General features: G+C 34.8%; 2 protein-coding genes across 3 annotated transcripts; both read right to left on the bottom strand.

Moving 5' to 3' along the window:
- Nucleotides 1-29,409: 29,409 nt before the first annotated feature.
- On the bottom strand, nt 29,410-110,181 carry LOC134648637 (MICOS complex subunit Mic10-like). 2 transcript variants are annotated; one of them, XM_063503129.1, is made up of 4 exons: nt 110,049-110,181; nt 109,822-109,912; nt 32,657-32,825; nt 29,410-29,509 (listed from the first exon to the last, which is right to left on the bottom strand). In XM_063503129.1, exons 1-4 carry the CDS (start codon nt 110,055-110,057, stop codon nt 29,497-29,499), a joined length of 282 nt encoding a protein of 93 aa, XP_063359199.1. In that variant the 5' UTR covers nt 110,058-110,181; the 3' UTR covers nt 29,410-29,496. The 2 variants fall into 2 exon arrangements, with proteins under 2 accessions (XP_063359199.1, XP_063359207.1); XM_063503137.1 differs by lacking the exons at nt 109,822-109,912; nt 110,049-110,181 and adding an exon at nt 34,503-34,729.
- Nucleotides 110,003-112,695, bottom strand: LOC134648386 (uncharacterized). Its single transcript, XM_063502918.1, has 2 exons — nt 112,613-112,695; nt 110,003-111,400 (listed from the first exon to the last, which is right to left on the bottom strand). Exon 2 carries the CDS (start codon nt 111,390-111,392, stop codon nt 110,088-110,090), a length of 1,305 nt encoding a protein of 434 aa, XP_063358988.1. The 5' UTR covers nt 111,393-111,400; nt 112,613-112,695; the 3' UTR covers nt 110,003-110,087.
- Between the last annotated feature and the right edge of the window lie 14,695 nt (nt 112,696-127,390).

Here is a 127,390-nt window from a genome sequence, read left to right as displayed (position 1 = left end):
GTTTGTGTCTCTCATAACAAAAACATCACAACCGGCATCATGGGCGAGACAGAAATATAATAGGCTAGATGACAAATTTTAATTTATGGTATCAATCAATCAGGTTTGTTTTTAGGATCAAATGTCTATATGGGACCCATTGCATTAAAGCAATACAAAAGTAAGAAATGATAGTCAAAGTCCAACAGTCTTACTTCACTCGCGAAACGCCCCTAACAAATCGCTATGTGAACGTGACGTCAAGGTCACTGAGATCGCATCTTGAAGTATGAACAAAACAAGAAATTTGCATTTTTGTCGGTGAAATATTGCGTTTATGTATATATTTGCTGATCTTTTTTTGGATAAAATGTGAGGAATCGTATTATTTCGTCTTTGAAAGTTAAAAAAAACTTAAATTTTGAAACTTTCAGGTGCAGTATTTTTGTATTATTTCCATATATTTTTTAATATCCACAATATTGTGATAAATTGCTAATTTGCTATCTATTTTGCTAGATTTTGTTATAAAATTCAACATGTGTCATCATCTCTATTATGCGAGTGCAATAGAAATGTCAACAGACGGGTTAATGTATGAAAATCTATATGGAACGCGTATCTTCTTTAGAGTTTGTTCGGAAAGAGAAGAGTCGTGGAATGTATTGGGCCCCATACATTCCACGACTCTTCTCTTTCTGCACAGATTCTAGCTGTAAACGTGGATAGTGGTATTTGTGCGTTGGCAAACAGACCAATTCCGTTGTCAAAAGCCTTAATTACACAATACACTGTACGCAGAACGCGGTTTGTATTTCACATTGCCTCGCCTAATTGATACTGAAACCCTGCTAAAACAACCAACATTGCCTTCATTGCAAATTGACCCAATGCATGCTTATGAAATATCCTTTAATGTCGTATGTACAGTTAGCTGCTAAAATTAATTCTATACCTAGTGAAAATCCATGCAATGCAATATATTCAAAGGCAATGCAATATATGTATGATAACTAGATGTTCCCTGACATTCCAGTTAAAGATGTCAGAGGTCAAAGTGGGAATTCGAATGGGGCAAAACACAGACACGCAAGTAGTAACTATTGTTTAAACTGCTAATTTAAAAGTATTGTTCATAACAATGGTATAACTTGGTGCACAATATTTGTTTTAAAGCCTTGCAATTACAAAGTTAATTAAATACGGGAAGTATGCGACTATACAATTATATACACAGCATAATCGCATCAGTCGTTTGAAAAATAGATCGTGATACCTAAAAGTAAATGGTAATATAATCAAGTAAAAAATATTTTAACATGGGCCCGGCTTGTTTAAAAACATGGTAGAGTATACTATTTAATTTAGTGCCAATGCGAAACATATTAATATTTCTACAATTAACAATGACATTAACATTGCTAATAATAAATAAAAACCGGCCAAGTGCGAGTCGGACTCGCGCACGGAGGGTTCCGCACCATCAACAAAAAATAGAGCAAAACAAGCAAAAAAACGGTCACCCATCCAAGTACTGACCCCGCCCGACGTTGCTTAACTTCGGTCAAAAATCACGTTTGTTGTATGGGAGCCCCACTTAAATCTTTATTTTATTCTGTTTTTAGTATTTGTTGGTATAGCGGCAACAGAAATACATCATCTGTGAAAATTTCAACTGTCTAGCTATCACGGTTCGTGAGATACAGCCTGGTGACAGACGGACGGACGGACGGACGGACAGCGGAGTCTTAGTAATAGGGTCCCGTTTTTACCCTTTGGGTACGGAACCCTAAAAAACACAATGCGAAATTATTTACTGGTCATTGTTCATATTAAAATGTTGTCCGTTCTGAAGTTACAAATTGTAAGAATAGAGATAGATTCATTCATCTAGTAAAGGGGTTAGAAATATACGGGGTCTCATAACATGTGTATTCTTTATTTATGGTCAATTATGTCCTGCAAACGGACTTTGTGAATACAATTATGGATGGTTATTAGTGCTGTTTCTGTTATTTACGAATGTATAGCTGGATTTAGTTGTCTTGCTCTGAAAGTATAGTCTTGGGAATGGGATGCTATTGAGTCGACTTATGTTAAAGTAATTATTTAAGTCGAATTTAAACTATCGTGAATACTAAGATTAAGCTAACTTAGTAATTAAATTAATAAATAATTTTAAAATACGTGAGTTATACCGTTAAATTATTTTAGTTGTTTATGTTTTGTGTTTCAGCTTGGGCAAAAATGTAATTATTTAGTATGTCTGTCCGGTTATACAGACTTTACTTGTAGACTTAGTTTTAAGAAAATATTTTAAATTAACGGAGCCATACATTTATTAAGTTTTAAGATCTACTATGCAAGGACAGACACGCGAGGTCTTTAGCACTGTGAATCATATCGCCAAACTCGCCTACAATAAGATCGACTCCATGTATTTTTCATTCTAACGAAATTTGTCGTCGTTACTCAACAACAATGTCAAAAGTAACACACGATGCGTCTAAAAGAAACCATGTCGCATTTTATAGGACTGCCTCTAGCCATAAATTCGCTACTTTATGATCTAGAATTAATGCTTTCAGCTCATTACTGGCTATTCTTGGCGTATTTGTTTATGGGTCAACTAAGAATTACTGTGTGAAAGAGAAAAAGGGGTGACTTAGAGGCAAGGGCCGCCGTAGCGTCTTTTGTAATTGATGCAGGTCGAAACACATGGGGTTGTATGGGACATGATAATCAGAGGTATAACTACAAAAGAGATGTTTTTTTAGAAATGGATCATGAAAACAGTGATTGTGCAGGTATAGTGTTAGTATGTCGTAAAAACAATAAATGCATAAAATGTGGTCGTACTGTTGTAATAAAAGTAGTGTTCAATAGGTGGTGAAAGTTCTAACTTCATAAGTAGATATCTTAAAGGACATAAGAATTTTAGAACGAAAAACTTCTCTCATGATATCTTTAAGATTAAGTTTTAGATTAAGTTTATACAAAATTAGGGATTACATAGACCCTAAAGGAGTTGAGTTTATTTATAGGGACACCAGCTATAATAACACTTTCTTTTAAGGGTTTTCTTTACTATACTGTGAACAACGATCAAATTTAATGACCATTCCAACTGAATAGGTAGATAAAAATCAGAACTATTAAAGAAGTCTCCAACTGGTTTAGCAAAAGAGCAATTTTCTATTGAACACGGTTATTACCTTGTTTAATAAACATTGCATTGTTGATTATTACGGAACCAGTTCCCGAAACGATTAAACTATAACGAAGGGTCAGAAGCCCTTCAGAAACAAGTGACAACTGCGCAAAAAACGAAAACTAACAATGAAGAACACCAGAAGTACATTTTAATACCCTTGTCTTTATAATAGATTGCAATGTTGCACACATTTTTAATGGTCTATAAAGGATTCCTTTTAATATGTCTTTCAGTTTCGATGTGAACATAAGTTATTAATTTGGGCAAATTTTTATTAAGAACGGATTGTGAAATCAAGTTTAATGCCTCGTTGTTTTATGACCATGGGAGACTCAGTTTGAACGGAACAACTATGAAAACAAGCTAACGGTTGAAGTCCACGACTAATAAGTAACACTTTAAACTTTTTGCTGCTAATAGCGAGTATATTCAGTTTCATGCAGCATAACTATGGAGTTAGTTGGTTATGGGTCAAAACATGTACCAAGTACCTAACAAGAATACAAATACAATGTACCTATACCTAAGTTAATATATAACATACGAATAATTATAATTGTTTTTAGAAAGTTTCTGAAATACCTTCTGCGCAGAAAAAAAAGCACATGCTTACTTAAGTGTTAAAACGCAATCTGTCCAGCGGCAGGTAGTATTTAAAAAAAAACCCGAATTCGGTAAGTAATGAATTTTGTCGGTAACGAAAAAAAAACATTTTTGTTGTCAAAATTTATTTGAAGCAATTATTGATTGAAATAGTTTCAACATAAAGTCAATCCCAAAGTACCAAGTATCGTCATGAAATGTTAAACACTCTTAACGATAAACTTACGATCAATCTCTTTTTTTATATTTTAATAAATCCAAGTAGGGTCACTTGTATAAAAGGTATACGTTACATCATTTAATATCCCATTTCACACCTCTCCAAACATTTAACGATCGCACATTAACACAGAAGAACAAAGATGGCACATCATTAGTTTCAAAATGGTCAAATAATGACCATGAATAAATAATAGAGTGAGATAAGGAAGTCCATGAGGGTTAAATCATAACAAAAGATCAGGGGTCGCACTATGAGACGTTTCTGGGCCAGTATTAATTGTACGTGACAAAATTGACACAAAGCATGCCTTTGATATGTGAGACAGATAAGATAATGTTGTGAAGTGTGTGATTGAACCTTTTGTGTGCAAGAAGCTTTGAATGAGATTAATTATACCGTCATGCTAGGATATTAACGAAAAGTGAAAATATTGAAGAATACATTCCACAACACAATCCTTATTGGGACCTGTGGGACTAGGTCAATCTGTGTAAAATTAATATTTAAATAATTTAATTAATTTTTTTTGTAAATGTCAAAGCTTTATTAACTACATACTTACGTTTTACAATGATATAGCGTAGGTAGTAAAATATTCAGAAATATGTTTATGAACGACTGAACGTATAAATAAGTTAGATAAGTGCGACTTGCAATTATGTACATATATGAAGAACATAAGGGAAAAGGAAAAACAGAAAACAAATAGATAAAAAGTTCCGATCCGACTCGAAATGCCTTCTAGGTAGGCTGTTTCGAAGAAGAACTAACTCTTAAGAAGCAATTTATAAATTCCTAACTTATGCAACTATGCTCACCATTTTACATTCCTAACATGACTCACCTCACAATTCATCTTAATACTTAAGCATCTGATCTCAAAGGTTCACGACCTTTCAAATAGGAGCACGATGTGATTTAAACATGACAAAAGGACTAAAGAGGACCAAACGTCACATTTTTTTTAAATATATTCAAAATATGCATTGTGTGTGGTACCTTTTTATTGGGCAGGGGTTAAACAATGACATTCAAATCAAGATGATCTCTTTACACTTCATTTTAAATCGGTAAAAAATAGACAAAGCATTGGTCCTCTTAATGACAATAGTAGATTGTGTGACGGACAATAATTTATTTACGCATCATTAAGTTGGTGATAAGATCGGAGTTTGATGAAGTTTTGTTATTAAGTTTCTCATGGTTGTAAAGTATAAAATTTTTATGGTGAGAATTAAAATTAAGCTAAGACAGCGATTTTTTTCTAAAGTGATTAATACAGTGTATTATATTGTGTCAACGTAAGTGAAATCATAATTTAATTGCTGTGGTGACGAGATGATTTATCTCAGATGAAGTATAAGTTTCATGAATTTAATTTGACTTTACCAGAACTTTAGTCATTTCGTCAAAAATAAAAATATTTACAAGGAAGAATGGTTTAAATAATTCTAGGGTTCAGTATCGAAAAAGAGAAAATATATTTGCAGAAGGATTGCCAAAACAGGATTTCGGGAACAGTAATTTTTCTGCAACACTAAATATTTGCAAAAAATGTACAGTAAGCTGCGGAGTTAAATGACCCCCTATAGAACCCCCTGCATAGAAATTTGTTGTCGGAGGGACCGTCACTTAACTTTTGGCCTACTGTACTTATACATATACTTTATCGCCCGTTTATGATACACATTACAATTTAAACATAGATAAATTATAGATGTCGAAAAAGTACCTACACAACCACATCTGCGTGATAGCGACTCGAACTTGATCAATTTTATTTACACGATGCAGTGTGACCAAGATGAATGTCTTCAAACTTGACAAATTGTAGTTTTCAGAGTTGCATAAAACAAGAATTTTATTCGTAACAAAGAAAAGACAGTTCGTCGTGGACTAGAGTCTAATTTCACCAACAATGGTACTGGACAATGCTCAAACGACAAATTCTAGTTCTTTATTGCCGAGCTTTCTTACATACATCCTATTTGTTTCTTCCCCGAATGTACGGAAGCTCGCAATAAGCTCGCTGAAAAGAATATTATTTACGACCGAGACAAGAACGGAGATAATATTTAGATGACATAGTCTATTTTTGCGGAGTTTTGTGAGACATTTACAAAGCACGTATGGGTAGATAATGTGTGAACTGTGGAGAGATAAGTTGATATAACAAATCACGAAACATGTCTAATTATAAAATCAACGTTATAAATTCAAACAAATTGATTCCTGGGGCCCATTTCTCGAACGGTATTAGTCTAATATTATTAGTGTGTTGCCATGGTAACACATAAGATTTGACAGTTCGCGGACTAATATTATTAGTCTAATACCCTTCGAGAAATAGGCCCCTGATTCACTAAAATCCACTCAGTAAGTAATTTTGACGCTACGATGGAAAAAACGTTCCAAACATGTACAAAATAGACTCTCAGCTCAGCTCAGATGGGTAAAAACATTATTACTAACTTATTCTAAATATTTTTTCTTCTATAAATGTTACTAAATGTGACTTACCTACTTTCTCAAATACACTGTGGCTATAAGTAAAAATTCGTACGTGCTATGGTGTAGACGTCCCCATAAATTTCCCGTGTAAAAGGTCGCTAATGGTATTTGCGATTGTATGTTTACTTCGATATTAAAGTACGGAGAAAAATATTCAATGGATGAGGAAAATTGCTACGGTTTAAGATGATTTGTTGACTGAATTCTTAGCTGTAATTCATAGTATTTATGACTGCACGACATAAAATGTTACTTTTGTAGTATTATAGCTAGTTATAAATACTTGATAACTTTTCCCTGGGAGTGCCATATAAGTACATATAGCTATAGTTTGCATGATTAGTACTAGTAACGTTAACAATCTCATTGTCTCCCGCAGAACCGGAAACTAATTACTGTAAGCGTATCAAGAAAAATTAATTACGGACATCTCGTAATTGCCAGTGATGATTGCTATCCGAGATGACTGGTCAATTACACGCTGAATAAATAATTGCATTAAATGAACTATACATTAAAACAGAAGCATACCTGACATGGTTAGCAAGAGCCATAGTCTTACCAAGATATAATGACAAGTTTTAACCCTCTTATTCGTAAAACTTTACAAGACTCAATTAGGCGGCGATTTAGGCCAAATTTTTTATTTATAGTTTAGGCTTAGTTTTTAGTTTTAGTTATATTTTTTTTATTTTAAGGGTTTTTGTTGTTTGTTACTTGTTTTCATCTTTAATAAAATTATTCAGACTCAATTATGTAGTTGATTTATGTTATATCCTTGTTTTACAAACAAATGCTATAAAATAACATAACAAACGATATTTATAACCTTAATTAAGGCTTGTAACGCGTTTATTAAAACGCCATTAATATTTTTATTCAAACTTTATGTTAGGATACTTACTTACGTGAAATAAAATATTGATTAGTAATACAGGGTGTTTCCTGTAACAGGAGCAATAAATTAAATTGTACGCTGTATTCCTCAAACTGACCAACATTTGTTCAGCAAGTTTTGAAAATAACTCATGTTTTGATTTTTTAGGGTTCCGTACCCAAAGGGTAAAAACGGGACCCTATTAGTAAGACTCCGCTCTCCGTCCGTCCGTCCGTCCGTCCGTCCGTCCGTCCGTCTGTCACCAGGCTGCATCTCACGAACCGTGATAGCTAGACAGTTGAAATTTTCACAGATGATGTATTTCTGTTGCCGCTATAACAACAAATACTAAAAACAGAATAAAATAAAGATTTAAGTGGGGCTCCCATACAACAAACGTGATTTTTAACCGAAGTTAAGTAACGTCGGGCGGGGTCTGTACTTGGATGGGTGACCGTTTTTTTGCTTGTTTTGCTCTATTTTTTGTTGATGGTGCGGAACCCTCCGTGCGCGAGTCCGACTCGCACTTGGCCGGTTTTTTATTACACTTTTAAGTTTATTCTAAGACGCAATGTATTGTTTTGTTATGTTTAAAGTGTGACAAGCAACGTCAAACACACTGATGTCAGCGTACACTGAAGGCAATATTTATTTTGTATGAAAAAGAGGAAGTCTAAAGGATTCATAATTTTTAAAAGTCGCTGAACAAATGTTGGTTAGTTTGAGGAGTACAGTCTTTAGTTTAATTTATTGCTCCTGTTACAGGAAGCACCTTGTATAAATAGCTAGGTTTATTATAAAGCAGAATACATAAGCGGAAAATAAAGATATTTAATTGAATTCAGTTGTTTAAATTATGCATTTCTCTTGGAGGATATAATCAAACGGAGACGCCATGTCTGTAATTTTCTGTACAAAACAGTCTGCCGATTTTTGCGGGGGAGGGGAACGTCAAATGTATGCGTAACGTAAAAATAGCCATGTCAGATAAACGTCAGTCCATACATTGTGTATGACCGTTGGCCGCCTATTTTCGACAGAGGGGAAAGCCTGTTAATGGCTACTCCGTTTAGTTGTATCCTCCAAGGCATTTCTTTAAAGTATATGACTTTTTAGCTTCTACACACATGTTTGCAGCAAAACACGTTTTTTTGGTGCCTTGTATTTATAAAATGACATAGTACTTTTTACCGTCGTACTGTTATAAAATCCGCCGTGAATGAGTACTATTATTTGTCAACGTCGGGCGTCGAACCTGTTAAACTGACTTTATGGTCACTGCATGCACTTTATTGCACAGGGCATTATGCGTATAAAGTCACTGGAAGAAGCATTACGCAGTTAACGTCTAAGAAATGCAAAAAGTATAGAACTATCAGGGGCAACAGTTTTTGTATAAAAATGTCAGTTACTCCAAGCTACATTCGTAATACCGATTTACTACTTGTCTGTAAAAAACGACGAAACATAAAAAAAAACTACCGGGGGCAAAAGAATTTTATACTGAAAATGACAGTTGTTACGAGATACAAGGATCTCGTAATACAGACTTACTGCTTGTGCTTCCTGTTGAGACAGGAACTTTACTAGCTATTCTACCCACATTCTACTTAAGTAGCATTCTTATTTGAAGGACCAGCAACTAAATATATAAAGATTTCTATGTAGCGATGTACAGGACACTGGGAGAAGTAAGAATTGACTATTTATTTACATATTTTTCCAACATATAACTATGTTGTGTTCTTAAACTTCCATGAAATAGTCCGGTCATTCTATGAAACTAGGGTAGTTCTATGATATTGTCATCAACGTTTGTCTTTATCATTAATTTAGTTGTGACCATAATACAAAAGTTGTAATACAAATTCGAATAAGTACCTAACTAGTAATAAATAATTAAATAAATAATTGAATAAACTTACATAAGGTATATGTGTCTGTTACGTCTTCATGCTTAAACCGCTGAACCGATTTAAATGAAATAGCTTGGTATGGAGTTAGCTCGAGGCCCGCGGAAGAACAAAGGATAGTTTTCATCAATCATCGTCATCATCATTCCACGCAGATGAAGCCGCGGGCAAAAGCTAGTAATTATATAATTCTGTAAGTATCGGCTTTCTGTTATGAATGTTATGATGTTTACAGCTTATCTTTATTTATGTGTGTCACTCTCACAAATTTGTATCTCATATTTTTACTAATTAATACAGCGGTTGTTCTAACTCCTCTATATCTGCAAAATTCGTGTCACTGTTAATTCAATTTTTGGGAGCACTGCACTGACACAGTGTTGCGGTTTGTGGTGAGACTTATTAGCTCTACTCTGAAACAGTCGGATTTCAATGTGCCACTTTAATGCTAGTCGTATGATTCTCTGTGCGTGAATTAGATGGTTGGGGAACTAAAAGCCGTGAAAACTCGCGGCGTACCGAAGGTCCGGTCTTTCGTGGGGTCAAATATTCATTCTCGTGCTATACCTACTTATATTATGTCTTTTTAGGTCGTGCAATATGATAATGAATTATGATGATATATGTATAATATGTATAATGTTTCATGTATAAATAAAGTGCGGATTTAATTAAACACGTTGGAACCTTCTATCAGTCATAGGTTAGTAGACCGAAATGCTTTTAAAAAGAATTAATTTAGGTAACTCCGAGATTACCGGTAAACAAATAAATCTGTCACTATCGTCGAAATTTGTAAAAAGTTTGAGTAAAGAACGGCTAAACTAAGGTTTTGTTTATTCTGACGAAAAACTATTTTATAGTTCATTAAAATATTATTCACCAGATTTTCCTTAGCAAAAACATTATTTATAAAGAAAATATATGATGTCTTGACTTATTTTGTAACGAAGCATTAGTACTAGTCGCGAATTGATTTTAATATTATACCATATATCGATATGTTATAATATTAAAATCAATTACTAAGTACTTAATGCTTCGTTACAAAATAAGTCGAGACATCATATATTATCTAAAAGTGCGTGCTAAATCTTGTTTTCCTCACTTATTTTATAGTCCATAATAGATCTAGTAAACTACAATGTTATCAATTGACCAGTTGCCAATTTGGAAACAAGTTGGGAACTTTTAAGTGAACAATCTGTGAGTTGGGATCTTCTCAATATCAGTAACATTTCACAACAACGTCGTAAAGGGACCGTCCTGACTCCTGACCTGCCTCACATAACTTCAGTTAAGGCAGTGTTTAGGGTTAGCATGGCTTTAGGTAAGTACATACTTAAAAATATTAAAAATATCAAGTGTTTCGTACGACCTTTAGGAATTTAAAGGATTATATATCGGCCCTACTTTGAAAAAAAATCGTATTTCACACTGCTACTCAAAGTTGAACGGAAGTAGCCCTTTATGCATCCCATACATAAATGCCATATCATTCTTTTAATTGACAAAATAAGACCTACCTACCTGTTTCATTCAAAGTACTCTGTGAATATGCGTATGTGTGCTGTGCTGATAATGTATTACAAATCAGAAAGTATCTGTTTGTCTGTCTGTTATCTCTTCACACTTAAAGCGCTGGACAAATTTCGATGAATTTTGGTATGGAGATAGTTTGAGGCCCGGGAAGGACAAAGGATATTTTTTATCAGTTTTCATCATCTAGAACTAAGTCGAGGGTAGAAGCTAGTTATGAATAATAAATAAAATACACTATTTAAAATGAAATGAGCATTTAACCCATTCTTCACTCAATTGAGCTACGATATAAGTGCTACGTTGTACTTTGCATGTGGCATCTATGCGGAAGGAACTACTGAAAATGCTTTGAAGATGTGCGTAACGACAATATACGCTGAATGGGTAAATAAAACTAGTTAGGTTTCATTCACATACATAATGTTGTAGTCGTGATTCGATTTAAAAATTTAATGTGGGAGTGTATGATGTATGAGTGTATACTTTTCCATATGGAAATATACTATACATGATTGCAAAAATGGCAGATTAATCTTGCATGCCAATGTCGTAGAATCGTAGATCATGCTAGACCTAAATCAAACTGAATCACGCTGTATTCAGCTTTACGCCCCAATAAAATATAACAAGTTGACTCGCCGTTAATCCATTGTGCCGGTTAGAAGCAGACATTGTTTTATCTGGAAAGTAATATTTTCGACGGTGAGGTACAGTGGGCCAAGAAAGTGGTCTACCACCCTACGGTTGAGGTTCGTTTGAACGTCAAAAGTCAACCTTAGCGATCGTTAGATCTCGCAGAAACTTTTGTCAAAACTGGTAGACCACTTTCTTGGACCACTGTACCATCGCCAACAATGTTAACTGACTGTTCGTAAACCTTATTACAAAAGCCATAAGGTCCACCGATGTAAGAGTGTTGCTGTTTGTACCTGCATTAAGATCGAAATATTTATCCCGAAAACGATAACCCTATCTTTTAATGATCTCAGTATTGTTTATTTGAATAAAATGTTTTTTTTTTCTGAATATTTATGTAAGTATAAAGCTGAAATATAAATATTTCAATATATCTCAACATGTGAGTTTACAAGTAAGAAAATTATTCAATAGCTAGAACCCGCCAAAAGAGTGTACAAAGTACAAACCTATGTAACTTTCAGGCCAATTCGAACGTACGTACACTGATATCAAAATAACATCTAAATAATGACATCATTTTCAGTTATCGTGCATTTCACTCGTACTCGTCAGTAAATATATTGGTGCGAGCGGAACGCGCATTAGCGAACTGATATCGTTCAGATTAATTTTATTCTTAAAACCAATTTACCTACATGTCAAAATCATGGACCAACATGGACCAATCTAAAATTATTAAACAATAAACATGTTCACTTGGGCACGGAATTTTAAGGTTTCACTTTTCGATTTCAAAAGTGACAAACCGTTAAATCCGTGACTGTACATTATTAAAATTAGTAGAATTGTAATTATGGGTACTATTTTAACAATTTTCTTTCTTTATGCGCACAGAATTCCTGGTAGGTGTACATACAACGCGCGCTCGAACCTTGTTTTGTTAAACATAGATTTAATATGGAGGTAATAAAACGCGGAATATTTTCATTACTCTCCGCCATGACAGCTACTGTTTAAATAAGCAATTTCGCGTCTCTGTAAAACTTTTTAATACTTATTGGACTGAGTGACGGCAACATTGTATGTTTCGCCGGAAATTTAGGAGGGATTTTCATATTTACATAGTATGTTGGCTAAACGCACAGGATGTAGTTAGCTTTACACATTTAAATTTGATAAAATACATGATAAGTAGGTATATATTATAAGTCACTGAATCGCATAAGTAATTATAGACATTCAGGCGTAAAACGGTTATGCTGATTGCGTCTATAATGACATTTATCAATAGTTATCTATTTTCCAGAAAATATGTTGTAGGTTTAATCAAACCATAATGTTAATACGAGAATAGCGTGGTAGATTTTATTGTCTGTATACCATTTCTGCCACGCCCATAGCTTCACCGGCTAAAAGGTTCATCAGTTCATGCCCACGTTCGATACCAATATTGGTAGTGTTAAATTGTCCTGTAGGGCTAAGATGGCCGGCTCTTTATCATTTGTCACCATGGCTGTCACGTTCTAACAAATATGTAAGTGCGAAAGTGACGCATAGCATGACAGGTGATAAAAATGCGACCATGATAGCTGGTCTGTGCTTGCAAGTAAGGCACATTTGACCAAATGTTTCTTGTTGGTTGGAGCCAGCAAATATTGGCAGGCGCATTAAGCTAAGTGGCGTGCATATTGGTGCAATAAGCAATTCGATCGCGTTTTGATTGATTATAACTTGAATAACGTGTTTCAATCAAACTTACAAATATCGTGAAGAATTAGGATGACTTCGGGGAATTTAATCTAGGCAAATATTTGGTTACTGTTTTTTACATCTTTATATGTAAGTAACGTAATAATTTTTTTAAGGGTACTAAGATTGAATTATTTACTTAGTCTCGTACGATGTTTTACAAAAGAGAGACTTGGATGTTTTGGTATATGGTACAGGTAGCAGTAAATGCATAAAGTAGTTATACATCCATTTAAATACTACAGCTAGTACTTCAAACCTATGTTAATTTTATTATAAGAGACAAATTACAAGAGATGTGGGGTAATCACGTCCTAGCTGAATATATCCCTATAAACATCGAATCGCGTATGTTACTAGCGATGGTCATCCAGTCTGGTGGATAGTGACGGAAATCTGCGAACGAACTACGCTCATGATATGAAAGAAACGGGAGGCTATTGGGAACATCAAAATAAGAATATCGTCTACTTTCCTACTTCTTGCCTAATTGGTGTGGCAAAGTTGCGATAGGCCCCTAGACGGTCAGGAAAACTTTCGCTAAGTCGCTAGACTTCGCTGCTAACTACTTGACCTGGCGACATTGGCCTCATAAGTCGCGCGATGTCGCTAGCAATCAAGCATTTCGCTATCGGCGCCTGTGTTGTTACATAAATAATACCAGGCTTTAAATATAACTTAAAGAGTTAGGTATCTATTTAATTAATTACCTACACATCAAATTTAAAATCGACATAAAAGTGTCCAGGATTGCAACAAAGGGCTATAAAGTAATGTTTGCGTACCTACATAACACCACTCAAATATTGCACTTTTTAAAACCTTCATCCTTTGTTATAAAGACTATTATTCCACGAACCAAAGCTTTACTGCCTTTGTTTTTCTATAGGTATGTTATTAAATGTTTTATTTCTTGCAGTGGTCGTGCTTTGACCTATTTTACATCACGAACTGCAACTTTTAACGGCCCGCGTATCCTTTTTTGCCTAAGAGAGGTATAGAGCAAATAAATCCGTACTTCCTGTATTTAAAGTTATTACAACTTTTATAAAGTTTATTCTACGCAGACTTTGTATGAAGAGCACAGTAATAAGTAATCTACTTAATAGAATTTTTAAATCATTTTATTAAGTCATGCATGCTACTGAAACTTGACTCACCAAAATGCATCTTTTCATCTTTTCCCGTATTTGTGGCAAACAAGCACGCCTTCATCGCACCACGTATTTATCGTAGTCTATGAACGCCTGTATTTCTAGACTTGTCATGCTCTAGGTGCCGACCCTTTACATAAAATCGTGAACAGTCTTTTTTGTAAAAAAGAAAACTCGAGAAAACCTATTTTCGAGTAAGTCAAGTAATAGTAAAACGGAAAAAATCTATTAAACTCTCTTTCTATAAAAAATAAACTAAAGTCATGTTTAATTTCTGTTTACTTCTTAACAATATTCTCAATTGTTTATAGAACTTTTAGAGGTTCTGGCCTCGAATGTCCAATTCCTTAAATGTCCATTTTCCTCGAATGTCTAATTTCCCGAATGTCCATTTGCTCGAAGGTCCAATTCCCGGAATGTCCATTTGCTCAAAGGTCCAATTCCCGGAATGTCCATTTGCTCGAAGGTCCAATTCCCGGAATGTCCATTTGCTCGAAGGTCCAATTCCTTAAATGTCCATTTTCTTCGAATGTCTATTTGATGATCAAACGAACTTCTTGAAGTGAAGTTCGATCGAAATTATATGAGTCACTTCATTTGAAGATATAATTATATATTAACCATGTAGTTTCCCTATTGTACAGGTAGCATCGCACACATTTAAGAGTAACTGTTTTGATTAAAACTGTCAAAACAACTTCCGCCCACATCCGGTTACCGCTCACAGGCGTGCAGCGGCCGGCGCTCTTCATTATTTTTAGAGAAGGCAGAAACCAAAACTTATATCAGGGTTCTAGGGCGGGAGGGACCTTATATTATATCTTCAAATGAAGTGACTCATATAATTTCGATCGAACTTCACTTCAAGAAGTTCGTTTGATCATCAATTATATTTCGTCACTTCATTTTTCAGATATAATTATATATTAACCATGTAGATGTTTAGAGATATAAGTTTTGGTTGAAAAAAGATAAAAGTGTTGGTTGTCTTTTTCTTTTATCTTTTTTTTTCTAAGTTAGGAGATTCCTCCTGACTCCTGGGCGCCGGGGCGTCCCGAATGAATTTGTTTTTTCCTCAGTTTATATTCCACTGAACGCAGTATTTTTAAATACTGTACGTATTAACGCACTGGCATTAGAAATATATTATTAAAAGTATAGTGAAACAGGTCCTAGGTTTATTTTATTAATAACAGAGGTTGTTTATTTATTTATTATTTATATTATTATTTATTAATACGAGTCATTCAGGTGAAATTTATTTGTTAACCATGGTGCTAAACCGGAACGCCAATTCTTATTTGGCTCAAGTGTACGCAATATATTAGGCTGCTACTCATAAATAGTGTCAATGGTATGAGATAATTTATACCTATTATATTTCAAAACATTCGTTTGTAAATTAATCGCCGTGCGTGTAGAACAATGACTTTTTTTTTTATATTGTTGTATCTATTTTGGATGTTATGTTTTTAACATAGTGTCCCAAATACTATACCATATATGCCACCAAGTAAGTTATATGATTTAAAACCGTACTTATTTTAGTAGTCGTTTAACTTTAAGTTAAAATAATACGATCTGATGATCCTTTTTTATGAAAACCCATGATACTACTTTTTCTGATTTATTTACTGCTATCCTGAAGGAATCCAGAAGCCTGAGAAACTAAACTAAACCAAAATTAAATCAATGCTTTAGCAAACAACTGTGTTAACGGGTTGTGTTCTTAACTTTTTAGGCAATCAAGTACCCAAGTTATTATCTAAATATTTATCTATTACTATAATATCGAACGCTGTGTATTGCACACCAAGCTCAGGACATAATATGTGTACATTATACACAAGTTTACTGTGCAAATTGAGTCATAAAGCGTTGTTAAAAAACACAAAGGAAGTTTAGTGATGCAGGTTCAACAAAGGTCCATATTAGGTATAGCTAGGTTTTTTTTTTTTTTTTTTTTTTTAACACATTACGATGTTAGAACAAATCTTAATAATCCCGTTTCAATTAGTTGATAAAACATAGGTAGGTAATTGATAAGAATTCTACTTATACAATTTGTGGTCAACTTTACATTTAATTTTATTTTATTTGAAAAAGTGTTATAAACTCTTAAAATGTCCTTTTGTGAAAAAAGGTTTTAAAGTTCACTAGCGGTCCTTGTCCGCGATGTGGAATTAGAGGCTCCGAGCGGTACTACTTGATATGAAAATACAGGCTCGTCTAAGAGTCATAACGTAATTTAGGCTAACGATACAACCCAGCGTTACCTCATCCCATACAGGGCGGGATACGCTGTGGCTGTGATATCGTTCCCCGCGTCGACCGTGTGATGTCTTATAGCAGCTCCTGCTGAACAAATTGTGACACAACGGACATCCTAAAGACTCACGCGGCCTAGCGCGTTTCAAGACTCAACTTCAACTATTAAGTCTTTTTTTTTTTTTTTTGCGTATATAACGTGTCTAATATCGTTAGGTCCTCTGGATCTATCCAAGAAGATATATATTTTGATTTTAACAAAATTTCAATATCCATCATGTTCGCGAACTATAACAAATACCTATATGAACGTGCATAATTATGCTTTCGGTTCAATCATGCGCTATAACATGTGTAGCATTACCAAAAGTATATTAAACAAAAATCATTTATAAGACTACTGCTACTCAACTTTCGTAGTAATCTTCTAAATAATTTGCTCAAACTCGAATGGTTATTATTGCACTCATATTACATACCTACATATAAAAGATGATCCAAGGGCCAAGGTCCATTAATGGCACCAGAATAAGTATATTTCTGATTCAATTTTATAAACCTAATGTATACTATTCGAGCTACTGAATGTGCAATTGTGCATAGTACCTAATAATAACCAGTTAAAACCCGAGTAGGTAAAGTCAGCGTACAACAAACACCATTTGTAATTAGCTTACATTTGTACATAACTGTGACGAGTCTTTACATTTGAATAAAGATATAGGATAAAGGGGATGAACCTCTGTTTATCATGTTATAATATTATTGACAACAAGGAATGAATGGCCATCTTTGCATAGATATCGGTGTTGCAGCTTCTATTCCCGCAGCGCGAACTAGACACCTATTTACAGCAATCAACCACGATAGCAATCCGTAGAATTTACCTGAAATTCTAAGCGACAAAACTCAAACTTATGCTTTCTATTTTTATCCAAATATTCGCTCTGTCGGGAACGTCACTGTTACTGATAGACGTAATGTTTTTTTTTTTTTTTTTTAATAAAATATTCTTGGCTTTAAAAATATTGCATTTGCTTTATTGCTACTGTGGTTGTATTGTGAGTTTAGAAAACAAATATTATGTTTAGTGATTTCATCTTGATGTCATGACATATGCTGTATTAATAACATATAGTGGTATGGTTAGATAGCAAAAGAAGTATAAGTGGTGTATGGATCCCACCAACTACGGATAATACATTTATGATATGTACACATATACATGTGACATACATTTTAAACTTGGCAATAGCGTATTGCATAGTAGGTACCATCGTATTGTCAACATGGTATTGACAATGGCTGAAGGGGTACCGCGACCGACACATGTAACTTGAACCATACCATACATTCATTTATTTATGTTTTACGGTTTCTATTAAAATTTTAAGGGCATAATCTGAGGGTAATCCTTTAAAAGATAATCGTTTTGATGTTTTGATAAAATTGAATATATATATGAATAGGTATTTACCTAGTTACCCATTATTTAAAACAATAAATATCTGTGACATATGTGAAGAAATATCTTCATAAGTGCAACTCGCCAGAATGTACAGAAAACCGCTTTTATTATTATTCTCAGATGGATGGTACTCCAAATGATGCTTGACACTTTGTCAGCTTCGACATGAACTGATGTATCAATGATGAAAAAGGCGTAAAAAATGTTTTGTATTCAGTACTCACAAATTGTTTAAGTGGGTTTATTAGATAAATTATGATTAATAAACTCATGTTCCTCTAATTCAATTGAATTAGGTGTACTCCTTATAGTTGGATGAATCAAATGAATAAATCATTTTCTTTCACTCTAAAACAATATCTCAATCAGACAATAAGTAATACTTATTTACTGACTTCGCCTAATAAGCGATCTTGATATTATAAATATATATTTATGTAAGTACTCATTTGGTTGACTCTTTTTTATGAAGTTTAATATAAGAGTAAACCGAAGTTGTTAAAGTTTCATCGTCACCAAAATGTATGCACCACTGTCAGGGCACCACTTCGTTTATTTTATTTCATTTGTTTAATTGCAAATTGTATGTCAGAAAAAAAAAAACTTTAAAGTAATAATGTGACGTGATGTAGGTACACCTAGCAATTCCCACTTTTAGAGACAAGTTATAACTACCCCTGTATTAATATTATTTATGTGGGTAGTAGAAAAGCAATGTACTATTCTGTTAATTATAGAATATGTGAGATAGTCTCTATTGTTGATTCACATTAGATCTCTGGGCGCATTAGGTTTTCTGTTTATTATACTTTGAGGGTTTATACTATTTTTTAAATACCGTTCTATGGGTTAGGTGTGAGTAAAATTTATTATGTCAAACATAATTGGATATTTGAAATTCAAGTATATTTTTATATGTTGGGCCATCTAAACCCAAGTAAAAAGAAAGTCTCCCTCGGCTCTATAACAAAACATTTTACACATAATATAATTCGTAATTCTTTATTGCAACCATGGTACCCTGGGTACCTACTAAGAAAAATGTGGCAATATGAATATCTAGACCCTCTGTTTCGTTGTGCGATCTTATGCCTTCGTGTTGGTTCACGACCAACCCCCAGGCGAAATCGGTGTTCGAAATACGAACAGACTTTCCTTCGTGTTGGTTCACGACCAACCCCCAGGCGAAATTTGTGTTCGAAATACGAACAGACTTTCCTTCGTGTTGGTTCACGACCAACCCCCAGGCGAAATTTGTGTTCGAAATACGAACAGACTTTCCTTCGTGTTGGTTCACGACCAACCCCCAGGATGATTTATTCCTTCGTGTTAGTTCTCGACTAACTCCCAGGATTTATGTATGTCCTTCAAGTTGAAGAATTGCCCATTGATTTTAATAACAAATAGTTATTTTTTATATTGCACAACGAATAAAATGTAATCTCACAGCTAACACCATAGTACAAAACGAAGATCGTTATTAAAAAAGCAATGTGGTCTTGTGCCGAATATTTCGGCAACTAGACCGACGTGTGGACGCTACCACGCACAAATAAAGAATGAAGAGCGCCGGCCGCTGCACGCCTGTGAGCGGTAACCGGATGTGGGCGGAAGTTGTTTTGACAGTTTTAATCAAAACAGTTACTCTTAAATGTGTGCGATGCTACCTGTACAATAGGGAAACTACATGGTTAATATATAATTATATCTGAAAAATGAAGTGACGAAATATAATTCCCGAATGTCCGTTTATCGAATGTCCAATTCCCTGAATGTCCATATCACCATGGAAATTATTGAAACAAATATCCTTGCATACAATATTTATTGAAGTCTGTCAAATTCACATATTTGAAAATACAGCAGTTACATAAAAAGTTGTACCTGATGGCCAGTTCCAACACTCCCCCTACATCAGGGCAGGCTTACTTATCATGCCCAACAAGGTGCGTGCTCTGAGGAAGCTTTCCTTAGGCAAAGCTTTCGTCAACGTATCCGCTACTTGCTCCTTGGATGGCACGTAGATGACATCTACCTTCTTTTCGTGGTGCAGTTCTTGCACGAACTTATACCGTGTGTCTATATGCTTAGTCTTGAAATGGAACACAGGGTTTTTGACTAGCTTGATTGCACTTTGGTTGTCCACAAACAATGTAGGTATAACGTCGAATCCTCGCACTTCTTTATACAGACGATTGAGCCATATTACCGTCTGAGCTGCAAGGCTGGCTGCAACAAATTCTGCCTCGGTCGTTGAAAGGCTCACACATCTTTGCGTTTTTGAAGACCACGACACTGCTCCCCCTGCGGCCAGACATACATAGCCAGAAGTCGACCTTCTCGTAGCCTTGTCTCCGGCGTAGTCCGCGTCGCTATATGCTACGAAAGAATTTCCTTCTGCTGACGAATACTTGTATAATATACCAAGGCATTGGGTTCCCTTCAAGTATCTCAAGACTCGTTTAGCGATCGCATAGTGGCACGTATCGGGTTTTTCAACATGTTTAGATAAAACATTTACAGCAAAGGAAATATCCGGTCTGCTCACAACCGATAAATATAATAATTTTCCGACCAATTCTCTGTAATGAAAATTATTGACACTCGTGTCACTGTCGAGTTTCAAATTTTCTGTCATCTGACTTTTGTCTATCGGAATGACAACAGAGTTTGCATCACACATGTTATAGTGTTTTAAAATAGTTTTTATGTAGGCTTCTTGGTTAATAAATATTGATCCGTCATTTAGGCGATTTATTTCTAGACCAAGATAGCAGCCAACTTCGGAAGTTCGTACTTGAAATTCTGCCGTCAGGGCACTCATGAACTTTTCCATACACGTCTTGTCTTGAGATAGGACTAATCCATCATCCACGTAGATCATGACGATGAGTTGCCGATCTTGGCTTATAAACAAGCATGGATCTGAGTCACTTTGCTGAAGCTTATATTTCAATAAGAACGAACAAAACTTCTTGTTCCAGCACCGTGGTGCTTGTTTCAAGCCATAAAGGCTTTTGAGAAGCTTGCAGACGCGGCCTGATCCGTCGTCAAACCCCACAGGTTGCTCCATATATATAACCTCGTCGATGTCGCCGTACCGAAAGGCAGTCTTGATATCGAATTGGGTCATGTGCATTTTTCTAAGAACTGCTTCGCTTAGCATAGTCCGAATCGTGTCCCAGCGAACAACAGGGCTAAAAGTTTCATGATAATCGATCCCGTGCTCTTGACTGAATCCTCTGATGACTAGTCGAGCTTTAAAGCGTTCAATAGAACCATCAACATTCTTTTTGATTTTGTAGACCCATTTGTTGCTAAGGGCCTCTCTATTTTGAGGTAAATCAACAAGAGTCCACGTGTTGTTTTCATTAAGAGAATTCATTTCCTCCTTCATAGCATTACGCCATTCTATATGGTTCTTTGAATCCATTGCTTGCTTGTAAGTCTGAGGTTCATTTTCTGAAAGACATATACAGCAGTTAGATCGGGAACTTTGGAGTAATCGTCTATCTCTTAGATTGTAGCGATTTACTGGTTCCTCAATAGCGTCAGGAGGAGTTTCAACTTCGCTATTTTCGGAAATATTCGTTCGGAAAGAATCGTTTTCTGTTTCTAAATTCTCAGTTGTTTCTTGATCTTCATGCTCGCCTATAACACATGGAAGCTTGCAGAAGTCGGAAGAAACTGTTTCTGATCTAAACAGTACATCTCTTGAGATGATGACGTCATTCTTTTCAGGTATCCAGATACGATAGCCATCTTTATCTCCGCAATATCCCACCAAATATCCTTTTATAGCCTTCTTATCGAGCTTCTTACGTTTCTGCTTAGGGATATGTACAAAACATTCTGTGCCGAAAATACGTAGATGGTCAATACAAGGTATCTTGTTATACCAGAGCTCATAAGGTGTCTTCCCTTTAATCTGTGTTGGTCCAGTCCTGTTAATTACGTAACTCGCAGTATTAATGGCTTCAGCCCACAGTTTTTTCGGTAGGTCTTTATTGTATAGCATGCTTCGTGCTGCCTCAACAAGAATCCTATTTTCTCTCTCTGCGCCGCCATTTTGTTCTGCCGTGTAAGGCATACTCATGCGGTGGTGTAAGCCAATTGCCTCGGTGATACGATGTACTTCGACATTGTTAAATTCTTTTCCACCATCTGTGAGTAATTCTTTAACAACATGACCAGCCGTTTTAATTTCAGCAAGAAATTTGGGTAGTACACTGGCTACTTCGGATTTCTGTTTTAGGAAGTATACTCTTCTAAACTTTGTAAAATCATCTTTAAATACAACGAAGTATCTTTTCCCGCCAAGTGATAGTTCTGACATAGGTCCACAAACGTCAGCGTTAATTTGATCGCCGGGTTTGTTGCCACGATGTTGCCTTGTACCGAATGACAATCTAGTCATTTTTCCATATACACAGCCATCACAGTCATCTTTCTCTGGTGAAAATTTTATACCGTTGCGTGTAAGGACTTCTCTTACATGTCTTTTGTTTTGGTGACAAAGCCTTTCGTGCCAAATTTGTAAATTAGTTCCTTCTTTGACGACACATGCATTTTCAGTTCTTACTCTCATTAGAAGTTTATACAGATTACCATCTCTGATGCTGACAGCTTTAATTTGGCCGCTCTTATCTTTGAAGATGCGCTTATACTTGTCGGCTACCTCAATGTAACCGTGGTCTAAGGCTGAGCCAGCGGAGAATAGGTTTTGTCCTGCTTGCGGTACATACCACACGTTATTTAAGTGAGCACGATTCCATTTGCCATGTACAGACATTTCTACGTCAATAATTCCTTGGCCGATAGCATACATGACCCGATCATCTCCAAGGCGCAGGGCTTTTGGGTTATCGAAAGGTGTATAGCTTCTGAACCAGTTTGGGCTAGACGTGATATGATGAGACGCACCAGAGTCAACGATCCAGTTTGGGCTTGGATCGCTAAGACGAGACAGGAACGCATCTCCATCATTCTGAGTGGACTCGTTACTCGCAGGTTTCTGTTTATTGTTTCGCTTCTTAGATTTCTTGAGCAAGAAACACGCCGATCGCTTATGTCCGACTTTGTTGCAGTGTGTACATTTTACATTCGGTTTACTTGATATGAGAGCTTCGTCAGACGTAGATGTAGAAGGATTAGTACCAAGATCTCCGAGGCGCTGCTCGTGAAGACGCAGACGTTCCATGAGGGTAGAGATGTTTCTATTCTCTTTAGGCACTGACTCCCAAGCATTTTTGAACTCGAGGTATGTTGAAGGTAAGGTATTCAATATCCTGTTCATAAGTAATGATTGAGGGAGTGCTCCTTCATCCTTTAATTCGTCGTTGAGTTGTTGCCATAATGTATGTAGCTTAGAGACGTGCATAGCAATATCATCAGCTTCATCCTTCGTATAGGTAAACAACTGGCAGTACAACAAATCGAGTCTTCTCTCATTCTTCTGCTCGTAGACCGAGTGAAGTTTATCCCACATTTCCTTACCAGATTTGGCAGTGAGGATATGCCGTTTAGGTTCGGCGGACACGCTACATCCTATGATGCATTGTAATAGTGAATCGCGTTCTTCGTATTTGATAAGCTTCTTTTGATAACTTTCGGTTTCGGCAGCCGGCGCGTCGTCGCTTGGCGGAACAGGAACAGTCTCGACGCCTTTTACTATACCTTGCAGTTTGTGCATAGTTAGTTGCAGGTTTATATCGAACTTCCATTCTAACCAGTTGCTTTGATCGCGTAGCTTTTCAATAATAAAGCGGTGTAGATCGAGTTTTTGACCACTCATATTTTTATCCGAAACACAAAGTAAAAACTCAAAAGATAAATCTCATCCGAAAATAGAACATGAAACTCACTATAAATAGTAGTTTATGCAACAGTGATATAATAAGGGTTCTTAAAATTCAAGGGTCGAAGTTACAAAACGAGACGTAGTCGAGTTTTGTAAAAAAAGACCCGAGAATTTTAAGAACCAATTATGAGCTGTTGCATACATTACTTTTTCTATGACAGCTGCAGCAAAAAAAAAGAGTTATTATTAAAAAAAAAGAGTTATTATTTAAAAAAAATTGAGTTTATATTTAAAAAAAAAAAGAGTTATTATTGTAAATGAAAACATACCTCTTTCAATCAAGATGATCGGAACTTGTATCTTTAAAAAAAATAAAGCAGTTGTATTATACTCATAAGATGACTGCTAGCAGTCATCTTATGAGCCTATAGACAAATCATTCAAATGACATTGCTTTAGATATCACTGTCAGTCATTTAATTGACACATTTAAGTGCTGGAGTAGAAAAAGGTATATTTGTAAATATTTAACCATAACCTATTGAAACAAATATCCTTGCATACAATATTTATTGAAGTCTGTCAAATTCACATATTTGAAAATACAGCAGTTACATAAAAAGTTGTACCTGATGGCCAGTTCCAACAGAAATAGATCTACGGCTACAACAACGGGTACTGGGTTTCACGGAGTCGGATCGGACGTAGTGTGAAACCGCTCTAACGGTACCGTTTCAAAAATATACCTAGTATTGAATTTTATTCATTTGTGTACCATTACCAACGGATACCTTTTTAGTTGATACCTTTATTTTACTTACCGTAAAACGGGGTGAGTAGGTTTCGCGGGGAGAGGTGGGTTATGGATGGGGAGAGAAGGTTTGAGAGGGGGGTGAGAAGGGATTTTAAGGCTACTGCTACAAAAATAATGTATTCCAATTTAAAATGCTATAGTAATACGCATAATAAAAAAACATCGATCCAACAATCTTCCAAAATCACCTTTGTATGAAAACCCCTCTCACCCCAAATACGAGGCACTACGGGGTGAGGTGGGTTTTCCTCTTTATCGCCAAAGTTATGAAATGGAACTACCCAAAATAAAATAAAAACTAAAATACAAACGTCCGGAACACTTATTATATACACCATTCAGTTTTCATATGTAAAAATAAAATGTTATCGAGGTTTGAATTTCAGTTTTGACCCTACTCACCCCATTTTACGGTACTTCACGGTCTTATGCGTTCATGGAAATGTACATTTACCACTCATTTAACTTACTTTTTATCTTACTGATCATTAGAATAGCGATAAGAATTGCATGTCGGGTACGACTCTTACCTATTAATATATGTAGGTATAACTATTATTAGCTGCTTGATATGTGATTCTATACACAGCAATATTTTCGTATCAGTTTGAGCCATGCCACAAAATAATGCGACAGTAAGCTGCTCGGGCAGCTTCCGATGGGTTATTCCCACTAGTTACCACCAAGTTGTTATCAGTGGTAGACGTGTGCGCCGCGCCGGCGCGCCGCCGCCGCCGGCCTTTTTTGCCACGCCGCCGCCGCCGATAAATGATCGGCGTGAAATCGGCGTGACCTTGAATGTTGTTAATTAGCTATTCCGAGTTGATATTTGGATTACAATATCGATTTTTTGTAAAATATATGTTGCAGTTGTCAAATATACATCAATTATTAATTAAATGAAACAGAATAGCCAAGTTGCATAAACAATTTGACAAACCAAGTAAAGTAACTGAGTAATCTTAAGTATTCAAGAAAGATGAGTGAGCGATAATTAAGAAGTAGGATTTGTTCCTGTTAATTGGGAATTCACATTGCCTCACATACGAAGGCAGAATGCTCCATCATAAAAAGACTTACAATTAACTAGGCAATGAAAACAGGGCTCATGTAGTGGAGTCAAGCAAAAATCTGAGAACATTGGTGTGCGAAAATTCTCGAGACCCTGACTTTCCAAAAAAAGGTCGTGTGCCAAAAATGTCGAGAAGAGAGAGACAGAGTGACAACACTGTAGATTCACTGTCAATCTGGTGAACAGCGCAAATGCTTACCCAGCGGAAATGTTCAAGCTGTAAATGGGTAAAGCAACATTATCATGTCACTCGATGCTATTTTTTGTAACAAACTGTGCTACTATTGTCGCCTTCCTGACGGGATTAACAACAAGAACTACATCGAAATGGCGACTCTTCTAAAGAAAACTGAAGATGAACGTTCTAGAGAGGTCTTTCAACCATTCCAAAACCAAAGTAAGGCGATTACGAAAAAGCGAGCTAGTCTATATCTTGGGTTGATAACCAGTGCCGGTGGTTGCACAGCCGTGATACGCCGCAAAGCTGGCATGTCTAAGAGTGCTATGGCTAAGGCTAACCTCGACAAGGTCTGGAATAACAGAGGTATTCGACGTGCAACTAAAGTGCGCTTGGTACAAGCTCTCGTCTTTTCAATATTCCAGTATGGTGCCGAAACGTGGAGCCTCGAAAAGTGTGAAGAACAATTTAGGAATGAATGGAAAACGTGCTCGTGTTGGAGCATGTGTGAGATGGTAGAGAACGCTATGAAGAGGTCAGCTTGCGGCAGTCTGACCTCGCGAAATGGGGACAAAGTACATGTGGTCGTAATCCTCAGCAATGTGAAAACGAGGAAGAAAATACGTCTCAGTGAACCTGGTGCTTCCTGCTTGTACGACAAGAAAACCAATAAATCAAAGCCATAGCAGTCCACTATGTCTAGCAAACTTCAAGGATATTTGGAGTTCTGTTTTGTTAAAGTACCTACGTCATTTTTAATACGATAAGCCAATGAAATCATGAGAAAATGGACAGTTACCGATCGGATCGAAGGTCATTGGGACCAGGTAACCCCTTAATGCAAGCCAGTTACTAGAGAAATTTAAGTTATTATAGCTATGCTATATTCATTTACAACCCCTATTTTACTCACAGTCTATTCAAAACAATACGTAGTTTATTGACCAGCAACCTGGATTGATAAAATTTTCAAGAAAAACAACAAATTAATGATTTTTCTTAAGAAAACTGAAAGTCAAGGTCACGCCGATTTCACGCCGAAAACACGCCGCCGCCGCCGATTTTTTGGCAAACGCCGCCGCCGATCATTTTATAATCGGCGCACACGTCTAATCAGTGGTAACTACTGGGAATTTTTTTCCCGTCTTTTACCACTGGTAACTACTGGGAAAAATATTCCCAGTAGTTACCACCAACTCAGATTAGTGATAACTACTGGGATTTTTTATTCCCAGTAGTTACCACCAAAATTTTGTTAGAGTTAAATACTAATGAAAAAAAGGGTATAAATAGTATAGTATAAATATAGAGTGATTTAATAAATGATTATAAGTCGATTACTGTTTTAGTAAACTGCCTTAAAAGTGACCAAAAATATTGAAACAGTTTAACCGGTACTAGTACAAAAACTTGAATATATGTAAAGATAAATGTAAAAATCCATTTAGATTATTATTCAAGTGATTTTATTAGGTAATTTAACATCACCCTATATTTATGCTATATACTATTTATACTGTTTTTATTATTAGTATTTAACTCGAACAAAATTTTGGTGGTAACTACTGGGAATAATTTTTCCCAGTAGTTACCAGTGGTAAAAGGTGGGAAAAAAAATCCCAGTAGTTACCACTGGTAACAACTTGGTGGTAACTAGTGGGAATAAGCCCTTCCGATGGGCCCCACTTTTTTAGGCTGATTGTGTATCCTGTTCTCTTATTCTATATCAATGCTTTGAAAAAATGCATCTACTTATTATAAAAATTCAGAAAATAAAGATAAAAGCCATGTTTTATTTTCGTAAAAATATTTCATTTCTTAATTTTCTACAATTTCGTAAATAAACGGTTTTTAGTGTCACCTGAATAGTAGGCCAACAATATGTGGCGAATTTCGTAGGCAAACGGACTATTTGTTACTCTACTAGACGTCCAGCCAGGTTCTGATGTTTCATCACAGACGAAACGGTCAATTGGGTCATTAGATATACAAAGATTGGACGTACAGGGAATCAGATATTAGACATTCGGGTAATTGGACGTACGAGGAGGAGGCATTCAAGGAATTGGACATACGGGGATTGGACGTTCAGGTAATTAGACATACAGGGATCGGACGTTCAGGTAATTAGACATACGGGGATCGGACGTTCAGGTAATTAGACATACGGGGATTGGTCGTTCAAGGAATTGGACGCACGGGGACTGGACATTTGGAAAATTGGACATTCGAGGCCAGAACCCTTTTAGACGGCCTAAGATATGAGCTAGTTAGTTTAAAATAAACGGCCAACGGCGACTCCAGCCCACCTGTAGGCCAATGACTCATTACAGTGAGTCACCGGCTCACCATAGCGTTAGCTGCTGCGGAACCTGATGAAATCGCCGCGGACGTTGACCCCGGTGCCATCATGGGGTGTTAAACTTACAGTAAATATGGAACAGTGGAATGTTATGTTATTTGATCACCCACCTGCTGAAGCAATGGTTTTATACCGAGTACTTTAACATTGCTATTGTATTGAGCTGAAGATTCAAAGTCTAAATACTCCTAATGAACGGTCCTATTAAAACTAGTCTTATTAAAACGACGTAAGTGCTGCGAAGATGCGCTCTTTTGCTTGTATGGCTTTTTGTATTGAATGAAGGTTCATAATCCTCCTTTATGCGTGGTCCGACTCGCATTTGTCCGGTTTATTAGGATTTAAAACTTTTCTACCTGTAAGCGTGAAACTTATCCAAAACATACAACATAATAAGTGATTATAAATAGGAAAAAAATTGTCATTTTTAGGGTTCCGTAGCCAAATGGCAAAAAACGGAACCCTTATAGATTCGTCATGACTGTCTGTCTGTCCGTCCGTATGTCACAGCCAGTTTTCTCCGAAACTATAAGAACTATACTGTTGAAACTTGGTAAGTAGATGTATTCTGTGAACCGCATTAAGATTTTCACACAAAAATAGAAAAAAAAAACAATAAATTTTTGGGGTTCCCTATACTTCGAACTGAAACTCAAAATTTTTTTTTTCATCAAACCCATACGTGTGGGGTATCTATGGATAGGTCTTCAAAAATGATATTGAGGTTTCTAATATCATTTTTTTCTAAACTAAATAGTTTGCGCGAGAGACACTTCCAAAGTGGTAAAATGTGTCCCCCCCCCCTGTAACTTCTAAAATAAGAGAATGATAAAACTAAAAAAAATATATGATGTACATTATTACCATGTAAACTTCCACCGAAAATTGGTTTGAACGAGATCTAGTAAGTAGTTTTTTTTTATACGTCATAAATAAATCGCCTAAATACGGAACACTTCATGGGCGAGTCCGACTCGCACTTGGCCGCTTTTTTAACTTATATAATTTAATTTGGAGTTAGATATCGAGAGTTAAATAAAAACTTAAGTGAAAAGAAACTTTATTCACTTAAAAAAAAAACATTAGAACTACATACATTACATCGTAGTAGGAGAATATTGTGGCCCGACTTACGCCTTCTTTCTGAAAATAAAGAAAACAGTATACAAATTACGAGTCTAATATACTTATGTAGTAGTCCTAAACCGTCCTAATCTCAGCCCATTGCCTTTGCTGTCAAAATAATTCAGAAATTTATAAGAAAGCTTATCCTATCGCACGGCTAATTTCCCTAACAAATCTCAAAAGTATCGTCCCTTTCGGAAGAAAGAATAAAACTTGGCATGCATGTAGCTTATATACTAAAAATATAATAATAAAAATATATAAGAGGTAGCAACTTTTCAAGTGGATCCTTCACCCCTTTCCTCCACTTTTGTAGCCGATTTTCCAGTTTTTCATTATTATTAACAAAGTTAGGTACCTATGCTTTCTTCCGGGTTGGACTGTACTTTGAGCTTACGAGTCGGAATACATAATTCGTTTTCTAGAGGCAAAGATATTGGTGTCTAACGTACCAATGCATAAAATAATTATGTGGTACGATAAATAAATGCCAATGGGTGGAAAAATAAATACAAAATGGTCAATATAGTAACTAATTGTAATAAAACTGAAAACCAATTCAAATTTATTCTTTATCTAAACCCAAAACAGTGTTTTGATAACCTGTAAACAAACAAATTCAATCATTTGCATCGAAACCTTTGAAAAACACACACAAATCCAAAACCGAATTGCAGGCCTGAAGCTATTGTCCGCTTGTCCATCCAAAACATACGTTTCCAAAGCCAAAGAACAAAAGGGCCGACCGACGACAAAACAGAAAATGTAATTGACACAAACTTTTTTATTTATAAAAAGCCATAGAACTGCAAAGGTGGCTTCAAAGTCGGACATGACTCACAAACGATTGAAACGTTGGTCCGAATGAAAATATTGTAAACGCAAAAAACAAGTGACGATTTACCGACAAACGCAACAATATCCTCCAACAAACCAATTTAGATTTTAAACCAATAGAAATAAATGTATATTGAAAAAGAAACATTAAAGAGAGAAAATAAAATGTACGAAAGCACGGTGGGTGGCAAAGACTACAGAGGCGGTACGTTTGCAAAATAAGTGATTCGGTATAGTAAAGAACAGGGCGGTGCCTATACAAATGTGACGGCAAAAACTTCAGATTCAACAGCAACAGTAAGTATAGTGAGTGACCTTTTTGGGGACAAAGAACTAAATGGCAGGGGAAGTCTCCTGTGGCGAGGGTACAGCAAGAATAACGTCTTCACCGTTTGACCGTATCGAAAGCTTTGGACTAGCTAGGGTTGCTACTCTACAATATAAATAGCGATTGTATAATTACTTATTTTGATAAAGCTATAAATTTAGCTTGGGTTACATTGGGTTTGTTATTTTGATTGGTAAAATGCCATTACAGCCGAGGATGGCATTTAAGTATGAACTAATATAAAATCGTCAAATAACAAGTATGTTTTCTGGTCAAATAAAACTACAAGTACCTACATAATTACATCTTACAAGTAGATAAAAATAATAATTATATCTAGTGAAAATAAGCAATACGTATTATACGTGCGCTAATAAACAAAATTTCATTTTGACAACCCTAGAATGTTAACACAATTGACCGTCATTATAACTTCTCATGTGAACCCGACAAAGTTTCATCAATATCCAAATTATTTACAACCCCTACAATGTGGCTACTATATTTTTACCAACCGAAACCGTTTTTACTATCCTTTAGCGTTTTATGATGGTAATTAGTCCGCGTCGCCTTTGTCTGGATAGAAAGGATCGATTGTCGCCAGACTGTCGGTAATTCCTTTCAATGCGATTGCATTGAGACCGTAAATACGTAATAAGGCTATGAAAGGCAATGTCAGGGTTTTTCAAGATTGTAAGTGCACCAGGGTTGCTAATTAGTTTTGCTGTTTTTGTTAAAATGTGTAGCAATTATCATTATTATTAGTTACCTTGCCATGCCCTAGACATTTTTTTATAAATATGTCAGCATAACAAAACAACTGTCTATTTCTATGATTCTGGCATTATTAGTATCACTACCTAATATAATATAAAACAAAGTCGCTTCCCGCTGTCTGTCTGTCCTTATGTATGCTAAGATCTTTAAAACTACGCAACGGATTTTGATGCGGTTTTATTTAATAAACGGTAATTTGTTAACCCGTGCGAAGCTGGGGCGGGGCGCTAGTGTAAAATAATGCGAGAATCATGACCATTATTGTTAGGAGTTAGACAAAAACAATTATTTTGTAAATAATAATTTTAAGCCAGGCAGTGTGGGGTATGGTAGGCAATCTAGAGCAATAGTAAATATATTAACAACGGGTCACTCACGTATTTTAAGTCGAAAAACGCTCGACATGTTTCACTTCGTACCGAGAAGTGTCATCAGGAGCTTGCGTTTACGGTGACGTCCGAGCGTTTTTCGACTTAAAATACGTGAGTGACCCGTTGTTAATATATTTACTATGTCTTTGTCTCACGGAAGTTTTGTTATTAAAATCTAGAGCAAGTTTACGGTAAGCAAGTTGAAGAAAATCATAATAAACTTTACTTTAGTTACTTACTGTTAGTATAGGTATGTTTTTTTATAAATGTAAATAAATTGGGAGTCAAATACAACACAAACTGCATGCTGAATTTCTAATCACTTCAAAATGTACTTCACTGCTTAGCTAATAGTGGATAAATAATTATAAATATTATAATTAACTATATCGGTTAGGAGGAATATCTATCTGAATTTAACGATTATAATATTTATAATACACAATAATTAAAGTTCAAAATCAAGTACAAAATGGAGTAACTTCGTAGGTGTTGAAAAATAAAACACTGTTACGGCCCGATTCGGATTTTGTAATAGACATCTGTTAGATATCTTTTAGACATCGCCAAGATACGATAACGATATGTTTAGATTACGATATGTTTGTGTTAGAGTCTGTTCGGAAAGAGAAGAATCGTGTAATTGTAATATATTGGGCACCATACATTCCACGGCTCTTCTCTTTCCGCACAGACTCTAATAAGGTTAGTAACAATAATGACAATGACAATGTATGACTATTACTGAATAAATTATATGATATTTGACTTTCTTCTCTGTATTATTTGTATTGTTTTCTGTAATGAGGTGTACAATAAAGAGTATTTGTATTGTATTGTATTGTAACTTACTTGATCAAGCAGGCATCCGGCTCCAACGCGAGGAGGTACTCGTTGAGGCTCTTCTCGCAGTTGGCGTAGGCCATGCCGATGCCGGTGCCGCCACCGATGAACAGCGGCCATTTGCGAGCGCTGCGCAAGAAGAAGCTGCCCAGCATCCCGCCGATTATGAGTCCGGCGACTGAAAGGTAATGTTAAATACCTGTATGTAGGTACAGATGTTCAAGTTGCGAAAAAAAAAACAACGGGTTACACTCAGGGAGTGCCGGCAGAAGTGAAAACTCAATGACTAGTGCAAAATGCACTATGTATAATTAAGGTTAACGCCATCTAGCGTTAGCGTTAATTACTTGAAACCGCTAAGCACATCACTGTTAGTACTCGAGTTATATTAATACCAGTTAGAGCGAAACTCACTAGATGGCATTTAAATCAATAAAGAAAAACTCAATGACATTACATGCAACAGTTTTTCATGTAATGTCATTGAGTTTTTCTTTATTGATTTAAATGCCATCTAAATGAGTGGCCATCCAAATCTTACGGTCACGTGATCGTCTTACGCTGTCTCGAGTTTAACATTTTTTTCCCACCTCAAAAAGTGCACTGCGCCGCTAAAGAAGTTTTCACTTCAAAAAACCCTAAAAGTTGAAATTTCGCAATTTGGAATCTTTCTAGCAGCTAATCAGGTACATAGTAGCTAATGTAGGTACATTAGTTTTCCGGGGCCTGGCCATACTACCAACACCTACTTATTATTCGAAGGAGCACATTTTTGCCGATTTCGGGGTTGAATAATAAAAACCCTTCAGGTTTCCGCACACATTCTATTTGCGTAGTATGAGCAGACCTTGAAATGAACATAGGACACAAGACATTTAATCTACACGTAATAATCTAATTAAAAATACGCATATCGTTGTAGTCGGGTTATGAAGTAAGCTTATCTTACTTATTCGTAATCTGTGTTGACTTTCATGTGTTTGTATACACAATAGGGAGTATTACTGCAATGTTTTGCCGCCAGAGTGCAGTACTAGCGACGTAAGTATACCATAGAGTAACTTATACATATATTATTGTACCTTAACCCTTCGTATGTCTAAGCACTGATCAGTGCGCACGAATTTAAATCCATTGTTTAATACAATAGATTTAAATTCGTTCAAACTGATCAGTGCTTATACATACGAAGGGTTAAACTGTTTTTTTGACAAGTTTTCACAGACAATCAAATATGACATTGATACATCAAGGCGGTTTGTTTACAAAGGGTCTAGAGTCAGACCAAGAAAAGTCTGCAGCGGATTTGATAGCCCACGCAGTGCAAGTGTTATTTACACGTCATAATTTCATAGTAGTTTGACGTTTAAAATAACACTGGCACTGCGAGGGCTGTCAAATCCGCTGCAGACTTTTCTTGGTCTGACTCTACCGGGAAACGCGAAATCGAAACTCTGCTATCTGCCTCTCTATCGCTCGAATATGCAAGAGTGATAGAGAGGTTAGATAACAAAATTTCGACTCTCTCGTTTGCGGTAGATCCTTAGATTGTGACTTATTGTGGGATTGGCGCCACCTACGCGAGTTTCGCGTAATATTCCCTATTGTATGTATCATAATAGGTACATAGGTATGTATTTGCACATAACCACGAGAATAAGTATATAAAAAGTAAGGTTGCATTAGGTTTTATAAAATAAAATAAAAAAAGGGTTTAATACTGAAAAACATCATTTATTTTGGTAACCTGCATTTTTCGTTCAAACTTTTCTAATGTTGACTTTATTTGAAATGCTACTCATGTTTTTATTCTCGTGATTGAATTAATATTTACCGAATGCATTATTGCACTTACTAGTTTTTACTCCTAGGTCGACGAAACACGAATTGTATCTTTCTTCAAATGTTCTTTTGTCGGGTGTAAGCATATCTTTCTTACTTAATACCGTAAGTACAATATGTTCATCACATTACACATTATTTTATTACATTTACCAAAATTCTAAAAGTAAAATATTATAAGCTCTACAATTTTCCATAGCAAAATAATTTTTGATTTTTTTACACTTAAGACACTCACAACTGTCTTTTTTGTTTTTAATGATGACAATTCTGGTAAAAAGTTGTCATTAACTTTTTTATTACTGTCACCTCTATAATAAGTTTGTATTACTTTTATTAGTCTTCAACAAAGAGTAAAGTATAGTTGGTCAAACCAAATTGTCAGTAAATAAGAACAAAAAAAACTATACTCATTCTTTTCTTTTGGGTGCTAGTACTAGTGTAAGAGAAATATAGTATGATTCTCTCTGTCTAATGTTTGAAATGAGACTGTCTTTTTACAAACTTTAAGTAATTATTTCAATTTGAAAATATGTGGCCCTAATGAAAAAGGGTACAAGTCTCGCGCAGCTTAGCCGTAAAAGGGCACAATTGTTACGTGGAACTTACATCCTTTTACACCTGCGCTGCCCGAGAATTGTACCCTTATTGACTAATAGGGCCACAGAAAAATATTCCTACTGCTTCAAGACGTATCTTTCTATCTAATCTATCTCATAATAATAATCATATACCTTTAAACGAGCAATTCTTGTATATTTTTTTATTTAAATATATTTTTCGGAGATCTCGGAAACGGCTCTAACGATTTCGATGGAATTTGCTATATGGGGGTTTTTGGGGGCGAAAGATCGATCTAGCTAGGTCTTATCTCTGGGAAAACGCGCATTTTTTAATTTGTGTATGTTTTCCGAGCAAACCTCGGTCTCCCAGATATTAATATGTAATAAATAATTTCTTTGATACCCTTTATAAGAAGGTTTGATTGTGAGCAACTCGTTATTCATGTATGTGACTGCATCTACCTCATGCTAGTCACTGTTATACGGGATTTACAAGAGGCGAATTAGAATAACAAAATTTTTAGGCAGTAAACACAAGGCCGGATTCACCAATCATATTTTTACGTTACGTACCTATGTTATTGTTTTATTTCTAAGCATTCTATTTTATTACTTTATTGATAAAGATTCATGAGCAAATGAGCTTCTAAATGCACGCAGCTAGAAACTAATTCCTAGATACATAATATGTACTGTTAATAAACACTTTCACTAGAAGAAAACACTTAACAGGGAATAATAATAAAATATAGAATTTAACTTCAAACGCCTAAAGAAGCCAGCTGATATAAGACTTATCAGTCGCTTGCTTTGAATTTTAAGTTAGGCGCATCACGCTTGTTACAATGAATTTTTTGTAAGGTAAGTATAGGCAGAATCTTACCAACCTTAAAAGTATTCATGACACTGCTATCGTTGCGGCACCAACCACGTAGAGTTCCATCAGTGGTATTTTAAAGAGGTAGGTACAGTAAAATGCAGAGATATCTGACCCCCCTGCATAAAAACTTATTTACACGGGGAGTCCGTCTGCAGCTTACTGTACATGGACAGGTTGCCTGTAATTTTAAATTTGAAAAATTCTTAAAAGCTATAAAAAAAATCCCGACAAATTGAGAACTATTTACCTACTTTTTGAAGTCAGGCAGAAAAAATGAATAACCTTCGTGTGCTCCAGGCACGTTAAGTAGTCACAAAATCGCATAAATTTATGCATTTAGAGACCCTTTGAAGGCAAATTAGCCTTAAGGCTAATCTTATAAACGAATAACTAACTTCTAATGACATCAAGCTATTACTTAAGAATTAAAATACAAATTTACCCCGCTTGAAATTAAAACATAAATTTAACACTTATTACAGTGATCATAAAGTCCTGTTTCAACGCGAACAAGCTGTTTGTCAGGAAAATTGTTTCTTAATACAAGTTGAAGTATTGTAAATAGCTTTAGGCAAAATTAACAATTAGTAAAATTATACTTTCAAAGGGAATATTGAACATTTGCATAATGCTAAATGACAATATTTTGGGTAGGGGGAATCACACCCCTACACGTTTTATTGTGAGTCAAAATAGATGTAGCGTCGTTGATCTCTGTCTGGGTGTTTATTTGAGACATTTGTCAAAGGCCTTTAGTGGTAACAGGGCTTTGGGCTCCACTGCATAAAGCGTATTCAATAACAGTTTACACAATAATTGCATGTGCAAGCAAACCATACGAGTAAGTTAGCAAAGTCACCGTCGTAATATATCGGACGTTTAGGAAAGACGTTTATGTTTTATCTACATTGTGAATTTAATTATCTAACAGCCATATTCGAACTTTAAGATACGTCAAATACTAGAGATTGAAACGATATGGATTGGATATGTCAGTGTCAAACAACTGTCAAAAGTGACGCGTTTGTTTGAAGAAACGTCACTTTTGACACTTGTTTGACACTGACATATCCATTCCATATCGTTTCAATCTCTAGTATTTGACGTATCTTAAAGTTCGAATATGGCCGTAAGTGCGCCATTTTTTTTAAATATACAGGCGTATTCTGATTTTTATAACAGGTTATCTATTAGATCCGGATTAGATCTGTCAGTGTCGAATGTGACATTTTCTTAACCAGAAACGTTGCTTTTGACTAAGGAAAAGTCTAGATAACGCGTTTTCACTAAACACGGGTGTTTACACTTTACAGTAACAATGTAATTTAGTACCTATAAGATTTCACATAACACGGTTCCATTTAGTTATCTGCTAAAATTAAATTGTTTAGGATATTCAATGTCATATGTGGTAGGTAATATAGTACTTACCTATATTTATATGTTTAAATAGCGTAAATGTGTTGCGTACGTGCAAAAATTTCTAAGCGATATTAATTTCATCGCAAATGAAAAATTCCTCACTTCGCCTAAAAGGGTCACATATCGTGGCTTGCATTTTAATTTTTGCGGACATAATAAAAATGATGGTCATTTAGTGAGGATAAATTAATATTCATATAGGTTACTTATTTACATAAATATGATATTACCTTGATGAATGTTTGACTATTTCATATGGACTTATTTTAATTATAGTACCTATTACTTATTTAAACATTTATCTCAGTAGAAACAACAAAAAAACATTCTGATGAATAAGTTAAGTTGCGGAAATGCGAATGCGAAAAGGAAAATATAAATATATAAATGTATGTAAATGTATGTATGTAATGTATTCAAGGTCGTTAGGTCTGAAGAAGATCAGCATCAAAACAGCGACTTTATTCCATCGTCAAGTGTCGTATTCTCACTTTCTTTCGTATTCTCACCTATACAAAATATATACAGGGTGCCCAGTAATTAGTGGATAACCTTCTAACCACCGACAGAGCACCTTAGGCTGGTCCAGAAAATGCACTTATAGGTCAAGTAAAAGTTTCGTGGTTTTCGAGATAATCGAACTTTTCTGTCTTTTTTAATGGCTAGCCCCATACTTCACTTTAACCACAATCTAGGCTAAATCGTTGTCTGTAAAGATGTAATTAGCGTGTGTGATACCATTTTAGAATCAGTATTAGATAAACTATTTTTAAGAAAGTTGGCCATTCTGTTCTCCATACATTTTTTTTTCACCACAAACGATCAAACATATTGAAATTTTGTAAGAAAAAATTTATTGTAATTTTTTGTGTGGCTACCATAAAGCGACAACCATAGGTGGTAACGAAAGGTCCGATCGCTGTGTATCGCTCCAACCTATGGTATTGACATTGAGCGACTTGCGACGGTGGCAGCGATAATCATAGGTTGGAGCGAGACACAGCGATCGGAGCTTTTGTTCCCACCTATGGTTGTCGCGTCGCTTATCACACACGCTTATTACATCTTTACAGACAAAGATATGGCCTAGATTGTGATTAAAGTGAAGTATGGAGCTAGCCATTAAAAAAGACAGAAAAGTTCTATTATCTCGAAAACCACGAAACTTTTACTAGACCTATAAGTGCATTTTCTGGACCAGCCTAAGGTGCTCTGTCGGTGGTTAGAAGGTTATCCACTAATTACTGGGCACCCTGTATATGTATTGGTACCTAGTCAAAAACTCACTCAATGGACCACTCCGCTAATGTATAAGAAAGGCGGCGGGGGTGTGTTGTACGGTACAGGAAGAATTGGCGAAGCATTGTGAAGCTTGCCACCGGCCCTGATATGAAGTCCACGACCACTCTGACAAGAGTGAGACGACAAAGCAGAAGTTTTTATCAATCATCAATTCATCATTCCACGCAGACGAAGAAAAAAAAGGCTCTTCTAAGGATTTAGATACAGTATATAAGATCAGTGATTAAAACTTCTAATAATTAATTTTACTTCTTAAACTAGATCAAATAAAAAAATATAGAGTTAGACTAAGAAAAGTCTGCAACGATTTTGATAGCGCAGTGCAAGTGTTATTTTAAACGTCAAACTTCTATGAAATTATGACGTCTAAATAACACTTGCACTGCGTGTGCTATCAAAATCTTGACTTGAAAGACTTATGTTGGTCTAACTATAGTCACACAGCCGTATATTAGCGTTTTAATCGTAATTATAGTTAGTCACTTCACGTTTCCTCAACCTCAGCTAAGTCCATTAGACAAACCAACGCACGTCCAATTAAGACCGAATCGCACTAATCGATGCAGTCTAAGCCGGTAATAGACAAAGGGCTTACCGCCAAACAAGCTGCAAGCTAATCGCGGTAGAACAGTGTGCGTATTGGAAATCAGATCAACCGCTCCTAAAACGGCCAAAAACAGAAACAACAACTTTTGTAGATCTCAAAAAATCTTTCAGGGACACGACTTACGACTAAGTACTGGTCCAGATAACAGTTTATATTAACTTACGGAGCGATCGGCGTTATTGGTCGACGCATCGATAGATATCTGTGTTAACTCTTTTGCATCGTCGAATTTGAATTGTGTACCGTCGAATTGGTCATATACATATTGTCATGACATGACTTCGTTATAGGGTTAAGAGAACTCGCTTTTTACTAGCATATAATTTCTCATAATCTACCAATACCTAATTTAATGCCTTAAAGACTGCGAAAGCGATATCGTTGTGTTACGACAAATAGCTTTGTGCACATTGCGTAGAGTTAGGGGTGCTACCGCAATAATCCTATCTGCATGTCTTATCAAAGCAGTTTCTCGGTAACGAAGCAAAATTGACAACCCTGAGATGGATCAGCCGATGACAGGCAGACAAGTGGCTCTTGCATTATTGATTACAAGTAGATGACTGTGAATTAGTAAGTTCAGGTAGACGTTAAATTATTAACGTTAATAAAGCTGATTGACAATCGCTTTTCGGTGAAGGAAAACATCGTGAGGAAACTGGACTAATCCCAATAAGGCCTATTTTACCCTCTGGATTGTAAGGTCAGATGACAGTCGCTTTTGTAAAAACTAGTGCCCACGCCATTCCTTGGATTAGACAAATTCGAAATTGAGCTTGCTTGCTTTTTCTTTGTAAGATAAGGTATTGAATTTTAAAAAAGCCTTTCAATATTATTATGTAAGTTCGTAAGCGCCCAAAGTGACAGTTTGTAAAACCGCCCGGCGGACCTCCACCAATTTTATTATCTACTTTCCGCCCTGTTATAAAAAAACAAAGAGTTTTTACAAATATAACATATAAACAATTAAACCTTTCCCGTAGAATTAAAGTATGTATGTATGTCTAAATTTAGCCAAATTATTGGTTGTGAGCGAACATTATACTAATTGCCTTTGTCACCACACACAACTCACTGGCGTTTCACACGTGTGTTCAATCACATGGCACATTTCACGTTACGGTTCTGAATGTGGTATTTCAACATTATTATCTTCATTACTAAATATTTGAAGACAAATTGTGTGTATTGGTTACACTACAGGCATTTGACTCCATGTTTGACTCATGGATATAAATTTTACTGCACTTTTATTATGTATTTCGTAATATACTTATATTTCTATTTTTGAGCATTATAAGCAATGACAGGCTAAGTTTTAAAAGGGTTTACTATAAAACGGTAAATTCTCCTACTACCTAAGGCCTCGAAATTAAACTGAGAAACTACTACTAACTATTTTGGCTCAGTGATCTTAAGAGAATCATGGCCTCCGAAACGAAAAACTAATCACAACGCGTAAAATTAGCACAACTATAAAAGTGGCTTTAGCCAACTCGCACAGGATCGTAAAATTGATGATGACATTCGTAAGCCTATTGCCGCTATAAGAGAGACTCCGGAAAAATTAGCAAATTTGCATACAGTTTTCAAAAACAGTTCCGTAATAAAGTGCATCCTTTAGCTGTCTGTCTTTTACCAGTCTGGTTTTACATAAACAATAAATGTAAAAACTATATAAAAACTTTGATTTTGAAGTAGGTATGTACAGTTTTCCGAGGACCATAAGTATATATATATGTACTATACTATTTAGTATTTACATTGCATTCTAGAAATTTTACTACCGCTTATTTGCATGAATTTAATTCGGGGGCGTTTTACGAGAGTCATTTGACATTTGACTTTATAGTGTTGTTTGCGCATCTTCAGAGTAGGATTAAGGATTATAAGAGTTACGAGCAATGACAAGATGTTTGCACGAGCATGGTACTGAAAATTTCGGAAAGCGTGTTTGTTCTACGATGAAAGGCATATACCTACAGACAGAAATGAGAAATGTGTTCATGACAAGGTAAAATAGTTAACAACACTTCGTGCAGTGATACATATGAAAATTCTCATATTATCTAACTTTATCTCTATTGTTTTTTGCTTATTAGACTAACAGTGATGGATATATATATGTAGGTAGAGAAATTGGTAAGTTACCCGTTTTATTTTACAATCATACCTGCGTAGTATAGAGTACGGTTACATATAGATATATATTGGCTTATATCTTTTATGTATATGGCCTAGATATTGGCCTAAAGCCCACAATCAAACTTATGATTAGTTAGAATCCAAGATGGAAGACGTAATATTTTTCACGTAAATGTCGTCATTTTCTAGGTTCTCGGGGGTAAAGATATTGAAAATTGTTACAATTTTTGAATCCAAGATGGATGACACGTACTTTTTGTATGGATATTGTTTTCTAGGTTAAAGCGGGTGCGGATTTCGAAAATTATGACGTTCATTTACTGGCGATACTGGCGAGTCTGCCGAGGCCACTAGTTAAGCGAATGTTTCACCTATTAAAGGTCACAAAGAAACCTAACACCCAAGTTAGTACAAGTCTGAGGTAAACAACACATAAAACGTTTATCTCTTGAACTACAAGATCTGCGACAAATTGCCAATTTTCCACCAAAACCATTTCAGTCACGACTCCTAAAAAAGTTTTTTTATTGAAACATCACCCTTACAGTGTTCATCATAGAGGTACGGATTATATTTTTGGGGCGGCACATCTATTATGGTAAAAGTATACGACGTCATCCGTCGAACGCACAGTGGGCCCAATGCTCGGATTAGTGGGTAAAATGCATCGGTAGTAAATTTTACGAGTATGCAAATGAAACGGTAGATTGGACAGTAAAAACTAAGCCGTGATATGTAGGCTGAGCAAATTGATGTACGCTGAGCAGATTGTTGTACATTACGTAACGGGAATAGTCGTAAAACATCGACTTTCATCTACATGTTTAAAGTTATTACTTTTTATAGTAAAATTACCTATATTTTGCCCACAACTCGCAAAAAAAAACATTAAAAAAGTACACATACATATATCATGCAACGTACAGATTAACGATTATGTACGTAAAAATACGTAATTAAAGGCTAAAATTTACATTTTTAAATTCCTAGTTACATATATCTTAATAACTATAGGTAAGGTAAGTAAGGAAGTAAGAGAAACACTTGAAGGTAAAATAAGCAGTAAGAGATACTTAAAGACGATAAAAGCTAAATTAAATGATAATAATAAAACGAATACATAAATGAAATCAACTTAAAAATACTTACGTAGAAGGACTTTCCTCATACGGTTTCTTTTGCTCTGAACAAAATAAAGCATCTCTTAGGTACCTACCTCTCTGACCTTATTTATCACACTGGTATGTAAACTACGTAGGTATGAGATTAAAAACTGATTAGTTAATTATTCTTTAAAAAACACAAATCATCATTTTATTGAGTTACAAACATACCTAATTATCTCCTAAATTGGGATACGTAATATGCCTGTTTAAATTTCCGCATTTAGTAATTCAAAATCAAAACCGCTGTTTACATTATTGGATTAAACGTATAATTACGTATTCCACAAATAAACTCACTGATTGTACTGTCAACATTTAATTAAAATGAATTAAAAAGACACGGAGTCCTCCATTAGTCCGTCAGGAAATAATTTCAAAGTCGTTAAAAACAGTCATGGTCATATATTTAATGGAATAGGGTTTAAAACTCACTAAAACTTAGTTCCACGTGAGTAAAACTGGGACACTACTATTTTTAATCGTACATGCTTTGGGAGTAAAACCATAAAACTACATAAAATGTAATAGCAGACCGCAAAATCTTATTCTTAATGGATTAAGGGCCAATATGGCTTGAATTTTAGTTACGCGTTTAGTGTTTTAGAGGGTTGATTGATACAATACCAGAAAAGGCTCAGGTGCGTAACGAACTAATTAATTTCAATGCCCGCATTTGATTACACAAATCAAATGGTGTGAGGGTGAAATGAGAAATCGCTAAGAAATTTTGTTCGTCACGTTTTCGAGCTTGTTTCCGGTGCTTTTGTGTGTGACGGCTCATTATTGGACACAATTGTGCCAGTGAATTTATAGAATCGCCTTTTTATTCAATTTGTAAATTGAAATCCCTTTCTATTTAAATAGAATAAAAAAAACTATTGGCTTGTGGCAAGATACCTTATTTATATTACTTTAATTTAAGCAAGAGCAGTTTCTGTATTCGGGTAATTTTTTTATCAACATAACGAAATCTTATGTTTGTAATGTAATAGTACTTAAACTTATTTTAATTACATATGTAGATGTATTATATGTTGGTTTCTTTAAAATAGTAAAAGCAAAGATAATAAAAGTTTAGAAAACTAGTCGGTCGGTGTTGAAATAACTGACATCTTTTGAAGCTACAAACCATATACATGGCTATTGTTTAAAAAACACAAAGGTATATTTATGTACATTTTAATTTAGAACGTCATCAAGTACTTATTTATAATTAGATAAAGGACTAAAGTAGATCTATACTTCCCTAGGTCTACTATCGGAACGGTCACCATACCCCTCGGCACAGGTGTCGTCGCTTCACACGGACAAAACGCAAGCTTTACGACGCTCCATTATTTCACTCAGTAATAGCTGGCCTGGGTGGGATTGCGTTTTATTTCCGTAATAAATATTTTTTGTGCGCGTCACCGCAGTGGGCGCCATGTTTGTTTTTAATTTCGGCTCTTTGTACTTCCGTGGTTTGCCTCTAAGATAACATCGTTAAGTGAACCTGAGGGATGTGAGCGCAGCAACTAATTTGTGCCAATATTTCAGTTTTATTTGGCCAATTTCATATGCGTCACAGGTCTAAAGTTAGATTTTTTTCTGTAGATGCGAGAAATGAAAGATTAGAGGAGGAATCCAAGAGTAGGCTTCACTCAGAATGAAATCATCTGCATGAACGACTATTTAGTCTTTAACAGTAACGTGATTAAGTAGTAGGTAAAATCGTTATTAATCTACCCTTTATATTAATGAATCATCATCATCAATTTTTATGCTCTATTTTATATTCTGTGGGAATACACGCAATCAAAGGGCGCAAAACGTTTTGCGGTTAATTCATAAAAACTAATTTAAAAATTGCGGTGAAATAGTTTTATACCTCGTATAATTGAGATAGGTATTGTATATTTAGAGTAAGCTTTGGGGTGCATCATCAATTATCATATAATTTTTAACTAGACATGAAGTTCAAAGGTTACAGGAATAGTTTATAATGTCTTAATAATTATACAATAATTGGTTTGTATACAACCTATTTATTGTATTTGTAAATTATCTAATGGCCTACCGCCCCTCCTTTCAAATAACGTTCGTATACAGAAAATGTATGTGCCTACATAGAAGGTTGCGTAATAACGTAACCTACTACATACATTTCCTATTTCACCACAAAAACTTCTACTTATATTAACCAAATACAAAGGAGTAAGGTTTTACAAGATTACATGTCACGCCTAAGTAAGAAAATGGCCTCCTTGCAATGACAAATCTCATCGAAATTAATAGGTACGAGTACATATCGTATGGTGATTAATGAAATGCAACGTATGCTAATAAATGAAATTGACAATATTTATTTAAGTAATTTACGGACAGTGTGACACGTTGTTTGCTGCGTGATCAAGTAAAAGTGACAGAAAAAATATTGTACTTCACACAATCAAAAATGAAAAACCTGATCCTGGATTTTTCCAAAAGAGTCCCCTCGTTTCGTCACATTAAACACGGCGCAAAGTGGACCTGTTAATAAATGATTGCATCAAAAAATAAATGATTACATCAAAACAGCGAACGTAACGATACAACTTTAATTAAATTAATTGTTAGCCGTTGCGATATAAAGGACGAGAAATGGAATGGACAAAAAAACGAGATTCCCAAAGATAAAAGCAATAATAAAACACTTCCCCCTTAACGTGCGGGCTGGCAGTCGTGATTATCCATTCTGCGTTCGTAGGTAGGTAAAAATATAGCTGAACTTCGAGATCCGGCGAAATCATTCCTTAATAATTAAAAATAAAATTACTTTGTGTCGCAAGTAAATTTCTTAATAATGTTAAAGAAACAAATACGGCCCACAAAATATACAGGAACTATTCCTATATAGTACACACCCAATTAATATAAAAATATTTGGGTAATGTTACTGTTACTTACACCAGAAATCATTGCTTCTACCTTCACTTGCTAGAGTCTAAATTCGACGCAATACAGCCGCACGCAACCCGCATGGCGCGGTGATTCAGATATTACTATTTACCTCTAATATATCCACATAGGATGCGATATTAATCACAGTTGTTAAACAGCACCGGTCGAGGGGAACTAGAATTCATTAAGTACATTACGCTATTTTTAAAAATCAATGCCTCATAGATGGAAGGTAGGTTACGAGTTAACTATTAATATACTGTAGCGGTATGTTTTCCTGGATGTTACGATTATTATTTAATTAATTACTTTATCAATTCACCAGAGCCTCGTTGTATAGGTACCGAGAGGCCATTGTAATAAAAGTAAAAATGTCTTTAAAATAAATAGAGGTAAAATAGTATCTGATAACTACCTAGGACAAGAACCATAAGTATCCGCCGCACTCTACTATTTTTCCAAATAGGGTTTCAATTTCTACAGTTCGATTCTAAAATAATAATTATACTACTCTGTAACTGTACCTACAACGTATAAAATGCTTTCATAAAACGAGCCCCAGCACGTTCATACTCCACCTCCTTGTATAATGTATGTACATAGTTATTCTAAAAATCCGTTTTTAGTGAAACTGCGTTCTCCGGGAGAACGCAGAAGTCACTTCTCCCTAGTTAAACTAGTTTTCTCAAAGTGCCTTGGTGAATACTAGTGTTTATGACATTCTTTCTATTAGTGAAGTTAATCTCTGGCGCGGCCAATATTTGAATGGGTGTGGTTAACAATTTTTGTATATTTTGAAGTGAAAACTTCTTTAGCGGCGCTGGACACTTTTTGAGGTGGGGAAAAAATGATAAACTCGAGACAGCGTAAGGCGATCGCGTGACCGTAAGGGGCGTAAGGCGATCATGTGACCGTAAGCCCCGTAAGGTGGCCACTCATAATTTAAATGGCATTTAAATCAATAAAGAAAAACTCAATGTTATTTGACATTTATGTTGCGGACTCCTTTTCAAGACTCTTTACCTATGTTCAAATAATTTGACGTTGTCATGGCAGTATGTAAATAAACATGTCAATGAAAAAGTGTGATCTTATTTGAGAATGATAATAATATATAATAAATAAATAGAATACTTACCTCCGCTAAACGTATGTATCGTGTTACCGGGCGTCGGTAACATAGTAAGGTGAGTTTTCACTTCTATCGGCACTCCCGGAGTGCAACCGTTGTTGCTTGTTTTTCTTTAAACCAAACAGACAAGGCAAAACTCTGTCACCGCCAGAGTAAACGATGATGCGAATAAATAGAATATTAAAAACCGATTATAAACCGTCTGATACAGGTCGTTCAATATTTGTACAAGTCGAATTACGGCTAAACGCAACCGAAATTCCCTTAATTGCCACCCCTGTGAAAATGCATGTACCCGATTCTACCCATACAAGTATTTTCTTTCGTGATATTTATTCAAGTTTTAACGGTTTATAAAGATACCTAACATTTTTCTAGTTTACCTACTCTGTTGTATAATTTATGGGGGTAGAAATTTTGATTACTACTAAACGATATACATGGATGCCCAGTTTCAGTTTTAACATTACATAATATGTCACGTTAAAATATGATATAGTCATACGTGGTCATAAAAAACATATTACATGATAACGCTCCCATTTGTTTTTTTTATCCATAACGATAGTATATAATTACTTAAATTAGATACCTACCGTTTATTCTTATTTCATCTTCAAACAATATTTACTTTTGACAAGAAGGCAATTACAGTACCTCCCAATTTCTTATCCCATTTATTTTAACAGCGTAAGAATTTCCTAATTCGACGTGGATTGATGCAAATGACACCTTCTTACACACGACATGAGACTGCGAGGATGTCTTTGCAGCAAAAATAAACCAATATCACCCTTAATACTTCGACGCATAAAACAAGACAATGTTTTGGAGTTGTTTGTTGTATGTTTGTAAAAATTAAGTTCACAGTGCAATACAATTTTAACTTTGAACTTACGTTACTGAAATTTCGCCCTTATCTCTATGTAAATATTTATTTTTCCATTTTAAAAACTGAATGATTTAAATTTGTGTATTTAGTGACACAATTGTATTGACTTAGGGACATGTTATTTATACAGAGGGATATTTCTTTTGTTGTAAAAACGGCGTCTGATTATTTAATGTTGCTGCTTAAAGTTTAGGGGTTGGGATAAATAGTTAGAAAAATATTTTGTACCAAATTTTAGTAGTGAAAGTAATGTGATTTTTTAACGGTGATTAGAATTATAGGCAATTAGACTTCTCAGGCCAAATTTTTCCTTTATTTAATAATAATTTCCTTTTTATTATACCTAATTAGCCTAAACACATATTACACAACAAACAAATACATATAATATGCATTTTTTTCTGTCGATGAGACTTTAAGGGGATATTGTTTTTCAGGGCCAACATGTATGGTGTAAAAAATGTCAGTGATTCGACTGGTGACTCGTTACTTAACTATTTATGGATTAATCAATTTATTGGGTTCATTCATAAAAGCAGTTTGTTTGCAAATGATATAAATGGACCGAGACCTTGATAAGCCCAAAACGGACATTTATATTAAGTTTCACTTTCCAACGTCCTATCAAGCAAAACAATAAGATAATCAACCTTACTTCGTCCAAATAAGAATGAATTAGAAAGGTGCTAAATGACCGTTCGTGATTCCTTTATTAACCGACCAAAATTGTTTGAGCCGTGACTTGTATGCAATTTTGAAGAGTAAGAATTTTTTATTATAACGGTCTTCGATTCGCACCAAAGATTATAAAGGCCAGTGGATCAGTGATACAGGGTGACACATCGGACCCTCAGTGCTAAAATGCACGAAGTATATAAAAAGATGCATTTCATTTTCATTCTTAGCATATTAAATTTGTGTTCAAAATACAGTTGATTTATGTTTTACTTATGTTAAAATTTTCAAAATGAATATATTTTTCGTTTAATTATGACTAATTTTAAATCACAGTCCTTTCGATGAGAAGTGAAAGTGAGTCAAATGATTGTCCCTTATTTGGATTTGTTATTGTGATGCATAGCAGCTGAGCTTGAATTGATGAATTTGTATTCAATATATTATGTATTTACTTTAACTTTTTGCAATAAAATACTGGAATATTTTTATATGATATTATAATTCTACTTCCGGTTCGTATATATTGCGAATTAAATCATAGTTTATTTGGGAAACACTATTACAAAGAACATTAAACTCTAAAGGTGACATTCAGACGGAAACTGCAGCTGCATTACTGCTGCATCAAACGCGGGTGCCGTCACTGTCAATTGCCTAGATAAAATGAGTGACGGATATAACATTCTAATCCTGACAGTAATGCGGCGGCGAAAGTCTACACTACACTACAGCAGTAATGCCGCTACAGTTATGCAGCTGCAGTTGCCGTCCTAATCTCACCATATCTCTCACCACAAGCGGACTGTCAAGGTAATGACGCCTGTCATCAGAACAAATGTAGTATGCTCTAATAGGGATGAGTACGGTTTTGACAAATTTTAACACATCTAACTTAATGCCTGCACCTTAACGCCTACTAACCATATGGAAGAGATACCAGATGAATCATAATAAATTGGGTACAAGTTATATTTGAAGTTCCGTACTTCAACGGATCCCATAATCCCCCAACTGTTCCAATGTAATAAATGAAACGGAAACACTAAAATAAAATATTATCCATAATTACTTTAATTAAACTGGTGTAAACTTTGACACCTGATTTTACGACGCTAATAAAATAACAAATTGACCGTAAAAAAGAACATTTAGGTGATGTGTAATTTTTTTTGGAAACTAAAGCATTTGTTTGCGGCTCGGACAAGTGCGCGTGTGATTATAGCCACGATACGGGTGAGGTGAATAAAATTACAATACATTACGATTTTGAAGATTTGGTCTGTGTTCAAACTGTTTGGTCAATATTAAATCTGATTTTGTAAATTTATACGACACATACATTAGGTTTTTGAAGTTAGTAAAAACGGGTTTCCCTAGTTAAAACTAGTTTTTTGTATCGCCTCTGTGAAAATGCCTTTTCACTTACTTATAACGGGTTTTACGGTAGCAAATACACTGTAAATCTTAACATTTCATCTAATTGCCAAAAGGAACTCTACGTGTTATCTTGAACTCCTGCCCGATATCCGGAATCATTGTTCAATGTGTTGAAATACATGTAATATAAAAAACTTCATTCTTAATACAATAATAATTCTATTCCATAAATTTCAGTTAGTTACATTTCAAGGATTCATATGGAACAGTACTGTTTTACGCTATAGCGTTGTTCGTTCAGATGGACCCATTTTTTTAAGAAAAGGCCTTGAAAAAAAAAATCTGTAAATATAAATACACAACTTATACTTGGAAAATAAGTTTTATTAAAATATATTTTTATTTAGAGTTGCGTACAGTAAAGGATGATATACAGTATATGTTACTAAGTAGCACAATACGTACAGGCAGAATTATTCTAATTCGAATTCAATTGGCGTGCGAGTGGACATGTGTTTTGGAGATAAAACAGGAACACACCCGACGTTACCTATTTATGCTAATGTCAATATAATAAAGCACAAGTGTTCATTTACCACATGCCTGACTAATAATGAATGATTTTTGAGCTTGGAGTACAATCAGAGTCGATACTTAGCACTATGTTCCATTCAATTTTATAATTTATAATCCTAACCATATATGTATGATATAATAACATCATTACCTATATGACAGAACTTTTTATTTTAAACCGTAACTATTTTTACTACTTGCACTTATATTTTATGTATGTCTGTGTAAATTTGTAGCTGAGATTACCCTGAAATATTGCCCTGTTGTTTTTTCCACACTCCGTTGGTATATGTAACAAAAACTAAAACAAAAACTTCGAGAAAATAAATCTTAATAAATACTTAATTGATTTTGAACAAGATGGCTTTCTGACACATAAAGGGGTTTAAAAAAAACTCTTATTTTTGAAAGCAAAGTAAGTCCTTTTGCTGGTAGGGTTTTTTATATCGTATGAAGGCATCTAATTTGTGTGGCCCGACATGCACTTGGCCGGTATTTTATTTTACATTTTCATTTTTATAAACTAAGATTAAATATAATTATCTAATATTTCTTTTACTTACTCATATTGAAATCAATCGTATCAACCTTATTTATTTAAATTACATTTGAATTTTATGTATCAGTAATTTTATGTTCATAAATCATAAATTTATTATTTTATTTCATCAAAACACAAATGGGTTTGTCAATATAAAAACTATCCTCATACGTAATCCAAAAGGCATAACAGTAAAAGTCGAATGTGAGGCCGTCACCTTAAATTTATAAGGCAGTAAATTAAGGCTTTAATTTTATGGTCCTAATTTAAGGCGACTCGGCAAACATTGTCCACACGTGGACGAGTAGGTTCACTCTACAGAGGCTTAATATTTCTGAAATATACTGTTAATATTATGCTTGTGACTTCTTGACGAAATTCCTCTTCCGTTCCACCCACAAAGGGTATACACAATTCAGTTTTACTCATGACCAGAGCTACTACAGCGAAAATCGAAATTCGCAAATTGTGGGCATCTTTCTCTGTCACTCTAATTACGCATTTGTTGGATTAAACAAGAAAGATCCCCCCAATTATCTAATTTCGGTTTTCGCGTAGCCCCCCAGTGTAGATTTGAGACTACAAGTTCTTAAGGGGCCCACTGATTAACAGTTCGCCGAACGGTATCGGCCTGTCAGTTGTTCGGAACTGTCAAATTTTTGTTCTAACTGACAGGCCGATACCGTCCGGCGGACTGTTAATCAGTGGGCCCCTTTATACTTAAGTAGCCGAGTCGCCGTTAGGAGAGTAGTACGTTTGTCGTCGTGCACCGTTATGTACCAACCTAAATCTTATTTTTCAGGCGCGTTCAAAACGTAAATGCACCAATATATGTATGTCAATTAGTTTAGCGGCCATATACGAACTTTAAGATACGTCAAATACTAGAGATTGAAACGATATGGAATGGATATGTCAGTGTCAAACAAGTGTCAAAAGTGACGTTTCTTCAAACAAACGCGTCACTTTTGACACTTGTTTGACACTGACATATCCATTCCATATCGTTTCAATCTCTAGTATTTGACGTATCTTAAAGTTCGAATATGGCAGTAGGTCTTGAAATGATTATGAAAGTACAAGGAATCACATTAAAACAATAAATAACTAAATAGTAAAAGTAGTTCCTTGAACACAAAATTAATAAGGCTTAACACGTTTTTACCGGACAATATTTCGGCTAAGTTTCGGCCTCATTCCGGAACAAACTCGTCAACAAAGTAACATGCACCAATATGGCCGAGTCCGTCAATAATTAAATTTACGGCGCAACGTCCATTGTGCAGCAGCGACGTTTTATAACTCTATCGGACATTGACAAACGCTGATTTTACACTTTCAGAGCGTGTTAATATTCGTTTATTCTGTTATACTAAGTAAAAAAGTCAATAAAGTAATCGATTTTGTTCTTTTAGGCCTACTTGCACCATCCCACTAACCCGGGGTTAAGCGGTTAAACCTTTAACCCAGTGTCAATTTTACTGGTAACTCCAAGTGTAACCGGTTAACCCCGGGTTAGTGGAATGGTGCAATTGGGCCTTAGCAAAGCCGTTTATAATAAAATAATAATAGTGACGCTAATAGTTTTTACATACCTACTTAGATTATTATTTCAATCTGACGTACTATTTATATACCTACGTAAAAGGATCACAATGATATTATGTTAAGTACATTAGGAAACTCAAGTTATTTCAGTTAAAAGAGTACCTACTTTCATAAATTTTAATGTTAATAGTCCTTATGTGAGTCATCAGCAAGTTACTATTAATTTAAGTTTATCACTATAAATTTTAATGTAACTAAGTAAGGTAGAAAATAGGTACTTATTTAGTTCCATTGGACTAAATACTCAATACTCAATAAAATTGCTTAATGTGTGGTCCAGGCCCTGATCCAGAAAGCGAAACGAATCGCTCGCTTGCCCAAAATAGAGATGTTTTTGTTGACATGTTTATTGTATATTTTTGACCATTTCGGATATTTATCACGTTTCTAATTATGACACGCTCCGCCCATTAAAGTTTGGCAAAAAAATGGATGAAAGTCGTGCAAAAAGTTTGGAATAACCAAATTAAGTATGCATGGACTACAAATTAAGTGGGACAAAGTTATTCTATGGAGACAATTTTATACTTATATAACAATAGGTAACAACGGGCTCAAGTCATAAATTTTATTTAAGAAATATGCTTAAAAATTTGTTAAATGGTTCACTTTAAGGTTGATCATTTTACGTTTTATCAATTAGACATGCGAAAGCCTCTCATTCTATCTAAACCATAATGCTACTAACGACATGGTACGAAGGGCAAGCCGCTTTTAACTTTGTTTATTCAACAACCCTATAAAGTTTACAAATGGAATCAAACTATAATCTATAAGCCTCGTATATTATCAGACCGCCATGTGCTCTTATTTAAATCTCAATAGCTCCAAAAATAATCCTTAATTCTACTCGAACACAGAACGAAAAAAAAGTCAAAGTATGAAGCTGTCCCCTTTCATATTTCACCCTTGGTCGGTGGTGATTTGATAAAACGTTTTAAGTTTAAGTTGTAAAGTAAACGTTACAATGAGTAGAAAATAGGGTTAAGGACATACATAGGTAAGACTTAAAATTTGGTACTAAGCGCTGGTGGCCTAGCGGTAAGAGCGTGCGACTTGCAATCCGGAGGTCGCGGGTTCGAACCCCGGCTCGTACCAATGAGTTTTTCGGAACTTATGTACGAAATATCATTTGATATTTACCAGTCGCTTTTCGGTGAAGGAAAACATCGTGAGGAAACCGGACTAATCCCAATACGGGCCTAGTTTACCCTCTGGGTTGGAAGGTCAGATGGCAGTCGCTTTCGTAAAAACTAGTGCCCACGCCAATTACTGGGATTAGTTGCCAAGCGGACCCCAGGCTCCTATGAGCCGTGGCAAAAATGCCGGGACAACGCGAGGAAGATGATGAATTTACTTACCTACGTTAACCTAGTTGACTTCTTTGATTTTAACAACGAACTTTGCAGGCTCCCTCCGAGCCAAGTCACTCGGTTGTAGACAGCAAAAACTTATTTATTTCTAGCTATTTCATTTTCTCAGTGCAGTGTTTAAATTTCAACTTGTATTATTATTTAAAGGTACGAGTAAAATAAAATTAAAATTTAAGGGTGGAAATTGTGACTAACCTTATAAGTTAATATCGAGGTTTCAGCAGAGCCATTTTACGTAAGCTGATTACTGTAAAAAATAAGACACTTTGAAAATAAACCTATCTAACTAAACACCATCTAAAAGCAACCATTAGGTAAACGTGTGCGTGAATTTTTATCCACGCACACGTATACCTACTAATGAACTTAGTTCTAACCATTAAATACCTGGGTTACAACAATTAAATTTCAATTTATACATGATACCAGTGTATCGCCACCCTTGTATATCAGTACAATCAATTCCACTTAATACCGATGGATAGATACCAAATGTTGCAGTTTGAGTCATGATGACGAGGTTTCACGGGACCGAGAGGGCATGATGCTGTATTTAGGGAGTGTACGGCTTTACCGCTTTATGACGTTCATAGGTACCCATCAGATGTACGAAGTAATGGATGTGATGAGTTGCCGTTGGGATAGTCTGAATTGGTTTCAAAATCAAAGAAAATATTGATAAAACCAACCTTTGATGAATATAAAATACTTTCTCTTTAGAGACTTTCAATGCGATTTGATTATAACTGTTCAAAATTCACACAGAGTCGCATCTTAAAAGAGTCCCCTAAAAATCTGCATGGAGCAGACTTGATTTTATTATTTGTCACTTGAGTCCATTAATGTGTGATTAATGTGATGTGTGTGTGTGTGTGTGTGTGTGTGTGATATTTACCTATTTTTTTTAAGTTATCTAGGTAGGTACCTACTTAAATTAGGAGAAAAATTGTATAATCTATGAATTTTATTAGGCACGTATTAAAACTAATTCAGCAAATGATTAAGGGGTCCGCTGGAACGCGGAAGAAAAATGGCCCGCCCACTGACTTGCTGTTATTGGCTAATGGTTGGATGCCCTAATCGAATCAGACGAATATTCCTGCAGTTTGATTAATCAGATGATTTGACAGATTACTCAGTAAGCGAGCTAAGTGCAGTGATACACAAGAGCAAACTCGAAAAAATCGAGAGATATTTTCTACTTATTCTTGGGAAAATTTCTACCGATTGCCAATCAGTGTTATTAGGTAGACCAAGTAAACGTCTGCTGCAATGCTGGGACACCATGTGGATAACTCCCTTGCTAATGACGTAAGTTAGTGTCAAACTGGCATATTCGCTAACGTCTGCGTAACTTACTTTCTATCGCACTAATATGCGAGTACAAGCGAGATGCATAGAAAGCAAATTACGCACACGCTAGCGTATTATGTCAGTGTCAAACTGGTAGTAGCCGTACTGTTGTCAATTATATCATTAGGTGAGACTATCAATCTGCATGTTTTTAAAATATCGAGATATTTCACCCTTTATTTAAAAAATGCAATGCATAAAACAAAGGCGTTATTGGTGAAAAATTAGAATTACGATTCTGCATTATTGTGCTAACTTATTAAAATTAGGTACGGACAAAATTACACAGACTTAACCCTATTTGACACGTGAATGATTCACCGGTCAGTGAGTGAATGGGTGAATGATAGATTGTGATCGACGTGGCGTGGCAACAGATGGCGTCCCAGCAAATTACCGAACATAATCTGTAATGAGCTCACCTGTTGTGCAATATGACAGTGAGTTATTCCTATTAGGGTTTAGAATTTGACTTTATAATGTATAATTACTTTATTAACTAAATCCTTAGTAACTTCTTCATATAACAAAGCGTTGTCAAGTGTAACATAATCGCTGCGATTAGGGTTTGCAATCCGGATCCGCAATGTATGAAATTATCCGGATCTGGATCCGGATCCGCGGATCTTCCCATACATTTCGGATCCGTCGTGCAAACCCTAGCTGGGATGGATATACAATACCTATAGTACATTACGTTACAAGTGCGAAAATGAATTCGCAACGAGTGGCTATACATTAAAACACGACCGAATTACATTTTGACTAACTTATCTTTTAAATTAAGACTACTAAAACAAAATACGTTTGTCACGATGTTATTTTTACTTGCATCCATATACGTATGTTGTGATATCTAATTAATAATAACTCCATTTAATGTGTATTCTTACAATAAGCATTATACCCGGTATTACCATTTTTGCTAAATCAACAGTTCTTTGCCAATTACAAGGTAAATATAATATTCCAAAGGGAGCTCTTAATTACACATCGGTCCATTAAGGCAAGACTTCATCGCTATTATGAACCAATCTTTGCAATTATATCGACAATAAAATAATAGGAAATATCGCACACGCATGATTCCCGTAAAGTTGGGTGTCCCCTTTTTCTTGGCCATTAATTGCTTAATTAGACCTAAGCAATTACAGTGAAAGTTCATTTAAAATGTATGAAAACAAATTACTCCTTTGGTCGGGTCGGCAAACGTGACATTTTCTAGAAAATTGTAGTAATTATTAATTTTCCCTGTCAAAGGGTGCATCGATAGGCTTTTATACGTGCTAGTTTAAAATTTTAAATAAATAAAATGCCAAGAAAACTACAAAAAGCATTTAAAGAGATTATGGAGCAAGTGAACAAGTTTGGAAATTCCCTCTTGTTTACTTGTTTCACTTATTTGAAAATATTAGATTTAATGTCACCTGTATACTGATAAGTACAATTAGTGTAGGCGGTAGTCTACTGCTCAAATTACGGCCAATCAATTTTTGGTTAATCAAATTCTGGCAATCAACTAAATATATCTCAAACTTCTATATAACAAACTTCATTTCTTAAATTTAGATGTGGCCACTGAAATCAACTCTATTATTTGGTTGATCAAACTTGTAAGTACCTACTTTTTAAAGGCACCTAGGGCGTTGGAACATTGAGTATTTTCCTGCCTTCGTAGTCCAACATCAAAATAGGATGTACGCCTGCTCAAACATAAGTGTTAAAAATTCCTCATCAGTCATTACCATTAACGTAATTCCATACCGAACCCCTCAAACAAATATACCTACAGACGTTCGTTAAACACAAACTCATATAAAAAACAGTAAATTATAAACCATTTGACATCTGACACCGCGAATATTCAAATTAGTGCATTATCGATATGAACAAAGGTGCACTTGACTGAGTAGGGAGGTGTGTCACCCTTACACATCTACACTACCTCTAAGTCCAACACGACATAGTAAAAAATATAATACAACCCCATGGCGTTCAATTGGAAGCGCGTAATGTTTTTCATAGCATTTATTCTAGTCTGTGGTTTAGCATAGAGTAGGAGAGGGTAACATGTACACTCACGGTTATGGCACGTAATTTGTGCGTAAATCAAATTTGACCGGTGGGTGTGTATCTGTCTCGCACATATGGCGGTGTTCTAAACGCGATGATTGCCGAAGCGTGTGTCTAGTAACGCTCAGTGTTCGTGATTTGTAGAAATAAAGGAAACGCTTTTTTGGTTGAATTGTTATTGGGCTTCATTGTGATTGATTTTGAAGCATATGTCAGGTTATCAATAACATAATTTATTTTTAATGTTAACGATTGCCTTTGAATATTATATTAGTCATACAATAATTAGATATATAGCCAAATCGATTCTTAGGATATATCTGGGACATTACTTTCACAAACTATACCATAAAATCATCTTCATTTTATAGTATAATGTGTGTGGTACATAGGTCCTACAATTTATAATCGTTTGCCAAATAATTTGAAGTCAGCAGAATTATCAGACAATATGTTTATTAGAAAGCTAAAGGAATATTTAATAAATAAGGCGTTCTACTCATTCGATGAATTTATGAATCCAAACAATGTTATATGTGATTATTGAAATGAGATACTTATTATTGTTAATATAAAATAGACATAAGATGTAAATATGTATAATAAAATTGACATGTAACTTACGTTATGAATAAAGAAATTGGAATTGTAATTGAATTGGAATTATAAAATAATGTTAGATTACTTTGACTATATATTGTAATTAGGTACTATTTGAGATTCGCTGGAAGAGATCAATCATAGGGATAAGTTCGACTTTGTACTTTAAATTCTATATCTGCTGTTACATATCCTTGTTTAGTAATTACATATAAATATGAGAACAATTTAATAATAATAAAACTTTATTAATGGTGAAAATGAGTAGACTGAAATACAATACTTGTAACCCGAGCACTCGTTTGGCAAGTCGTGGTAAACAGCAGTAGACATTACTTCACCAGATTTAAATCTAGATAATATCTGAAATGGGGTGAAATCGAATGCAATCACCTGCATTTAATTTGCATACACTTATTAAAGTAATTTATTCAAAAACCTTATGTCACACATTGTCACGTAATTCATAATTAGTCTAATGTTATAAATATTTGAATGTCTTGGAATTAAGTAAAATCCTATATATCTAAACGAGCAACATATGATGTAAAACTAGTAATTTAAACTTTACTTATAAACATTTAATTCACCATTTCATTTATTCGGTTTCCTGAATGTTAACAACAACATTAAAAAAATACCTTTTTACAATTGTATATCAATGAAACCGTAATAACTACTAGGTAGGTAGTTATAATAAACCTTAGATCTATAACCAAATTTATTCTATTATTTTATGAATACAGTACGGCATTTTCATCTTTGTATATTTATACTTAGTTTAATATCCCGAAAAACTTACATCTGCATAATCTTCTTATGTCAAAATGAACATAATTTATCCACTAATCTGCACTGCTGTGTACGCTAAATAACCACTTATTAAGTCGGCTCGCATTTTACGCTTACAGTGGCGGCCACAAAAAGCACCACCCTAAAGTTGGTGAACACCTGCACTTTCCCAACTAGCGCAATATGCCACTTGTTTTATAGACAATTCTTTATTTTAATGTGCACCTTTTGTTGTTTAGGTTTTTAATTATTTTATATAAAAAAAAATTGTAAACATCAAATACGGCCCGATTCGAATCGATCGATTGATCAATTCGGTGTGACATATTATAAGCATTGTTTCAATCGGGCCGTTACTTACCATCAATTATTAGGTACGAGTAGTCGAGTAGGTATGATTTTATGTAATATGACTACAAAATGTTCATTTCTTTACTAAGTTTCTTAATATGAAATATATATTTACATATACCTTGTAAATGTCGATTGTTTTCCAATTTTGTTTTCATGCAAATAACGAAGGCTAAGGGGTTATCACACTGGATGTGATTCGCATGTCGCCCAATGTGAGAGCGATGTCGTTATAATACGCGCGTAGCGCTGTCTCGCTCAAACATCGGAGTGACGTGCGAATCGCTTCCAGTGTGATAACCGCCTAATCGAAACTCTCGCGGCTCACCACATTTAGTCGTATGATCCAGTTTGACCCCCAACTATATGAAATGAAGAGTTATGGACATCACACTACAGTGTTTTTGAGGATTTCCTTCTTTAGTTTCAACTGGATGCACTTGTTACTATAGATGTGTTGTCCGTTCATTAAAATATTTGCTTTAGGAGACTTACGGATGTAAAGTGAGTGTTACTTTATGGAGAAATTAAAGGTGATACAACGGGTACAGTTCACATCAAATAGTTGTTAATAGCAGTACAACATGGTACAAAAACATTGACACATTGACCGGAAGATAATCCTTAATGACATTACGTCCGCCTTTTATATGTTTAACACATTCATTGCCAGCGACCCGCTATCGCTAGGTAGGTTCTTCGTTCGTAGACGCTTTTCTCTATGTACGGTTTTCCCGTGATTTCGGCTACGCTCGTAGCTCACGCTGAATGTGTTGAGGTTTGACTAAAAAATAAAAAAAACACAACGAATGCAATTAATTATCTATTGACATTTTGATATAATTTACTAGGTAATCACTTATCTAATAGTTATCAATGCCTTAATTCATAATAGGTATGGTGGAAAGCTCTGTTTTTTTAATGAAAATAACGATGCTATAATTTTAAGTATATTATTTACGGCGTGCTTGCCTATACCTAAGTTTTATTTGTTCCATAATCAATATTAAATACTTTGCTACACCCAAGTATACTTTATTTACGAGCATGACACAACAAGTTGTCAAAAAAAAAGAAAGATGTAGTAAAAGCCGGTGTCCGAACATTATCTCCCATGACTAGTGACTACTTGCCCCTGGCAAAGTGGACTGACATATAAATCATTGCTAATACGATTTTCGTTTCAACATATTTTTAGCACCATTTTTCCCCTACTTCCTCTTATAGCTTGCGACAGGTTTTATATAAGTTGTTCTTGCGAACAATATATCAATGGTATTATTTACTCTGGTGTGGTACTCGCTTATTTTACAAACCGAAATATATCATATCTTAGCTTAGATTATTTTGTTCGTGTATTAATTAATAAAGTATGAGCAAATACAAAAAAAAACAGACTTATAATGAGAAACTCATTGACTTACACCATTTCTTTGACTTCATTAATAATTTATAAACATGTTATGTAATTACGAAGTAGTAATACAATTCAACCTTAACTAGCCTGGTACACTGTTAGCGCCGAATGCTGAGAACTATAGGTATACGTAATTAAGATCAAATAATTTCATAGTAAGCACTCAGAATTGCTGTTCTCATTTCAGGATACCGTAGTACTAAAACCTGCCGTGTCCGTCTGTCTGTGGATTATAATGAAATAAAAAATCTTTATTTTCAGGCATCCGAGCCATATTAAGTAAATATTTTGAAGAAATTGTTGTAAGTCCCTAATATGGTTTTGCATTTAGTCTGCTTTAACAATTTGTTCTGATTGCACTCTTAGTACTATCACATTGCATAATGGTTTTATACAATCATTGCGGTAAGACTAGCACGCACCACCGGGAGGCCTTTCCCGGTGCAACAAGCCGTATTACCGAAAGGCAAATAGCGCTGCATGCTAAGCCTCCGCACAAATATCAAAGTAAACACGCCGATATTAAGCAGGCTTTACGTACTGGCGGGGAAAACAGTTCCACACGTATTTGAAATTTACCTTAAAATGAACATATAGCTTAGTAGTCAAAAACATTGTCTATTGTTTTCTTGATAGGCATATATTTTTATATCATACTCTTAAATCCGTCTTAAGGATATTTTTTTTAGCCTTTTAGTGTGTCCCACTGCTGGGCAAAGGCCTCCCCTCTTTCCCACCACTTGACTCTGTCCAATTCACACTCCCGCCACTCCACAGAGAATGTATCAAGGTTGTCCCGCCCTCTCCGTTTGGGTCTTCCTCTGCCCCGAGATCCATCCTGTGGGATCCAGACCGTGGCCCAGCCAGTGTTGCCAGATGAAATCTGCAATATTCAGTAGAAAAAAAATCGTTTTAGCAGTAGATAGGGGAAAAAAGCAGTAGATTTAAAAAGTGATGTCTGCAATAGGTAAAATTGAAAAAAAAAATGCTCTGACCTGACGGCCTACCGCGAACCACGTTCGACGTGTTGCCTCTCTGTCGCACTTGTAAATTCGTACGTAAGTGTGACAGGGAGGTAACCCGTCGAACGTGATTTGCGGTAGACCCTCAGACACCAACCTCCCATAGAAAATTTGTTTTATTTTTCCTTTTTCTGCTGACAAACTGGGCGTGATTGAGTAATTGAGTATAGCTGGCAAATCAAATTGTCAGTAACAGTAAAATGAAGAGTATCATTCTGTCTCTTACTTCTGTTATTATAATTAATAAATGAGCACAAGTTTTTTTTCTACTCATCATTCGCTTGCCCTTATCCCATTTATTTGGGGTCGGCGCAGCATGTTTTTTTCTTCCATACCTCTCTCTCGCCCGTCATCGTCATTTCATCATTCACTTGCGTTCGTTTCATATCATCTCTCACACAGTCCAGCCACCTTTTCCTCGGTTTTCCTCTCCCGTTAATTCCCTCCACATTCATTCGTAATACCTTTCTCGTCACATGACTCAGTCCATCCATCTTTTCCTCGGTTTTCCTCTCCCGTTAATTCTCTCCACATTCATTCGTAATACCTTTCTCGTCACATGACTTTCATCCCTCCGCATCACATACCCATACCACGCTAGGCGATTCGCTTTTACTTTTTCTACTATGGGTGCAACTTTCAGGCTTCCTCTTATATACCATTCCTTATATCCTATCCATTCTTGTCACACCACACATCCATCTTAACATTCTCATTTCCGCTACATGCAATCTCTTCTCATCCATCACCTTTAGAGCCCAACACTCCATCCATACATGACGACAGGTCTTATGATGGTTTTATAAATTTTACCCCTCGTTTTGGAAAAATCAGTAGCTCACCAGCAAAAAGCAGTAGATCAGTAGATATTTTTAAAATCAGATAGATTTACTGCTTAATCAGTAGATCTGGCAACGCTGGGCCCAGCGTTCTGGGTGTATTCGGCAGATGTGCCCTGCCCAGTCCCATTTCACAATGATAGTTTTGGAACGCAGTTTGGTATTCGGTGTCTGAAGGATAAATATTTAAAAATGCGGAAAATCGTTTTTTCAGTTATGTTCTCGGGAGATATGCACAATAAAAGTGAGTGTTGCTTCGCCAGCGAAAAGTTAACCGGCACAAGATCAAATAATTTTTCGATCAAACAACATACGTCACGGCTATAAAGGAGAACACGTACGGTAGCAAGTCTAATTGACAGTAGGGTTGTCATAAAAATTACTGTATAAATAAAGGGTACGGCGTTATACACAAAATAAAGCCTACAATAAGTAGCAAGAATTTATTCAGTTACCATTTGCTTTTTTTCCGACGCTACGCCTCGAGGCAGGTAGCACGTAAAACGGTCGATTGAAGCTCTCGCTGCTCCATATGCCTGCCTGATCTACATGTTTGCATTGGTTCCAGTCACAATGCAGTTCAGAGATACTTGCCAACTTCGCTGTCAAACAGATGATGGTGAAATACGACGAATATACCTACACTTATACTTGAGGTAGTTATGGCCACTGAGGCAGGAAGGATCTTGAATGGTGATCGCGTAACATAGGTACCTAACAAGGTAGACTTGAGATCTGGTCAAGATTGCAGGAAACCTGTGGATGCAGATAGCGCGCGAACTGACTTTGTGGAGATTCGTGGAGAAAACATTTTGTCCGGTCGCAGGAGAGCCTTTCAGCTGATGATGATGATGTAATTAGGCTCCTAGTTTTACAAAACGTCCAGACAATACTTATTATGGAATAGACACATGTTGTTATGTACTTAGAAGATGTTTAGGTATAAAAAAACCCAGCGGAGCATTTCTGAAGTATAATGTAATAAAACAATGACGAAATATAAGACATAATAGTAATATGTACTATTAAAGACCAAATATTCCGTTATTTTATAAAAGAGATATGTTTATAACGTTGCAGATGCCGTTATGCTATTACAGGATTTTCAACTGACTGTCAACAGAGGGCGCTGGATTAAGTCCGCCAGTGTTGACTCAACTAATGCACGCCACCTAGCCTTAGGGTTGGTAAGCAATTATGACCTATTGTTTAGTCTAGGTTATAGGGATTGGGTTGTTCATTCAAAGTGGTGGAATTATAATAAACCTCCATATATTTTTGTAGTTTACAAATAAGTACTGTTTATTCAATAAAGAGTTGTGCAATAAACTTTATTGCACAACTCAATATAAGAAAGAAAAATGCAGCAACACAAGTAGAAGTAAACAACGGTCGGTCATTTTATCCTTAATACCATGCATCGGTCAATAAATTAAATACCCTTACAAAAATAATAAATAAATATATCCACATGCAATGAGATTACATTCCCGAAATCTGACGGGTCAGTCTCCGATTGCTTTATCAAATCACTCAAATTAAAATATAATTCCTATAGCAGCCAGCTAGGGTCGACGACCTGCTGATAATTGTTTGACGTAATGCGCGTCCATAATCGATGCAGTCGCCATTATACTATTATGCAGTGCGTAGCGCATAATCTGAGGACCGGTCGCGAAGTCACGCCTCGAATCTACAGCGTGATGCATTAGTGAAACAGGTTGTGTTTAATAAACGTTCTGCATAATTTTGTATGTTTAACTATAGTTGGTCATACCAACTTGTCAGTAAATAACAACAAATAAAACTATACTTATCCTTTTCTTTTGGGTGATAGTACTAGTGTAAGACAAAGATAGTATGATTACCTCTGTCTATGTTTGAAATGAGACAGTCCTTTGACAAACTATAATTGAGTGTAGGTAATGCTATTATTTTATGCTTGTTTTAAGTGACCGAGCAAAGCTACATTGCTTTGCATTTATTGAGTGAGGTCGCGTACTGACATTGAAAGAGTAACGGTCAAATATTTTTTGCCTTTGTTATATCAGCAGAATTCATTAATTAATTTAAAAAATGTGAGCACATTTAATTCTACCAGGGGCCTGTTTCTCAAAAGCTTGTAACTTTTAATACAAGTGGAAGTCCCTTTCTGACAAAAGCTGTCAAAAAGTGACATCTTTGAAAAGTGAAAGCTTTTGAGAAACGGGCTCCTGGACTTACCATTCAGAGCTTATAATATTAGTTTGCCTTTCGCTTGGATATGTAAATTCAATAGTAAGAGATTAAAAAACGCAAATGAAAGTACCTACTAACTCAAGGACTCTGATCAAGACAGATCCATTAATCTTATCCTTCTTTGCTATTTACATAAACGAATAAAAACACTGATATGTAACGCTTGGGGAATAATGTCTAAAGCTCTAGTTATAATAAAAGACATAGATAAAAGGTGATTTAACAAAAGGAATTAAGGTACTCACCACAAATGCATGTGCTTGTAAGTATTTACTTATTAAAACGTATTAAAATTTGTATCACCCTATATGCTTTAGACGAATCAAGAAAATGGGACGTCATTTATCATCGCACAGATTAACTGTAGCTGCACTTGTTCTACTTAAAACAACTTCCTTGTTTTGTTAAGCTCTTCAATTTCAATATCAAAGGTTTTTGCCTCCACTTTTTGAATTGGGTGTGGAAACACCTGTTTTGGTTTAGTTTAGGGGTTTAAAGTGGCGGCAAAAAGTAAAAGAAAAAACATTGGACTTATTTGTAGTGTAAACTAAAATCTGTTCTAATCGTTTAGAAATCACATTTATCTTAGAGAACGGCTAAAAAATAATGCCAACTGGATAACCTGAACAGCGAAAGTTATGTACCTATCCTACCTATGAGCGAGTGATAAGCCAATACCTAATATTCGATGAACTGTTTTTTTTTTCAAGAACTATTGATACGTACCTGCTGTTGTGCATATTACATATTAGCATCCAATGATTTTTATAATAATTTAATGCATTGTCATAATAACGCAAAAGAGAAAAAAACTTTATTAATAAGTACTCAAATCTCAATAACAATAATCACAATAAACAAGACACGGTCGGACGCGCCCAAAATGATGCGGTTTGGAGGGTCAGAACAGAATGATTACAAAAAATACAAACTTTTTTTTCTCTTCTAATGCCTCACGCGAGGGTAAATCGTTTGCACTATGATCTTTAAGGAGACAGTAGGTTTACATGGCGGGCAAGGTTTATTGTAAGTATTTAATTGAAGTCTTATTTTTTTTTTCTACTCGTCGACTGCAATGCTTGAATTAAGACTTCGTATACTAAAGTGAAATCGCATACTTTTTTCACTATGGGACCCCAAACTCAACTATAATATTCATTTCGATACTGTTTAGGCAACTATAATATTAATTTCGATACAGTTTAGTCAACTATAATGAAATTGACTAATCGAAAGCGCGGAGCAAGTACCAGGGCCTCATGAGTTACGAGAAGGTGTCGTTGACCAACCGGCCGGGGGCGCGGGGCGCGGGGGCCGGGTCGCGTACGAGTATGAAGGTATCGCGGCTGCTCGCGCATCTTAGCTGTATACTTTTGGTTTTTTTACCTACATATATGATTCTTCTACTAGTTTTAAGTATTTTTTTTGTTGACTCGTAGAAAAAGTATTGTATACAATAGTGATATAATCAAGCTTTTCAATCTCGTACCTTTCTTAGGCAACTCAGCAAGCTTCGTTGCCTAAACACGGTACTCGACTGAAAAGCTCTCCATTATATCACGATTGTATAAAATACTATTAAATTGAACCTATAAAACAGTGAAATACGACGCATTGTTATACAGCGCAATTTTAGTTAACATAGGTAAATGCTGCATTTGAAATTACGATCATAGCGTTGAATATTGAACTGGGTACTGGGTGGGGTGGGTGTTCTTAAAACATAAGACTAGCTTACGTACCCTGAGGCATATATTCAATATAAAAAGGAAAATTTTATTAAAGCAGTGGATTTAAATTACCATTTATAACAACTGGATTATTTTTATTGAAGTAAAAAAAGTTGTTTTTATTTAATTATATGACGAATCATAATAATTATAATAACGACACTACTAAAAGTACGTGTTTGTGTCATGTGAACTCACCATAATACTGCAGGAGTAAAAAACGAACCATTCATTATTTTCGCGGTTACACATTTTACTCATTTCCCCTTTTTAGCAGTTTTTTTTTCTATTTCCTCTTGCCAGGGCTGTTTGCTATTACATGTCAAAGTATTTTATGTTATTGATTGAATGATTATTGTTTAGCGTGGGAATTATCTATTTTCTATTTTTAACATTTAATGATGACATTAACTTTTTATTGGGCCATGAAATTGCTATTTTATGGTAAAATTTCACAGATTAGAAAAAAAAACTTTTTGCCATTGATATATCTATGGAAGAATTTATCAGATCACCTATAGTTTTATAAAAAAAATATTGTTAATGAATAAATGCTAAGTAATTTTATTTGACTGCGATCAAAAAACAAAAGCGAGTGTCTAATGAATCATCATTCTAAACAAAGGAAAGCATTATGATCCCACTACAGAACAGAACTCTCAGTTTACTAATAGGATAGCACTAATAAATAATAGTTTGTAACAATACCAACATAGTTCCAATACACACGAGCTGTCTTAACCCGTCTATTGTTTATTTCAAAAATTGAATCACAACCACATATCCTCGAATCTACATATTCTGCAAACATTTGTTAAGCCTTCTGTTACTTCGAAACTCAACCTTAAACATTAAATTTAGAGTTTACATTGCTTTAAGAATTGTAATGCAAAATACTCGTCTAAAACCTAACACAATGCAGCTAATGGCCGAAGCAACTACGCAACTCATTCAGCAAACAATCACGGCATAATAGAATAAATAGGGTAATCACAGCACTCAGGAACGGGGACGGGTGGGCGAGATGGTTGGGATGAACATGCTACAATTTCATGGCGTCTTATTCAGAGATTCAGATCAAGCTTTAGTAGCTTAGATAAGTATTAGGATTATAGTTAACTACGCTAAGCGTTGTGAACAGATTTTTTGTCTGTAAATATAGTTTTTCTTCGTTGCTACTTTACCATCATACATATCCGTACCTACTGGACTTAAAACAATATGTTTTTATCAGTTTTTTTTACCAAGAAATACATAACTGTTTATTAAAAATCAATGGTTTTAGTTTATTTTACTCGATGTTTTTTCTTCATCTTCCTCGCGTTGTCCCGGCATTTTGCCACGGCTCATGGGAGCCTGTGGGGTCCGCTTGGCAACTAATCCCAGTAATTGGCGTGGGCTAGTGTAGTGTGTTTTATCGATGTTTTTTCTTACAATAACAAAAGAGAATAAGGAGTAAAAGTTTCCAGGTCCTAACTGAGACAAATACAACCTTGATGATCATTAGTCTCTTACATGATAGCACGAATTATTTGTGATGACATCTTTTACTTTAAAATAGTGCCAAAGGTTTAAATTTAACCCGAATAAATAAATAAAAAAGTTAACAACTCTATTGCTATAAAACTCTTCCTCCATACTCGTACACCTGAACACGTCATCCCCTTGCCTGACACACGTTAAACCGAATCTCGCTACCACCTTTTGTCCGTCATTTGAATGCTAATTGCATCGAAATCAGCGCATCCTGAATGAAATGTTATGAATATTGTAATTCCTGTTTAAAGCATTGATTAAGCGGTGTAAATGATTTTGTGATGCCAGCAAATTGGATGGTTAACATGGAAATAATGTGGTGACAAGTGTTATTTAATTAAAGTGTGGTAAACAGGGGATGCGAGATTTAGACTGATTGCCATTTCATTGTTGTTTAATTAAGGACTAAGTAAAGTTAAAAAATCTATGCGTAAATAGTTTGTGACATGTTTTAGTTATTATATAGGTAACCATAGATCTCTCAAATCAGCAATGCAAATATTTTATTACGATTCGTGGTGATATTCGAAAAATTGCTCAATTACATCTTTCATTTTATTTTTATTACTGTATATGGGAAAAATACCCTTTGGCGTTTCAACATTGAAGGACGTTAGTTAAATTGATACAAACTATTAGGTACTTTATGCAGGGTCTACTAATACTAAAACTTAAATTAACCGTATCGTTGTATGAATTTCCCCTAGCATAAAAAGTCTTAGACAATAACCTCGACATAAACATATTTCGAGTTATAGTGACCTATATCCTTTCTGTATTCACCACGGATACCGACACGTTGTCTTCTAATACTGCGTCAAATATGACATAAAACATTTAATGTTTCGAAGCACTGCACTATCAATTTTATAAACAATGATATAAGGCTGAATATGTATTGATTCTTTCAAAATTTACCGTTTAACAGTGTCAACTGTCAAAGGGCACGTAAAAAAAGGGGCAAGTTCAAATACAAAATGACAAACTTTTATTTAACACCCCATCCTACAACCATAGATAATGCTTGCAAAAAAAATAACAAAACACCGTTTACAAATTTTTATGTTCCGAATTTAAACTTTATTATTTAATAAACTTGCGTTTTTGAAAGAGAGCTTTTAAAAAAGTATATTCATTAGTGGTAATAAAAAAGTAATGCCCCATTGTTGTTTATCGATGAATTTTTGAGATGATTTGCGATTTTTACGATCGATTCTTGTGAGTTGTGACGTTTAGTGATCGTAATGTTTTGCGTGAGAACGATACTGTTAGCCAGGTGTGGCGATGTTGATTGAAACGGTAGATTATAAATAGGTATTTGCTGAAAAATGGAATAGGCAACATCGAGTAACGTTTGAGACTTCGGACGTGTCACAATAATAAAGTAAACAAAATGTTGGTTATTTTAAAATTGAACCTCTCATTAAACCCCTAGTCATGATTGCACGTTAAGAATCAATTTGTAAACGACTTAAATCCGACCCGCAGCTTTTTAAAAAGAATCCAAACATTACCATGATATTATGCATCTAGAGGGCACATAACTGCACATCAAAGCATTAGCTTTATCTGTTCAATACACCGATTTGTTTTTAACTAATTTATTGTCTCTAAGCACGAACTGTTACGCCCATGGTATATTACTAACCATAGAACAACCCATATCCACTCTTTCTACGAGTGTTCCATTGATCTGTGAATGGCTTATACTAGAAGAGTCCACCGTTGTACACTAAGGTTAGGTACTTATACAGGGTGACACTTAAGACATAATACAAAATTTGTTTTTCGAAGTCATTTTCCTGGTGTTATAAGCCCCTGCTAGGTCTCCTGTTGTTAAAGTAATCATTAACATTAAAATCATTGTTTAATTTTATCTCTAATGTTTAGGCTCAGTATGGTTACCCTACCTACTTAATTTGGAGAAAAAAGTTTGTAACCACTTTCGTAGTAAACACTCACCTTTTTTTATTATCTCGACCGATAATTTTTTTAATAAAATGCAGTTTGACACATTATTGAAATTGCTTGTCATAACAAATTTTGGTTAGCCTGTCATTGTAGCGAACTCGTGTTATTAAATGAATAATGCCTCCTCCACATCCATTTACAAATATCCAGCGAGTTGTCATGGCAGAAATGTACTTTGCATCGCGGAGTACGGTGCGGACGCAAGCACTTTTTCACGAACGGTATCCAGAGTGCCCAATTCCAACACGGCAATTGATCAACTCCTACATACAAAATCTGAGAGACCATGGGCAATTTACAGTCCCAGTTCATGTCCAACGTAGAGGTCGACGCCCAAGATACTCGGAGGCGCTTCAAACACAGGTGCTTAGGTATTTTATCCGTCACCCAGAAACACAGAATCTGTATTTTCAACAAGATGGGGCTCCAGCACATTTTTCCTTGTGGGTACGAATTACCTTGACCAAACTTTTCCCGAGCGTTGGATAGGAAGTTCTGAATGCCAACCAGTTTGTACTTGGTAGAATCAGTCAGGAGGAATCTTCGACGTCGTGCAGAATAATGTGAAGCGCAAGTTGGTGGTCACTTCGAACATTTGTTGAAATACGTCTAAACTTTGAATTTGATTTAGCAATAAAATCTTTTAAACAAATCTTATCGCTAATTATTACATTATTTACTTATTAGACACAATGTACTAAATAATGTACTGCACTCAAGAGCAATGAAAACGGTCTCCTTCTATGAGAATCACCATAAAATGTTACCCATTTTCATTGCTTTCGAGTCTACATCATATGAGTGTAGTTTTATGTTTTAAATTACAGAATTAGTTAACATGACAAATAGGTGCCACACGACAGTGCACAGTGTGTCGGATGACCACACTTCGAGATTCTAATTAATTATTTTGTTAGAAAATTACTAAAAATAATATTGATTAACTTTAATAACTGAGTTAGTGCATCATGTTCTCGATCTTCAATTAAGTCAGAATTACTTATTCTGTATTACGTCTTGGGTGTCACCCTGTATATTACTAAAATTAATAAATGATTATTTTTTATTTCTTGTTAATTTAGGCGTAGGTATTTCTACAACACAAAAAATATATAAAAGTAATAAGTTTTTATAAAATTCAGGTGTAATTAAGTGTACTTAATCCATATTGTGGTAGGTAGGTACAATTCTTTTTAATGATTATTTTTTACACTGTTGAAGAATTAATTATCATTATTTTCATAATTATCAAAGATACTAAAAATATTTTTTATTTCGATAGTTAAACATTAACTAAAATGGTATGAAATTAAAAAAAGAGTTTCAATCCAATGTGACAGCTTTATTGTTTGATTTCATATTAAGTAGTACCTACATTTAATCGTTCAGTAAAATAGGGTCAGGTAAATTTAAATTTTGGACTCTTCAATAGCTATCCAAATGAACGAATCTTCCAGTATCTCTATATCAATTTAAATTTATGCGGGTCATTCAACTTCTTTTAGAAATGAGATTTTAACCATGGGTATTACATGTAAATTAATTAATAACCGCTATTTATGTCCGTATAAGTGTTAAACAACAAGTTATTAGTTGCTGAGTGTTAGTAGCCATTACCATTACTATCATAGTGGTACCGCCTTATGTTATTTTAAAATAATCTGAAGGCGTAAATTTTGAGCAGAGCAGTTATAAAAATATCATAATACATAGGATAGAATCTATGGATGGTGATCGAGCGTGAATGAGGAGTAGATAGACGTAAATTAAAAAAATATATAACATACCTACATAAAACTCAGTCACTAAATAAGTGACTGGTTGTCTTATTTTGATACTAAGTCAAATAAGTATTTAACTAGTTTTAATTTGGATTAAATTGGTTCTTCTAGAATGTTTATGAAAATAATACTAAATAAACTAGTGCTAATTCAGTCCTTCTAACAATTTTAATGAATGTCCGACTTACCTTTCCTAAATTATATCCTAGTAAACAAGTTTTATGGGACAATAATTAAAAAATACCCCGACGGTGTTTATCCGTACATTTCGCGAATTCTTCTTATCAGATTCTGGAATTATAATTGCATCTCGTTCAATTTAAATTGTCGTTTAAGCCCGGTTGAACGAGGTTCTAAGAGCGCTGATAACGCGGTAATTGTTGCAATCATGATTTTTACTAAATAAAATACCAGGTTTTTTTAGATGTACTTACGGGAAAGATCAACAAAAATTACAAACATCAAAAAAACTAAAATTATACCAAATGGTTTTCGCACATATATTTTTCTCTTTGCTGATTTACAAACACTGCAATATCGAACTCTAATTATCTGATTCGAACTTTAATATATGTACGTCAAATAGGTATTAGCTCTAGATACGATATGGATGTATTGGATTAGATCGGATCAGTATCAAAAAGTGACGTTTTTTCAAACAAAAACACCACTTTTGACACTGACATATGCGATCCATATCGTATCCAGACATTCTAGACCAAATTTGACTTATACCTATTAAAGTTCGCATCAGCCCGTAAGTGTTGGTAAACTGGCCTTCAACCGATGTTACAAACCCCGGCAAATAAAACCGAAGTATATTAAATCCCAAGTTTTTTAACGTTTCTTGTCAAATAAGATAAAAATTAAGAAGAGTCTGGTCTAATTGTGGTAGTTACTGGTAACTAGAGGGTAATTGCAATGCTGCGTTAAGGGCCAGTACACTTTTATTATTGTTTGTAGCTGTGATTTGTTAATATAAGTATAATAGTTGAATAAGTGTATGAGTACATAACTCTATATTTAATTATCTGTATTTGTCTGGCCTTTTGTTCGACTGTTGAATAATGCCATTTTTTATGGTTTTGATAAAGAATTAAGTGCATAGATTCATAGTAGATAACAGTTAGTTGTTTTAAGATTCTTAATAGCCTAACCTATAGGTCTCACATAAATAAAATCTAGTACATTAATAAAAATAACTATTATGTTTCTTGCACTACATTCTCCTTAACAAAATATTCAATGCGTTTCAATGTTTTTCATCACAGCGATATCTTTTGTGCCGCGAGTGTAATGACAGAAAATTGTCCGCCATTGTACGGTGAACTTCCAATCATGCTCCTCTGGGAATTAAAAAGACGTCCTTAGAACCATTTATTACAGTTTGTTGATGTTTTATGAGAATATTGTAGTTTGCAATGAGAATAAAGTGTTTTTTTAGGTAAATTAAACTGCTGCGCTCTGGGCAACCGATTTTTAAAGCTCAGAAGATACGAGTTGACCAAACTGTGCTCAAGATTTTCAGTCCAAAAGTATATAAATTTAAGTAAAGTAGATAAAAAAAGTTGGAACTTTTTTTAGCCCTTTTATAAATGTCCTAATTAAATAATAGTACGAGTATGCCGGAGAATGGGATAATAAGGTACAGTTTATTCGTTTTCGACCATTTATTTCTAATTTTAATTTACTAAGCCTTTATAAATACGGGTGACAGGCAAAATAAACCGGACAGATACTTTAGATGTAAATAATAATCCAAACTTTATTCGTTTCTAACTTAGTACTCAAAACACAGTATACTAATTTGTATACAAAACGCTGTAATTTAATCAAAGCAGCGCACTTCAATGAATATTTTCATAGCCCGTTGTCATAAAGTGTTGATATCACGTGCATACGTACGTTAAGCGAATGGAACGTTAACTTTCAGGAAATTAAACCATAACATTGAAGCAATAATGATGATAGTCGCGTGAACATGCTTCCGGTTACATGTTGGCTGATGTTATTTGTTTGGAGCTGCAGTACTTTATTATACTAAATGTAAATAAAGTATAGGTACATATGTAGGTAAGTTCTGAAGTAGATTTAAACTGTAAATGAAAATACAGAAACAAGTAAGTGTGCTTAAAATATTAAGTGTTATAATTTTTGAACGAGAACGGTTAATTATATAGTTGTTTTATATTAAAGGAAATTTCAACATTTTTCCTTTAATATAAAATTTGTAGTAGCGTTCGCAGACGTATCTGCTTGATAAAAAATTGGAAAAGCTATAGTTGTACATATTAACCTTTCTATGTGATTTAAATTAAATGTGACATACACAATTTGAGCAGAATTATTGATACATATGTACTTAAATGTCAATTTTTGACTTGCAGCGGTTACGGGTTAAATAACCGGATTACAGGAAATGACAAGCCTTGTATTGGCAGTAACAAAAAGATAATCTTCAGTTCTAGTCAATAAGATTGTACATATGTTATTTTACAGTATGTAAGTGCCAGAAAACCCAGAACTCTGAAGTTTATGGAATTACTGGAACACACATACCTAATTATAATGATAGTCTACGAAAATAGGTAAGTACAGCAAAATTGTATGTGTTTCAAATATATTAATAATTTCCCACACATTAGGTAAGCAAATTTCACACAGTCAGTAAATCCTTTGCTCAAAATGTGGACATTTGATGGAAATGGCCAGGAATCCTCTTATCTTAATCCTAGCTACGAAAAGTGTGGCCACGAAGCCAGTCGCCGAACTAAGAAAGTATATAATATAAATAAGTGCAACTGGGTAGTATCTACCAGCACTTATTTTTATTTTGGTACTTTCTTACTAGATACTACTCGAAACGAATCGCTCATTGGATATTTTTTTGTAAATATGATGATTTCATCATTAAAAATGGTACCTATCAAGAACAGAAGGCCGGGTCCAATCAAATTTACATTACAAATTGCCTCCTCTTAATTTTGTCATAATTTACCAGAACAACTCTATCATAGGTATTACATACATACTTAAATATTGATGGGGGCTCTATGAGTGTCGTTTTATTTCAACTTATCAGTTCGTTTAATTTCGAATTTGGTTCCGATTTCCTTAAATGCTTACATTTTTTAACTCAAGTTTACGTAATTAGGTATTGGAGTTAAATATTCGTATATATTAGCCTTCTTTTCCGCTTGTTTTGTAGCCATGTTTTTACAGCTGAATTATTAAAGTTGCGCTTTTAATATATGAGGAAATTAATGAACTTGGAAAAGTTGTTTTGCATGATGCAGACAGTTCCAAAACAAAATACAGACTACAAAGTATTATATTAGGATGAAAAGAGTTACCACGCCGGCACTTTAAATATTTAATTTTTCAGACAATGCATATGAAAATAGTTACATATACAATCGTAATGCAATCCATACTAATATTATTTGTAATATTATAAGGCTACAAATATAATGACCACCAAAAAATACTTTGGTACCCTAAATAAAATAAAAGCGGCCAAGTGCGAGTCGGACTCGCCCATGAAGGGTTCCGTATTTAGGCGATTTATGACGTATAAAAAAAAACTACTTACTAGATCTCGTTCAAACCAATTTTCGGTGGAAGTTTACATGGTAATGTACATCATATATTTTTTTTAGTTTTATCATTCTCTTATTTTAGAAGTTACAGGGGGGGGGGGGACACATTTTACCACTTTGGAAGTGTCTCTCGCGCAAACTATTCAGTTTAGAAAAAAATGATATTAGAAACCTCAATATCATTTTTGAAGACCTATCCATACCCACACGTATGGGTTTGATGAAAAAAAAAATTTTGAGTTTCAGTTCGAAGTATAGGGAACCCCAAAAATTTATTGTTTTTTTTTTCTATTTTTGTGTGAAAATCTTAATGCGGTTCACAGAATACATCTACTTACCAAGTTTCAACAGTATAGTTCTTATAGTTTCGGAGAAAAGTGGCTGTGACATACGGACGGACAGACAGACGGACAGACGGACAGACAGACAGACAGACAGACATGACGAATCTATAAGGGTTCCGTTTTTTGCCATTTGGCTACGGAACCCTAAAAATCATGCTTACCAAAAAAACTTACTGAACACCAAAAAAATAAGGCCTAAAATTACAAAAGTACCACCGTTTTAATTACGACTGCACTTCAAATTGTATTCAAATACCAAATATATTGAACGATTACCAAAAATCATGAATGATCACCAAATCTTGAAGACCAAATTAATGCGATATTTTCACCTAATTAAACCACTATGATTACCAAAAAATGTATAGGTACATATTACCAAATAAAGTAAAATGATGCCAAAATTACTAGCCCCTGTCTGTCTGTCTGGCTGTCTTGGTCTTACAGAAAAGAAATGCTACTAGAAAAGTGGGTTAGGTTAGGTTTGAACTGCGACCCTTACGGAAACAAAATGCTACAAGAAAGGTGGGTTAGGTTAGGTTTGAACTGCGACCCTTACAGAAAAGAAATGCTACTAGAAAAGTGGGTTAGGTTAGGTTTGAACTGCGACCCTTACAGAAAAGAAATGCTACTAGAAAAGTGGGTTAGGCTAGACTTGAACTGCGACCCTTACAGAAAAGAAATGCTACTAGATACGTGGGTTAGGTTAGGTTTGAACTGCGACCCATACAGAAACGAAATGCTACTAGAAAAGTGGGTTAGGTTAGGTTTGAACTGCGACCCTTGCAGAAAAGAAATGCTACTAGAAAAGTAGGTTAGGTTAGGTTTGAACTGCGACCCTTACAGAAACGAAATGCTACTAGAAAAGTGGGTTAGATTAGGTTGTTAGAACTACGACTGTTACAGAAATAAAATGCTACTAGAAAAAGGTGACGAAGTGGATTAATTAATTTAATAGGATAACGATATATTAAATATTTGCACATTTTTAATTAAAATGTGGTTACAATTTTGGTGGTCATTTACTATTTTTGGGTTTACAATGATTATTTTGGAGTCATTTGCTTTAATAGGATAGCAAGATTTAAAAATTTGGTTATAATTTTACATTAAAATGGGGTTCTAATTTTGGTGGTCATTGAATATTTTTGGGTTTACAATGATTATTTTGGTGTTATTTTTTTTAATAGGATAGCAAGATGTAAAAATTTGGTTATCATTTCACATTAAAATGGGGTTTGAAATTTGGTAATCATTTACTATTTTTGGGTTAATAATGATTAGTTTGGTGTCATTTCCTTTAATAGGATAGTAAAATGTAATAAAATTGGTAATCATTTCACATTAAAATGGAGTTATAATTTTGGTGATCATTTATTATTTTAGGGTGGTAAAATACATTTTTTTGGTATTAAAATTTACTAAATCTGGTGATCAGTTAAATAGCAGCCATATTATAAATGCGAAAGTGTGCTAAATCGACTTAGTTGAAACTATTTTAAATTTCATTTATGTTATAAGTAAGAGTCCTTTGTAAAACACTATAGTTAGGGTATACTAACAAACGAATTTAACTAAGAAAATACCTTTTCGAAGGCATAATTCAATACAATCACTTTGACAATTAAAAAAAAAAACACCTGAACTTAAAACCACATGTAACATTGAGACAAATAGCAATGGTATTTGTTGAAGTAGGACCTACCATTTCTGATTACAATAACTAAACCCGATCTGTGTTTATACAATGTCCAACCCATAAATATTGCGGTTACATCTAACGCTTCTTTTGCGGCGTCATAACAAGTGAATGAAGTGGCGGTAGTAACAAGTGGGTCGTCGATTTTAAATATAGGTATCAGTTGCTAGCGCGTAAAAGAGGCATTGTTTCATTTTATCCTTCATAAAGTCGGCTTTTTAAAGTAATTTTATTCATATTTAGTTGAGTAGGTATATTTTACTTGATACATAATTTTTTAAGTTTATTTTATAGAATGATCATGTATTCTAGATAAGATTCCTGAGCGTCCTTGTGAATATTTACGAGTATGTAAGTTGTACATCTAGAAAGTAGTAAATGAAAAGTTATTTCCAATGGAAAGAATCAATGGAAAGGACTTATTCATTTGTAAAAATATGCTACATATACCTGCGTATATATATTTAACATTTTATTAAAATTTTACATCTAACGTTTCTCGGCTTATGAGGACTCATCGTATAATTCCTCAATTTTCTAAAAACAACACGTCTAGATACTCCAGCCATGACTACGCTGAAACGTCTGCAATAACACTGAACCGTCTAATTTGTTGGCTGAGGGAAGGAAAACACCGTTCAAGTGTTGAAATGAGTAATTATATGACTTTGAAAAGATGGTTAAATATAGGTTTGTAATACATACTTAGTATTATTAGTTATGTAAGAATATACATATACCTCTTTTTTTCTTCTTGATAGAGTGTTTCGATTATTGTTATATATTGTTTTATCGTGTTGTTAATGGGTTGTCGTTATTTTTTAAGTTAACACAATATTTCTTAATTCGTCTCGACAATTTTCTGTTTGTAATGTTTTCTATTAAGTGTCTTTTGAAAAAATTAAGGAGACAAGTACCTACTTATTGTATCAAAGCTTAAAACTGATATAGAAGTGCATAGGTGCACTGTATAAAACCTAGCAGTTTAGATATTTAGCAGTTTACCGTCGATTGTTGATATTTTTTAACTTTATCCTCTCAAGCCATGCTGTAATATTATGTTCTGTTAGGCAGATTTTTCGTCTAAATATATACTTATGTTAGTGTCATCTGCTTGATGCTCTACAATAATAGATTACCAATACTATAAAAAATGTTATAGGTTTTATAATTAAAACTAACAGATATCTTTGTACGTCTGTAGCAAACTTTAGGTATGTCACAAACGTATCCAAATGCCAAGTCGTCGACTAAAAGTTAAAGCAAATATTAGACTAGTCACAAAGCCAGGCGAATCATTTATTTACGGGAGACAAAAGGTGTTAATTTCAGCGGGCGAACTGTAAACTTCAATTAGACCGACCGACTTGGGTTTGTTCCTTACATACCTCTCGAATATACATATGTATATATTAAATAATATTTTCTTTCTCAGTACCTACTTGGTTTTATGTGGGGATCAGAATACCTACTTACTTAAATTATTATCCGGTTATACACTAAGGCCCACTTGCACCATTATACTAACCCGGGGTTAACCGGTTTAACCTGGAGTTACCATGGTTACCAATACAATTTGACACTATGTTAACGGTTTAACCGTTTAACCCAGGGTTAGTGGGATGGGTTCAAATGGGCCTAAGCGGATTTTTAATACGTATAAGTATTCATTGCCGAAACGCACAATGTATGTAGGTAAAATGAAAGCACACATTCGTTAACAGCATTAAATTATTTAAAACTAGCGACCTGCCCCAGCTTCGCACGGGTTAACGAATTATACATAAACCTTCCTCTTGAATCACTCTATATATTAAAAACAAACCGCATCAAAATCCGTTGCGTAGTTTTAAAGATCTAAGCATACATACAGACAGACAGACAGCAGGAAGCGACTTTGTTTTATACTATGTAGCAGTGTTGGCCGAACGTTAATTTCAATTGACCATGAACCAGTATAAATTGAACCGTACACCGTAACGGACGATTACAGTTTACGGTTCAATTTATAATGGTTAGTGGTCAAAAAAAAATTGCATTAAAATTTCGGCCAACACTGCTATGTAGTGATAGTGATACAGCATCAAGCCCCAAGAGGAACACAGCTCCACTAACACTTAGCGAGTCGCAGACGCCGGCGCAATTGTTTATGTTTATTGGCCGTTATTGTTCGACTTTCGGTAAACAAGTAAACAAGTTTGCTCCACGACGGGCTAATTTGCCGTAAAAGTAATAATGCTTGTATTAACCGTTCCGTTATATATTGTTAATAGTTGTAACTAAGCTGTTAAGGTGCGATAAGAGGCGATAGTTTAGAGTTTCATGTTGCATGTTCGTGTAGCCGATCATTTATACTGCATTTAAACTGACAAAATATGTGATAAGAAAAGATTTATAGTATAACTAGTAGTTTATAATTATTTATTTTGCAAAACAAATATGTCATATTTTCGCAAACAACAAATATACGTATACCAAACATATATGTAATCACAATAAAATTCAATTGACATGATACTATTCCGAAAACAAATATGATAAAATAAAGGTACTTAATTTTGCATTTCTTATCTCACACTAACGCTAAGAGAAGATTTAAAAAATACCATAAAAGCTTCGTATCATGACGTAATTGAATTTAATATGTATTATAACATTTGTAAGAGGTAAACGTGGGTAGTAGGTATATTAATTTATCAAACTGATTAATATATATGCACTTATAGTCCCTTATACACACTAGAGAACTTTGAGTGGAAATTCCCAAGCAAAGTGACCCGTTTTCATTTTGGGTTTATCCTATATGGCTCAACATATTATATAAAACCTGTTAGCACAGATTTATTTGCTGTCCATACCGAGAAGTTATTTGCACGCTACCCGTAATAAATAATTAGATATTTTTATTTATACAATTAAATAAGTAAGCGGCTAATTACTAATGGAACTAATAAAACCGCGAGTAATTACCGCACTAAAGGAATTCTTAGACCCTAATTACTCTTACCTTTTGAAACATTGAAAGCCACAGACCGCATGCGATTCTTGGTATTGGACGTACCGTTTACAAATACCACCAACAGTGACACGATATTGTTTTAGGATAAAATCTAACTATGTTTACTTAAATATAGTTTTTTTTATTTAACTTTCATTGCCTCAAAAATAAGATTATGCTTCTGGCTGTGCCTATATTTTCCAAAAACTAGAAAATAAATATTATTTTTTATTATACCAATATGCTTAATTTTGTTTAATATCGGTCGATTCGATGTCTATTCCAGGATCTAAAGCTTCTTAAAGGCCAACATACACTAAAAAATAAAACTAACTGAACACTACATACAACCGATTTTATTAGTACAGCCCGATTACGAAAATAACACATAAAGTACCTATATATGTAAGTACTTCGTGAGTTCCATTTATTGTATGAGTAGTTAATAGTATAAGTGATTTAAAATAAAATATTTTGTTTCCGGTTGCAAACATTTCTTATATGTACTAGAAAATTAACAAATATGAGAGGAAATGTTTTCCGTATATCTGATCATCGAAAAGTTATAAGTATGATTTGCTGACGCTACTATAATTTCTGGGATCGATATCGGACAAAAATTGCTCGGTGTGACGAATGCCGCCAGACGTTGTTATTTTCAAATTAAGGTCGCCCCGTCCGTCTGTATATAAATTATATCGATTCATTAGTCTTCTTTGTTAGTCTGTAGGTACATGTTATCAGTAGGTGTTGTTGAGTTATGCTAAAAAGCTGCCCATTTGTATGTATATAAATACTTTTTTTAATTCTTCTTACTCTAATTATATAAATAATTTGTTTTACTTTTAGCCCAACGGTAGTATATTGGTGCGTTTAGTACATACATAATAAAGATTATCGTAGATGAGAAAATTATAGGATTCAACCGTCGCAATGTACCTAGTTACGAGCGTTATATACCTAACACGTGCACTAAACGATGTCATACTAGTAATATTACTAATTGATACCGTTTTCATGATCTTTTAAATAGCGTTCTTGAACTTCTTCAGATTTTGAATTTCGTAAATACCCAATATTTTTTTGATTTTTTTTTCATTGTTATGTTTGCAACCTATTGCTAGAAAAATCAATAGGTACTAACTATAGGTAACTGCGTCCATATTATTATGATTATAATGAAATATGTTTGTAATATTTTTCTGACAAAAAGGCAAATAAAATGTTTACACAGTACCTAAGTAATATCTTCATTTCACCTACACCTAGTAAGTAGGTAAATCTCCCCTCACCTATGAGTTTAGAGATACCCCTTCATACTCGTACTCCCAACAACCATAATAATTCACAATCCACCACACTAAACGTGCCTGTTGCCCCTGTCTTTTTTTGCAAAACACTCGCTCCTAGTACAGCGCAGGGATCGAACCAAAACCCTTTTGTTCTGAGAACACCTGCACCATTGAACGTTGGGTGCTCTTTATAGAGAAACAGACTTGAAAACGTCTTATGCACCTCCGTAAAATAAAGAAAATCAGAGTTTAATTCTTCGAATCAAGGTTTCCAATAGTTAAAATTTTAGCGTAGACATTTTTTCTGAAGGTTCGTCGAATTTGTATAGGAAAGTTAAATGAGGAGTGTTTTCAAGAAACACTTATTTGGAAGCGAAACGTGTTTGCTTTTATTTGACAAACGCTTTTGTTTTGATGGGCAAAATTTAAAGGAAGTTATAAATTATACATTTCATTTAATGAGATACCGAATGAATTATAATATGTCCATGACACCACCTCTAAAAAAGTTCTAGAGTTATACACGTCATGTCTTTGATGTTAAAATTCACCAGTATTATTTTTACTTCATATTAAATCATTACTAATTAAGTACTATCAAATCGAATAAAGTAATATTTATTTACTTATGAATCATAAGTAAATACATTATATAATATATATTATTACCATAAGTTATGATCATAATATACGTACTTACTTGCTAAATAAATAATGATAATTTCAAACATATAATTTGAATCAACAAGTTGAAGAACTTAGTGTGTAGGCTGTAGGAAATCATTCCATGTTAGGATAACTAATCATAACATTACACGATCACATTACATCGAGTTTGATAAAGATGAGGTAGATTAGAGGCTTTAACTAGCAATCAAGGTATAGGGTAGATAAAGGTATACTGCAAGTCATACCACCTTATTCAATCATACCAAAAATTGAACATCTAAGTATGGTCGATGGGTATCTAAAGAACAGCAAAATTTAAATCTAATTTTACATGCTTGCATGTGATGAAAGCTATATTGAATTGGACACAATTGTTAAAGTTGAGCTAAGTTATCAAATTACAAACGATATTCCACAAAACAGTCGTGACCATGCAAAAACTTGCTCTTCGCGAGGCTCTGCAGTTAAGATGCCATTTAAACGATGGGTCGTGCTTTGTAAAAAAACCAAAACATAACTGACCCTGAGCAACTTTGCGAATTACCGCGACTATCCTTATATGACGTCACTTGTGTATATTGTTGTAAAATAAACCCTAGTTGGTACAATGGAAAGGCTAAAACGAGTTGATGCACCACTTCGTTTAGATATTGATTTCAATATAATTGGACCATTCTGTTTTTGGTGGCTTGGCATTTCACCTTGGTTGTCGGACCAAAAAAAATACCTACCCGTGAATAATTTATTGTTTGACAGTAGGTATACATGCGGTAATAATTAGGCAAATTAATATTGGCGCATATTGATGTGGTAAATTCGCAAGGTGTTTTATCACGTGAAATGGAGTAATTGACTCTTCAATATTACTGTTACACAGAAAAGTAGAATAACCCAACTGTCTTAAAAACGATTCCAGTCGCTTTAAAGGGAAGTTTGATTTGGTGGCTCCATATTTATTTGCCGACATTTTACCTACTTGAATATTTTGCGCAAGATAAATATGATGATTTTACTGATTCATTTGTTTCAATTTCCAGTTAAACTTGTACTGTATAAAATTGTAAACTAATCGCGTGGAAGAGCGGTGTTCTCTTAGCACAAGTGTATTCTCACTTAAAAATAGGCACCAGTGCAAATATTGTAATTTGTTTTTTTAAGCTACTGAATATTTTTTTTTTTATAAAACAAAATGTATTATGTTAAACTTTTGAGCTAAGAGCGCCTTTTGTCAATTTTAGCGATTTAATGTAAAATGCACTTTTCTCCCCTTTTAAGGGCCACTTGCACCATCCCACTAACCCGAGGTTAAGCGGTTAAACCCCTAACCCAGATTATACTGGTAACCATGGGAACTCCAGATTTAACCGGTAAACCCCGCGTTAGTGGGATGGTGCAGGTGGCGCTAAGACTTCATTTTTAAAAGTTGATATCAAAAGTATTTTATTAAAATAATAGCTATTGAAGAAATAAAATACTGCAGCTCTTTCCTCTTAAATCAGTGGAACGCAGGGACTTCCGGTGCTTTCGCACTCGTCTCAGATGCGGCGGTCTTCTTCAAAAATGAAGGCAATAAAACGTGACAATTTTTCTTGGCAGATAATTTTATCATACTATCCAAACAGTAACCCAAAAAACCTTGAACTATAAATAAATACCTATGTTTATTTATATTAAATGGTTTATACCTACTACTAGAGTCAAACAAAGTAATTTGGGTATTTCTATAGTAACACATAATATGTATTGTATATATTTTTCTCGGAAATACATGATCAAATAATTAACTTTAAGCTTATGATTATGAATGTGAATGTGTAGAATAACGATGTAAAATGTACAGTAAACTATATCTCTGCAGCTTACTAATACATATGCTATTGAAAAAATATAGTTTTATGTAAACTAAAAATAAAACATGTAAATACCTATTTACTTATAAGTAATAAGGTCTTAAGGCGGTCCCATTTAGACGGTTAAAGAACTTGCATGTGATTTTCGTTACATTGTTGCGATATTTGGTCGATCGACTAAATTCATTGTAGTCTGTATTTAACAATGTATCGAATAATGCATACAAGTTCTTGAACCGTGTTAATGGGACTTTATTTAAAATGTTGATAGCTGGTGATAGTTTTCAGAAAATGGTAAAAAATTACACTGTCTAAATTATTGTTTATATTTCAAATTGTTTTATTCAAATATTATGTGAACAAATACACAAACAAGTTCTCAAGGCCAAATTTGCACTTAAAAACAATTTTCTATGCAAATTCACTTATTCGCTATTCTAACGATTTGCATCATTGCCCACAACTTGACATCCACCTTCTTCTATTTATACTTTGCCATCATCAATCTGTCAAATTCCTTTAAAATGTTCTGTGATTTTAATATAATCGTCGTTTGCATTGACATTCTATTGTGATCATTTCTTTGCGGTGACTTATCAAATTGACCATGTAAATATTCAAATAGGGTTGACATATAGATTCGCACGGAGCTGTTTGTGCTAAATTACACTTGTATTGTGCATGTGTAAATATGCGACGGATGCTTCATTTTGTCATTATCACATGAGAATGTATGAGTAAACAAGTAAATGAACAAAAAGTATACACATATACATACAAGTTCAAATAGATTTTCGCTATTCAATTATTTTATAGGAAATGATAATTAGTATTTTTTTTTGTACGTATGATTATGTATAGGTTACGTTACATAATCATAAGTAAAAAATAACAATTTTGACTTGCTGAAATACTGTACTTTTTTAGTTTTATTACCTATTTATTTATAATTAAAATATATGTAATATAGATAAATAATAACGGAGCACGGAAACAATTCCCTACTCCGCCACGCCAGCATTTGGCTAAAACGGACAGAAAATCCCAGTTACATCTTACCTTACCTCTTCCAAAACTAAGGCGTCCCGAGAAAATACTGCAGTCCTCATGCACTGTTGCATAAAATTCTCATTTAGACCCTGATCAGTGGAGATTGCAGCCGCACACATTTACATATTGCACATTTGAAAGAACAATGCCATATCAGCGTATAGGATGCCATGGTCCCTTTGAGCATTATTCTACGAAGTCTTTTAATATTCTTTCGTTCCCAAGTCGTGTACAATTTAAATAATTCGCCCATGACAAATGTACTCAAATTACAATATTGTAATTCTTACACTCGAGCTGCTGTCTAATTGACCGTGTGAGAAATATTTAAATGATCTTCGGTAATATTTTTTGTGCAAATTATTTTTATCTATTGACATATTCAAATTTGGTAGATTACTACTGTTGTTTGCCCATTAGGATCTTTGTTTGCTATTTTTGTGTGTAGATTTTTTGAATATTTTATTCAATATTGGTAGTTCGTTCGACAAGTGTGTGAATTCAATTTTTGCTTCATTCACAGAGGAAGATTTCACTGAATCGCGGCAGGTTGGTAATTGTAGGATTTGAATAAAAATTCAATTTTTTTACATACATATAATAGGTTTATCTACGGTATCCGTCTATTCTCGTGACAAATTGCCTTAGTCAAGTGAATAAGCAATGTTGTCAATCATCAAATATTTGATATTGATTCATAATACCAAAGATAATACTTAAAAAATAAATTGGTATCTGTATTTGAAAAACGATTAGAGGGTTGCGAATACTAAACTTATGTAGTCATTGACGAGATGAACTTCAAGCATGTTAATTTGGTAACTATCGACATCTAGACCTGAGTATTAAATCTTAGTATCAATATATATATATAATAATCATATATGTCGCAAAAGTAAAGCTTGAAAATATATATTGTAAATAATACAAAATAATTTGCTTATTTACAAACCACCTCGTTACACGAACAACCAAAAGGCGGGTCGTGGTCCTGACGTTTTAATTTAATTAAAGTTTGTGTTTCAGTAGTTTTTCGCGATGAAATCGGGCTGGAACAGCCTTCATAGATGCAATTAATCATGGCCACAGCGGCAGGGCTGAACAAAAAGATGTGATGCTGGGTAGGGTTGGAATTTGTTCGAAGGATATTGGAAATCTTGTATCGATATTTCGAGTTTGACAAAAATATCTAATTTTTTTTTAAACTTAATTAACAGGTCTTATAAATCCCTATTCCAGATAAGATAGACGTGGTCGTAGTTATGAACAATCGTCTAGGAGAAATCCAATGCTCAACAGTGTGCCCTATATATTTTAGGCCTTTGATGACGAAGATTTTATTTAAAAAACACTTTTTTTCCATCTAATAAAAAATGTAGACAATGAAGGCACTTCATTTAGCCTTGCAACGGTCATAAAACAATTCATACATACAAGGGTCAAGATCGCGCCACGACTGCTCACGTTTCCACAAACCATTCATATTTATGGTGGACACTATATTAAGGTCAAATTACGGGACACCAGAGTCATATTGCAAGTAAAACAAGAAGGGTTGAAACTATTCAACAACAAATAAAGTAAAAGAGAAATATATTATTCGCATTATAACAAATATTTAATGTCTGCTGTTTCTTATAAATAAATAAAAAAGTGATCAATTACCTTGTAAACCTTGTTCCACCAATGATTATCAAGCCCAGTCATTGAAAATTTGATTCAATTGTTTACATTACCTACAGTAAATAATCTTTACTGATAAAACAATCAGTAAAAATATAGTCTTGCGTTTTTGAAAAATCCACCAACCCTGTTTCACCAAAACAATGCAACTCAGTGCAACTTTAGTACAATGGCGTGCACCGGTGTCGGGCGAATTAATAGCGGCGTAGTAAGCCGTGTTTAATGAATATTGCGCCAAATGCGAGGTGACTGATGCCGGCTTTGTGCTACAATTATATTGACTGCCAGTGTACTGGCTCGTTTAGTTAGCATTTATTATATAAACATGATGATACATCTGAAGGCGATATTGTGTACCTACATATTAAGCCGCAAAAGACAAAACCAGCGGGCGCAGCATGGTTCCATTTTTATCGCCTGTCACTATGCCCGTCACTTTTGCACTTATATACTTGTTAGAACGTGTCAGGCATGGTGACAAGCGATAAAAATGCAACCGTGCTACCGCGGCTGGTGGCCATCGATATCTACAAATCGATATAGGTACCTACTGACTCTAAAGTAGTAGGTATTTTAACATGGCATTCATGAAAGTTAGTTCGCGTGGACTTACGACGTTAGAGTTATATTTTTATGGTTACAGAACCACAAAGATAGAGCTACAACCCCGTAAGCCTGATGGGTACCTATGTATTACTGAGCCTAGCACACACAATACATTATTAACAAAATTTAACCTTCAGCTGAACGACTCGGCAGTATTAACTTACTAAGCTCCTATTGTATACCCTAGATGGCGTTGTAAGCTAGTGTTAATGTCTTACCTGACTCCTAGACAATAATAGTAGCTGACATTAGTGTAGATGTTAAATGTTTATTTAAGGTTCCTCGTACACATTATTAAGTTATATGTCTATACAGGGTGTTCCCTGTAACACGAGCAAATAATTTAATCATATATGTACTGCTCAAACAATATAATTTTTGATTAACAACTCTTAAAAATTATGAAATCTTTAGATTTTATCATTTTCATACAAATCAAATATTATTTTCAATGTTCGCTGACATCAGTGTATTTGACGTTGCTTGTCACGCTTTAAACATAACAAAATTCAAAATGCATGGCGTCCTATTAAAGTGTAATAAAAATCAAAACATAAGTTATTACATATTCAAAATTGTTGAACGAATGTTGGTCAGTTTGAGGAGTAAAGCCTACAGTTTAATTTATTGCTCCTGTTACAGGAAACACCCGGTATATGTTAAAATGACAGTTCGTTCGGTCATTTTACATACCAATCATCTTGCTTATGCTGCACTCTTTTTATTAAATGACAGATTAGTTGAATAAATTCGGGCAATTGAATTGTTATTTTAGTTTCTGGGGCATAATATCAAGGTTGTAAGTGTTTTAGGGAAGCAGATTAAATCGCGTCCATCAAAGAAAAAATAGGTATATTATAGAAATGCCTTAACTTGTTGCCACTAAACTTGCTGAAGCATCATTAGCCAGTTAATTAGTCTTCTATGCACTAGTTTTATCCAATTGTTGCAGTGTACATTACCTATTGAGCGACATTGCCCCTGTTTCTTCTTCATCTGCAAACCAATGAAGGTTGCGCTTATGGCACTTGTCACTTTTTGATACAACACTAATAGTAAGACAAAGAAACAAGTGGTATTAAGTACCTACCTATATACGCCTGCCTGTTCGTTATATTATTATGTACTTGTAATTATTGATCTGTCGTTATTTCAATGCTCTTAGTTATAGAAACTAAATAGGTAAGTAGAGTGTAGTTTTAATTTCACTACGTCACGATGACAAAAATTGTTATTTTTTCAAACAATCCCGAACAATTAATATCCATTTGCACCTACAACTAGACTCAATATGCATAAATTTCGTCACACCGCGTGAATGAACCGACTACCTTTTATTCTCAAACTGTCCCTTCCTTTTCATTTTTTACGTATCGAAAGGGGTAAAAAATTCAAATCACTTGCCCACCTGCGTTCGATTTCTATGCATGCATTGTGTTGATTAGTTGCCTTTTTGTCATCGATTCTACATCGATTATGCTCTCGATGACAGAGTATTTACTCCCCTACCGTTCCAAGTTAAAATGATTTATGTTATATATTTTTAGAGGTGATCACGTTGTATGTAGCTATTAGCTTATAAAACTATTTTTAACTTTAGGACGTTCTCTTTCAGGCTTTCATCCATGGGAAAAGGCTTATAGCCAACCGAAGGGTATGCATGTGATACAACTCTTAAATTAGACACTGTCCAGGTTCTCTACCTAGATATGGAAGTAGGCTGGAGATTTTAGGAATGTCATGATTATGATTAAAGAGGGAAAAGGTCCAAATTCAAAAAATGGTCGATCCGCCCCATGGTTGACATACCTATTGCTTTCTAGCGCATCTAAAAGATATAATAAAATAATGAAAATACTTTATTTTATTTATTTTTTATCCTAAAAAGTTTTTAGTAATAATGTTCACTAGAATATATCGGCCTTGACTTGGGTTAGCAGCACAAACACTCAGGTGAGCTACTTATACAAGGCTACCCTTATACAAAAGTCGTTTCGTTAAAACGAAACTGCGCCAGTTGTTCCCTTTCGTTCGAGAAAAGCAGCACGACGTTCCACAATGCAATGTATGCACATTTATGCACATTTTCCACATTTCCAATGTGCGTGCGCGTGCGCGTATGAGTCACGTGGAACAAAAGCGACCTTCGACGCGATGACACCGACGAATATTATGAATTATATAGTGGCCTCGGCGAAACTGGTACGTTTCACTTGGTAATTTCAGGATATGTGTACATGTAAAATAATAAATGAGAAATTATTGACACCTGTACTAAAATATGGGTAATATAGCAATTGACCAAATTGAACCCTGAATGAAAACGACAAATGTAAATAAAATGGTTAGGTTCTATATGATAGACACTACCACATAGGTACCATAGTTTGAAAAAAACCAGAAAAATTCACGAGAAACGATTGAGAAATGCGATCTGTAGAGAATGACAGCCGGACGTACCTACGAAAGCATTTTTGCGTCAGCTATGCAGACGCTTAGCTAATTTTGGCACTTTCTCGGTCATTTTGTGAATGTTTCACAGGTTCAAAGAATGTATAAAATACCATAAATAAAGTATATGCAATGATTATAAATGTTTCAATGCAATACGAGTATTATTATATTTCATTAGCGGTTACAAGTGGAACACGACTTACCGCCGACCTTGAGTCACCGATAATGCATTTATGGGAAAGGACGCCATAAATAATTGAATTACACTACCAGCAAGAAAACTTTAATATGTGTGTTACTAAGAAAATAGTGAAACATTTTTGCGCAATAAAATAGGTTTTCGTAAAGAAAGAATAATAGCTATCGAATGCCAAACGAAATGTCGAGAATATAGTTTCTGTATGAATTGATTTTATTAAAACGTGTAATAATTAAATATAAAAAATACAATTTTACGTTAGCCCCCCGTCTGCGTAGTTAAGGACATGTGATTAGTCTGAAAGTGTAGTAGTAAAACACTTTATTGTACAAAAATCAGAACAAAACAGGAAAAATAACATTCGTCATTAGTACAAAGGCGAACTTATCCCTTTAAGGGATCTCTTCCAGTTAACCTTGTGGGTTACGAAAATTAATCTTTAAATGTATTATTGTGTATTTATTGTACTTAATTCATATACTTCGTGCATAGTAGGGGAAACTGGGGAGGGTTGATCACCCCTTTTGTTTTTAGCATACATTTTCTTAACTATTTGTAGTATTGAAAAACTTTATAGACCATACGACTCAGAATTTATCTCTTCATTAATAGTTTGAATTAGAACAGATTTGTGCAATAAATTAGATCATTATTTAATGAAAACCCATACTGTTGACTTTTACCATGTGTCCCCTATGTAAGGGAGACTTGTTTACCCCTGGTCGGGAGCCTTGATCCTAGGGGGATCAAGTGACCCTGGTTCTTGGGACACATGGTAAACATATTTTTACTATGTCTCCCCATACCAGATTCTCATTGATTATATAACTCGGATCGCTATTAGCAATGCATCTATAATTTGTAAAATACACAGCAAACATATATATATATTGCATCTTCCATGCTTTGAAGTTGTATTTCCGGTAATCAGATGTCTAAGCCGAAGGGATCAAGTCTTCCAGATTTGGGGACACTTGGTAAAAAGATTTTAAGTGGCAATGTCATATTTAGAGGGTAGTATCTACATTAATTTATTCACTTTATCTACAGAAAATTAATATATGAAGATATCAAACACATATTCATCCATAATCTTATACTTTTAAAAAACAATGTAATCGTATTATCCATAAAACAACATAAAATAGGGAATCAATTTTTGTACCAAAAAAATAAAAAATCTAAGTTATTTACATAAAATTTCTTGTAACAAGCTAATTTTTTTAAAGTTCTTGTGAAGGTATTTTTAGCATCAGATACCTACAGCAATTTCAATTTTTTACCCATCACTGGTCGTTATTGTTTACTATAATAAATAAGTTTAGAAATTTACTGCTCACGTTTCGAGGACGGTGTTTGAGCTGCATAATCCTAAAATCCTTTCTATGGACCGTCGGTTCTATAGTACATAAGGTCGGAAAGCCATTGAAATAGCATTTCATCCATAAAAAAAATATCGCCGGTTGAAAACCAAATATCGTTATAAGTGTTTTTTGTCGACCGAGTAACATCCCCTGTGTGTAAAACGTTTAACTTGATAAAAAAGACCAAGTACGGGTAGTTCGTAAAATGTTGATGTCAACTTTAGTCAGTCTTTTCAAAGGCCACGGGGATTATTCCGTTTTCGGAGTCGGTTGTATAATAAAAAACTGAATTATACGCCATTAAATTCCGTTTTAATAAACAATAATGAGTCAAAAACCTTGAAAGTTTAAATCAGTGTTTCTCTGGTCGTACTTTCGCGGCATAATTTACTAAAGAAAAGAAAATATTTATGATAGCTCTATGAATCATTTTGTAAGTAAATTTATTACAATGTATACTTGATCGCTTTGGGGGTGACACGATCCCGGAATCATATCTCCCCTGAAGAAAAAGACAAAGTCTCCCCATACATAGTAAGATTATAAAACGTGCCGTACTCGAAACATGTGTTCGCGTATATCAATGTAATCCAAGTTAATCATCACTTCAATAAACAACAAATAAAATAAGCACACTCACTAACATCATTTTCATCTCATATTATAAAATAAATCCAGTTAAAGCTTACCGAAAATTGAATATAGTACGCAGAAAATCTTTCACCGTCCGCCATTTTTGAACCACTGACTTTTCCGATACAGTGCCATGACAGAACGTGAAGTTAGGAACGAATGAATGAGTGTTACCAGCGCAAAAAATTGTATCTCGTTTGGTTTGATTAAAAATGAAGTTTACCAAGTGTCCCCTAGGGATCGACCCTCCCCACCCTCACCTATGTTGATAAGTTGCTTTTTTGCAATTCACCCATATGTAATCCCACTATGTACCTACATATATCCGCTTACTTAACAACAAAAAGATAAAGTAAATAAAGCAGATAATATGAATTCTATAGCTCTGATTGCCGTAACTGGAAATATGGAAATTGGCCGTAATGTAGGTAACCAAAAACCATGCATGCAAATGGTGTATATTTTCATTTGTCAAATAAACTGTGATAATCATCAGTATCCTGTGTAACCTCTGAAACCTTTACACAATAAACTCTCCTCCGTTCCGATGGTGTTTCCATACATGATGTTAAAATGACAAGATACTAAATGATGAAAGCTACAGGTACTGGCCCGCACTATAGTGTCATTTAGCTAATGGATATACGGCACATGCTAATTGTGCATCAGGAAATGACATAAATTATGCTACTTTTAAACCCATTATCGTTTTGAGTGAAATATGACTGTGTTTTTGTTACTCACTGACGACGAGTGATTCTGGCTACTGGATATTTAAATATATGTGTAGAGGTAGTTTCAAATTAAATAATTGCCGTATTAAATAACAGTTTTTCAAGTACCATCAGCCTATCTATAGCTCCTTAATATTAGTGCATATAAGAAAAATGTTAAAAGTTGTCGATAAGAAACGAAGTGAACACATATATATGCACAAGTTACGAAGTGCCAGCGCTCTTACTTGTTTGGCTTGTCGAACCTGAGGTATCATGTCTTGGCTAGAAAAGGTATTTACTGAAAAATGACGGTACATAATGAGTATGATGGTTGATGACACATATAAGTTAAAAAGTTTTAAAAATATTTTTGTCTGAAGCTTATTTTTCTATGCTTTTATAATTACAAGACCTAACATTGTATGAATCACGAGTCAACAAACCTACAAAGCCCGAGCTTTATCAGGCATTTTTACAATACGACCCATAAAATAACGTAATCACTAAAACGTTCACAAAGAGGTTATTATTCGATTTTGACAGCTCGTAACTTTATCTACGGACTATGAGATCGTGGTATAAGGTTTAAGCAAATTCTATTGCCTACAAGCTTTCAGCTTAAGAAATAATAACGTTATCTTTATAGCAAAGATTATTTGACTGGTAATATAAAGTTTCTGCAGCTCCCATATTTACTGGTGGTAGTTACATGCAAAGAGAAACATAATTTATTAAGGCGATAAACATTAGTATGCTTGTAAGAATCAACCAGTACTATTCAAATTAGAACTTATTTCCCAATTACTGACGCAATAAGTATGATGTGGCGAACCTTTTATTCATATAACGTCACTCGATATAACATTTCACTCCCTATAACATCGATTTGGCTCTAGTTGGTTTACTTTAATGTAAATTTTTCTCTATTTAACGAAAATTCTCTATAACGGCAAAAAGTGCCCGCTCCCTTGAGTGGTGCTATATGTTAGATCTCGGGCGTAAAGGAAACTATGAGAAGTCTATATGAAGATGTATATTGTCGAGGAAATAAGCACTGATTACTTTAGTCTGTTTAGTAGTAAGGTCGAAAGAATGTAAGTTGTAACGGCATCACGCACGCGAACAAAAGCTGTTATATTATTCAAACATTTAAACTTGTTCCACGTGCGTTTATGCAGTTACCTGTAAACAAGATTCTTTCGGTTTACGAAGACACTTTCCAACACTATAGAGAGACGTAGAAGTCCCGCAACTGGAATATATCACATCGGGTTCACCAGTTATGGACATCTACATCAAGGAAAAAAAAAAGCCGACAGCGTAAACTGTAAATCATTACCTCTATATTTAGATCCTAAATGGTATTCCGAAATTAAAGGAACTTATGGCTCCTCTACACGATGGGCCAGCGCCGGCCACTCCAAGGGACGCATTTATGCGTTAGAGGGAGCAAGTGATATTGCTATCTCATTCTACCGCATGGCTGTCAGTGGCCGGCGTTGGCCCATCGTGTAGAGGAGCCATTAAAGATGTTTCACAAAATCCTATCCAATGATACCCCACTCAACAAATTTCGTCAATTTTAATTTTGGTTAGTTTTAACTTTTTATCATTAGTGACACTCGGACAATTAAGCCGAATCTATTGACGTAAAAATCATCAAAATCGGCCTACGCGTGCCACAAAGGAACAAACATACATACATAGCGGCTGGCGTTCGCATGAGTAAGTAACCTACTACATACGTATCAAAATATTCGCCACAATTCCATCAATAGATACATGACTTGTTTTAAAAAAAGTTTTAGTTTCGCCCGGAAGCTCTTATCACTTGCGCCAAAGTTCTTATCTAGCAAACAATAGGTATTCCAAGTAGTCCGTAAACACCCGATGCGTCATTACGATAAGATCTTTTGTTCACGATTATTATGAAATTACGAAACCTGTTAATCGGTCAATTTCGATAACGACACTTGATAATTATGTTAAACAAGTGATGTTGCTGTCGCCATGATTAGGAAATCAGATAAAAGATCAATGATAGGTACACAATACAAATTTTATAAAACGCGTTATATTTTTTTTTCCTAATTTACCTGTTCCATGTTATATAATTTAAGCTCGGCCGTTAAATTTCCTACAGCCTTTAAGACCCTAGTGCGACATTGTTCAGTCGCCGTCAGATATATCAGAGCGGAAAAGGCGCTCACAAATACCTGAACACGCCTCTATTGTCAAGGCGTTAGAGTGCGTGTTCAGATATTGTGATCACCTTGGCCGCTCCGGTATATCTGATGGCGACTGTATACTTAGATAATTGATCCTTTCTGCATATACGTCTGTATACGGGGTTAACTATTTCTGCACTTCCACTGAACAGGTTGTAGACCATAAGATAAAAAAAAACTTTTCGAATTCTGAATTAAAGCGGTAATATAAATCAGGTCACTATGATTTAAATTTTTCTCCGTCCCATAAAATAAAACGAACTCCTAAATCAAGAAGCTAACAAAGACCTAAGTATTTTTAAACCACAGTTAAGCTACAATGTAAGATGTTTCTATTCAGTTTAAACGTGTAAGTAATGGAGCGCGGTTTATTGGCCATTACGATATTTTTATTGGCTGCTGACTTCGCTGGACTAAAGTCTTTGAGTGAACTAACTGGTTTTTGGCTAGTTGTGAATTTTTAATGCAGACTGCAATAACATTATACCTAAACCTCAGGATAATTTATTGTATGCATAAGTCTAACAAAAACAACATTTTTAATTTTGGTTCATAATAAAGATAAGGTTGATGTAGATATTTATCGATTACTTATATGACAAGTCATTGAAATATTAAATTGTAATAACTGTAATATTCTACTGGAGTGGCAGATGAACATAATGACTTTATCTTCAAACGTCTTACTTGCACCTTAAAATAGTGGAGTATCTACTGAGAAACATGTCAAATCAAGATCAGATAATTACAGTTCGATTACTGCTCCTGGTTTCAGATATTAATGCAAACAGGCATCTCCCGTAATATACACAAAAGACTTTCAGTCTTTCAACTAGGTATTGAAAAACTTCTTCATGATAATTTTTAAACGTTTTCTTACAATAAACGTCCTTCAAGCAAAACTAGATTTATGTGACAGTTGATTTACGCATCTATAAACTGGCAACACCATTGTCCGATGACATTAAATATCGTTAAATAGGGCAATAATCCATACGTCACGTCTTAAAACCGTTAGACACGATAGCACTTTTGCAGTTTGTTACTCGTAAACGCATATTAGACTCCAAACTTTGATTCTGCATTGAACTGTAAACTTAATTTTGTAAAATATGATTTTGTAATGGGAGAACTTTTAATGATTTACGAGTATCATGGTGACATTTTTCCGGTATTTTAGTGACAGTAAAAAACATTGTAAATACATTTTATCTTCTAATCGGTGTGTGAAATAGAAGATTAACGTACCTAACTAGTGTAAACAAAAAATACTTCTATATTTTTTGAGTAATTTTTCAAAAATCTATTCCTATGGCCATACATATTTGCAAATTCGCAGGAATTTCAGCTTTATTAGCATTTCATTTTTGGTGACTGTGTAATTCGTGCCAAGTTCCATCTACAACCAAAACAGCTAAGCGGAATCTCTTGGGAATATTCAAATAGGTATAGCCAAGGGAATGAGATTAGAATATGACCTTAGAGTCACTTTAAAATATGCATATTTTGAGTCTCTTTCGATTCTTCCAGATTCTTTTTCTCTCCTGATCTCCTGACTTGATGACTGTAACTTTGATGAATGTAGTCAAAAACCGTCCAACCAACTGCATAATCAGGTACCATTACCATTTAATTAATTTAAGATATTAGGAACATTTACCAGTATATGACAAATAACCTACGTTTGATATTGTAATATTCAGTGTAATCTGCGACTAATTTTATTATCACGTCCATCACAAATACCTCTCATAAAGTCATAAAACATTATACAATTCTATGAACACAACGTACTTCTCGCGACCTATTAACAAATACTCAGAGATCAGTGTTTATTTTTTAATTCTATTCCTTTGTCGTGAGAGTGTTTGACGATCGGCCAGTGAGTCATGCGCCTGCGCCGGTGCGTGCTATAGGATGATTTTTACTAGATCTCTAAAATCTGGATGATGATAATTGAATGGATCATTTTGAGTACAATTTAGGTAGGTATTTTGTTACACATTGTGATTTTCTTACTGGCAAGCACATAGGTAGGTAGATGTAGGTCCAAAGATTTTTGTCAGATACATAGGCGATCTTCTTAATGGTAATAAAGAACCAATAAATTAACAGAAAGAGAAAAGCCCAACGGACATTTTTTGCATAATATTAGGAATTAAAACTTAATTCTTTGATAGTGCCCTTTTTCTACCAATATATTTTGTATTAGCGAGGAATGGCATCTGTCTAGACAGTGTGTATGTTACAAGTCTTACAACGCTGTTGGAGGAGTCAACAAGTTAAACGTTTAGTGTCGTTTGAGCTTTATTAGGTTTTTCTTGTCAGACAATCATTCTTTGGGTGAAAAAACCTAAATAAATATCACATAGACATACATCTGCATGTACCTACCTCTAGAATTTCATGTTATATCGTATTCACCGTAAACCGAATAGACATCGAAATAGTTATTTACGATACAAGTGCGGAAAAGAGGAAATTCGAAACGAGTGGTGATAAATTAAAACGCGACCGAAGGGAGTGTTTTAAATCGACACGAGTTGCGAATTACCGATTCGCACGTGTATCGTACAACGTTTTACAGTACATATGGCACTTTAAACTTTCGACATACGCACGGAAAGTGGCCTTTCCCGCACTAGTTCGGGAAAGTAGCACCATATATACTGTAAATTCATTTATGACCTCGCAGTTGGATACAACTAAGTAAAGAAAAATAATCTACAGATTGTTGGCTCAAATATTATTTGTTAATATGACACACTCTGTATAGTATCTGATGCAACAGATAACGCGTATACACAGGGCGTTAGCTTTTTTCGAGCGATGCCGGTGCCTACCCGTACCACCGTTCTACTTCTGCAGTGACTCATGCCGTTGAAACAGGGAATCTGAGAGTAGGCGCAATTTGTTCTGATTGTTTCAAATAAAGCATTTTTTACGTATAGTAGAAGTTTATTCCAAAAAATATATGTATCATAAAATTTAATGCGAATTTTGGTAGATTGATGCTGATTAGTATTAAAAGGCAATCTATGACATTTTTCATGTCAGATAAACTAGCTCTTTAATAGGAGCTTGATGTAATATTGTTTTCGGTTACTGCGATAGTTACTCATGAAATAAAACTATTATAACTGATGTAGAATAAAATTTAATATACGCGATATAGTCCGTTTTAATAGTTTTATTTCAGGAGCATGATGTGTTCATGTCTCGCCCTTTACAATGTAATATTAAAAGTACAAGTTTCATATTGAGATACAAAATTTACATTTTAAACAGAAACTACTTTGGCATACAACGGTTTTCTTACATTTAACACTACTCCATCGACTTTTGTTCTTCCGCTCGGTTGGCCAAACTCAAGACGATGTCTTCAAACATTTTTTCTTGTTCTATTTGACGCCGAAAATATTTTCTTAAACGATTCAGATTATAATTAGGACCTTTTGAATAGTAAAGAATTACCACAACACTGCGGTCTTCACGAAAGTTTAATTTAAGCTATAATGGGCTTTATTAAGTGTAGATAAGGTGTATGTGTTTGTGATTAAGTATAGATGGTAATATTGTAAATTAAATTGTTCAACGGTTGTCCAGATAACGTTAATATGAACCAAATGACCAATATCAATCTTAAGATGTCAACCATTGTAACTGAATTCCATTATTGTCAAACTAATGAAATTTAGAGTTAGATTACATAGTACCATCGTCAAAGCATCGTCAATTAATAAATAACGATATTATTGTGTTATATTTATAAACTTTAACAAGAAGAATTTTAATTTGATGACCTGTCTAGCCTAGAGCGTAGTGATCCAGCCTAATAATAGGCAGTTGTCCCACCAAGAGCGAGTAAGCGATTAGCTATCGGCGATTTTCTCGCCCAAGAAACGACAAAAGATAGGGATCCTGTGTTAGTAAAAGAGATACATATATTTATTGTTCATCGCTGGCTGTTTACACTGCCGGCGAGAACACTCGCTCTACTAGTTTGTCGCCGAGATAAGAGCGATGAGATAAAGCTAGCTCAGCGGTACTCGCTCGGCGATGCTCGCTTGATAGTTGAACTCAAGCTGCGAGACCAATAGCCCGTCGCACTCGAACACTCGCCTATAGCCGAGCGACAAAACTATTGAAGCTAACACTCGCTTCTCGCCGCTCGCCCACTCGTTTCTAGTTTATCGTTCTACTCGCTTATAGCTCATCGCTTGCGGTGGGACAACTGCCTATAAAGCCGATGGGCCCGGGTTCCAATCCTGGTAAGGGCAAGTGACGGATAAGTATCCGTGTCATGAGCTGATGAGCACGGATATTTGTTCCCGAGTCATGGGTGTTTCTATGTATTTAAGTATTTATAAATATTCATAATATAAGGGTATATTATATATCGTTGCCTAAGTGTATTTAAGTATTTATAAATATTCATAATATAAGATAAGGGTATATATCGTTGCCTAAGTACCCACAAAACAAGCCCTATTGAGCATAAGCTCTATACTATAAAGTCAATTTGTTTAATTATGTCCAATTTGTATATTTATTTAAATGCATCTCAAAAAGGCACTACACCTTGTCCAAAATTGTATCGATATCAATTTATATTTTTTCATGTTTGCCTATTTCCAGTTCACAAGTAAAGTTTTTAATTACGTAGCTATTTTACCTTTATGACTTTCCCTACCCCAAAGGGTCAAGCAGTTAAGGTCAAACTGCAGAACCCTACTTATAACAATTTCAATTTCAATAAAAATTTCAAAGACCCAATAGAAGCCTGAGATGACTTTTAAAATGCGTGTGGCGATGATGAATTAGCTTTAATTGTGGGACATTATGATGATGGAGCCGTTGTCACGGACGGGTGACGCTGCGCGGTGGGTCTTGGATACTTTTTTGACAACTGGTGGTTTATTAGGTGGATGTTTTCATTTGGAGATTAGAAAACACTCGTAAAATTTTGACGATCACTACATAGTATAAAACAAAGTCGCTTACCGCTGTCTGTCTGTATTGTATGTATGCTTAGATCTTTAAAACTACGCAACGGATTTTGATGCGTTTTTTTTTTAATATATAGAGGGATTCAAGAGGAAGGTTTATGTATAATTTGTTAACCCGTGCGAAGCCGGGGCGGGTCGCTAGTTTAGTTTAATTTTTAAAGGTTTATAGTAAACAATCTCAAAACTTTACTTCGCACAAATCTAAACACACTCAACTTCGCTTAGCGATACTCCCCATTCCAATAGCAATGGACATTCAGGACGGTTCAATTAGTGCAATTGCGAACTAAATTTAATCAATTCAAACTTTGCAGGCTTCTAATGAAACTGCCGTGGTGTTGATTACGTCTGGTTAGTTTAACTGAATCGTCATATTTCCACATATCGGGAAAGTTAGCTGTTGGTACAGTCAGGAGGAATAGTTGCTAAGCGGGCGAGGTGTTCAAAATGATCTTGACGCGACTTTATTGTTAAGAGAATAAGAGCGCGTCAAGGTGATTTTGAACACCTCGACCGCTTAGCAACTTCTGCTGCTGACTGTACCAGTCGCGCCAACTGTTTTGTTTTTATCATAACGAGCTAACTTTACGCTAGAGCCTGTGCGGAAAGAGAAGAGTCGTGAAATGTATGGGGCCCAATACATTCCACGACTCTTCTCTTTCCGCACAGACTCTAATTAACATATTTCACATACTTAATTGAACGAAATTGCTCGAAGCAACAGGTTTGTCTTCATCAATTTAAGACTTGCGAGCTATGCCATGTTCACGCACGGTATTATAATAAAGGATCCGATTTCTTTATTCTTTTTTAATGCCTGACAAAATAATAATCTAACCACATATAAGAATGAGGCAGAGATATTTAGAATACTCGTTCCTAACAAACTTAGAATTAAGTGCTTTGTTAAGCTTTTTGTTATTTAATGAGCCAGTGGCATTAATATAACAGAAGCTCACGATTAAATTAAGTATCATCAAAAACGGTCTAAAAAATTAAATCCCCTTTTAACCAACAAACAATTTCATGTAACTTAATTGAAAATATTTCAAACAATTAAGCATACGAATGAAGCCTGTAATATGAAAACACATACTCAACTCCGGCCGGTCATTATTTTGCGGTTTTGTCAATTTCAGAAGGCATTCATTTTGTATGAAATATTTTAATAAACGTAGGGCGAGGCACGTATCTTGCTATGAATTAAATTTTTGTGGTTCTTCTGACCAGGTTATAATATTCTAGTAGGTAAGTAAGTGTCTTTTATTCAATTTTGCGTGTGTATGTACCTATCTGATTAACAAAGACGGGAAATAAATATTTTTACGACGGTACGTATGTTTAATGGCAATTCTAACAGTTTCAACGAAAAGATGGATTTTAAAGTATGAGTATGAGATTTTATCCGTAAAAACGAATCACATGAGTTCCAACCAACATTAGGGTTTTACTATGTAGTAGCGTCTAAAGAGTATCAATATTCATAATTAATTACAGTCATGCAAAGTTTTATGAACTTCATCATAATCGTAATCTTCCTGTTGGTATCCCAGCCTTTTGCCAAGGCCCGTAGGAGCCAAGGGTCCGCTCTACTATAAGAAAAATTAACACTATATAAATTACATTGTATTTGTAATCAACTCATCACTAGTTTACAGAGGGTATTATTACATTATAAACAGGTATCATGATATGCTTAACGACATATTTGTTAAACATAGATCCCTCCATTAAACTGTCATTGATACTGAGTGACTTAAAAACAACATATGTTTATTATTGTTTAGGTACTTAGGTATGGAAAATCTGTATGAAGCGTTTTCTTTGTGTAAAGGGGGAAGTTGAGTTAGATAACAAGAAAATATCCTCCTAAGGCCCAAGGTCCTACCCATAGTACTTATTAACTTTCTTATTCATACCCAGCTCCTACAACAATTGTGTAGTCATCTCATAGCGTACCACGGTCCTACCAGTAGGACTAATAGAAAACCCATCATTTTGTTTTCAAATTTTGAAATTGGCGTGTACGAACTTCTAAAGGACTGTTTTGTTTTGTCTGTCAGCCCTTTAACACGTTCGTAAAAAAAAATCAAAGTGCTGTACAAGGTGCTGTATAAGTACAATAACATTAAAAAAAGTATTTTATGTACTTGGGTCTGAATGAGTATAAAACAATAGTACTACTGGTAGGACTACGGGCCGTACTGACTACATACTCATTTTTTCGTTGGGCCTTAGTAGGATATAAATCCCATCAAAAACATTACATGTAAAAAGGTGCAAGTCTCGCAACGCTTTTACTACAAAAAAGTTTTGAGATGTAATGTGAAACCAAGTCGGTTATTTTAATCAGTGCCAGGGGGTGTTAAAACCCTATCAATAAGATATCTTTATTTTGTAATACGTATAATGACTTAGCCATCGCACGGCTGCATAATGACATAAGGATCATCGTCACCTATTATAATTCTAATTGAACATAACGCTACCGCTAATTGCAGTTTGAGCATTACATATTTACGAGTAGGTACGGTACGAGTAAAGCATTACGTGCGATTGCCAAGTCATTATATGTATTACAAATTAAAGATATCTTATTGATAGGGTTTTAACACCCCCTGGCACTGATTACAAATGTATTATTTTAATCAATGTAGTATTCATATTATAAATATATTGATCAATTCTGTATAATTAGATCGTTTCAATTGTTAAACGCATACGTTTAATAGATAAGCAACTAAGCAGGCCCGGGTTTTTTAACAAGCTTTCATTAGGTCGACCTGTATGTAACTATGTAAAGGAATCTTGCAAGTTAAATTTGATCCACTTCCCGGTTTCCGATTGAGCTGAAATTTTGCATACACATGTAAGTCGGGTGACAATGCAATATTATGGTACCATCGAGCTGATCTGATTGATGGAGACAGGAGGTGGCCATAGGAACTCTATGATGAAATAACGCAACCTAATTGTGTTAGGGGTTTTTAGAATTGTCTCGATGAGTATTAGTTGTCTATCGTAAGAAAATTACAGTCAGCGATAAAAGGTTATAGCAAAAAAGAAATCTTTGCCAAAAACTTATTTAGAATCGATGATTCTATGGTTTACAAAAAACAACCTCTATATGTCTCTTAACTTTAGTACCAATTTAAGTGACCCGTCCATCAGCATAAAAAGTCTCCCTCTAATTTATTACTTTAAGTAGATACATGCAATTTTAAAATAAAATCGCTCTAAAACAGAAACAAATACTTAGACGAGGTCCGCATTAAGTAAATTATGTGACAACGCGATAAATTTAGTCGGTTAATACTTATTTCTACACATGTACACGTGTATTGTTGATTGGCTAGGTTTTTAATTGCCGCCCATCGACCAAGGCGTGAGTCATTCCGCCAAACTAGTGCGCTCCAGGCACGTAGCGAAAGTCAAGAGCGAGTGTGTCATCAACCTGCTCCCCAAGTCACCAACAAGTTTCGATACAGAGTAGCCAATCTGCACATTTACATAAGTACATACATTTATTGCTCGTGTAATGACCTATTTATTTTTGAATGCATTTGAAGTGCCTACTTATTTTCATCGTAATAATGAAATATCATTATTGAAATGTAGCACAGAAGAAAATACAAAATACGTAAATACCTTATAATACGTATATAAAATAAATTACACTTCAATTATATTTCAGTTTAATTTTTTAGTAATTGATAATACTGCACTTTTATTCCCGAAAGTTAAGAATACTGGAACCCAATTTCTAGCTAGAAATTGGGTTCCAGTATTCTTAATTCACAGCTGTGAATGATATCTGCGAAATCACCCCCGAAGTATGTGCACACTTGTATAGTTGTAATATGAAAAACTAAATCTAAATCTCTATAGTAGTGCCATTAAAGCCCTAGTAATTAAACGAACATTCAATACATATATCGTTATCCTACTCTGTGATTTTGACGCAACTCAATAATATTACTCATGCGTGGCAACAAGAGATCTATGTTACATCATGCAAACCATCTTATTAAAAACTACTCACGATTTAAGAGCCCATAAACGTGCACACTAGCGCCACTGCTAAATAATCGTGATTATTTCAATTTAACGAAAGATATTTTAAAAAAGGGGGCCGCTACGGACTGTATCTTGTATTAAAGTACCTTTTGAATACATCAAACTAAAGTCTATTTTAGTCTATCGAATAAAAAAATAGACTTTAGTTTCTATGTTGCTGGATTCGTCAATCTATAAACTCAAAACAAAAACGGCCGTTTTAACTTTGGACGCATGGATTGACTAATCCAGCAACATGGAAAGTTTGATGTACAAACCCGCCCGCCCGCAAATATATGCCCGCTTCATCACCTCGAAATTTTTAGGATTTTTTATGCAAATGTAACTAGTAGGCTAGGCCTCCTTCAATTTTTGCCATTCTGTTCTATTTTGTGCTCTTTGTACCCATTTTGATCCAGCTGTTCTTTTGATGTCGTCATACCAACGCATTTTTGTTTTTCCTACTGGGCAAATGTAACTGAATACAAGAAAATAATAATTACCAGTCAATTGTGTCTAGGATTTTTGTTGTTTTTTAATTTTACTTAATTCATGTATGGCTTCAGTAAGTCCTTAACCGCGAAGGCTTTTACGGGGACTTTTGAGATATTTGCTCTAAAAGTAATTGCAGGCGTTCATCATTAACTGAACGTTAAGCTATATTATAATGTAAAGAATACGCTATACATAGTTAAATAAGCTATAATAGATATATCGATTGTACTTATTTGTAGGATTTATTGTATCTCATTAGATTTGAACATTAAATTTAATAAAATACTATAGCAGATAGGATTGTTGTTCATAACAAAAAATGGGAAAATAAATCGTTTGGCGTACCTATCGCAAGACGAAATAGCTAAAGAGTGTTTTCAAGGCATATTATTTTAATAATGTTGTATTGTATGCGATATTGTCTAGGTATACTTTAGCTGTTGCGTGAACGATATACTATCCTGCTACGCCTTTATTCTAATTATCATTTTATCACATTGACCTTCTGGCATATCAACTTGCAGCTATTTACCAAGTCCATTGTTTGCAATTTGCATCTATTACAATGCGCTAATGCTCTAACATTACTCTGCTATTATTACTTAAAGCTCTCTTATAGTTGATGTGTCTGATCTAAACTAAACCATATGTTACTGTCTTACAGTTACGTTTTAAACAATGGTTTTCGGATAAATACGAGTAAGCATCAACAACAGTTCTTCTTCTTCTTCTTCTTCTTCATTCGATTGATGTACGACACCCTATGCTCATAATAAGTTTGCAGTCTAATAACTTGGTTCCATCCATACTAAATTGTAAGTTAGTAGCTCTTAAGGGGCCAACTGATTACCAGTTCTCCGGACGATATCGGCCTGTGAGTTAGAACAAAAAGTTGATAGTTCCGAACAACTGACAGGCCGATATCGTCCGGCGGACTGGTAATTAGTGGGCCCCTTTAAATGCGCTATTTGATGTTAATGATATTCTTATACTACCACGGTGCCCATGGTGGTAACCAAGCGTGCGGCCTGCCTGATTTTAGGCGCCCATCGCAACCAATGGACGCTAGCACCTCTAGCGGAGTTACACGCACATTGCCGATTCTTACAAGGATTCACCGTTTTGACAATAATATGTTACACAATGTATGTCGTAAAAATATCTGACACGATCTTATTTGTAGAACCATAATCTAGAACGTGTCACATATTTATGCGGCCTTCGAATAGTAACAAATTTTTGCAAGTGACTGTACTAATAAGAGCTCTACATAGCCAACACAGCGCCTCCATGGGAGAACTGAAATCTTACCTTCATCAGGAACACAAGACTGGATACCTTTAATATATGTAGGTATGTATATATGTAAATCTGTTTGAATTGTTTTCTTTTGTAATGCGTTGTAGTACATTACATACCTAGGAGGTGAATTCGTGAATGCTCCAGACCGCAGGTGTTTGTGGCCCGAACCGAAGGTGAGGGCCATAAATATGCGATCTGCGGCTTTACGAATTACCGCCCGTGGTTTGTCTAAAATTTTACGTCTTGCCTTGGCCAGGAAGTGAGATTTTCTCCTCGCGTAGGTAGCGGGGAGAAAAGCCCACTTACGAGCCTGGTGACGTAAAAAAGATTTGCTTTCTTACTATGTAAGTAACTAACCAATGTAAAGTTTTGCTAAAAGTACTTTTGCAGTAAGGTTGCGGGGAAAATGCAACTTTGGAATTATTGCGCCTAATTTCGTTATTTCTCGAATACGATTGGACGAAAGTCGAAACGCCCTCTTTGTTACGTTTTATTCTCCAAGTAGAATAATTTAAGTTAGAGATGATACATTAAACTTAACACAAGACGTAACGTAGTGACCTACATTAATATGCCAAATTGAGTTAATACATTTGTATAGATATAACCGGATCCCTTTGTTTGACATAATGATTGAAAGTCATAATGTAATGTTTGTCAGATTATCATTAGTCATAATTCTGAAACCGTTAACTATACAGGAATTTCAGGAATTTCCTAAGGTTGTCCAATAGATATTAGGTTAGGTTTGTTTTATGGCAATCCTGAAAAGTTACGCGTTTTTGAGAAAAACCAAATTATGGCTTACGAAAATGCGGACAAACAATACATATGACTTAAAACTTTATGGGAAACAATAGAGACCCGATATAACTGATGAATAACTAATCGTGAGTAGGTATTAGTTATATCCAGAGTAGCTATGTTTACCCTAATAATACGGGTATAATGTTAGGAATTATGCTAAGATGCTATAAGTATATGTTGTTTCATAACATAGGTAACGTTTTTATAATTTGCATAAGTACCACCTTCCTATAACATAACAACCTAATTCAAAGCGTAGGCAAGGTTTCACGCCGTAGTATTAAAGCACCGTGTACGGTCACGCTTCGTGATTGCTGAGCTATTTAGGATCCTAGCTAAATTGGTTGTTCAATACTTATGCTATAGAATGTCTAATTTAGGTAGAACCATAAATGGCTTAACAATCACGGAGCGTGAATGTACCTAAACAGTTAAAAATAATGAGCTATCTCTAAATATTATTATCTGGTTTAAGTACCTACTGCAAATAAATCTTAGGTGAAATGATAAAGCAATTATAGATAGTCAAGCAAATCTTGTCAGTAGAAAAAGGCGCGAAATTCAAATTTTCTATAGGACGATATCCCTTCGCGCCTACATTATTCAAATTTGCCGCCTTTTTCTACTGACAAGATCTGCTTGACCAAGTATATTAAAATATTGTTTTGCAAAGAAACAAAAACGTTTACAATTTGGTTCAGAATACTTCTCAATACTGTGATACTCAGTATAACATTTTCAGATAATACTACGAATTGATATCATTCATAAGATTACGAGTATCTGTGCGTCCTGAACAGGTACCGTTTGTTTCAAGAGAAAACGTAATTCTTGGAAAATATCATCATTTTGGATTAGTGGAATTAAATTCACACCCTTGGCCTATATGACCATGTAGTACTTAACACATTAACATGCAGAGCTCCATTTTATTTAAAAAAGTTACTAGTTAATTGATTTTGAACCTTAGTACTTGAGTTTAAGGTGTCAGTCAGTTGTTTTCGGTTTGTCCGGAAGCAAATTAAAAGGCGATAAACAGTTTTAAGGGTTTGAAGTAAGTGACTAAAACCACTTGGAACACAATACATAATAAAAGAAAAATTACAAGCTATATTCCAAATTTTATATTAAAGGAAAAATACATAATGCCATTAATTTAAAAATAAAATAATTAGCTAAGCAATATAGGTAGGTACATATAATATGTAAAAAACTGAGACAAGCCCCTCTTGTATTATTTAGCTGTATATCGTTTACAGCAAACACATCCAATAAATTACGTTGCCAACTAACTATGTACTTATTCCTGTTGAATAAATAAATTAGTGGACACGGGCAGGATAATAAACTTCTTAGCAAATTAAATCTCCCACCCATGGACGTCCCAGATACCGCTGGAGTGACGAAACCCAAAAAGACCTGTCCGCCCTTGGAATACCCAACTGGCGCGAAGTGGCACAGAATAGGGTAGAGTGGCGCTCTCTTGTGTCAGAGGCCAAGATCCTCTTTGGGTCTCTGAGCCAGTGATGTATGTATGTAGCAAATTAAATGATAAATGCAAATCCCTATAATGTACTTAATTACAACTATGGAAATTATATCCAAACACATAACACATACAAATAAGAGCTAAGATTATTAACTAATTTATACTACTTTAATACATATACGTTAAAATGGGACTGGGCTGGTCATGTCTGCCGAATGCCGGACGACTTGTGGGCCAAGTTAACCACAGAGTGGGAGCCCCACGAGTCTAACCGGGGAGCCGGCAGGCCTCGTCGGCGATGGCGGGATAACTTGGACTCCTTCTTGAGAGGCTGGCCAGATATTGCACTAAATAGAGACGAGTGGAGGATGAGGGGGGAGGCCTTTGCCCAGCAGTGGGACACAGTGGGCTCTTTATAATAATATAATACATATACGTAAAGTAAAAAAAATGGAATTTTAGTACGAGTAATAGCCATTTCCTGAGTTTTAGTGGAATTAAATAAAAGCTTGAAAAACAAGAAAACCCAGTTCACGTGCCCCAAAGTCACACTTAACCTTGTTTTTGCAATGAACTCGAATTTGACATTCGAATCTGCCACGCTCGGTGACCACACTAAGTGTAGTAATTAGGATTTTCACAAAAGTGTTATGGCTTTTTAATCCGTCCATTGTCTGCGTGGAGATACGATAAAGGATGCGTTTCACTTGTACCTAATTGTTGGTTTTCGCTTTTCGACATAATTATGACAGTTAAAATAGCACGAATGAAAAAAGCGGACTTAATATCAGTAAAGTCATTGGTCAGTCATTGTATTTAGTCATTGTTAGCATTTTTATTATATTATAGTTATTTTAGTTCATTTGGAAGTCTTTTACAGAAAGCTACCTAACTAATTACCGTTCACTGTACCTGATCTAGATGCATTAATGTGATAAAGATAACGTTACATTTTAACACCGAGTTACTAAATGAGACAAATACAGCCGTGAAAGTTTTATGACAATTAATGCTGTCACGTCGTACGCCAGTATAGTCTGTTCGGAAAGAGAAGAGTCGTGGAATGTATTGGGCCCCATGCATTCCACGACTCTACTCTTTCCGCACAGACTCTATCAATATTAATTGATTATTTTATTTAATTGTAGTACCTAGTATGCATATCAACGATGACGCATGGTTATGCATTTTTTTTATTCACCCTAAGTTTTGTACCAAGCAAGATAAAATGTTACCAGTTAAAATGTATATAATCGCTCTATACGGTTTGCGTTAAAACTCGTCACAATGAACGTTACCTGTAATGGTTCATACCGTTTATTTACCCATTAATTCTGCTCGGACTGAACGCCCCGCCCCCGAGCTAAGCTAATGCGAAACTTATGATGCACCATGCCCTAGGAAAAATACTACGTGCCTAATGGTTTCGTGATTAGTTCTTTGATATACCTATAGTACTAAAGATCACTATTATTTATGTACAGTCTTGCAGGTGAACTAATGATGTGACTTTCCGGCGATGATGAATCGAAAGCTTTTGGAAATACTGGTGACTTTGGCATTATAGCTTTGTATAAAAATAGTTTTGATATTTTTGAATGTAAATTGACTGAGTCTCTATAGGTATTTGATATTTACTTAAGACTTTCCGTTCAGAAAAAAATATCGGTTATGTCTTCTACAGACGTATATGCCAATGATCTCGAAAAATTCACTCGTGTGATTCATTAAGACAGATCAAGAAAAAAGAGAAAGTTGTTATAAATCTTCATTTAAATTAGGGTCGCATGGATAAAGTGTAATCAGTAATCAAGTATTTGAAACAATGGGTCATCGTATCCTGTAACGGTTAAGGCAAACCTAATTACAAGACGGAAGTGATACAAGAATTGAATTAGGTACTTACATGTAAATACATCCTCCCAGCTTCTGTAGGAATAAAACGAACGAACTCGAACGGCGTAGTCCTTCAGGATAATAGTCGAAGAACAATGCGTCTGATGAGTAAAGTAACAATAATAAGAAATATATTCCTGAACAACAAAATTATACTTTATTTGATGTACCACTTTTGTTAATGCATTTATAATTTAAAAAAATCATTGCTAATTTTTAATCATATATGACACTTACGTAAAGCATTTCTTGCCCAAATAACAATATCCAAAGTTTCTAATAATAATCCTTGCAGCACGGCTTCTTACACGGTTTGTAACTGCCTTCTGTGCACAAATATTGCCGAATTTTTTTAGCTAATGGACAGTCCAATCTTCCACATGGACCGTGAATATCTCTTTTATTTACAAATTGCCCATGGTGATATTTACCCTTAACAGTTTCACCCTGTATAAACTGATGCTGAGATCCTCTATAATCCATACGCTTTGGACAATTTGTACCTCCACAAGGTCCTTTAGGAAAGCCCATGGCTAAAATTGCCAGTTCGCTTGCAGTGTAAGGAGCCACAAATTCTTCGTACACTCTTGGTTCCTCCACGGGTCTGATAGGTTCTCTTGTAATATCTGGAGCACTATAGAAAAAGGCCACAGGAGGAGCTTCATCTATGGTAGTCCCTTCCCAATGCCTGACTACTTCAAGATCCTTCAGTTTCAAATCATCAATGAGGTACTTTCGACCTGGAATCCTCTCCATTTCAGGTAAAGCGACGAAGTGACTAAGCACTCTGTTGCCTAAACAACTTAATCTAATGAAAAGCTCAATTTCGCCAGAGTGCTTCAAGTCCTCTTCACATTGTAGTGGCCTGACCATTTCAACAGTATTTGTAATCATTTCTGGTTGTCTAGTGTCTCTGTACTCTGTTTGGTCCATGTTTACCGGATTTAGTTCAGCAGATCGATCAAGGCATTGTAAGAACGACTCATGCCATGGGACTTTCACGAAACCTATGCAATTAAAAGTTTCATCCCTGTTCCAGACCGTGGCGTATATCGGCGTCTTTTCCATTATTTCATGTAATTTCGACGGCCTTGATATAAATATCACTGTATTCCCGACTCCAAAATAAGGAGGCTGAGGTAATGGCTCGGATGGTAATGGTGGTTTTACAAAGCCAGGTTTTCCCTTTTTACCTTTACCTTTTTTACCTTTACCTTTTCCTTTCTTTCCCTTAGCAGGAGGTGGAGGTGGCGGCGGGGCTACAAAGTTATCATGTGCTACATAGAAATCAAACAGAGGTAAGCAATTCATTTGCATTGTACACGTTTGCATGTATTTTAATTCTTCTTCTGATGGTGGAGGTGGTACTTTGCCTTTTTTGCCTTTTTTAGGTTTTTTAGGAGGTTTCGGTTTCTTTCCTTTCATCTTTTCAGCTAATAGTGCCGCAGCTAGCGCCGCAGCTTCTGCCTCTCTTTTTCTCTCCTCTTCCTCCATGCGTAGTTCGTACTCATCTTTAACTGGCGGTTCTATTTTTAGTATTATTTTCTTGACAAATACTTCAATCATAAATATTTGTTCCATTGTATTTCCTGAAATATGGTATTAAGTGTAATTTCACAACTAAAGCATATTATATTAACAAAGTGCGTCACAAGAGTATCCTATATGTGTAAAGTAAAATTTTAATAAGTCCGAAATATATTTCCTCCATAAAAAACATGGGAAAGTATTAACACTTTATATTTATGATGGTTACATTTTAATGGCACTTTCTTGGTATGTACAGTGAGCTGCGAAATTGCATGGAGAAATTATGAATGAATTCATTGATAAAGTCGTATTAGGTAACGCACGCACTAAACTCGTGATAGCCATACAGCTGGTTAAGAGGCCGGTATCGATTTTAATCACAAAAAGTGTAAAATTGGTAGATTTAATCTATGAAATTGTACACCTTTTGTTACGTAATAGAAATAACAAGTACTGGTATCTATTAGCACGTCTTCTTATTTGCACTTTTACAGATCATTTTTTTTAAATCTCACTAAATTAGTAATGTTTTTTTTCTGATGGACATTTAGGTAAACGCGATTTTGTCGATCTTATTTGTAAATTTCGTAAAGTTTGGACTGCTAAAAATGGTAATTTTGAATTATACATATCCTGTACTCAACCTTTAATAGACTACATTTTTGTTATATTATATTGAACAAGAGTAAATGAAAGTTAGACGAAATCAATTTTCACCAGAAATTACTTCAAAACAAGTGACAATTTTTCGTGAAAATCGACTTAATTTCAACGTAATTTTGATACTTAAACAATCTACAACATTTTCTGAAACTGTTCTTATACATTCAATTTTGTATAATTTAGGTACCACTATAATTTTTTGATTAATTTTTAAAAACTGCCCCTTATCGTCATATATTGCCGGTGACGCACACTCGGGACCTCATTATTAAAAGGCAAGATGAGAAGACGTGCTAATAGAAACCAATACTTGTTATTTAGATATTACGTAAAAAAAGGTGTAAAATTTCAACGACTAAGGACCACTTGCACCATCCCACTAACCCGGGGTTAAGCGGTTAAACCGTTAACCTAGTATCAAATTGTACTGGTAACCATTATAACTCCAGGGTTAACCCGTAAACCCCGGGTTAGTGGAATGGTGCAAGTGGCTCTAAATCTATCAATTTTACATTTTGGGTCTAAAATCGTTAACAGGTAAACTTTTGATACATACGCATAAACTTAGATTAGATACAAGTTAGAGAGCTATACTCACAAAAACTTACCGTTTCGATACTTTCTTGAATTAAATTTCAACTGTATAATGCTGTAGAAATTTAAGAGATAATATAACCGAAATACTCCTAACCTATTATCATTTCAATTCTCTACTAAACGTAAACATAATTTAACATAGTTGTTTTGTTACAGATCTCATTTGACGGTTGTGAATGCGACTAGACACATCGTGGATGCAAATGTCCTGAATTTTAATAAATAAATAATGTTGGAATTTCAAACCATACTGATTTTATGTTACATTGACTTTCATTGACACAAACTGTCACTCTAACTGTTTATTTTGACATTAGATCTAGGTACATTAAAATGAGGCTTGCATTGAAATAAAATACTGTTTTAGCGTTCCGTAGTCGAAATGGCAAAATCGGATCCCTTTTAGTTTCGTCATGTCCGTCCATACATCCGTTCGTCCGTCTGTCTGCCGTATGTCACAGCCATTTTACTCGGAAACTAGAATAATATTATTTATTTTAATGAAGTTTAGAACGCCGATGTATTTTTTGAGCCGCTACTTAGTTTATAAGGTGAAATACATATATAAAAACATATTTTTAGGATGGCACTCCATATATTTAACTAAAAGTAAAAACAACAAGCATATTCTACGTGGTACATCATTCGAAAGGATTTTAAAAATAATAATTGTTACCTATTATAATGAAGATTGCTAATAGCATTTTTTATTTTATTTAAGTAGTGAATACTTTTGGTAATAATAGATTCCAAAGTCAATACCATTAAAATAATATCTCTTATAAATTTGAGAAGAAGAAAAAAAAAACAGAAAATAAAGCCTAATTACTTTCCACGAAAATTATACAACCGATCAGGTTGAAAGGTATATTTTTTTTTTTCAAAAAACTTATCTTCTTATTAAAACGACGTAACTAAGTAGCTATAAGTACCGCGAAGATACGCCCTTTGGTTTGCATGGTTTTATAAATAAATAAGTATAGTGGATAGTAGATTGCATATTTAACTGGTAATTTTATACAAATAGTTTTACAGGGTGGATGTTCTTTTTGGGTCAGTGAGGGCAGCTACCAGATCCCGTGCTGCTACGAGAAAACGGTCTAAGAAGACCTTCCCTCGATTTCAAATTAATGAAGATTGGCTTTTACAGAGTTTGGAAAAAACATACAGGATGCGAGAAAAATGTCATTTTTGACAAACTTTTTTTTGATGCCAATCGATCCCATTCCTATTAAGGATCAAAAGCTTGTATGGAACCAAAAATAAATTTCCGGCTAGAAAAGCCACAAATCGAGGAAAACTTTTCCCATACAATTTGTATGAAAATGAAAACTTTTATTTTCACATGCTATTTTTGTATGCCATTCGATTCCATTCCTATCCAGTATCAATAGTTTCTTTGGAGTCAACTTACGGTAATGTACTAAAAAGCCACAAATTAAAGAAAACTTTTTACATACATTTACTATGGAGAAAACATGAAATTTAATTCACATTTTTCTATCTGGCCAATCAGTCCTGTTACATTTAAGGACCATAATACTGTATGAAGACATTGCTGTAGGACTGATGGGTGAGATAGAAAATTGAGAATAACATTTCACATTTTCCCCATAGTAAATGTATGGAAGAAGTTTTTATTAATTTGCGGCTTTTTAGTACATTACCGTAAGTTGACCCCTAGGAAACTATTGATACTGGATAGGAATGGAATCGATTGGCATACAAAAACAGCATGTGAAAAATAAAAGTTTTCATTTTCATACAAATTGTATGGGAAAAGTTTTCCTCGATTTGTGGCTTTTCTAGCCGGAAAATTTTTTTTGGTTCCATACAAGCTTTTGATCCTTAATAGGAATGGGATCGATTGGCATCAAAAAAAAAGTTTGTCAAAAATGACCTTTTTCTCGCATCCTGTATGTTTTTTCCAAAATCTGTAAAAGCCAATCTTCATTAATTTGAAATCGAGGGAAGGTCTTCTTAGACCGTTTTCTCGTAGCTGCCCTCGCTGACCCAAAAAGAAAATCCACCCTGTATATGACGAATACTACAATGAAACACTGTGAATTACAATAGGAGACTTCAGCATATTACTAAAAACCGGCCAAGTGCGAGTCGGACTCGCGCACGGAGGGTTCCGCACCATCAACAAAAAATAGAGCAAAACAAGCAAAAAACGTCACCCATCCAAGTACTGACCCCGCCCGACGTTGCTTAACTTCGGTCAAAAATCACGTTTGTTGTATGGGAGCCCCACTTAAATCTTTATTTTATTCTGTTTTTAGTATTTGTTGTTATAGCGGCAACAGAAATACATCATCTGTGAAAATTTCAACTGTCTAGCTATCACGGTTCGTGAGATACAGCCTGGTGACAGACGGACGGACGGACGGACGGACGGACGGACAGCGAAGTCTTAGTAATAGGATCCCGTTTTTACCCTTTGGGTACGGAACCCTAAAAAAGCTCTAATAAAAAATGAAGCAGGCTATACGACTATACATACATATTTAAAAAAGCGGCCAAGTGCGAGTCGGACTCGCCCATGAAGGGTTCCGTATTTAGGCGATTTATGACGTATTAAAAAAAAACTACTTACTAGATCTCGTTCAAACCAATTTTCGGTGGAAGTTTACATGGTAATGTACATCATATATTTTTTTTAGTTTTATCATTCTCTTATTTTAGAAGTTACAGGGGGGGGGGGGACACATTTTACCACTTTGGAAGTGTCTCTCGCGCAAACTATTCAGTTTAGAAAAAAATGATATTAGAAACCTCAATATCATTTTTGAAGACCTATCCATAGATACCCCACACGTATGGGTTTGATGAAAAAAATTTTTTTGAGTTTCAGTTCGAAGTATGGGGAACCCCAAAAATTTATTCTTTTTTTTTTTAATTTTTGTGTGAAAATCTTAATGCGGTTCACAGAATACATCTACTTACCAAGTTTCAACAGTGTTCGTATAGTTTCGGAGAAAACTGGCTGTGACATACAGACGGACAGACAGACGGACAGACAGACAGACAGACAGACATGACGAATCTATAAGGGTTCCGTTTTTTGCCATTTGGCTACGGAACCCTAAAAACTCTATGAAAAAAACATTACATGACACCAATTTTTATCATCGCTTGCATAAGGAGGACTAAAGGACTATCTAAAGATTCTAAAGTAGTGAGGTGGAAATCACTTACAAATATATAAAAACGTTCTACCGTCAAAACAGAGGTGATATGTTATTGGCCGGTACCTACGAACCTAAAAAATAAAAAAACCTTAAAAATAGGTCGCAATAAAACTGGTATCTAAACCGCAAATCAGATAAGTTTTAACGATATTTGTGATTATCGTTAATCCGCACCTAACATTTAAAAAACGGAAGATAATCCATAAGTCCCAAATTAATTAGCGGTTGAAGTCTTGAAGATTTGGTTCAAATTTCTGTAACTTTATAACTAGCTATCTTGTTTAAAAATCCAGGTTTTAGTTCTATACAAATTGCAAAGTTTAATTGAAAGGATTATGAGTAAGTATGTACAGCAAAAATGCAAACCTACCCTGGAATTAACGAGCTTTCAAAAAAGCCTGTGCCTATATACCTTCACTTCACGCTATACACCGTTGATTATTCACTAGAGAAACTTGAGACCTTTGATAGTCCAAACCAGACACAAAATCCGAACCGGTAAGAAAAAAAAACAACGTAGTTAGAGTTCATCGTCGGGGTCACGTTTACGCACGCGGGTAGCGTAGGGGGGAGGGGGAGGATGGCGGGAGGGGAGGTGCGCGAGCGCAAGACGAGTCTGTTTGCACCGGGAACTATGTGTGCTGGAGATGGCTTGGATATACATACTATTTATACCTCGTGCTGATTTATTTGACAGTTAACGATTATCCTTATATCATTCTCATTATGTAGCCGTGTGATTGCCAAGTCATAATAAGTTATAGAGATATGTAATATTGATACGGTTTTATTTTAACACCCCTTGGTACTAATAAAAATAACCGACTTGGTTTAACATTACCTACATCTCAAAGTAGTAAAAAACTGCGCTGCGAGACTTGCATCTTTTTACAACATTATGTTTTGTGTGGTATCTCATCTCTTTTCGAACCGTTTTTTTTTCCGGTGGGTACTACTTGTACATAACAGCGCGTTATTTTAAACGTCAACCTTCTATGAAATTTTGACGTACCTACCTATAAATTTTGATAGCACACGCAGTGTAAATGTTCACTGCGTGTGCTATCAAAATCGTTGCAGACTTATCTTGGTCTAAATCTAGGTTTTTATATGGCTTGATAAGGTAAAAACTAAAAACTAAATATTAAAAAAAATTGAGCTTGTAGGTCTGCTAGACGTATCTTAGAATTATGATGCTGTGAGTCAGTGTGTCAGTGATAAAAACGAGGAACTTTAACGTTAGGTCTTAAACTATAACTTCAAATTGAATGTTATTAAGAAAATATCTAAGCCATATTATGCCCCAATTCAAGGCCCGAATTAATATTTTTTTTTGATCTGTTCGCTTCAGCATTCCTGGGAATTTGGCTGGAGGTCATGGCTGCGGCTGGGAGGACTCCGTGTTTGGGCCTCCCGAACCGGGCCCGAATTCAATGTTTTCTAGTGTATTTATGCTTCTGTCACTGGGCGCGGGGTCACTTTCTATCTCCCTCGCACATTGTTTAAAATTAGAACCGCACGGTCGTTTCGCACTACGCCTGCGTTTTGATGCGGACTTAACATAATTCATGCTAAATCCACCATTTACGGCTTTTATTCAGTAATCTGAGCATAAACATTTGACTTGTAAGTGAAACTAACAATTTTCAGTCTATAGGCAACTGTCGTATTTCTAATCTTGAATCTTGAATTCAGATTTAGTTTGCAAAATAATATTATTATGTAAACCTAGTTAGAATTTTATGCAAGTGTTGTATTAAGTGTTCTGTGAATAAAGTTTTGTACGGAATACTTACTAAAATGATTAAGTTGGCACTTGGTTGTACCATTTTTTGGTACAAAGCAAATGAAAAGGGTCAGAAAAGGGTTTTTTTTATAGAGTCGGACCAAGGTAATTTATAGCATGGCATTGGCAATGACAAAGTGTGGCTATGTTATCGTAAATGTCAAATTTATATGAAAATATTGACACGGCTGCATTTTGTTGTAGGTATTGAAGTTAAGCGTTAACGTCTAAGTTAATTTTATTAGAACTGTGGTTGAGTAGGCCTATGTATAATTATCTAATATTCTGAGAATATGCACAAAACTGAAGAAAAAAATAGTTTATGTACCTTTTTACAAGAAACGTGCATATTCATGTATAACTTCTTATTTTCTACTCTTGACGTAAATAAACGTAGCTACTATAGTACAGCCTGCTTGCCAACAGAGAAGGGCTCGGTCCACGTTACCACTACGTTAATAATACAGCTATAAATACAGGCTAGCGTATGGTCGTATAATAGCTATATAAACATAGTTGTTAGACTACTAGCGGTGCGTACGCAGCGTGGCTCTATAGTAGTTGAACACGAGTAAGATGATTGGTAAAGCCGCGTCCATCGTCTCTCTAAGATGACATTTGTGTTATTTTATACTTGCCTCGTTCAATTTTTAATTAAGGCGTAAATACCACATATCTACCTGGGCATAGCTTGCCTAAACATAACATTAAATTTACTGTAAAGTACTCGTACCTGGAAAAGCTAATTTCCTTTCCATTGTTACTGTAATAGCGGCTACATCACCATAGAAATGAGTCACAGGTTATATGGTACTAATGTACCTACACGGTTGCAGCGAATGGATATACATACCTACTTAAACGAATAAAACTGCGTCATAACTTACCTAACCTGCCCTAAAATAGGCAAATATAATTTAATAAAAAATAAACTTGTTTGTCAGGTACATATATTAAGTTATTTGTCATTTCCTGAAACAGAAGCATTGTATTACTTATTATCAGTTGAAGTTATCCTGCAAGTAAGTTACTGTAAAATATCATGTTACCATGGGAACATCGGTAGCAAAGAGTGCAGTAATACCTACGTAGCTACCATTTCTCAGCACCTGACCTCACATAATAATTAACCCAGACCTTATTTGCAATAATGAATCATTACTATACTTGACTTCTTATGAACTGTCTATGAGCTGTCTATGAGTCGCCCAATCATCAAATATTCAATTCATCCATTATCTATGACACACAGGTTCAAAGTATTCAACCATTATGACAGAACCCCTTATACCGTAAAATGGGGTGAGTAGGGTTCGCGGGGAGAGTTGTGTTATGAATGGGGAGAGAAGGGATGAAAGGGGGGTAAGATGGGATTTTAAGGCTACTGCTACAAAAAGAATGTATTCCAATTTAGAATGGAGCTATAGTAATACTCATATTAAAAAAAATAGATCCAACAATCTTCCAAAATCACCTTTGTATGAAATCCCATCTCACCCCAATTACGAGGGACTACGGGGTGAGGTGGGATTTCCTGTTTGTCGTCAAAGTTATGAAATGGAACTACCCAAAATAAAATAAAAACTAAAATACAAACGTCCGGAACACTTATTATATACACCATTCAGTTTGCATATGTAATAAAAATAAAATGTTATCGAGGTTCGAATGTCAGTTTTGACCCTACTCACCCCATTTTACGGTACTCAGTAACCGCTTAATAAATAACGTTTTCGTTTCCAATACTTCCTTGTGGTACGCGTCTTTTCTTTACTTCCATCACTAATAAACAGTTTTTCTGAGATTTTTATGTGTGAATATTTATTATCAGATTTATTTAAATTTCTCCAGAAGTTTAATGACATGAAATATTTTGCTTCAGATTTCCAGTATCCTACCTGGACAGTTAGAAAAAGTACTGCATACAAAATATATGTAATACCTATTTGAGCAGTGTGTCGCATCCTTACCAGCGCAGGCGCAGCTGCACGATGCGCATTCGCTACCGGTTCTGTGGCTAACGACCCTCCCCCCGCCGATCGCTGCACTAAACGGAAAATTTTATTATTCTTCCACTAAGGAAGTAGGCTCTACCAATATATAGGTACCTCCGATCGATGTAGAGACAGACGAGTATGGGTAGTCGACGGAAATTGGTCATTTCTAAGTAACAAAATTGTTTTGCCTTTTATGGTTACTCGTATATAAAATTGTATTACTGTTACGGGTAATGCTAGAAGCTTAATTAAACTCAAGTTTACCCTGGTATAACTAGTATTACCCAAGCCTTTTGGGTAAAGTCCGAAAATTTTAACAACTATTTGTATTCGGCGTTTACAGATGTAGTGGATAATTGTTTTCCATCGTATTTTCGTACGAACGTGTCTTGCTACTCTTGCTAGTTCAGTTAGTCTCGGTACAAAAAGTACTGAGGTCGACTGAAGTAGCATGACAAACATCAAATAAGTTGATATCTAAAATGTCCGAAGGTGTCAATGTCAATTTCCTTGATGTAATGATTGACCCGTACACTTTTTGCAATTGCTCGGAGCTCCCATAATGACTCCTGTAATCCTCTATACAAAAACTTTGAATGTGATGTCAGACACAATTAATTTATATTTTAACTGTCAATTAAGAATCTTAATTACCTACTAGTCGTAATACTCATCATGTTTAAGTCAGCTTTTATTAAAGGAGTTGGGTATATTTGTATAGGGCCATTATTAGATTTATTCAGGGACTGTCTGAAAACATTTATTTACACAAATAAACAGGTAAGACGATAAAAACTTAAAGATACTTAAAAATTACAAATGTTTATTTATATTTTGGTTTTAGTTTAAGGTGTATTTTTAAATAGATTTATAAATCCTGCATTTGTTTCTGTTTTAATGAATAAAACGATTGAACAACATTTCTGTTTGAAAAGCATAATATGTAATTCCATTGCTTTAAGTATCTTAGCCGAAACTACATAATTGCTACGGTATGATCAACGATTTCATTGGACACCCATAAATACTTCCTTATTATGCTTAAATGATGATGACTATTGCAGTAAATGTGTAATTAACCAGAACCCATAATTGAGCATTGCGTATTATTGTTGATTAGACAATTGTAATCTTTAAAAGGTATAAATAAAAGATACATAAATGATAACTGCAAATTTAAATTATAATAATATTTCTGGTTTCTTCAAAATAGGCTTATTTACGATTACTAATTTACGATTATTGTCCATTAGGACATAAAATCGGTAATTTTAACCTGTAGAATCAGCATAACTCATAATACCAGACCGTAACATATATCAAGCTCGATGCGGGGTCTGTGAAAAGTCATAAGGGTACTAAAATAATCTGAGAAAACATATAAAACGGGGCTCTAACCAATATTTTCAATCGTATCAAATAAATTCTGTTTGTAATCCCCGTGTGATGCTGCAAGTCATAAGAGAAGTGGATATCGTTATCCTACATAAACAAACTGTAAGATAACTTTTTTATCCGACTTCAATATTTCAAAAGAAGCTGTCAATTAGGTTATATGTATGTTTTTTTATGATGTTGGGGACCTCAGAACTCCGTCATTTCAAAACTGATTTGAAAAATTATTTTTTGTAAGTAGGTACCTACTTTCAGATTGTTTTACCTAACAGAATAGGAATTCGATAAGTATAAAACATTAAATTATAAATATATGTTTTCTCTTCACTTAGACCACAGACTTGTTAAGTTCAAACCCCAACTGCCACAGCAATGAATAAGTATCGAGTGATGTTTATTGTTCCTAGTTTTAATTGAAGCGCAAACAGTCAATAGTGACAACAGACGAGCCACCTGTATCCTACGTGATTTAATAGGGATGTCGATAAGCGTATACAGCTTTATTATTACCTACATAGTTTAGATGATAATGCGGTCTTTATAAATTCTAGTTGTATTTTAGCATTAGTTCAAGTAACATGAAGTGTAAAATCAAAAGTACTTACAGAATAAAATATGCCATATCGATTTCGTAAATACGTCTCTACGTCTCATATCGCTTATTATAGGTAAGTAGACACTAAAGTAAAAGACGGTCATGAATAAAATAATATACTTAATTATTGGTTATACAATAAGGCGAAGTGAAGAAGTACGTAGCTACTTTCTATTATTTAATTCTTTTATAAAATCTATAGGTAACATTTATGTTAAAAATAAAAACGATATCGTATCCCATCCCTATAATTATCGTCCTATTATTACTTTTTAAAGTCGATCACTCAGTTTAAGTTTTACTTTCCACAACTTAGTCCCTGAGGATACATTAAGTCCCATCAATTTTAATTTGTAACTTTTCCTTATACTTACTCACTTAGGTGAAGAAAAATAATAAGGTGTCAATTTTAAAACTTCGAAGTGAAAAGTCAGTAAATTGAAGGCACTTTATTAATTTCTAAACCGAATCAAATAGTATAAGAGGAAAAAAACATGTATGTTGTTTGTAATCTGTATTTCCTTTCAAGTATGTAGGTACTTATACAAAATAAAGGTAACATAACTAGTATAAAATATAGTGTTATTAAGTTTTCTTGCAGATGCATCAAATCAGAAGCAATTAAGTCAAACGTATGCAACGCATATATTATGCCTATTTAAGATGAAATGACGTAGACATAGTGGCAGCAAAGGGGACAATAAGCCACTTTAAGCTACACTGGCTATTTAATTACAGCCCTTCCTATAACAACACGTTGTCTTGGGACATAGACAAACGTCGTCAAATAAACATCGGAATTGAGCTAATTAATAATCAAACGCACTTTACTTTACCTTATTCTGTTGCCAAAATGACCTTTATGCCTTCTTTATTACATTCGAAATCACCTTGAGGCTTTGATAACATTGCGTTTGATATGACTCGTCTCAAGTGAGGACCAAAGACAAATTATCCAAGTATGACAACGTAGCTAATTGACGGTTTAACGCCATCGTCCGATAGTGGAGATTCGAATAAACAAAGACTTAACCAAATATTGGCGGGTCAAAGCTTGGTACAGTCAGCCACGTAAGTGGAGCGGGCTAGTCAAAAATATGATAAGTATATTGAATTTTGTTTTAAATTATCTTACCTTGAAATACATGCAGCACATGCATTTTTTTATCTATGACCCACTTTAGTTTGCTTAAGCTCATTGTTATTGAAATTAAGATAGTTCAATAGAAATTTCAAATAATGTACACAAACCAATTCATCTCCATTACTTTGTCATTTTGTACTTACGAAAATAACCTTCGTAAAATATTACTTAAAATTCTATTAAAATCGGACATATTTATTAGTGTTTGTCATTTCTCTCTACTTTTTACGAGTATACAAATGAAAACTAAGACTGTTTTTAAACAATTTTCAACTTTTCTGCTTCTCTGTCCTGTCGCTCCACCGCTTAATCAATAGGAAAAACAAGCAAAGCACCCTTTTGCATATGCAAACACTATGGCACTGGCATACACTTCATATTCTATCCCGCGACTATGCTAAATTAGCTCTTCTTGTACTAGAAATAAAGACGGATCACATTAGCATAAGTTAAAGTGTCAACTCTGTGTGAGATGTCCTTTACCCACATAGTGGTTCGGAATTCTGGACTTTATCACTAGTGGATAGAGGCGAACGTTCTATTGTTTCTCTGAAATGGGAACACGAGATCTCATAGTGTGCTAATTAAAGGACATTGTTCTTGTGAACTATATGGAGTCGACTTAATTAACAGAATGTCCCCCACTTGTAATCATTACTACTACTAACCTAACCTACCCAGTACCTACCTATACCTATAGATACCTACTAATAAATATAGTATTACCTTAGATTTCACTTTTTTCATTTTGTACTTAAACCTAGACCACACCAACTGGCATATGGTCGTTTCACCGACCAAGTTAGATATTTAATTTTTATCATAAACCATAGATAATTAAAATACATACTTAGTTCCAAAGCAATAGAAAAAAAATGTCCTTCAAATATGTTTTAATATACTACTCAACTACTCCATCAATCCTTGTTCTTATGAAACAAGACGTCTGTTTTCGTTTGCTAAAACTAATTGGTGATGCGAAACTCAAGTAGCCATCCAAGTCTCTAGCAGACCGGGCAAACAGCTCGTTGTAATTGGGAGCGTTTTAATGCGGCTGAGTGTACTTTAGAAACGTGACGGTTGTTTTCATTTTGAACATATTTACATCACATACTTAACCATGGAGTTTTTACGGTATTAATTATCCTATTATTTTGTTTACTACTCGTAGTTCATTTAATGCTTAGTTCTTGCTTTTCTTACCGTATAATCTGCTTAGCTAAAAACAGTAAAAACATAATAGGATGTTGGCAAATAAATAATGTAAACTCTTACGATGTCTCTTTTATTTTTAGTTGGAATCCAGATTGCGAACTTCCGAAAAACCTCACTTTTTATATCCCCCGCACCATTAAAAATCTGAAGCATCCGTCTCAGTCATCAATTCCGGCCATCGCCAACGATGTCCAAATTTGTTAAAAATGCCATAGAGATATAAAAATAAATGAGGCTTCGCCGAGGACAATAGTTAGGTGATTATGCTCGGTCATTTGGTCTAACCCCTGAATCAGGAGGGGTAACCTGTGAGGGGGATACTTATAATTGTCGCGATATATTGTGGTGCGGTGGGTATTTTATTTATGTCAAACTCAGACACGCGGGTGTGTACCTATAGAGATTGTGTAGCAATAATATTAGTGATTTTCAACTTGAATTAGCACTGATACTCCAACGATAGCGCGTGTCTTTCTTATCCAAACCTGAGGTAATTTGTGAATAAATTCGGACTGTGTTTGACTTTAACTATCCACATTAGACTAGCACTAGCATGAGCACTAATAACCCAACTATCTCATCATGCACCTACAATGAAACTTTTCTCATAGAGATACCGAGACTTAGGCTGGCTATAATTCATTCTAATCGATTAAGGTCTAGGATTACCTGTACCCAAAATACAACATCTGCTTATTTAAGTACCTATACATTAATATAACGAAATGAAAAAAAAACACTTGAAATATTCACGCAAACGCTAAAACCGCCTAAGTACGCATTCAATAAAATTTAATCGTGCACTTGGCTTACAAAAATCTTACTACTCAAGAGGGTGGCATTTTTTCTATTCAAAAGTCCTTATAAAAATCCGCAAAATTTCCTGCCGGTAATAAAAGAAGTGGTTGTATAGCTTATGTAATTTTGCTTGTTAATGTGACACTTTGGAAAATATTGTTCGCAATATGCGGTGCTGAGAATTAAAATGGCACAGGATATGGGCAGGGCTGGAGATGGCGCCACGGACCGATGAAAACGTGGATTTAACGATGTTTATTTTTACTTTAGGTACCTAGGTAGACAACAGGGGTAACATTGCTGTAGACTTGTAGGTGCTTGCATTGTTGTAGGATGCAATTCAAGCTATAATAGGGATTATGTGTCAGAAAAGTAGTGGCGCGTTTGTTATAGAGGAGTTACTAATATAATGATCGATCGCTGTCGAAATTGCTTAATAATAGTTGCAAATTTGTAAACGCCGTTAAGCTACAAGATTTTATATGTGATATTCACATAAAAATCACCAGGTGCAGACGGACATGCACTTCAATTAACGTGCTACCTACATTACTCACAGCAATTCAAACGTAACGGTCTATCGCGTATGGAATGCATTTCTTACTTAGAAAATAGTAAGTATCAACGCATGAATTAATAAAAACTCAGTTCATGATCAAAGGAGTCGTGTTAAGAGTGCATTTGAAACGTATTTAACGTCTGACTTCATACTGTTTGCTTCTAGTAAGGTGGTGAATCATCATGAAAAAAGACAATAGCCAAGCGGATTTAGCGCGTGTCATGTGTTTTATTCAGCTCTTACGCGTTTATAGTAAAAACAGCTTTATTTGTTAATGGATATGGTTTAAATTTAAATGGATAGTTATAGAGGTGATGTGTTGCGGTTGGAAGGTAAAGTCGCTAGCTTTTTACACAGTTTTAGCTGAAAACAATGATCGTGGGAAAATGATGGAGTAACTGTATCAATATTGTATGCTTACAATATGCATTTCACGGACAAGGTTGCTCTGTATAAGACGGTAAGTAAGAAAATGTAATTTCACCACACGATCTCATAAAGGCTCTCTTTAAGCTTCAAAAATGTATGAAAAAGTTTCGCTTCAACCACAAGAGTGGTAGGTAAATTAATCTGATAAACTTTGATTTGTTTCCTAGTGTTATATAGGAGTATATAGGATTTTTAATCAAGTTAATTTAAATTAATTTACATATTTAAGATTATATGTTTATTAAATAAATTGCAAATTTAATATATTAGGCACCTACACATGCTAAATATTAAAGCGATTTAACAAATGTTGATAAGTTTTTCTAGGCTAGAAAATTAAAAGCTTATTTCATACATATGCCATTATATCCTCTTCACCGTCGCGTGCGCACGATGATAATTATAAATACATAACGTTTTCCTTCAATTTTGTATCTGTCAAACTATTTTCAACCTTATTCCAGCCAAATAAGATATCATCGTCCTCTTTAATATGCTATTGCAGAATGTGTTATTTCCGTATGTATTATTTTATGATTTGTCTAGTTGGGTCAAGTTCAAACCTGCAGTTAATTTGACCGTGAAGAACAGATACGTAACGGTTTTTAAAGGATCTTTCAATTATCTGTAACTAATGTTTTTGATTGCTGAGCTATTTTTTATTCAGGTGTTTTGAAAAACTTAATTATCACCTTAATATAACAATTTGTCTGTAACATGTTTTAAACTAGAAAATACATGTAGAGCCCTTCTAAACTAACTTTGCACCGAATTGAACAGAAAAAAATTGGGAAGTATCATATAAATACATGTCACATAAACGTCTCCTAAAACTGTGTGGATTTTGTTTTTCGCTTCTAACTCTTATAAAAACAAGCAACAACGGTGGCACACCGGGAGTGCCGATAGAAGTGAAAACTCACCTCACTATGTTACCGACGCCCGGTAACACGATACATACGTTTAGCGGAGGTATTCTATTTATTTATTATATATTATTATCATTCTCAAATAAGATCACACTTTTTCATTGACATGTTTATTTACATACTGCCATGACAACGTCAAATTATTTGTACATAGGTAAAGAGTCTTGAAAAGGAGTCCGCAACATAAATGTCAAATAACATTGAGGTTTTACTTTATTGATTAAAATGCCTTTTAAATTATGAGTGGCCACCTTACGGGGCTTACGGTCACGTGATCGCCGTACGCCGCTTACGGTCACGTGATCGCCTTACGCTGTCTCGAGTTTATCATTTTTTCCCCACCTCAAAATGTGCCCAGCGCCGCTAAAGAAAGTTTTCACTTCAATAAAAATAAACTAAAAGAAAAACATTCGAAAGGGTATAGCTACGAGTAAGTCAATAAACATCTAATTTTATAAAAATATTTTCCATGATGTCAATATCCAGTGAAGTGGGAACTAAGTTTGTATGGAGAACCGGAGAGTCGGCGGTGGTCCTATTTTCTGTTATAAATAATAATTAAAACTGAGGTATGGTATGTAATTATATATAAGTAGTTTCCCAGAGTATATTAGTATATTACTAGTGATATATTACTCTAAAGGTAAGGAAGGATTTTTTTTAACCAAAAACAGACGTAGTTACAGTGGCATCAAATATAGCCACAGTAACCAAATACAGAATGATTTTCCTATGTCTGACCATAATC

The sequence above is a fragment of the Cydia amplana genome, chromosome 1 (assembly GCF_948474715.1).
Source record: "Cydia amplana chromosome 1, ilCydAmpl1.1, whole genome shotgun sequence".
In the NCBI taxonomy this organism is placed as follows: domain Eukaryota; kingdom Metazoa; phylum Arthropoda; class Insecta; order Lepidoptera; family Tortricidae; genus Cydia; species Cydia amplana.
This window is presented reverse-complemented; position numbering and strand designations above follow the sequence as displayed.

Coding starts and splice junctions, on each gene's coding strand:
- LOC134648637 (XM_063503129.1), bottom strand. Junction 32,826..109,821: donor CTGGGAGGATGTATTTACAT/GTAAGTACCTAA, acceptor ATTACCTTTCAG/TCGCCGGACTCATAATCGGC.
- LOC134648386 (XM_063502918.1), bottom strand. CDS start 111,392: ATGGAACAAATATTTATGATTGAAGTATTTGTCAAGAAAATAATACTA.